We start from the raw sequence: 137,908 nt of genomic DNA on the forward strand, positions 1-137,908 counted from the left end.
GTCAGGCAGAATTGAGTTGTCTTCCTGCCCAAGCCAACAAGTAGCACTGGGCTTAGGTCGGTAGTCTCAACAAGTTGCTAGTGCTTCAGCTAATATAGTCTGATCCTCTACAAGGCTTAATTCCTCAGATTTGGAATAGTGTTATCTATCCCCACACAACTTTCTGTCAGCCCAGGTCATGAACAGAAAAAATGATGGTCTAGCCATAGAATATAGCACTAACTGTAAATTTTGTCCAGTTTGTTGTTAAAAAAACTGTTCTGCACTCTTCCTCTTAAATGTAATACTCTGAACATTTGCAGTAATTTGCTGCATAATAAAATATATAATTTGATCATACTTCTCTAGCTCACAGCCTGGATTTAAAAGATTTATTCAAGTCAAATACAGATGTCTCTTCTGCCCTGTGTAACTTCTTACTCAGTCCTTATTGGCATACAAATGAGTGAATTCAAGCAGTGTGCTGAGCACATATGGGTGCAGTAAAAGACAGCTGATCATGAGGGCAAGGGTGCTTTTTATGTTTACACCTGTATTTGTATGTGTGTATATACACACATATGCTGGTAAGCTTTGATTCAGTTAAGTCAACTGAATGTGTGCAAAAGTGCAATTTATTGGGTCTTTGATTCAAAGGAAGTAAATTTCAGGGTTTTCTAAAGAGCCTGTTCTTACTTATTTCCTTTTGCATACCCACTCTCCATTCCCAGAAAAGTCCCATTTCTGGCCTGTGTAGTACTAACCTTCCTGTGGAAGAGCTTGGGAAGCAGACTCCAGTCAGGTACCTGCAATGCTCAGTGAGCTGACAGAACACCACACAAGAGTCACACACCATGATGCAACTCAACAAAGAAAGCCCTCAACTACTTACAGCTACTGTAATAGCTGTAAAACCTTAGCACATAGATGTGAAAACAGGATAAAATCTCATACAAAATCTTCTTAACTGCCTGCATTTTGTACCTAATCAGATGCCTTTTTTTTCTCATATAGTAAAATCTGACTGAGTATTTTGGAATAGAGGCTGCATAAAAGACCTCAAGAGACAAGTTGTGTGGTGGTGGTCCCTATACTGGTTGTGTTCACAGTCCTTAATTCAGCTGAAAATTACACTCCTGGTCTTCTGAGGTCTGTCTGCCTTGTTCCCAGTTCTTGCTCTCTCATAGTGATTTGCTTTTCCAGCAGGAGTAATCTTCTGTCTCTGCTCCCTGGTCTCTGTATAGTTGTCACTGTTGGGAAGGCTCTTTCTCCACCAGTTAGGTCAGCTTTTGCAAAGCTCTACCTCAGTTTCTTCTGTCCTTTCACAAATCTCTTCTAATTAATTTGGCTTATTTAATCATCCATTTGGACTCCTTCCTCATTCATAGGAGGGAAGTGTGACAGACAAATAAATCCTCAGCTGTCATCACTTCTCCCCTGGCAAGAAGAACTGACAACCAAGGCTTTTCCCATGGCTGAGCAAACTAGAACCCATGGGCTACACGATTGCCAGTAAATTAAACCACTAATCTGTTGTGCTTAACTGTTACAACAGGTCTAGGCATACTTTCTGCCAGGGCAAATTTACATTCCCCTAAATTTACTAACTTACAGATATTACTGATTGAGTAGTAGATTTTGTCCATGTAACGGGATGTTTTTAGCTCTTCATTGCATACTTTTCAACGAGAGTGATATGTCTCAATTCACTGATCAAAAACTGATCACAACATGCAAAAGGCAAAACCTACTGTGGTTAAAGTCAGCAAAGTGCAATGCCATGCAGCTTGCTCTGTTTGTGTAACTCCAACGCCCAGCATCAATCAAGAGGTGAAAATTGCTGACAAAGGCCACCTTTCATGAACATTTCCACATCCCACCATTTTCTCAGCCCTTTGTTTCTTCCCTAGGAAAAAAGAAGCTTTTTTGCTTTGCTCCCAAATTCTCCAAAAGAGTATGCTTCCTAGCAGTGCCTAATGAAATTCCCTTGGAGCACATCACAGTTGCCCATCACCTTCTGGCAATGAAAGAGTTATGAAACCTCATCCTTCCAATATTCACAGGGAAGAGCATAGAGAGGTCAGAGAGCATGCCCTCTGTACAATGTCCTCAGCAGCAGTCACATGCAGCCCAATCTCCTCCTTGCTGACAGCAGGGACAATCATGCAGTACACAACTCTAAACCAAACTCTTCAATACTTTGTCATTAATTGGATCCAAAATGCAAGACTATTCAAAGCAGGTCATAGCCAGCATTTAGGAAGATTGCCTCCAGATTTCTTATTCTTTATTCATTATGTGGTAGAACAACCTGTTGCTTCCACTCATTTATTCTACATAAATAACCAAAATTGAAGTTTTCACTTGATTATTCAAGCAGAAAAGATTCTTAGCAATAACAGACTTGAATCTCATTGGCTTTGCAGAACATGGGTTTATATAATGGTACATTTTCACAATGTACAGACACTCCTGTAGATTTAAAAACATATGTATTTTTGGTAGGCATAACAGCATCAAAGATTTTTTTAAATTTCTCAAGCCAATAAATACCAATGTGCTTAATGTAAATGCCAAATTCAGTGTTGCCAGGAAGTCTGAAGTTTTTCCATTGGAGGCAGAGAGGTTCCAGTTCCTGAACACTTCTAGCAGGCCTTATTAACAAAAGGCACCCTGTTAAGAAGGCTGCAGAGAGATTATATATGATCAGATGAACGCAGGATTAGATATGAATATCTGAATCACACTAAATAATACCTGATGGAGGCTTGAATCTGAAATTCATATACAGATATTCAGCACTGATTTGATAGTCCTACAACTCATGAAACCCTTTGTAGCTCAGGTCTGTGGGACTATGATCACACTTCTTTAATGCAAAGAGAAAGAAGTGAAAAGTTTAACTATTTTAAGCATTTTTCTTAATAGCAAATATCTTGAAGAAATAACATTTAAATTTTTGGTTGAAAATATATTTTTTAAACTGTTGTGGTCCAAAAACAATAGGTGAAAGACTGTGGCTGAAATTCATGGAAAAGGGAAACAATATAAATCTAAGTGTTGAATGTGCAAGGGCTCTTCCTTACAAAATTCTCCCTGTTTTGAAGATATTTTTATCCACATACAACTGTTAGAGAGAAGGTTTGTGGGCAATGGCCACAGTCAAGTCACCCTCCACTTTTTTGCCTCCTAAAAAGCCTCTCATACTGCAATTTGAGAATTTTCAACCCACCTTCTCTGCCTACAATATATCAGTGCCAAAAGAATGCACAGTTAGCAAGATTTGTACTTTATTGACTGTAGGTCTGCGTAAGTTGTGCTTTGTTTCACACACCCATTTCCTACTAATTTCTTTGTGAGCACTGCGTTACCAAAAAGATTCAGAATCAAGACTCAGCTACAGGCACAAAGTGTCACTTTGTGCATGAAAATGTCCTGTCCCCACGACAACTTACTGGATAACAACAGGAAATATTTTCCTTCCAAACCTTACAAGTTGTAATATATTTGCTAATCAACCACCCCCCATCCCAGAGATTATCTACCTGTCCTTTGGAAAGATACATCCTGTTTATAAAATAACAGTGATTTTTAGGTGCCTTATCAGAAAAACATTGATCCTTTCTTTAGTACTATGAAAATACATACATGCATGTGGTGGAGCAGCACTGTATCTATGAGCAATATATTCAGGGTTCATAGAGTAAAAGTCCTTGTGAAAGAATCTTAGAATTATTAAGGTTGGAAAAGACCTCTCAGATCACCAAGTCCAACCATTAAGAAGATGCAGTTTGTGATTTGATAGATACTACCCACTCCACAAGAGACTCTAAATTCAGCAGGTATATGATAACACATTATTCTTAATTTAGTACCAAATATTGGTTATATGGGTCAGAGATAGCCTCTACTAGGTTACATAAGCCACACATATTCATTGCAAACTGCACTAAAACAGCCTTTCTACTATTGTGCCATTTCAGCAGATAATTTTAAAAAGACAAATATTTGTATACATTTAAAACATAGTTAAACTGAACAGATATATGACTGAAATATAACAAATTCCACTTTTACATAAGCAAAAATATTTTACTGTGAGAGTGGTAATACACTGGTACATGTTGCCCAGAAAGGTTGTAGCATATCCATTCTTGGAGATACACAAACCTGACAGGACATGGCCCTGAGCAACCTGCTATGACTGACCCTGCTGAAAGCTGGGGTGGAGGTTGGATTGCACCATTTTCAGAGGCCCTTTCAGCCCTCCTGGGATATGGTGATTGTGTGATGCTTGAACTTGCTGGATAGGCACTCATTTTCAATCTTCATACCAATAAAACTACAAAATTATTATGTGCACAATTTTGCAGTTCAAGATCTTCTGTCCCTTACTGCAGGCTCAGGTGAAAAATTAAATGGTGAAAGAGCTATTATGTCTGCCCTGAGCCATGGCTGCTGGCAGACATAATAACCCCGACACTGGTTACAGAGTGCTCTGGGAGAGGCAGTACACAGTCTCAATGACTTCAAGGAAACTTTCTCATACCCAGGAAAGCAAAGAAAAACTCCTCAGGAAGGTTAGCTGTGTCACAGGTTTCTGCTGTAGGGTTTCTCACAACTGCTCTGATGCATTTCTCGGTGATTAATCCATGTAGGATGCTGAGCCAGACTAACAACTGTCTGCCCCAGCCTGACTGTAGTCCTAGTCCAAGCATTTAATTCCAGGATATGCTCAGTGCTAACAGCACATTCACTAAGCACATCTCCATCAGAGGTGTTGCTGGTGTCCAACAGCAGCAGAAAATTAGTGGATCACTAGTTCTCATCATCGTAAGAACAGAAGGAAATAAATTTAGAATTTTTGTATCTGATTCTTCACAAATATTGTGAATTCTCAGACTTGGCTGTCAAGATCACTAAGTAGTTAGTCTCTTCCTATTTATTCAGAGAAGAAAAAAGAAACATCATCTCCCTCTCTTCTTGGCAAACTGCTGGAAACTATTTCATAATTTTTTAAATGCACACATCACTGTCTAGACAGGGTCATATTCATTGAACACTTATGTTTTTGCATTTTATGAAACTAATAAAGCATATTAAAGAGAATAATACAGTGTAATGAAAAAATAATGTTAGATAAATTCTGACAGTGACAATCGAAAAGTATTAAAATTGTACTGTTTAGATAGGATTTTCCAAGTCATTGTAGTTGATTTCTGCATATTGTGTTGTTCAAGCACCTTTAAGTGAAAATAAAATCTGTTTGTCCATGGACCAATCTTTTTGATGGCCTCAGTAAAACATTACACAGTTTGGCTCTTTCTCAACAATTCATTTTAGTAGTCTGCAGTACTCCATCACAAAATTGTTTCCTGTTAGCATGTGCCTCAATCCTGCAAGTGATGCATGCTGAGATTGTGGTCTCGGAATTAATCCACTGAACTCAAAAGGAATACTCAGGCTGTGTGAAGTTAAGCACACACAGGCATGCTTTCAGGGCAAAGACTGTATTTGAGACGACAGGGAGAAAGCTAAGGCATTTTATAGGCCAGCTTTTAACCAGATTAGCTTAACAAAGATCACGGGGGAAAAAAGGTTTTGTCTATTTTAGAGATCAAAATTAATCCATTATTTGCCTTTCCAACACAGTTTAAAATTACTGTTATGTGTTTTTATTTAAAGATTCTTATTATGGGGGCTTGATTGTACAATTGTCTAAACAGCCAGCTAGTTTTTCTTTGAATTTATATAATTCATACCACAATTTTTAACGGTTTGGAGGGTTTTTTACCACAAATACTATTTTCATGCTTGTAACTTTGAAGTTAACTAAAGCAGGAGAAAAAACGTTACTTGTACTTCTAAGGCCCAAAATAACTGAAAATAGTGAGAAAATGTACCTTAGCCTATTGGCAGCTTCACCTGTAATTATCTGCAGTTGAGCCTCAGTGTAGAGTCAGGATCCAGGTCCATGTCCCCAGTTTCTGGGGTTGCAAACAGCTCCGGTCATTTTCCCCATTTACTGCCTGTGGTCTCAGTTAAGAAACACCAAGCAGCAGCTCAACATGACCCTGCATGAAGCTTGAGGTGAGTGTGCTCTGCCCTTTCTTGACAGCAAGGTGGACCATAGATATCTATGGGCTTTTGATCAAGAAGTTAAACTGCAGATATCCATTTATTCTGCTGTAGATATTTATTTGTCAGATAAAATATATTTTAAATAGAAACCCAAATGCTGTATGTGAGGTTAACAAAGTAGAGTTGCTTGACCACAAATGTCACGTTTTCGTGGAGAAGTGTGTGACAGAAAAATTCTTCTTTTTTTTCCCATCCAGTCTTGCCCAAGTCCAGCAACTGTGAACACTGAAGAAACCTCACAAAATCTTTTCTAGGTTCCTAGGAAACTTCCTCTAGTGTCTTGGAGGCTATTAGATCTGCTCCAACTGGAAGAAAGTTCCTACGTTTCTCAAGGTGCCACTCTCAACACTTCTATTATCAACACCTCCATCCCTGGGCAGAACCAAAGCATCTCCCACAAGAAGCTGCTTTTAAGCCAAGTAGATGTCCTTTCATCGCCCAGTACCCTGCAATGCTGTGGCCAGGAAGACACAGACAGGTGGGTTTCCCAGCCACTGCTAAGTAACACATCAAAAAAGTTCCACCTTTGTATAGAAAATCAAGTAAACTGAGCATCCATCACAAGAAGACTGGCAAATAAATCTGAAAAAAAAAACCACTGGGTGTTGAAAGACAGACTTCACTGCTGTGTAACCAAAAGGGGGGGTTTTCACTAGTGTGGGAGGTGGGGGAAAGGGAATTGCTTGTATCAACTCAAATTGTTTTGTTGAAAATGTAAAGTAGCCAATAAATCAAGACATAAAATACCCCCAGTAACTGGGAAAGTGTTTGGAGACTTACAAGCAAGGTGAGACTGTCCCTTGTGAGAGCATCTGCATCCACCCAGCTGTTCCAGAAACTCATTTGCAGGATCAAACAAGAAAGGCATGCTTCAGCCAAAAGAGGACATACAGAAGATATACATCAGCACTGATGACTAACCCTTTTATAGCAAACAAAGCCCTGTCTAACATATTATGTCAGATGTTACCTTATGACACGACTACTTCCAGGGTTTTTAAGTTAACCAGAAACAGCTAAGCACAGGTCTGTGCCACACAGGGCTGCAAACATCTCATAGCTACAATCTGTGTGGCTGAGACATACAGGTAGAGCAGGACAAAGGCAGATACTCCACAGGATTATCAGGCCATGGTATATAGCTCCTGGACTATATTCAATGGCAATATGTAAGCAAATGCTTCAAAAGTTTTTTACCTCCCTTCCTCCTAATTCTGCAGTATTCACTGCTCCCTGTCTAATTGTAAGGGCTGGGGCAACAGCTCCATGAGGAATTTACACAGGTATGGACAAGAAGAGCAAAGATAGGCTGAGGGCACATTCACATGAAAATGAAAGCTGGACCACTATCCTGTATGTTCAAGGACACTTCCACCAGCCACTAGTCTCCTCTCACTTACCAAACCTTGAACCAAGCCACTCCAGCCAGTCAATTACCCTTGGAGGAAGGCCACATTGACTGAGTCCCTTTATAGGACCCCCAGGTTTTAAAACACTCTTTCCAAGTGTTTTAAGACAAGATGTTTCTGTTCCTGGAATGGAAAAAAAAGCCTATTGCCTCTAAGATAAAAGGTCCAATCTGCATCTTTTTTTTGCTCAGTATCTCTCCATACTGGGAGGGATGCCAAGGAGCAGGATAACATTTTAAGTTTGTGTAAATACTCTGCTACCAGCAGTTCCCTAAACTTTTCTGCTTCGTATCAGTGCTCTTTAGGTAAAGAGTAACCATCTGCCTGAAAGAATTATTGTTCCTCACTACTTTGTAAAAAGCTAGGTTGCTTGTGTTTATCTGATGGCAAGTCCTTCCTATTTCTTTTAGACCCAGTTTTGTTCATTTTTGGGAGACAATATCTCTCTAAATAGTTTAACCCTGCTCAAGCCAATTAACAACATGAATGAGATTACAAGTTTTCATAGCCAGTCTCACAAAGCAGCCTGACATCTTGTTGATTGGTGCAGTGCACCCAGTGCCTCCAGGAGAAGGTGCTGGGAGAACCGAGGAGGCTCTGCTACTACTTCAGTTGTACTCTTCAACGAATCCCCCATGCCCCAGCTTCTCAGTCTCAGCCTGGGACTAAGTGTTTTTGCTCCTTAATGAACCTGTTGTTGGGATGAAATGTGATGAAGTATGTTAAAATCTCCTAGAAAAAGCTGTAATTTGTAAAGTCTTAGTTTGTATTTGTGGCTTTGGCTAGTATAAATATGTAACTACAATTAAGTAACACAGCCATAAAGTTTACCTTTGAATCAGAGCATGGACTAAGACCCACAAATTCCAGAGTGATTGCAAAATATCTAATGAACTTCATCTACTACCAAGAGTTAAGTAATTTACTGAATGTCTGATAACATAAAGAGAAGGATTAGGAGGGGTATTGGAAGAAACTCCTGCGGCTTTGCCTCCTTCATAGCTCCCTCTTGCTTCAGAGATACAGATTATCGTTTCTAGGGTAACTAGACAGACACACACAAAAAAAAAACACATTGTCTAGTTTGGTTTCCTGAGAATGTCAGAGCATTGTCAGGCCAGAAGAATTGCCTAACATAATTATGAAAGATATTTGTAATTTATCTACTCACTTATTTTAATTCACAGACATGCCTTATGTATCATGTTTTAAGGGTAATTATCATATTTAAATGTAGAGTTTCTAAGAAATAGTGAAACTAAAATTCAGACCATTATTAAAGACACAGAGAAGACAGATGGTCTTTGTGTGCATTGTGTATGTGCATATGTTACTACTGAGTGAGTTTGTATTTGGCTTTGTGTCACACACAAACATAAAAAATTGAATAAACATATGACTTTTCTATGGTATTTATGTTTCTGTAGGGTTTACATGCATGCACACCCCCAGACCATTTGACAGCCTTTCACACTGTAGAGGGGAGTAAATTTTGCGTGTAAGGTCCAAAAATGAGGCCATCCTGGGTAAAACTGGGGACTAATGATCCTTTATAACAGAAGTGATTTGTCTGGTGTTTGCCAGCCAGGGTTATGGGCACACATATGTGTTTCCATGTGCACACTTGTGCTGTGGCTCTGATAGAATTCTGCTCAGTTTTTTTGTGTGTGTGTTTTTGTTTATTTGTTTGTTTGTTTTGGTTTGGTTTTTGTTTTGTTGGTTTTTTTTTTTATTTGTTTTTTTTTGTTTTTTGGGGTTGTTTTTTTTGTTTTTTTTGGTTTTTTTTTTGAGACCAGGAGTCACCATGCACCTCCTGCAAAACCCATAGGGCACTGTCACCAGGAAAGCTTTGGGCACACCAAACACTTTCCACCTACAGTGTGGACACTCCTACCCTCTTCTCTGTGCACTTCCAAAGCTGCATGCATGTCGTTGCATCTGAAGCTGCATCACTCACCTCTTCAGGACCCATCTTTCCCACTTACCAAGGTCTGTGTCACTCAGAGACAGCATTCCTTCATCCCTCCACTTTCATCAGCATTTAGATCACTGATGCCAGGTCATGTAACCAGTTATGAGTCTGCCCAGCTACCAAGGACCTAAAGGTGATGTTACTCATTGCTCTGGCTGGGACAATGGCAATATACCGAACTGTATTTGGGCGTGTTCCCAGGCATAGAACAGACTGTCAGTTCTGCTCAGTCATTTGAGAAACCCCAATGTGGTTTTGGCCCATGCAAACTTGCACTCCTCTGGAGTGTTCCTGGATAGGGTTCAGGAGCCAGAGCACTCCAGCAGCCACTCTAAGCAGTTTGCATGCAGCCACCCTGTCTTGCCAGGACAAGAGGCTGCTCAAAGTGCTCAAGGCTGTTTCCTGCCAGCTGGCCTCCATGCCAGACCATCCCCAGGCATATTCAATTTACTAGCATAAACAGGGCCTTTGAGACTTTCACAGGTCAGAGCTGATCACCCCAGGATGCTTGATGAAGCCTTAGTCAATGCTATTGAGCTGATTTTTTTCTAATCATTCAAGGCATTTAGTTCCCATACTTACTATGAATAAAGTAAATGCCTTGCAGATGTCTTGTACAGATTATCAGTTGTTTAAAACCTAAATGGAATTATTTTTTTACACTCTCACCATAAATATCAGAACCTCCAGTATGAGAAAACTTCCAAGCAAAGAAGTTTGAATCTATGACCAGATAGAGCAAATAACCCAATGCCCTAAAATGACATCAGCTGAATCACTCTACAGCAGTTTGTTCATGCCCAGTGCTGCTGTAAGCATCCCATGCCCTGGTGAAATCCTAATAAAGGAAACCAACCCAGGTTACTGTCCAGCAAAGAGCTTGCAATAAGCACAGAAACTAATTTAACATTACCTCGTTCTGTGGAAAGGCTGATTTCTTCTGGTATTCTTCATATTTAAAGATTCTCTAAGCGTCCCACTCCCCCAGCAAATACTAATGGCAAATATCTCAAACACAGTTTAACCAAGCCATGCCAAGGCCAGGTAGTCACTTAATACTATGGCCCCAACTCTTTGGAGTAAAGAAAGACCACAAAGAAACCTGTGGCTTTTCACAGGGCAGCTGCAGGAGTAATAGAGTAATAGTAATTTTAAAAATAAAATTAATTTTATTATTATTAATACTGTATTAATATTGTTAATATTTTATTAATAAGAAGAATAAAAATAAAAAGTAATAGAGTAATAATAAAAAAAATAAAAAAAGTAATAGAGGTAATAATAGAGGTAATAGAGGTCATTTAGAAGATGTCAGAAGACTTGCTATTTTATATCTGGACAGTGTTCAGCAACACTTTCAGGCCAAACAGGTGCTAAGCCAATGTAGAAAATCAATAGTATTAAAATGGTATTTAAACAAACAAACAAACAAACAAAAAAACCCCAAAACTTAGAAAAACACGACCACAATGTACAGACAAAAATGTAAGTAAGATGAAAAGTTCAAAGAGTTTGACTATACACGTATATAGAATAATTGGAATGTTTTACATGCAACCAGGATTTTCTGACTTGGGAATAATTAGAAAGGATTCAAAATGCCTAATTCCACTTCCAGGTGGTATCAGGCACTAACTAAACTGTACTGCAAGCACAAACAAACTTGCATTTCCTGTTCTTAAACGTTTTGAGGCTCTCCAAGTTTTAACTGCTGAACTTAGAGATAGAGATCACAGTAAGAGTAGCAGAAGAGAACAAAGGGAAGGAAAGCGCAGCTGAAGCAGAAGCTTAAACCAAAGCACTTAATTGCATGTTGCTGATGTGCTTCTTTTAAGAGGACATAAAAAAGGGCATTATAAAGGATTCAAAGCATTTAGTGGTGAGGAAAGAGAGAAGGATGAGACAACACTTCAAATAAAAATTCCATGAAAAGGAAACATCTAATAATTTATTGACCTTCAGTTTCACATTGTGAAAAAAGTGAATTTTACAAAATCTTAAGACATAGTAGCAAACAACATAGACAATTTTACTTCTTCACTTGCAGTTTTCTTTTAGCACATGAACCACATCTTCAATGGCCAGGAATGGAAACTATTCTGTTCTAATCACTCTTATTCAGACAGGTGTCAGACATACAGAAAAGGGGCTGCACAATTTCACCAGAAGAGGAAGGCTGTCCTTTGTTATGTGTTTCTACAGTAACCAGCCTGCAAAAAGAGAGGAACCTTCCTATCTTATGCCAGGGTTTTTGTGTGCACTCTGCTGTGAACTGCTTCTAAGTCTGGGGTGTTTCGCAGGGCTAAAATTGTCAAGTAGTCAGCCAGGATTCCCACAATTCATAGGGCAAGAGCCTCATGTAGTCCCTGCAGAGCCAGAGGCCCACCCTGACTTCAGTTTCCTTCGGCCTACACACAGGAATTAATTGAGGACTTGAAAGCACACCACAAGTTTGCAAACAGCTGCAGAAAATTCATCCCACTTTGGGAAGCTGAACATCCCACTTTTTGTAGCTGTCCTACAAAACAGATTTCATAAGCTAAACAATGATGAAAGGCAGCTTCACCTCTGGACTCTGATCAGCTAGACAGAGAACACATATCTCAAAGCTACATGCCCTTATTCAAACACAGGGGCCCCTGGGGACCCAGTTCTTTATTTCCTGGTACCTTATGTAATTGCTAGTGCCTGGGTAGAGGACATGCAAAACACAGGAAGTCTGATTTTATGGCTCCCTTCACTCCTGAGAGTGATCCACAAGATGAAAGGCCAATAAAACTTCAAGGCTGTTTGCTTCAGCATGGCAACCTGTGCAGGTACAGGGATATAGAAAGGAGACCTATCCTAATCTTGTTTTCTTATTGCTAAAGGTTGTCTAAGGGGGGGCAAGGGTAGAGAGGCTGTGGGTTTAAATACTTTTTTAATCTACCACTTCAATGAATCAGTTTCATCAGTGGAACTATAATTTTATCACATCTAGCTTGAACTCACCCTTTTAAAAACTGCAAATGACTGCTTATTAATCAATGTTCCCTCAGTATTCATGGAACTCCAAATACTTTATTTCTGAAATGTAAAGAGTCTACTCCAAACAGCAAATCAAATGTAAGGCAGCGCATACAAACTTCCAGTGACCAATGTAAACACTTTCAGATGACAAAACTTTCACAAATACAGCTACATCACTTTCACACAGAGAAAGGCAAGCATCACAAACTTGAGTATTTTTGTTTTGCATGCACACATGCAGCTGTTTACTTATACCACAGCACACACCAACCATGTTACACCGTGAATATGTCAGTTTAAGAGGGCTCCAGAAATATTTAAGAAAAAACACAGTACAATACAAGCTTCATTACAGGATCTGGTAAAGAAAGTACCTGTGAAACACAAGCTTCTGAAATTCCTAAGAAAAAGAGTAGCTTCATCTCTGTCCAAAGACCGGAATAATAAGAAACAATTTTATTTAAAAATCAAAGTTTGGTTTCTCAGGATTCTCTGAGGCTTCTGAGCAACCAAGTGATTAAAGACACACCTGGATAACAAAAATAAAAAGCAGCAGAGTTTGAGGGCTTTTTTTTTTTTTTTTTTTTAGATAAGAGGTTTGAAATTAATTTTCTATCCCCATAAGAATTTTTCTAGAGCACTTGGGTCTTTGACATCTGGCCACTCAGATTATCTGAAATCCAGATGGATGAGGCAATCCAGTCAGTGCAAAATTGATGCTCTTTCTTCTTCTTTTTTTTTTTTTTTTAAGACTTCATCATTAACCTATGTTGAGGTTTTTGTTTTGTTTTTATTCTTGAATCACCATTCTCCACTCCTTCAGGACAATGTGGCTATATTGTAGGTAACCCTCCTCCAACCTAATAAATAAATAAATAAGTTTGGACAATGACTTCATCTGGGCTTGGTATCCAGAAGCTCTTCCACAGTATTTGCGTTGCAATCAGGAAGCTGCACAAAGCGAGTGTTGCAAGAGACTTTGGCTATTTCCAGGTTAGAAATTGAAAGGCATGACCAACAAATGAAATGTTGCAAGGACACCATCTACAAGACACACCACATGCAACCTTGAGGAGCTGAGGAGCTGGTGGCCTGAGAAAGTGACCTCCATGGCTTCTTCCTTTAGTACGTGTGTGATTTAAAATCCTGTCTTGTAATCCTTCCATTTCCGACTGGGAAGCCACTCCTCCCTTCCATCTCCAACTGTTACCCAATAGTTTTCTTTCTTTGTGCAGCAGAGCAAGTCAGCAATCACACTATGTGCAAAACATACAATTCATACAAGCCCTTGCAACATGAAGACAATTGCAGGCATTGTTTCACCATGCAAACACTGAACAATAAATAACTATATCTACAACAACATAATAGGAAAGGGACAGACTGAATTATAAATACAGGGAAGAACAGGAACAATGAGCATTTTGGGGATGTTATGTTTGTTCCCCACTGTTGCAAAAACATTTCACCACTGGACTGGTCCTTATGAAGCAGATCACTTACTGCACACAGGACAATGCAACATAGGGTGTAACAGATGCTGTAGGCACTGCCCACAGGCAAGCACACTCCAGTCAGCAGAGTTCAGCAGCAATGCTGCTGTATCTTCATTCACAGCAGCATCTTGCTGCTTCAGACCTGGCATGCTGCCTCTACAGCTGGTGCTGGCACTTCAAACCACCACAAAGAGAGGTGACAACCATTTCAAATTTCACATAAAAACAGTGGGGTCCATGGAAATCAAGTGATGTGTGGTGCACAGCTAAGAGGAGTTCTGTCTCTGCTTTTTTCTTCTTTGAAGGACTGATTAACATGGGCATTAATCCACAATTACTAGCAAAAGGACCAGATCAGAGGTTTGTCCATTCATATTTAAACCACGTGTTGAAGCACTGAAGACAGGAGTTTCTTCTCCCATTCCTTCATGTCTAGGTTGGATAATTTACAAGGTGCAGATGATTTTCTTCAAATCCAAGAAATGTTGAATGATTTTTCTTCATAAAAACTTCTCCAGATCTGAGGTTCCAATTCTCTTCTCCAAATAAAGGAGTAAACTAAAAGCATGGGAAGAGGTGGAAGGAAAGGATAGAGAAATGACTTAAAAGGTTTTGCTGCAACAATATACCATAAGGTTTTTGTTAGATGTCAAAGAAAATCTAAAAGCTAGGCTTAGGATACAACCCAGCTGGATGGGCTTCCCTGCCCACCCTGAACCTCAAGGTTCTTGTGCAATACCCAACTATTAATACATAAATGAGTCAAGAACATAATTATTTAGGGTGAGATTCTGACTTATTATTCTAGTAACATTATTCTGCAAACCATCATATTGACTACAAAAAGACTGACTAATATTTTGGTTATAAATTCAGTCACTTGAAACCTAAATCAAAGTGGCCTGATACACTTCAAAGTGATAGACTATGTATCCTGCATACTTCCACATTTTTATGTTCCCCGAAAAGCTTACAAATTTGTGGACTTGTTTTAAGCAAACAACATTTTGTAACTTCTCTTTCACAAAAATCCACATGAACACTCAGTGCAGAGTATTTTCTATACCTCAGCCAAAACAAACCTGGTTGGAGCAAAGCAGAAGGGAAGCTGAAGGTGTCTTGCCCCAGTACCTCTATTCACCTTAACAAATTCTGAATTGAATTTACTAACAGAGAGGGCCATAAAATTCCCTTACTTAAAATGCATCTACTCTTCATTTAAGCAGAATTCTGCTTAATTTCTTTTTAAACAGCAATATACCATCCATCAATAAATTCATCCTAGAGTCCTTTATAAAATCAATTATTCGATGAGAAACTCAGCCTCTGGATGCTGAGATTGTGTTTGCTTTTTCACTGTGAAGCTGTATCAAAATTCCAGCTTCCAAACCATAATCAGTTCATGACAATAATTCCTGACAGCACTGCTAGAATTTTAGAAGGCAAATACTACTTCATTACAATGCAATTGAGCCATAGTGCACTCACAGATCTTTTGAACACACCACATCTCTCTCAGGCTGTGATGTCTAAGAACAACAGAGAACATTCACAGGAAACAACTCAGCCTACATAACAGTCCATAGTGTTTTTGCAAGAGTGGGCAATTTCTTTTATGTCTAAAAAAATGGTCCAGCCAGTGTTGATTAGTCTTTTCTAGGCATTCTTCAGTATAGCATGACATTCTTCCCATCAAAACAGACTATCAACATTCATGTTGAAACAGTGTTTCTTGTCATGGGATGAACTTAAAAAAAAAAGCTATAAATAATTTCAAAACAGAGGGGAAAAAACCCGACCCAGAACTCCCAAGTTTGAGGAACAAGACAAAGCAGACTTAAGTCTTCCTAAAAGTTGTCAGATTGAGGCCACACAGCACCATGAAAACAGAGTAATCACAAGTAATTTCCTTTTTGGCCCTCCCACCCAGTGATAAAGCAGCAGGAGTCAGTAGGAAAAAAAAACAACCTACTTGCTGGATGAGCACACAGCACCGGAGAGATTTCAGACTACAGCTACATTCAGTTATCTTGTGTGCTAGTTAAGCCAGATATCTGGTGTGTTAGTGAAGATAAAATAATGGCTTTTAACAAGATACTGCAGAGTAAAGGAAAGCTTTTTGCACCGTTATATTCGGAGAACTCTTTTTCAAAAGAAAACACTCCCTCATGCACTGTAAACTCCAGAACATTTAAGTGAGACTCAGAAGAGTAAGTCAATATTTTTCTTGGCACAGACCTGAGTTCAGGCATTCAATACTGCTGTTCTGATAACATTGAGAACTGCATAAAGTCAGTAATAATACAAATTAACTGAAGATATTGAGATACAGTTCCCAGCTAAGGAGGAAGCTGACACACAGAAATGAGGGCTTCCATTTGCTGTTGGGGAGCAATTATGGCCAGTAACCAGGACCTGGTAAGTCTCTAGTTTGCTCTGCTTTCCAAAGAAAAGTCTGGAAAAACAAAGTGGCCAGAGGGCAGAGTGTTTTCAAGGCAAACAACTACCTGAGAGCAGAGCATCATGGCACAACACTGCCCAGTTTCACAGGAGATTTCAAAGCTGAGCTCTGGCTTTGCATGGGCCCAACCTTGTATTCTTTACTCAATCAAAACTCCCAGTCAACCAAAAGACAACTACAGGAGTAACTGTCTGCCCTATCTACACTGACTGCTTCAAAAACCTTTGGGGTTTGCATTTACTGCAAGAGTTAGACAGACTGCTGCAAAAAAACACCAAAAAACCTCCCCAGTGATCTGTCCCAAACAGAAGAAACTAGAGAAGTCTTTACACACAAGTTCTTCCCATATTCTGGAGAACCTCTTCAATCTGAACTTTTAGGTAACCCAGAGCCACATGAGTAGCTTGTTTAATTACTGCAACTCTATTTATTTGCCTTTTTCTTATAAGCTGCCTGTCTTCATGGGTACAATATACACTGCTCAAATCCAAAAAGAAGCCACCATTCACAGGGCATTGATTATTTAGGATCAAGGAGATCACTCTATTTATTTGGCTGGCAGTAACTGATTTTGTACTAAAGCCACAAGGAGGAAATGGGGAATAAAAGCAACACAACACAAATGGAAGTCTGCCAGGTTTGTTGCAAAATACACAGATTAAGAGCAAAAATCTTCTCCCCTCCTCCCAAAAGTAAGAAATGCACAACAACCCATCAAGCAAGACCAAATTCAGACTTGCTTGTGAGAAGATACAATGCTGAAGTTGCATCTGGTAAGAACCTGGCCCATTATGTATAATTAAATTGTTTTGGAACATTGTGTGCTATAGACTAGTAATTATTTCAGGCTGCAATATTAATTACATATCTTCCTGACACTATACCTAGTTCATCATATATAAGCATAAGTATGGAGAAAATGCAACCCTAGTCCATGAAGATGCAACCACGCTTTCTAGCTGAGATTGAAAATTAGGCCTGAACTCCTTGTAAAACACCTATCATAAGACAGCAGCTTTCTCTAAAGGCTGTCTGCACTGTCTGCATGAAAATCGAAGTGAATTCACTATCAGGCTTCAGATCAGAATTTACTGTATCTTTTTCAGGTATTGCTACAGGATGCAGAGTGACCTAGTCTCAGTCATCAGACAAATGGCAGTGGAACCTTTGTTTAGCATGCATTTAATACTTAAGAGCCAGAGTCAATTTTCAAAAGATTACCTGCATTTCCACACAAGTTGAAAATGTTATTTTTCTCAGTCCTTTACATCTAAATCATATAGGAAAAAGCCTTGTAAAGGCCAGTGCAAGATACGTGGTAAACTCCTTCCAAGATCTGGTGTTGTCACAGACGCGCTGCCTGGCTGACAACAGCCTGTGAACATATGTGTCTCAGGTGATCCAGATGTAAAATTGCATCAAATAGACTAACGCCTCCTCAGAGCTGCTGCTGAAAAGGTTTTTGAAAAGCATTATTACACTGAAATTTAAAGGTGTTATTTCTTACCTGATAACTTGTAATTGCCAACATATACACAATTAGGAGGGGAGGTGCTTCCATGTGCTGACAAATGCCGTGGGTATTAATGAATAGGGCACAGTTGTTATGCTGTTCCATACATCTAATGTGGGATCATAGCAGTCCAATGTTTTGCACCTCTGAATGCCAAAGTAGCCTCCAACCACATACAATTTGTTTCCAGATGCTACTGCATGGCAGCTCATTCGCTTTGCTGTCACATCTCCCACCTTAGTCCACTGGTATGCCTCACTGTTGAATTTATAAGCAGAGCATGCAGAGAATTCAGTATCTCCACCCATAATAAAAATCTGATTTCCCAGAACAGCTGCAGCCGTGTAGCGCCAGGGCTGGGGGCAGGTGGCTGGTACAGTCCATCTGTTTTCACACTGATCATAGCACTGGACTTTGGGCAGCTTGTCATGGCTAACGCTGGTACCACCAAAAGCAAACAGCTTCAGCTTCGCACTGACTACAGCTGCATTGCTTACTCCCTCTCGTAGTGGGGCAACCATGGTCCATTTGTTGGTCACGGGGTCATACTGTTCTACTTGCTTTAGGGATACTGAAGGGGAAGCTGGAAGGCAACCAGTTGCTGCAGTGTGCCCGCCTACTACATACAAACAGTGCTTAAGTTCAGCAGAGCCGTGGCCAAACCTAGCTACCAGCATGGGAGCAGCCTTCGACCATTCCTCATGAAGGGTGTCATACACCCAAACGTCTTTGGAGACTCCATTTTCTGATCCTCGTCCCCCAGTGATATACACTTTGCAGCCTATGGCACAAGCACTGAATTCTTTCCGTGGGCTTGGAATGTCAGCTTTTGGAATGATCTCCTTTGCCTTTTGATCTACCAAATACAGCTTGTCACACATAAAGGTTTGGCCACCCAAAAGAAAAAGTGAATGGCCAGTTTTTCGGGGTCTGGCACACAGGCTGGTGACCACTCCATCATTCTGTAAGATCTTCAACTTGCATCTTATTGATTCTTCTACAATTTCCTTGCTTTTCCTTTGCTTGGTGATAAGTTCTTCCATGGCCACATTCTCCATAAGGTATATGGCTGGCAGGAGGGCCAGTCTCACTGTCTGCAGTAGCTCTGGCAGGTAACAGTGACGCTTACTCAGGTCATAGTTGACCCAGTTGATAGCTGATTCATATACTAGCCTTTCATCTTCAGTTTCTAATTCTTCACTGGAAAGGAGTTGCACTACCATGTCTTTTGGCAGCTGGAGGAAGTCTTCACTTTTACTGATACTCTGGAAGTTGCTAAGGCACATCCTCCAAGAGAGCTCATACAGCTTGGTACACTGATGAGCATCTGACAGCAGCAGCATACCAAGACAGTTGGTGGGATGAAGGTTTTTCTCTAGAAACTCTGCACAAGCATCTCTAATGTCCTGAAACTCCAACATGTCACCAGCCTCCAGCAGTGACTCTGCATTTTCCTCATTGATGATAACTCTGGAGGAATATGCATAGTCCAGAAGAAGCTCCAGAACTTCTGGGTGAATAGAATTGTGAAAGTTGACTTCACTGTCCTGGCTCTCTTTCAGTCCTCCACTGAACATTGCTTCAAAATAGCGGCTACAAGCAGCTAGAACTGCTCTGTGGCAGGGGAATGACCTGTTTCCAGCATGGAGAAGTACATCTGTAAAGAGACACTGCTGACGCAGGAGGTTTAGATGAGTAAGGACACTATCAGCATAGGATGACTTGTGGAACAAGTATATGTTTATGGAGCCAGTACTGGCCCTAGACTTGCGATTTTCATGCATGCTGACCGACATTTTCTTTCACACCTATAAGCAAAGAAAAAAATTAAAATAAATAGAAGTCAAAATCATTATTAGTTTTACATATCGAATAGTGTGTCTATTATTCACTATAGGATGGGGGAGAAAAAGCCTTAATTTACAGCTGAGTGGACAGAGGATTACATCTCTCTTTGGCATGCATTTATTTTTTTGTAAGCTGAGATTCATAAATGACATAGTCTAAATTTGTTGCCCAAGAGCAGGTTTATCTTGGGAAACCTGATCTCCAACTTTCATAGCAATACAGTGAGCAAGTAAGTTGGAGAAAGAAAATTAACCAGGACTGATTTTCTCACCCTTCCCCAACCTAGACCAGCTGATTCATTACATACATACACATGCACATGCTTGAAACATTCTCCTGTACTGAATCATAGCAGGAAGAGCTACTAGACAGAATACCTAAGGAATGTCAAAAGCTGCATAGAGAACAAAAACCTACTAATCCCATTAGGAAGCTTCCCTTTGGTATAGTGATTCCATATGCAACAACACAAAATGAAAAAAAAAAAAAAAAAAAAAAACCCTAACTTTAAAATAAAACCCTGGTATCATACATTCACACTTGTGTAACTGTAAAAAAAAAATATGATTAGTAAAGTCTACAGATGCCATCCTTATTCCACAGAATTCAGTGTCTGCTTGTTATAGTGGTATAGCATATACCTAGGCAGGGTCAGCAGAAAAACATGTTTTGACCACCAGCTGAAGTCACTGAGACACTGCCTCTGAAGTCACCTAGAGAGTCAGGTCCTCAGAGCTTAAGCCATTGTTCATTCTGAACATTTGAGGAGGCATAAAACTATCCTATCCTGCCCTATTACTAACAAACAAAACCCTACCCAGATCCTGTTTAGAGGTGAATGTTACTGTTACCTGCCATGATATGCAGGTCTACGTATAATTACAGCAAATTTCCAGATTTAACTAAGAGTCAAATCAGAATAGTATGGAGTATAGGGTAAGGGAGGAATATTGGCAGTGATACAAAGCTAATGGCCAAAAAGCCACAGTGCAAATAGTAGGAGATGAAACAAAGAACTCAGTGCAAGCTGTGGCTGTGACTGGTACTGTAATAATCTCACTTCTCTCTCTTCAAACTGCAGAGAACACTTCGTGAAAGCCAAGAACCAAACTTGACTAATTATTATGCTATTTGCATGTCCAGAGTACCTTTTACTGCACTTTCAAATAAAGAACTGGCAAAAGGTCTACCTGGAAAGCATGAAATGTCCTAAGTCAGAGCACCAGGGGGTACTTGTAAAAGTTTTTAATGTGGATATACTTTGCTCTCACACAAACATTTCTGTATACTTGAGCATCTTTAAGCAGTATTGAATTGCAGAATTTCATTCCCACATTTCATGCTTCAAGATAATACAAGAGCTTTACAAGCCTCAAAAACAGCATTTTTAATATATGTATTTTTCTAGATTCATATGACCAAAAACATTGAGAAAATCAAAACCTCACATTTAATTCGGATAGCAGACTCCGTTTCAGAACACACAATCTGTCTATATGGAATATGCAACACCTGCAGTCTAGCTGCAGCACAGCCAGTACCACCCTGCTCACTATCTGTGCTAATGTAATTGATTCACCATATTGTACAACAGCAAGTCTCTGTTACACCTTTCCCTTCAGTTACAGCAAAAAAAAGCCCTTAAACCCAACTTAAAGTGAAGAATAGAGAGACATCTTACCGTAAAACTACTATAGCCCACTTTCTTTAATATGAAACACAATTTGCCCTATGAAACTTAACTGGGATTGAAAATAGCAAGCAACACTGCCCAATATATGGTGCACAATCCAAAGTCCTCCAAAACAGAGAAGAGTCCTACACATCAGTGCTACAAGGCAGAGTATCTGTCTCACCCTACCATTTTCTAAGCAAAAGCTTAGAAAGGGATCATACCAGTGCTCCCTAGACCAATGCACTAAGCACAGAACAACTTAAGGCAGCTGGTATGTCTTCAAAATACAAACTCTTACAAAAAAAATTAATGACCTTTAATGAAGTTGTATTGTCTGGCAAAAAAAAAAAAAAAAAAAACAACCCAGATGGCATTTGAGGATCTTGAGCACTAATCTCAGGCTAAAATAATCCACTTAACCTATAGCCAAAAATAAGATACTGACCATTTACAAGTTGAAATCTCCTGGAACTGAAGGATTACAGAAAGGTCATGGCCTGAAATACTAGTATACAAGCAGTTTGATGACACAAACAAGCAGCTGAACACTTTACTGTTAAATTTTTCAAACTTTTCCAGGCACTTTATTGTCTTAAATACTGTTATGATGCAAGGCACAGTATTCACTGGATCTCTACAGGCAGGTTTTCCTCACACAGAGGACTTACTCTTTCAAGGTTCCTCACCAGGGAGCAGGATGGGAGCTAAACACCCATCAGAGACAACAGAATAACCAGTATCTGAATATGCTCACTGCCCCCCACACTCCATTCCAGTTAACTGAATGTGAGTGTATACATCACAGTCTAGGCATGTCAGGATCTCTATGAAAACACAGGTTCTCTTCTTTGCCCCCGCATATTGCGCGAATTCAGAGTTTACTGAAAACTTTCTTTCATCATGCACACAGGATTCAGGAATAGGGCAGGTAAAGTTCACATCAGAGGCTGCAGATATAGGGATTTAGATCTTTCACCAGGCTCTGTACTCCCATGAACGCTTGTTCAGCACCATTCAGAATGAGTCCATAACCACAACAAAATAGAGGCAAACATAAAAAACCACCCTGCAGTCATGCATACAGTGGAAGCTAGTGAACTACAGACCACATGCAGAAGGGAGGAACAGATCACTCACTGTCTGTTACCCAAAGCCCACCCACAGCCAGGGTAACAAATACTACTGTAAAATAAAAAAAGCCAAAAATTTGTATAAAAACCCCTCCAAAACAGCTACTGAATAAGGCACTCAGCATTTCACCCTACTAAAACAGAAGACTTAAGTCTCTTGGTGAGAAGTAGATTCCACATATGCTGGTCTTGAACTGTGCCTGTAAGATTGCCTTTATCATCACAATGTCATCTATTGAGAGGAATTCAAAATATGTCAATTCACATTTAAGATAAGCTAACATATTTCCTCAAATAGAACAAAGATACATATCTATACACATCTTTTTCCTCCGGTGCCGTGCAGAGATGAGTTTGCACATGGACTAGCTGAACAAACACCCTTAGAAGCAAGCATCCATCACTCACTAACAGGCAGTGTTTCTGTAGATTACCTGAGTCTCTGTAAATTAGGTCCATTCAGAATCTTGGAAGAATACTAAAATGCAAAAATGACATTTCCAATTTCTCCGCTTGGTGTTGGAAATTATGCAAGCCTCAAATACTTCAGGAGAGGTAATCTACTGTCAGTGATCAAGTGCTCATCTTGAATAATATTAGTCAATTCCCTTTAGACTTTTATTTCCTTAGAAATAGTATTTGTATGTAAAAGACAAGAAGTGGTCGGTAAATTACAGATATAGATTTTATCTAGAAACAGAGGTCGAACCAAGACTTTGATTTATAATTACACTTCAACAGGCTACTTGCAACAGCAGCCCAGTAGTAAACACTACTTTAAGACTAAACAACAGGCTCCTTGTCCTACTTAACAGCTCTATAGCATGCAGGTCTCAGCTTAAATCAAATGAAAAATTAAGTATTTTCAAATTACTGATATATCCCTGATGCACGCTTATTTTAATACGAAAGTGGTGGTTGTGTTTTTCTTTAGAATCAGTGAAACAGCTGAAAGAGGAAATCTACTAATCATCCCATCGCTTTCAATTGCTAAACCTGCACCGATGTGTGAGGCATTGTGTGCCTCAGTGTGGCAGAGGCAAACCGTTTCACTGCCTAAAGTCTTCAGACTCACTGGCTGCCTAGGACCTGCAGCGAGACAGAAAGCAGAACACGCTGCTAGGAATGCACTCCAGCTCACCACATGCAAACAAAGAAACGCAACTCTAAATTCCCCTCGGTTTGCCCCATCAAAACGCCTAAATAACTCCGTCTCTAAGAAGAAACTAAAAGAGCTTCTTCCCAGACTGTTATAAAAACCAGTGCGAGAAGCTAAAATGCATTTAGTTTGCTTTATAGAGCAATAACCACGTGCAAAAGTTTCTCTACCGGCGCAGGGAGAGCAGCGCCGCAGCCAGCTCGGGGAGCAGCGAGGCGCTCGCTCATTCCCTGCCCTGCCTCACGCCCGCTGAGGGATGCTCCGGACCGCCCAGGGCACCAAGCAGGAAAGCCGAAGCCCAACAGGGAGGCTAGCAGCCTCCGTAACAAGAGCCCACGCTTTTCAAGTGCAGCCGAGTACAGGAGATAGCAAACCACCGCGAATGCCGACCCCCCCGGTGCTCCGTTGGTACCCGGCGTTCCGGACAGGGCGGAGGAAAGCCGGCTTCCGCCTGTGCCGGGGACCAACAAGGCAGCCCGGCTCCAGCCGGAGAAGCACCGCCGGCAGCGCGGCGGCAGCTCTGCCCCGCCGCTACCCTCCCGCCTCCCCTCTGTGCCGGGCGCTGCACCGGGCCAGCGACACCAACTTACAGCAGCGGCTCCCGGGCAAGCGCGGAGGTCCCTGGGCGACGCAGCGCCGCGCATGGGAGAGGAGCTGGGCTGTGCCGGTTCGGCGGTGCCGCGGAGATGCGGCGGGCGAGCAGCAGTGTCGGGAGCCGCGCAGCACCGGGCGGAGGTGGTGCCGCTGGCGGGAGGCGGGTCACGGAAGGAGGGCGGGAGCTAGGGAAGAGGGACGGAAGAAAGGGAAAGAGCGGCAGCTGCTACTGCTGGCACGCCGACCACAAGCTCTGCCCCAGCGGCGGAGCGGAGAAGGGGTATATGGGCTGGGGGGGGGGGGGGGGGCGGGGGGAGGCTTTATGCAAAGCCTGTGAGTGACAGGCAGGGGAGGGACGGCAGGACGAGGGCGCCACGCTTGCAGTTGCTGTCCCGGCTAACGGCAGGGAAGGTGTAGTGGGTTTCTCGTGTCGCCCTGAACGGGGGCTTCAGGATAGCCTCTTCTTCCTGCGTTGCCTACCCTGCCCCACACCCGACTGGGACGGCGCGAGGGCCCCGCGGGGCCAGGCGGAGCAGCCTCGCGCTGTACGAGCTCCTGCCCCGCGCTCCGAGTGAACGAGCGGAGCGCCCCGCCGCGCAGACACCGAAATAGCTGTGCGGGATGAGGAGAACCGCGCGGACGGGACGGGTGCCGGTCCCCGTGGCGTGTCCCGTTGGGTGGCGAAGACCGAGCAAGGCATGCGGTGGGAAACTCCTCCTCCTCGCCCTGGGACCGGCCGGGAGGCGCGAAGGAGCCCGGGCAGGGCAGGCTCCGAGGCCGCCGCCGGGCGCTGCTGCTGCCGCGATGGGGCGGTGCCGCGGAGCTACCGCGGGCCGTGCGGCCACTGCGCTCTCGGGCGGCCTTCGCAGAGCTGGCTTTTCATAACTGCCCAGTGGAGTGCTCCCGCAGTACAAAGGGGAGCCTGGCTTTAATTATTTCCCAATTAACAAAGTATGTGAAAAACGCATTTGTGCAAAAGGCCGATTTCAACACTTAACATCTTCTAGACATGACAACAGTGTTTACATAATGGTATTGTGTGGCTCTGTACAAGAAAAACATAAGGTACCATGCTAAACATTGCACATATTGCTAGTTTACTATTTGCTAATATCACTTAAAGCAATGGTATTAGTCTAAAGAGGCTTTAAGGAAGATAAGAACAATTATACCAGCAGGAAGCTTCTTTTTTTGAATATAATAGTTTGGAGAATTTGCTCATTCTTCATAATGAAATGTCACCCAAACTCCTCCTGTTGAAAAAAAAGAATGCCCTGCAAGCAATTTGCTAACTTGCAGAGCATTATTTATATTTGTGTTGCTGGACTCCAGAATCTGCAGATTAGCACACACTTAATGTACAGCAGGACACATATGTAATTCTAGACATCCTGTGGGCATATGCAAGCCTGGAGAGCATAGCTGAACAGGGAGCAGATTAAAGAGTAATTTGTTTAATAGATTATTTCTTTTTACAATATTGTTTTATTACAACATGAAGGCTGCAGGTTGCATAGTCTAAAAATGTTGCACATCGTATGTAATAAAGAATGTTTCAGAGTTGCTTAGGTGTGAGAAGCTGTTGTAAATTGTAAGCAACCTTGCACAAGGGGTATTCACAGACACCAATGTTCACTTGAGTCATGTACCTGTAGAGGATTTTGGATTAGATTGTAAATGTTCAATCTTTCTTGCACATGGTATTGTCCATGTTATGAGTCCAGGTTTTCCTTTTATCGTAACATAACCATAAAATGCCTTGATCCTATTTTCCCACATTTCCCCCCAAGTAAACCTGAAGAGATTCCACCCAAATCCTGTCCATTATGGTGAATCTTCCACAATCTGGTGTCAGAAAGTCAGATTATCTCAATGTCCTGGGGTGACTTTATGATGCCCGTATCCCCATTCTTCTCTTTAGCCCAGAAATAAGTTTTGCACCTTTAAGACAGGTTCCAAGATTGAAGCGGGGAGAGAAGAAGCACGGAGTTTGATATCACAATCTGCACTTGCTCCTCTGCATCCTTCTCCTGGACTGTGTTGTCTGCAGACAGGCAGTGGGACAGAGCTCTCCTCTGCTTTTTAGTTAGTTTTTAGCTAGCTGAGGCAGAGAAGTTCCCTAGACCGTGGTTTCTCTTTTTCTTGGAACTGTTTAAACCTGCTCTGGACTGAACACCCAGAAGAGCAGCAGCAGCCCACACCTGTGGCCCAGCGGGCTGGGCCTGGGCCGCGGCATTTCCAGCGCTGGAGGGACTGATCAGAGACTGAGTGAGCTGAGCTACAGCCTACTAAGGGGACTTTCTGAGTTTGTCAGTCAGAAGTCTTCAGATTGGCCAGAGGTTTTATTTCTAATATTGTCCACTTTTTGTGCAGGTGAATGCTTTGCCTGTAAAATAAACAGATTTTTTCCACTTTTCTCCAATGAAATCTTTTCCCAAACCGGTTGGAAGAGGGGCCACTTGGATTTGCTTTCTAGAGGGACCTCAATTCAGAGGTTTCCTCCAAAATTTGCCCTAAACCAGGACACTCATTCTATGCAATTAAAAACACAGGGACACATTACTTCATACAGTCTTAGGACAAACTTTGAACAGGCATAGTTATCACTATGGGTGATAAACTAAAACGATAGGATAATGTTACCTATCTATTGCTTAGCAACATCTGAACTACAGCTGTAAGCAATGGTCAGTAAAAAACGAGATTCCACATGGGGGGACAACATACGGGGATTTATGTGGATGCCCAGAGCATGCAGATTTGGGCAGTACTCTTTATTAAAAAAAATGGGGCAATAATCCTGTAAGCAAATGACCAGATGAAGTACTGATCTTCCTTTTTTTTCATGAAATGAGCAACCTCTTGAAGTTAATCAGGGCAGAATGATTGGATGAAGCTTTAAGTCATCTGTTGGGGAAACAAGTACACAGCCAGACAGATCCTTCTGTGTGTGTAAAGCAGTGGTATTGGTGAGAGCAGGGAGAGAATGAGGAGAAAAAGGAACTCCACAGTCCATGCTTACAAACCACAGCAGTAATTCTTTTGGATGTGCTCAGATGAGCTCTTATTTATGCTTAACACCTGAAGTGTTTCTTCTCCTTTCTGCACAGGAGTTAGAAGTCGATAGGTTTGTCTGAATACAGCTTATAGCATAGTTAGAATAAGAATGCTTATTTTGCTAGCATGGAAAAAACACTCAAAAAATAAACTGCGTCCAAGCAAATCTTTGGCCTGGTTTATGTCGGTCTGAGAACTAAGTCAGATCACAGTTAAGCAGTATTCTGGTTCAGCCAGTTTTGTAGATGGGCCAATCTGTATTTTGACATTGCTGAAAACAAAGCTGGCCTAGCCTATTCCAGGACATAGTTTAACATGCCCGCTGAACTAGTTGAAACATGTTTCTCCTAGTATAAGTATGCCAGGATGGATAGTATCTTTGCAGTGTTGCTAAATATCATGATTTTATCACAAATCAAAAGATAATTGGCCCTTTTCTCAAAGCCTCAGCTTCTAGAGTCATGTGAAATTGATAATCTCTTAGGGTTGGTTTTGTTGTTTGTTTGTTTCTTTCATTTTAATAAGAAGTCTGAAAGAATGAGTATGTCAATATAAACCCCTAAATATTTTCATTTTAATCTCTAGAATTAAGTGCCACATTTGACTCTGAAAACACTGGGGCAGGAAAATCTTCATAAATCCAGCTTGCTTGCTATGCAAAGAACATTGCAGTTTCAACTAAATTATTTCACCTTGCTCTTTATTTAAATTGGTTTGGCTTCTGTGTTGAGACAAGTTCTTGGAACCTTGAATGTATAGCAAACTTTATTATATGGCTTTATTGACACTTAAATGTTTTGCAGGCCTAACTATGTAGCTAAAAAAACTCACAGATTACCCTAGTAGCACCAGAAAGAGTTCTAACACTGGCAGAGCCGTACTGGTAATCCATTTACCAGAGCAGATTATTTCACTTAGGACATGGAAATATGTATCTTGTTTTGTTTTGTTAGTATCAACTGCATCTAAACTAGCAGGGTTTGCCAGTACAGCTATCTTGGCAAGCCTTTTAAATGCAAGCAGGCAATATGTGCCTGCAGCACAGTCTGAGATCTCCTTTTTAATGTTATTAAACAGCTGTGTCTTGGGCTTTTGCCTTGTTAGATTCTTTTTAACCACATTATTTTGTTCAACTGCTAAATAAACAGCATGGGGTTAAATGTATTAGTGTCATTTATCTTCTTTCTTTCCTAATTTACACTTTGAATGAATTAATTAGAATGATTTAATTAACAATATACAATAGCAGTACCAGTACCAGAGCTCTCCCAGGGGGATGGAGTCTGGAACACCCCTCAGTGACCCACACCTGCTTTTCTTATCATTTGCCTTTGATGTGCTTCTCCAGGCTGGCCTGCAAACAGAGATTTGTGTGGATACAGCACAATGCATTATAGTGCTTGTTTAGTCCTAGAGACATACTAAAAGTGTTTGGGGAGGTCAACATTCAGTATTTCTTAGCAGCAGTTTGTCCACCAGTTCCAGGGGTGAGAAATCCCTCTTTGTCCAGTTCTGCCTTTCTCATCTGTGTGTACGTTTGTTTTTCAAAAGGATTACATTAAGTCAGGCTGGCCCTTAGATGTCATTCCTTCATGTCATGACAGCTCAGACCAAAAATAAGAGAAAATACCTGCTGCTATCTAAACCAGCACCATGATGGGGCAAATATTGTTGTATGTGACACATAACTGCTCCTCTCCAAAGTATCAGTGTGATAAATTGTTATGAGATGTGAGTCTCTTGTCACTTTTAAAGTATATGAACACTAGCCCATTTGAGTTATGCCATCATATTATTGGAAAGAGACAGGAAAAGTCAGGCCTTGGTTTCCATTCCATGAATGTGTTTTGTACAAAAGATTTTCAGAAGGATCAATTTGGGTATAAATAACGTAATAAATATGAATAATGTCTAGAGTGAGAAAGCTTTCCTAATGAAATTTCTTAATTCTTAGGAGAAACCCTTGTAAAGCCTGACTATTGCATCTAGTCCAGAATCCATTACTTCCAGCAGTATGTACTTACAAAGATAAGTAGTATGGAGAGAAAAAAAAATGTCGCAAGACTCTAAGGAGAGGCTACTCCTCTTTCGTATGTAACTCCTCTACCCATCTTACCCTTTTCCATTTTGTCTTGCTCTCAAATTACTCCTCAAAGTCTCTGCCATAAGACTACTTTTATCTATTCCGTATTGTCTGTTCTCCTTCTTAACAAGAAAAGTGATTCCTGTTTATAGAAGACAATGATGATGATGACCCATTTTTGAGCAGGTTTGGTTAGTGAGGAGTTCCAATTATTACTGATATGCAAGCCCTTCCCAAAGATATGTGGATCAGCACAGGACTGGGAATACCACTGCAAAGGATGAATGGTTGCTGCCACTTCTGCCATCACCCGTGATGACATTTGGGAAAAGTCATATGTTCATTGTCAGGAGATTTCAATTCCCTGTGCATATCTTTGCTGGCTATTCCCATCTCTTAAGCGACTCCATACTGGGTCATTTTCTTGCCTTTCTACAGGAGCTATCTCCAGTAGTGCAGACTCCAGGTCGTGCAGCAGCTTCCTTTTCCTTCTCTCTTGCTAAGTAGCAGTGGCCCCCAGTGGTGACAGCTAAGCTGGCTCCTTATTTCAGGTTTTACCACGCTGCACTGAAAAGCCTCCATGCTATAACAACCTTGGCATAAGAATTTAGGAGTTTCCCACATCTTTCACTTCTGCAGAGACCAGGGGCCAGTTTCTTCTGACCACCCCTTTCCCCCCCTCGAACTGACCAACACTGATGAGGCTTTGAGAATAGGGGTATGTATTGTATTATTCTCTAAGATGTTTAGTCTTTAAGAAAGTACTGTATCACTTAAATGGATCACTTAATCTAGAGAGACCCCTAAATGATGGAGGCATTTTTCTTGTATTCGTCTTTTATGTTAGTATTAAAAGAAGGAAGACAAAAATGTATTCATTCAAACAATTGCTTTGGCATTTTAAGGACAGTAATGCACCCCTAAACAGCTATTTTTACATTGCTGACTAGCATTACACATTGAAACACAAGATATTTAAGGACTTTTAATACTAAAGGACTATTTAAGGACTTCATTTAATGTATTTAAGATGAGGATTTCTGACAAAGATTTTAGATGGAAATACATATACTCTTTTGGAGATGCAACTTCAACTCACTGAAGTCTGCACACACAGACATGTATGTCTCAAAACACAAAACCCCCAAAACATTTTACCTAGGGGACTTGTTTCATTGTTCCACTCATTAGATGATATTTTGCCCTTAAGTTAGAATGGAACGAACTTTTCACTTCTTCAGCCCTGCTGAAGAAGACAAGCCATATACAGATAGATGCCAGAGAAAAAGAAGGCAATGCATAGGGACTGAAATGCCCTCACTCTGTCTCATATTGAGAAAGCTTATCAGATTTATTCAGGTGAATAAGAGTAAACATAACAGAAAAACTTCTATTTTTCAGCACCCAGGACTCTGAGTTAATTTGTCCTTCTGGATATATGTATAGGTAGATCAGGATCTTATCTATAAGTGAAGATTTTTGGTCACCTGTCAATAGTCTATGCCTCAATGCTATTATCATCCACTGTACCAAACTAAAATGAGAGCAAACAAACCTCCTGTAGTCATGCTTTCCATTACCATATACCTAGATCTAAGTTCTCATGCCATGAGGTTATGGGAAGTGGTCCACAGAACCAAGGAAAACTGTAAAGTGTATATTGTTTCCAAATTTAAAAGTTTGATCATAAGAACACATAAGAAATTAGGAAGATTAACATGATTTTTGGATACCACTGCTTTAAGGAGAAGGAGACTACAGAATTCTTTGATTTTAGTGGGTTTAGGACAGATCCAGACAAGTATTTTAAAGTAAGCTTGTTTGTGTAAGTATGACTTTATTAATTTTCCTGCTCAGCAATTCACCACAAACATCTGGAACAGCATTATTAGTAGTTTTGAGGCCACATTAATTCTGGATGTTCTTAAATAGCGTTTTTACAGATACTTCACAAGTATCTGTAGAAGGCTCTTGGCAGAACATGAGAAGGTTAAAACAGTCTCACTCACCTAGTTTTAATCTGGGAAGTCTGATGGTTGTGAGGACTAAGTAATCTGATTCCAAACTCATTTAACAAAATGAAATGTGTCCTATGGAGTTGGTATTTCTGTGGTTTAGATCAAACTTTTGAACATGTTGCCTACAGCAAGGGTTGTTTCTCAGGCACTAAATGCACAAATAGCCTCAGTATCCTCATCAGGCTGTGCCTGTTTAATGAGAAGGACTTAAAAGGATACATTTATTAGTTTTAAAAGACTTGTTTATGCACTTTGACACTTCACTGTTCTTCTGTACAGAGGAAACCAGTGAAATTGATTCTGCCACAGAGCCCATATGTTATAAAAAGGTTTAAAATCCTTCACAGTTGTGATTTGAATTATTTTATCTTTTTAATGACCAAGCCTTTGTAGAAGATTAATTCACTGTTGGTGCAATGTGATGAATTTAGGTCTGCAGCAAAACCTTTTCCTAAAAAATAAAAGTGAGCTTTTGCGTGAAGAAATGTCACATTATAACAGGCAAAGCCTTGCAAGTTACATGTTCAACGGGATGAGGAAACCAGATTTCTTAGGTGAACTGTATTCCAAAAAGGCCTATTACTTCTCTTCTCTAAATGTTAATTTGGATCATTCAGGTATGGCCAAGTTAAGTCAGAGGGCATAACTCAGTGTGGGCAAAGCTTCAAAAGTCTCTTAACACAGTGTGGCATTTACTCTGGTTATTGATTTGTGTCTTCAAAGCTCTGCCTTATTTTAGGCTAATGGAATTTAATTAGACATCTGATGGCTGCTGAAAGTAGTAAAACTGAAGCTGTTGATGCTTTATTTGAGCTAAACATTTTCTGGCATTTTTCCCAATCTCCAGGACATGTCTGAACATGTTTTTACTTTCCTACCTGAAGAGCCACTAGGCACGTCAACATATGTGTATTTTGGCTTAAAGAAAAGACAGGAGTTTGGAAATACAAAAGAGAGCTTCTGTCTTCTGTAACAAGTCTTGTGTGTTAAGATGTAAAAGAGGTAATACATTAAATTAGAAAGAACTTGAAGTGCATAGTTGGAAGATAGCTGACTGATCACTTGTGCTTTCTTAAAGAAAACTGTTTAAGGTTTCAGTTAACAAGCAATTTCCTTTTCAGAATCTGCTTTAATCTATATGTGAACTTAGAATTTTGCTCAAATAGAATAACAAAGCCTAGTGACTCACCACATCAAAATAATTGATTGGAAGAATCTCGCTTTTTCCTCAAAGGCCTAATGTAGATTAAGCTGTGGAAGCAATCTTATTCTCTGATGGCTAAAAGAATAGATTTCCACTCATACATTCTCTAGACATCTCTGAAATTAATTGCTTATTGTGATAAACTGCACATATCATAAATATTCTGGATAGAAACATATGTGGAAGCTTTGTCATATCACAGTGAAGAGATGGAATACAGGCTGACAGCCTTGAAACAATGGTACACACACAGCAGTGGCCAAATAAGTGTAAACTGATTTAGTAGTTCAAAAGTAATAGTTAACTAAAATATCCAGGCAGATATCTCTAGTGCTCAGTAGCTATCTCAGTAGCTTGTGTCACATGCCAGTACATTTATGGTACACGTGCACACACACATAGAGCCTATTGTATGCACAAGCCCAGCCAGAACTTGTGTTTTTACATATGTAGTCACATTTTCTTATTTAGAAACAAAAAAAAAAAAAAAAAAAAAGGAATTTATAGATAATGAAAATTCACCAGATTTGTAAATCTAACATCAAAATTATCTTGAACAAATTTTACATGATCATTGCTCAAATGAAGATTGGAAATAACTGAAAAACTCAATAAGCATTAATAGAACTACCAGAGTTTAATGCAAATGAAAGCTACATTCATATGCAAACAGAATTCTAAGATTTATCTAGAGTATCACCTGAGCTCCTATGATAGTTCAGAAAAAGCCTCTATTTCTCTTCTGCTCAAGTACTTTTGAAGAAGCTTTCTATTTGCTGGGGGTCTTTGAGATTCCATTCCATTAAATGGGGAAAAATCTTAGAGGTACAAAATGTCTGACAAAAATCTTAAATGGTTTCATTAGATGCCATTGTTCACCCTATATCATAGGCAGAACAAAAGAAAAAAATAGATTAAAAAACAAACAAAAACCCCCCACCTCCAACAACCTAGAATTCTCCTTTATGATTGACACAGTAGATTTCATTTATTTTCTACAAAATTAATAAATATAATTATTTTATGTTGCTTCTCTGAGCAGTGTAGTGAAGATGTGTTTCTGCAAAAGAGTTGCGTTGCCTGAGAGCAAAACAGTTTTAAATTTTATAGACTTCCTTCATCTCATTTCCCACCAAACACCATTAACATGTGAACTTCTCAAACATGCAGTAAGGAATGTGATGTGGTTTAGCTTTTTCATGCTAATGCACCTCAATAAACAGACTTTAGAAATGAAAATACATTTAAAAGACAGGACTCCCAGCCCATCCAAATACAAAGCATAAAATTTTGTCCATGATGTTTAGAATAAATTTAAACAAGGAGCAATCTTTAGATATCATGTCAAACTTTTCCTTTTACAATAGTCTAAACATTTTTATATTTCAACCTATTCCAATATATTCCTGTCTGAGAAATTAGCTAAAAAAAAAAAAAAAAAAAAAAACAGTCCATTGTTCAAGGAGCCAAAAGAAAAAGATACTTTAATCATTTATTACTTCAATATGGCTTATAAGAAGAGGAAATCTCTTTAAACCTTCATTCTTCTTCCACTGTTAGTTACAGCACCTACTACTGTGGAATTAACATAATCTTCAACTGTGTATTTGTTAGGTATAATGATTTAGACTCCACTTTTTAAACTGTGATAGTTATAAAATCTGGGCTAAGTTCTGAAGCCATCTCTCCTCACTCTCCCTGTGGTGAAGTGGCCTGCCCAAGTCAGCACCTCAACAGGCAGGGCAGGACAGGAACATCCTCCCTGCCTGACTGGGAGACAACCATATGGCACCAGGCAAGGCAAAAGACTGCCCGAAGCTCATGAGAAAGGATGTTAGACTCACATTTAGTTTATCCATTATCATGAACAAACTTAGACATCTGAAAAAGGAGTAAGTACATCCTGGCTTTGTTGAAGATAGTAGATGGATAACTGGAGACATGATAATGTCTCCCTAATTATTGTAGAGTTAGGCAATAATGCTTAGTGAAACAGACATGCATTTATATTACCTAGGCTCACTAATATAAAACTATCTCCACCCTTCCCTCTTTAAATACATTCCTTTCCCCCTTTTTATTACTTATGGTAGAATTACTTATTCTTTACAGATAAACGCATTCCTAAGGAACTCATTACAATGGCATTTTTCCTTTTCTGCATATATTCCTCTTTGCACAGTTCCTGTTGTGCTTCTTCTTTGCACAGTGCAATCACGTGCCTTAACTGTTAAAAACATACATTTAGCTGCCCTCCTAGCTTAGCAGTATTTGTCCATAAGGGTAAAAGGAGCTGCAAAGAAGCCTGCCAATTGCACAGCCGAAATATATTCAGTCACACCTCAGGAATGGACAGATTCTGGAAGGATTGCACAGATTCCACCCTGATAGGTTTTGGTACCACACACCCTATCTGAACCACTTATTTCAGTAAATCCCGTAACCATGAAAAGATAGGTCTGACCTGTTAATTCCTGCAGGCATAGTTATCCACTCTACCCTGATCTGAACCAACAGATTTACCCAAAGTTTCTGAAGCACATCTTTTCAACATTATTTATTTAAGACTCAAACCCCGCTCCTGTGAAGTCAGAGGGAATTTGCCAGTGAATGTCAATGCCTCTGCTATTTTATTCTTTGGCTTCCTAAGCAGGAACTGCCAATCATACCATATTACATAGTCATTTTATTAGGCATCCAATCATGCTTTCATGAAGTAGAGACAAGTTACTGTTTGCCTTTGCCAGCTACAGAATTGGGCGCCTTCAGCAAACTACCACATTCTCTAAGTGTTTCTTTTCTTGGAAGACACAACTCTAAACTTCAAACCATTTTGTCTTATGAATGGAAAAAAACTCCAAAATATTATACTATCATGTATATATAGTATCAAACTCCTATCTGCAAGCCTATTTCCTGACATCTTTCCTCTCTTTCAGAACTTAAGTGTTTTCCTATTTCTTTCTGAATCGTAAAGCCTGTAAAGTATACATTGGAAGATTCAAAGTTATATAGTTTTGCAGAACTAGAACAAAGAGTCAAGAAAACATAATATATAGATCTAAATATAATTTTTCATCAGAAAATCAACTTGAACTTTATAAAATGTGTAATTATGACTTCAGATTCTTTGTCTAGAGGTGTTTATTTTTGACTGAAGTATCTTTTTGTGTGATTATTCTTAAAAACAATAAGTCTACATAAAACATATGCCTAATAACATTAGGCAATCTTCTTAAAATATTGGCAAGTTAGCATAGCAGTTCTTGGCAGAAAGTAGCAGACTGATATGGCTTAAACTGTCTTCCTCTCTTTGTTTCCTTTTTGTCCAGTTCCAGCTACACCCAAGGCAGAATGCCACCTCCACCTCCAAGCGTGGAGCCCTTGGGGAGGGAAAGCAGAAATATGGCAGTACACATGCACTACTTAAAGAACACAAAATGGGAGTAACACAGGACTCCTCCACCCAGGGGGTTGCTTTAAAGCCGTTTTGCACTGTCACCATCAGTCACGGCAGCTCTAAACACCATGTGCCATTTGACTACACATTCCCCCCTATTTACACTGTTGACTTGAACAAAGCTGGCTTTCTAAGCACTCTTCAGCTGAGCAAACAAAGAGCTGAAAGAAATAATAAAAGACATTTTATATTAGTACAGTACAGTTTTGATACCACTTATTCATAGCAGTCTTATGAGGAACATTTACACAAAGCATCCAGGTCATACAAATACTAAGGACCAAAAGAAGCAGGAGATAAATAACATGATATGACCACTTCTGACAAATTAAACTGCAAACACAATACACAAGCCTTAGAGCTCATTGAACAAAAGAGATTACTTACAGATTGCCAAAAAAAAAAAAAAAAAAAAAAAAAAAAAAAAAAAAAAAAAAGAGCAACATCTGTTACTGGGGTCTATACAAAGAAAATATTACTGTTTAACTGCAATCAGAACCATTCTGTAGCTCTTAAAATCCACAGTTCAATTTAAATGTATTGTTTGGGGTTTTTTTGAAACTTGATACTTTGTAAGGTTTTCTTTATTGCTTTAAAAATGCTTTTCTCCAAAATATTTCCCAATAAATCTTGAAATCCTTTTCAACAGGTCTAAGTATACTGAGCAATATTGCTTACAAAAGCCTTTTAGTTATATTGTGGTAGCTCTTTGGATTGTGAATCAGTGTTTAGACATATTTTCTTTGAGACTTTCAGGCTCTACACTGCACTTTTAAAATGCTATCATGATAAATTAAATAGTCACAATAACAGGCTTGATTATATATTAAAGGATCAATTATTCATTTAATGAATAGATAGAAAGTTTAAAATATTTCAAATCTAAAGTCTTTCTTATAAACAAAGCACTTAAAATATAAACTCCATAAATTCCATCAAATTTCCTTTGCACTTACCCATTAAGTGCTTAATTAAAGTTAATTTTGAGACCTGAGATTCCAATGATGACTAAAGTATATCAGATTATTTTCTCCATTATGGCAAAATCATAAATTATTGGCTGGAAAGGCCTTTAAGGTCTCTAGTCTAACCTCTTGCTCAAAGGAGGGCTATTTTTGCAGTTAAATCAGGTGCCTACAACCCTTTGAAAATTTCCAGATAAATCTTGAAAAATATTCAAGAATGGAGAATATTAACTTCCCTTCACCCACTGGTGGTGTTGCTTATACCACCCAGGATGCCATTCACCATCATTGCTGTGAGGTCATGGTTCAACCTGCTGTTCACCAGTCTTTTTCTGAAAAGCTGGTCTTGTGACAGCCAGTGCCCAGTTTGTACCAGTGCATGGGGTTTTTCTGCCTTAAGTGCAGGCCTTTACACGTGTTGAACTTGTTTCTGCTTGTTCCGTGGTTGCAAAATTCCACTGGTTTGTGTATCTCCAGCTCATTTAAATATATTCTAACTTGACCCTTCTCTGAGCTATTACAATAGTATACAACAGAACACTATAGATTAGCCTAGTTTTGTTGCAAGGGATCTACAAGGATCATCCAGTCCAACTGCCTGACTGAGGCCAACCAGAAGTGAAAGTATGTTATTAAGGGCATTGTTCAAATGCATTTTAACCACTGTGACAGGCTCAGGGCATTGACCATCTCTCCAGGAAGCTCGTTCCAGTGTTTGATTGCCCTGTCTGTAAAGAAAGGCTTCCCAATGTCCAGTTTGACCCTCTGCTGGCACAGCTTTGTACCATTCCCACACATTCCATCACTGGGTTCCAGGAAGAAGAGATGGACATCTCTTCTCACTTCCTGTGCTCAGGAACCTGTGCAGAGCAATGGGGTCACCCCTCAGCCTCCTTTTCTCCAAACTAGAGAAGCCCACAGTCCTTAGTGACATCTCCCAGAACTCTCACCAGCTTTGTTACCCTCCTTGGGACACATTCAAGAACGGCCACATTCTTCTTCTCTGATTCTGTGTTTTTTAAATCACAGTGCCTAGAACTGCACTCAACATTCAAGAAGAGCTGCACTAATGCTGAATAGTGATAATCAGCTCTCTTGGACTGGCAGTGCAGTCTTTGATGCATCCTGGGATACTGTTTGCCTGCCAGGCTGTCAGGGCTCACTGCTGACTCACACCGAGCTGCTGCCAATCAGCACCCCACATCCCTCTCAGGACTGCTCTCCTGCTGCTCCTTTTCTAATTTGTGCTTGTGTCCAGTCTTATCCTGTCCCAGATACAGAACCTAGCATTTGTTTCTGAATTTCATGCCTTTGATGATTGCCTAATGCTCTATTTAGATCCCTCTGCAAGGATTCTCATTCCTCAAGAGAGTCAAAACCACCTCCCAGTTCAGTATCATCAACATAATAATGGTGCATTCATCTCCTGCATTCAGATCAGTGAGAAGATCAAACAGAACTGGCAGAACCTGGAAGGCTTAGCAGGAGATCCTGCTAGTAAAGACTGAAAGAAGTAAAGCATTAGGTACGTCAGCGTCTTTCATGCCCTTCACTAGAAGATCACCTACCTGATTCACCACCAGCTCTGTGATTTCCCTGGTATTCTTTTTGCTGCAATATAACTGCAGAAGCCGTTCTTGTTGCACTTCACATGCCTTGTATGTTTCAATGGCAGCCAAACTTTGGTATTGCTAATTTCATCCTTGCATACCCATATGGTGTTTCTGTTCTTGGTAGTATATCCCATCATCTGCTTTTCATACACTCCTTTCTTGTGTTTGAGCTCAGCCACACTAGTTTCTTGCGGTGCCCACTGTATGTCTTAAATATTGGGGTGATATCAGTGGCCAATAAAGATTGAGTCAAAGCAGGTTGTGTCTGCAGGGATGGACGAATTTCAAAAAAAAGTTCCAATTTGGACTGAGGAGCATTCTAATATTTTGGCTTAGAATTATTTTTTCCTGGTGAAACCACTTCATGTCCCTCATATCTGAACTATACATTAGGCTGAGACATGTTATCCCTCTCTGTCAGGGCTTTAGACTATGAATAAACCCATATGTGACAGTTTATTTGCTACTGTAATGACAGGAACACTGGGTCTTGAACTTGAATGTCAGGCCTTTTTCTCTACACCATAGTTTTCTTTTGCCCTCATCAATCTTGTTACTGAATGAAGCATGTATAGCCATTCTGTTCATCACAGACTCAAAAGTGGAAAATGAGTTACAAATCCAGTAACAATTCTAAAAATTAGAAGCTTAATGTTGAACCTGAATTCAAAGATGCCTGACTGGAGGGATAGATGGAGAATATACATGAAAAAAGTAATCTAAGCTCAGAATTCTGTGTCTCCTGAAGCCTGAAATTATAGGGATTTAGAAGAACTATTAAAAAGAAGAGCTGAAGAAGCTGAGAGAGGAAATGGTTCAAGAATTAATTAGAATTTCGGTAGAGCGAGGGCTGAGTCAAGGAAGAAGCCTGGCAGTGCTGTAGGGATTGGGAAAGGTCAGTGACACACAAGCAAACTGTAAGGAGGATAGAAGGTTTAGAAATCATGTCAGACTCAAGGATGATTTCGAGATTTCTTGTCTTCACTACTGCAGAAGATAATTAAGCAAATTATTGCAATAGTTGCAGTCCTCTCACAAAGTTTAAAAAAACAAAACATATTTCATAGCTGCCAAACCAGCATCCCTATAGACTTTTGCTCCCTTTCAATAAAAGTTAATGGAAGTAGGGATGCACTAGTGGGGTTCTGGTACCTGTCAATGCTGACCTTAATGCACTTGCTTTTAAACAACCTGTAATATATTTGGAAATACACATGTAGGGGACTTCTTTGTTTGAGGAGATTTTGCGTAGTAAAAAGAAAAATGAGAACAAAACTAAAGAAATTGTAAGAGATTGACATTGACAGCTCTTGTACAGATAATAAACATGTTAAAAAGGCATGGAACTAAGTATTATAGGAAATGCAGAATGCCATGTAAACAAAGCTCCATGTGCTCAACAGAAATGGCAATGGTAAATGAAACACAGTTCGAAGTATCATTTTGAAAAAGCAGTGATATTTAAGGGTGAAAATAGTAAAACCTTAGAGAAGGAAAAGGTGTAGAGGAGAGAACAGCTCAGTTACCTGCTTTTCAGAGTTGTTTGGAAACAATGGCAAAAGCAAAGTGTGCATGATTCAGTGCAATCCCTTTTCCACTTGATAGGAGTTCAGTTCACATTATTTGCGAATGTCATGCAAGACTGTAAAAATGGAGACTTTCCAGGTGGCTTTTATGCAAAGCTGTTGTCCTAATGAGAAAATGTGAAAGGCTGAAGAACAATAATTTCATAGACCAGCAAATCTAACAAAACACAGTCCTAGAAAAGAAACAAACAACTCTTAGATCAAAGGCTTCATAGATCACCTTCACTGGAGGAATAAGTAGAAATTTATTAGTTGCTTTTTTTTTTCCTTTTTTTTTGAAGCCAGCTCACAATAAGTATACACTTTAATGTCAACTTAAATTACATCTGCAGTTTTCTGACAGATTCATTTGCTTTTTGAGGTTTATGTCTAACACACTGACAGTTTCTAATCAATAGGATACAATTCCCTTTGAGAGTTATTAAAATATACCTTGCATTTAAATGCAATAAAAAGCATGACTGAACATGCCTCTGTTCCTCATAACACATAAATACCACATCTGGCCCATAAAAAACACGCATTATACAAAGGTTGTACGAATGCCAGATACATATTATTACATGGAACTGTTTTATCCATCTAGCCTAATTTCCATATGTTTTATTACTTGTAGACAAGAGTATTGTCAGAACTGTTGTTGGAAGTCCATTTATTTCAAGAGGGCAAGGGACAGGGATAGCAAGTTAAGCTACAGGAAATGTTTGTGATACAGTTAATGGCAAATCATGTGACCGAATCATCAGTGCTATCATGTTTAAAGAAATGCACTTAAAATTTCTATTTCAGACTAAGATTTCACTTGACTGCATTTTAAATATGCACTTACTTATTCGTCCAGCAGTAAATGGCACATAATTGTAGGTAATATTTACAAAAAACAGAGCAAGCAACTAATGAAAATTAAATGGAAACTATTAGTACAAAAATTGCTGGTAACTGTAACCATATCCAACAACATATCAAGCAGTTAGCTAAAAATTCTGAAGACATTGAAAACTAATATCCTTTAATTCCTTTAATTTGGAATTGGGCTGTGGGATTCTTCTTGGATTGGGGAGAAGTTGTTGGTTCGTGGGGTTTTTTTTAATTTCTAAGGAACAGAAATATATTATGAAATATATTTGATATTAGAGTGACAGTTCTCAAATAACCATATAGCATCTGAAAAGCTTGTTTGAGTCCCTCACAAAAGCCAGATTTCTAGTGCAATAGCTAAAGTATGAGGTAGAGAAGGGGATGAAAAGGCACATAGGTGAGCGCATAAAGAAAAAGCAGCAGATACTATGTCATAAAAATGTTGCTTCACCAAGATGTCTGAAGAGATAGGACACAAAAGACTTTAAGCACAGCAAAGTAGAAATGAAGAATTGTAAGAATGCCACTAAAAAGGAGTTACTAACATAGGGGTTGGGCAGTAACCACTAGCTTCCTTGTAATGAAAGTACATTTTATTAAATGCAGGGTTTGGTTTAATGAAATACAAGATATATAGAGATGTGAAGGTTACCAAGTGAAAACACACATTTTTAGAATAATTGATGTATCAGTGTGACACATCTGATTTTATCCTTGAAAACAAACAAACAAAAAAGCAACAATCTTAGCATGACTACACAAATATACACTACAGCAAATATACTTCACAATCCTATTCAAAATGGTATCATAACATGATCTTCTAACTTCTGTTTCTAAAAAAGTAACATTAACCCAAGGGTCTTTTCTGTCCTGTAATATTTCCTATACTGGCACTGAAAACCTGAAAGTTCCTCTGCTCAATTCATTGTGAGTCCTGTTTCAAATTACATACTTCTCATGTCATGCCTTCTTTTTTTTTTGTAAGTGCTAAGCAGGAGCACAGCCATTAAAAAAAAAAAACAACCAGACATTTCAGGTGAAGGGAGGCAGACCTAATAGGGTCTCAGAGAAACCTGGAGGCTACAGTCTAGGGTTGACTTCATAATTAATGATTAATTTGTTTACCTCTCTTCAAATTTACTAAACACCAATATTTAAAAGAGGGTTATACTATAACCACTAAAAACATAAACAACCCAAGTTTTTTGAAATACATAATGGCTGAGAGGGTATAATTAATTTCAGTCCTATGAATACCCTGACCCTGTAACTTGTATTTTCCTGAAACCCAACAAAGACTACAAAAATGTCCCAAGGTTTCAGACAGTACTCAAAAGATGGGAAAACATTCATCATTCTGCCCATGAAAAATATGATGGTTGATCCACTATCACTGATAATTCCTCAGAAGCTGAGCTAAGATAATGTTCAATAATTTACCCTTCTTCTCAAGTTAAGACCTGTCCTGCTGCAGCCATCAGTTTTCTTCTCTAAAGACAGCTCCAATGACTTTCTGATTGGTTAGCATTTCAGCAGGTCTCCTAAACCAGTCAGAAAACTTGGGGCTTAGTGTACTGCCAACTACAAGACAAGGACATTTAGAATTACAGAGTAATTGCTGAGTACCACAGCACATCAGATTATCTTTGGTAAACACAAAGCTGGCGATTCACTTGCCCTGCTGTGAATAGCCAGCTGAATGGGTCTTCAGTGTGGTTTCAGACCAAAGCCAGCAGACTCCTTACATTCCACGTCAAAAGGTTTGTGTATAATGATTCAGATGGCTGTGACAAGACTAAGGAGGTAATTAATATTTCTCACTGTATGTATAAGCCTAATTGCCATTGCATTTCTTTTAATAACTCTTTGTTCTTTTATTGTAAACAGAAACAATCTGGACCAAGAGCATACCTGATACTTCTTGTACAATGGATTGCTCAAGGAAGACAGTACACAGAAATATTCTGTGTATGAAACACCAGCAAGAACAGAGAAACAATGCACTTGTGCAATGCTGGAAGGTAAATAACCTGTACATTCCCTGTAAGGTTTTTGAGTTGGAAACATAAATTAATTATTCCTTTTTGGATCCCACAAAGAAGGCCTGGTTAAATCAATCTTGAGACTCTGCATGACTCCTGCTATTGAAAATAAAAACTACTCAGACTATCTCCACTGCTAAATATCCTGACACCTCTAGGGATCAAATCTGTCACTTAGAATATGTCTATAATGTATCCAACAGAATGAAATTAAAATTGACTGATTACAGCAGCATAAATAAATAGCAAAAAGAAATTCAAAACAAGCAGCTTGTTACACATATCACAAGACTTACACATTTATGCTCAAAATTTTTTTTCTCCAAAGGTAAGAACACAAAGATAATAAATACTACTAGTACTGTTTATGTTAGGAGGTCTCTAAACAGTTTGCAAAGGAGACACTGCTTTCTAAATGTAACATGCTAGCCAAGACCACACTAACCAAGTCAGAGATAGAACAATCACAAGCTAAATTAGAACAGATGCAAATTATATGGCAGGTAGAACTGGCCTCATCCTCACCCTTTAGAAAAATGCATTCACCTGTGTTCTACTATCAGTTTTTATTGAAAGCATCTGCAAGCTCTCACTACAACACTATTGTCCAGAAGAAAAACAAGTGTTGTTAAGAACAAACCAGTATCCTCAAAGTGTTCCTCTCTGGAGATTTTTTAATATAGTGTTACCTATATTACTGTCTAAAACATAGGCTATTCCTTTCACAGTTCTCATAAAGTCCAAGGAAAAAGGGATATACATATATCTTTGATTTTCTAGTCTAGAAAATTCATCTGCCTTGTATGTACTCTGGGTCCTGTTTGCATATATGCTGTAATCCTAACACATGTTCTTGTTTCATTTTATAAGGACCAGTGGAAGAGTTTGTATGTACTGGCTTCTTTACTGTTCCATAAAGCATGACTCTTCTGTAATCAAAGTTCATATAAAAAATTGAATGAGCCTAAGGAGGATAATTTATATCTCCTTCCTCCATATTCCCCCATCCATGCCATCTGCATCAAGAATAGCGTACTTGACACCGCAAAAAAAAAAAAAAAAAAAAAAGAGTTGGATTATTTTCTTCTTAACAGATTGCATGCAGCTTGCTGCTCTTGGGGATCATAATACTGTATAAAAATAATAATAAAAAAATCCGTAACAAGTTGCCAGTAGTGAATAATACACCAGATCTAGTTTGACAATATACTAGTTCACACTACTGGTCAGCAACACTATCTGACCTTTTGGATGTAAAAATCCCAAATCACAGGATGATAGAATAGTTTGGGATGGAAGGAGCCTCAAAGATCATCTAGTTCCACCCTCTCTGTCACAGGCAGGGACACCTACAACTAGACCAGGTTGCCCAGAGCTTCATCCAACCTGGCCTTGAACACTTCCAGGGATACAGCATCCACAACTGTCCAGGCAACCTGTTCTAGTGTCTCAGCATCCTTACTGTGAAGGATTTATTTCTAATGTCTAATCTAAACTTAGCCTCTGTCATCTTACAGCTATTCCCTCCTGTCCTATCACTACATGCCCTTACAAAAAGTCCCTCTCTATATCTCTTGTTAGCCCCCTTTATGTACTGGATGGTGTTTAAGGTTTCCCAAGAGCCTTCTCTTTTCCAGGCTGAACAACTCCAACTCTCTCAGTTTGTCTTCAAAGAAGAGGTTCCTTCCTTGTCCATCATCTCCATGGCCCTCATCTGGACTAGCTCCAACAAGGCCATGCCTTTTTTATGTTAGAGGCCCCAGTGCTTCAGGTGGGGTCTCAGCAGAGCAGAGCAGAGGGGCAGAATCCCCTCCCTGGCCCTGCTGCCCACACTGCTCTGGATGCAGCCCAGGACACGTGTGGCTTTCTGGGCTGTGAATGCCCATGGCTGGGTCAGGTCCAGCCTCTCAACCACCAGCACCCCCAAGTCTTTTGACTCAAATCTATTATCAATCCATTCTTTACACCATTCTGCCCCCACCCCCTGCCCTGTAACTTGTGCTTGGGATTATGAGATGTAGAACCTTGTATTTGACCTTGTTGAACTTGTAAGATTTACATGGACCCAGCTCTCAAGACTAACAAGGTATCTCTGGATGGCATCCCTGCCCTGCAATACATCAACTGCACCACACAGCTTGTTGTTCTGGACAGCCTTGCTGAGATTGCACTCAATCCCACTGTCCATGTCGCTGACAAATATTTTAAATAGGCAGAGTCACAATACTAACCCCTGAGGAATTCCACACATCACTGGTCTGCACTTGGACATTGAACCATAGGCTGCAACCTTTTGAGTCTGACCATCCAGCCAATTCTTTATCGACCAAGTGACTCACCCATCTAATCCATGTCTCTCCAGTTTAGAGACAAAGGTCATGTAGGACAGAGTCCTTTATAACAGAAAGCTACACAAGGACCTAATTTTGGAGCACCTCTTCCTTTTACCTTTTACTAACCTTTTTCTTGCTAGGTGATCTTACTGCCCTTGAGCCAGAACTTGATGTATGGGACTTTATCTCAATAGAAACACTAGAACACTGAGTGACACATGCACTCTTTTTTGTTCTTCTCTTTTGCTTTCCTACAGAACTTACTTCTCTTCCAGGACAACATAACTGCAGCCATAGCTTGGTTCCATGTCCAGATCAGCTTTAGTAAACCCTACCTACCCCAGCACAAAACAGTGAAGCTGTAGGGTCCCTCTGTTCAGCTGCAGCAGAGAGAGGCACAGCATGGCCAGGTGACACAGAGCAGATGAACCTCACTTAGTATCCAAGGTGAATAGAAGACAATATCATTAGGTTACTGTTCCTAGAAACTTTTATGTCATACAAATTTCCTACGTTAATCAGTGCATATTCTTAATTTAAGTATATCGTGTAACATAGATCTACTGCAGCTGGCACCAAGCCAAAGTGGCACAGTTGAAGAGGTACTAGCAGGAAAGGACTTCTGCACAAAATGGATTAACAGCAACACCAGATGATATCAGCTTCAGCCTTACCTGGCCAAGCTCAAACACCCTATGGATGAAACACCACAGCCTCTCCAGAGAGCTTGTTTCAGTGCTACACTGAAGAAGTTACCAACCAGCCTGTTCTGATGCACAGGGCACTGAAATTAATGAGCTTTCTGTTTGTCCAATCCTTAAGTTTCTTGAAGGCTCTCTGAAGTTGTACCTGCAAGCATGTCACCCTTTCTGACTGAACTGTACTGTCCATAAGCTGGATATTTCATCACAGCAGACCAATGGGTCTCCACTTGAAAACTCTGTTTGTTTAGTGGGGACTTAGTTTTCAGAGTAAAATTAGGAGAAAAGGATGAAAACTTTTCCAAGGCTGCAACAGTTTAATTCATCCTAAGTTTAACATTTTCAGTGACAGCAAGGAAGGAGGCAGAAAGAAAACAAGATCTGCTCAGATGCTGAGAAATAACAATTTTATTTCTTGCCTCTCTAAACATAGCTAATTTCACTTTTTTTTTTTTTTGCCACTGGAAAGTTCTTCAAGTGTCCCTAAAGACGGGACAGACTTGTACCCCTTTACACTGGGTTTCCTATTTTCCTGTAATCTATAATCACTATATTTGAATGTCAAATACACAGAATACTAATAGTCGTTAAGTAGGCATCTGATTTGCATGGATTTCTTCAGCGACAAAATGCAGTAATATTTATTTTGCTGTATAAGCACAGCATGGAGAAACTCAGCAAAAAAACTCTGCACATGGAATCCTGGGGTGGTTTGTAATCAGCTAACAAGATGTACAGACGAAACTAATTGTTCTTGCCATCACGCCCGTAGTTAAACTTTCAGGGTGAAGTCCTCAGGAATGCACCAGGACACTGGTGCAGTGAGAGCATAGCACCATCTGCTGGTGAACACGTGGCTTCAGAAGGGAGGAAAAGATATTGTCATCTTTCCCTATAATAGTTAGATATAAATCAATCAATCCATCAATAAAACCTCTCTGTATAGACTTTGACCTCTTTGATTATTAAAAAAATCTCCAACATATAAAACTTGCAAGGGCTCTGCACCTCAGATATTGTGTGGACACTCCTAGTGTTCTGTTATAAAAGAAAAAAAAAAAAAAAAAAAAAAACAACCAAAAAACCTAAGTGTAAATTAGAGGGAGGCATAGAGTAGATTTCAGGTAGTCTGTACCTTCCAAGTACCTCAGCCAATGGGGAAATGAAGAATGTGATGTGGCCAGGAACTTGGGATAAAAAGGGGGCTCTGTCCCCCAACAATTTGAGAGATCCTAGGGGAATGCCCCATGGCCTCTCCCTTTATATAAAATTCTATGAAGTGAATAAAGTTACTGCACTCCTTTGTTTCCTTTCTGTTTCATAAGTCTCTGGTGTTGTGATTTTTTCCACACACTTCTAATCCAGAACAGCTCTACTATGTCCTACTTGACAAACTGTGTCTGCAGTGATGATGAAAGCACTTTGAGATATCAGCAGCTAATGAACAGGCACAAATCATTACTCAAAACAGACTGTACAAAAGGCTTTACTCGGCCTTTTTCTCCCTCTGATATCTCATTGCAATTGCTGCAGACCAAAGAACCAGTGCTGATGAAACCAAAGACCCCAGAGCAATCTATTTGCGAGCAGCATATCTCTATCAGAATAGGAGGCTTCACAAGTCTGAAATCCCCAACCCCAGAGGCAAAACTGCTCTAGACCTCACTTACACAGAATTCCCAGACAGCTGTGAAACAAAAAAGACAAATCAACAAAAGACCATGAGGAGTTTTATAGCCACCCAGTAGCCTAGAACCTTTCTGCATCTGGCATACATTAGCACTTTCTCCCAGCATGTTTTTCACACTTTCTAGGTGCTTAGGCATTGAAGCCACAGATCAAACCCAATACTAGAATCATTCAGATTTCTTTTTATCCAAACAACATAACAAATACTAAAAGTAATCAGACAGTAGCACACCATGAGGCTGGCAGCCTAAACCACAACTCCCTTTACAAAAAAAAAAAAAGTGTGTGTTTTATATATACTCTGTCCACAGTTTGCTTTCTAGCTGGTTCACCTACTTGCACTAATCATGCATCTGGCATGTGCATCCATTCACAAACTGTCCTTGCTATTGTTTGAAATATTTTCAGCCTGTGAATTTCCTTGAAGTTGCATCATTTAAACATCCTGTTTTCATTAGTTCTTATCCCTAATTATGTATGTCAACATCAATACCAACATTCCCAGCGTGTAGGTCACAGGCAGCTCATGTATCATCTTCCATCTGGAAATTCTCTTCAGTCAACAAACATACTTAAAAGTCAGACAGTTCTAAACCCATCATTGAAGCACTCACTGGTCACACACAGGATCTCCATGCTGTCAGGGTTTCCAGCCTTCTAGATGTAATTAGAACATATATTTGGAAAAATATGGACATACAATAACTATACAGAAAACTGTGTGCAAGCTAGGTTAGGAACTTACAGTGCAGCAAGTGACTTCCTGCTAGAAGTTTATTACATTTCTAAACTGCAGCCCCCAATATTTTATTTCATTTCCAAACTGCAGAATCCTCACAATCTTTCCCTATACAAAATTATTGTCAGCAGCTATATGTAATATGAAATTATCATCCTACTTTATTCAGTCACAACACCCCCTTGTAGGCAAGACCTTCATCTGAGGTACCCTATGTTATGTACCTAGCTGCATGGAAAGATTCAGTCCCATCTGCAAAAGATATGTATTAGTCATATGTTCAACTATTCAGATAGTGGAACAACAGAACTTACTACAACCATGGTAAAGAACACTTACTTGTGATCTGTCAATTTCAGGTAACTTAAGAATTTAGCTTAGCTTGGCCATGCAGCTAATAAAATATCACCTAGTTTCCAAATAATGGGGAAGTCATACTTTTCACTATCAGTGGTGAATGTCTTTTAAAATTTAATGGATGAACTTTTAACATAGTCCAAAAATGTCTTTGTGAGAACACTGATGTGCAATTCCCAGTCAGGTCTCAATTCACACCCTAGACTAATGGGTAGTAACATTCCCATATGTTGACCGGACTACAGTGGCCACCAAATATTACTCAGTGGTAGTAAGTCACTGTTTCCTCTATGCTGCCTTGTTATTTCTCAAATAAGAAATCAACAACAAAGACTATATGGTACATTTCTTCAGTGGAGTCAACAGCAGAAACTATACGGGACACTTCTTGGAACACCAGGAAACACTGCTGAGAGATCTCCTACCTCTTTGAAGTGACTGCTGTAGCCACAGAATAACTGCAAGAACTGAGCTACACAAATGGAAGACTTTCATCTTATAAAAGTTACTGGTGTGCAGCCCAATTCCACCATTTTGATTGGCAAGGTGAACTTTTAAGATTCCTAATGTCCAATACTGCTTGCCTTTTTTTTTTTTTTTTAATTTTTTTTTATTCCTATTTTAACACAGGAATATGTTTGAAGGAATCTGTACAATTCTGTTGTAGGAGTCAAGCTCAGCTACATTTACCATGATTTTTTTACTGTAGCAATTTTCTACCCCTTTTCAGAAAGGATTAGTCTGCAACTAAATGACACATAACTTTTACCTTGTAGAATGGAAAATACATCTCTGGTAGAACCAGGGGATTAAAGTTCATTATCAGAATAACTCATGATTGCACTTTCCAATTTTTCCACAAAAATGCAAAATAGTACTTTAGTACTCATTCAATGGGCATGTATAACCTATAAAACCATGTAAGTCTTTACAAGCCGATAAGAGTACATTTCCATTCTAACATAGTTTACAATATAGGCAAAACGTCAACAATAAAAAAAGATCAAAATCCATTCCTCTCAGAAGCACAACATCAAACTTACAGGAATAAACAGGAATAAAGTATGGTGGATTTTCACATTCAAGATTTTGAGTTGATACTGGAGCTCTTTTTTCTTTTAAGGGCATAAAGTATACTGATGTCTTCACTGATTGCCCACAATGCTGGAAACAATTACAGTCCTAGCTCTGCAGTTTCATAGTTCTGCTGTGCTCAGTGGAAATCCCACTGAAATCACCTGGCACTTGAAGAGAACACCTACAGCCTGCAGTCCAATACTCTTTAATTCTATGTGTCCTGTTTGTCCTCTACTGTGAGCTTAGAAACAGTACTAAGATGCAACATAAAGCTGGGTTACATCACAGCACTTCAAACCTAAGTGTCTGAAAATGCCGATGCAGACTTAGATTGTTTGTGGTAACCAAAGACACTACAGCAAGGTTTGCTCAGAAAATGAGGATAGCATGTTTATGTCTGAGTACTCCACCCAGCAATTGTTAAATCCCAGAGGCCAAGATACCAAGTTTTTACAATTTTGTCCAGTATACCAGTGAGTAAAAGAAAGAAACTATATTCATGGACTTACACAAGGAAAGACTACCCGATCTCTTTATTTGTCATCAGAAAAATCTACCCAAAGAAAAAAGCAAAATTCATTTAATTATTATTTTGTGCACAGAATAAGTATTTTAAAGTGTGATTATAATAAATTATTAGGTGAATATTTATTAGATGACTATTGAATAGGTGCACTTAATTGGTATAAAACAGACTTGCTCTGCAGAAGATACAATCACTGAAAACAACTGAAGGAAAAAATTCTCAGTGTGTCTGAGAATTACCTCAGTGGTGGCCAGGCTGGTTAACACTTTACAGTAATCAGAAGATTTAGTTCAATATCTTACAGTCTCCCCTGCAACTGCAGCTAATTATCCTTACCCTCTCCTTCCCTGAGAGCTTACTGATCAAGATATGTCAAAGAAAACTATGAAATAACCCATAATTTCTAAGTATGTCTAAAAAGACGAACAGAGCTAGGCAGCAGGAACAGTTGAATCAACACAGTTGAGGAGACAATCACACCAGGCAAAGGGAATATATATAAGGCATATTTAACAGGCAGCTGGAAACCTATGCCACAGCTTGAAGAGTAGAGTGTTTGTTACAATTGCCTTTGAGAGCACCAGAAAAGACAGCACTGTCATTTCCATGTGTCTCCTGGTAAACAGGGGCAGGAGGCTTGCAGGTGTCATGTCCTGTTGTGCCTCTCGAAATCACCTAATAAAGAATTCCTTTTTCTTATAGCATTACAAGATTAAATAACATTCTGCTATGGATAGCCTGCATCAAACACTTTCCATTAAGCCTTTGCACTCCACTTGCATGGTTGGGGACAGCAAATGGCAAAACTAGCATGTTTTGTGATCCATCCCCTTGAAGATGGCTGACCAGCTCCTCAGTTACTCTGCAGTAGCAGACTGCAGGTGTCAGCTCCCCTCATAATTGCTTTGGGTTTAACTGTTGTATCAGCCAAAGCAACAACGATGACACTTCAGTGTTTGCATTAAGCATTCAGTGAGAAGTGGCATGAAGCCTGAATTCCTCCCCACTGTGACTTCAAGTCTTGAAATGCTTGATTTGCCTTCTTCACCAACAGAACAACTTCCCCAAGTTTGCACTGAGATTGGCCAAAACACTGTGTTTGTTTGGTTAAAGGCTAAAATACTTCACTGCAACTCAGACTCCTGCTTATTCACCATACAGCTTGTAATACATTCTGCAGAAAGCCTGTGAAAAAGTAGTTTCTGCTGAGACTGAAATTGTTTTGTAGCAGTACAAAAGATGCAGAATCTTTGCATCATAAAAGTGTGGCCTGCATCACACCCTTTCCATACAGAAATTAAGCTGGCCCTACCACACTCTCTTATTCTGTAAAGCAATGCCATGTGCAGGACCTCATGGTGCTGGCTGAAGCTGATGGAAAGTCACAGAATATGCTGAGCTGGAAGGGACCCATCAGGATCACTGAAGTCCAACTCATAGCTCTGAACAGGATAGTCCCATGAATCACACCACGTGCCTGAAAGTATTGTTCAAATGCCTCTTGAAATCTGTCAGGCTGGTGCTATGACCACTTCCCTGGGGAGCCTGTTCCACTGCTCAGCCACCCTCTGTGTGAAGAACCTTTTCCTGATAATAATGTGAACTTCTCATAACTCTGCTGCATACTGTTACCTCAAATCCTGTCACTAGTTACCCGAGTGAAGAGACAGGGACCTGCTCCTCTGTTTCCCCTCACGAGGATGTTGAAAACCACAATGAGGTCTCCCGTCAGTCTCCTCCAGGCTGAACCGACCAAGCGACCTCAGCCGTTCTTCATACATCTTCTCATCCAGACTCTTCACCATCCTCGTGGCTCCCCTTTGGACGCTAATAGTTAATGTTTTTTTTACGTGAGAGAACCCCTTAGGGGAGCATGAAGGACGTACTCACTCCAGCAGAGCCGCTCGGCTCCCTTCCCCTGCCGCACTCCGCCGAGGGGCCGCAGGGCGGGCGGTACCGCGGGCGGGCACTGAGGCTCCCGAGCCCGCCCTACCAAGCCCGTGGCGCCGGAGGCGGAGTCGGGCTGCCCCGTGAGTGGAACGGGCGGGCTGAGGCAGCTGCCTCACTATGGGCAGAGCCATGGGACTGGTTGGAGGGCTCCTGGGGCTCGTCGTGATCCCCGCCGTGCTGGTGAGCACCAGTCTCCGCCACGGCGCCCCGCGGACCGAGGCCGAGCCGGAGCCGTCCGGCTGGGAGCTGGCGGCAGACGCCGTCCCCGAGGACTCGCTGTGGCCGCTGCCGCAGTGGGTCCGCACGTACCCTCGCCAGCTGCAGCTAGCGCCCAGCCGCTTCCAGCTGGTGCATGGCGCCGGCTCCTCGGCGGGGCCGGGCTGCGGGCTGCTGCAGGACGCCTTCCGCAGGTGAGCGGCGGCGGGACCGGGGTGCTGCAGCGGCGGCCCGGGGACGGGAGCAGCCGCCTCAGGGCCCCGCCGGCGCCTCTGCTTCCCCGGCAGGTACTATGAGTACATGTTCGGGCATTCCCGGCGGCGGATGTGGAGCCGCCGGCCGCTGGCTGCCCGAGCGGAGCCCGAGCTGTTCCAGCTGCAGGTGGTGATCGAGGCAGGGGACCCTGGCTGTGACAGGCACCCGCACCTCACCTCCAGCGAGGCCTGTGAGTACCCGCTCGGCTGCTCCTCCTTCCCCGGCTTAGGCAGCACCGTTACGCCCTTGTTTTCCTATCACGTGTCCGGTGTAGAAGTCAGCAGATTTTTGCGTGGTTTTTTTAAGGAACTGGAAAGCAAGGGCTCTCGGAGGCCCACAAAAACATTTCAAAGCAGTGGCGACCAGAAGATAATTCTTGTTCTTGGCACATTGGGAAATCTCAGCTGCAGTGAATCATGAATCTCGTCACATGCCGCCTATGATTTTTGCGGTTCAGCTATCATACAGATCACTTACCTGCTAGTATCTTTTCTAGCAGCTAGCATTAGGAATCAGAGTGTACAGTAGCCAGTTACGTTTGATGAGATCTGTGCATAGTCAGGAGATGATCCTTTTCATTACAGGGTATTTATTGAGTGAAGGCTGTCGCTGCTTACCATCTCCTAAGAAATGACTGCATTTAAACTGAAGCTACTTACACTGAGATATGTACATGGCATTTCCTGCTTTTCCAGGAAAACCAGAAAGCGTTCGTTGAACTTGTTATTCATCTTGCAGTCCTATAAATCTACTTCCTTTCTATCTGTAGATACAAGAAAGGATTTAAAAACATGATGTTTATATTGGACTTATTTTTCTATGCTTCTTTAGTTCTGTGACTAAAGTCCAGAGTGGAGAAGTACTCTTAAGTATTAAAGTACTAATTGCCAGAGAATTTCCTTAACAGAAATAAGACTGAGAAATAATATTGCTTTTTGTCTGGGCAGGTTAATACAAAAATCAACATATTAAGTTAATCTAAACCTGTTTTGGGATAATCTTCTGTTATTTGGTATCCAGGATACAGATCCTTAGAAGAAAGATCCTTTTAATTTCAAGTCATACATCTGAAGCAGGATTAATTCCACCTGACTTGTGACAGAATGTACTGATATTAAATTTACTTAATCCTTTTTGGGGTATATAGCCAAAGAGTTTGGTTTTTATATACAAGCTTATAATACATTTCAAAGCAAATGAAATATAGCAGCAAAAATGCCAATGCTCTTGACATTGTTCTGCCAGTCAGGTTATTGTGCTGCTTTATTATTATTTGAACTTTGAGCTTGTTTGTGAACTTAAGATTTTAATCAAAGCTGGTTCTTATCTTATGTCAAGGAATCTGTCAGACCATGTGATTTTTAGGTTGCATTCTTTAGAGCAGGTAGTCTTTTCCTTCTGCATTAAGAAATAAGTTTTCTGTTAACAAATAACATGTTTTCTTCATGTAATAAGCTGAGCATTCCAGGCTTCAGCAAGTTTTAATTTTTCTGGTTTTTAATGGGCTATGTTTTTAAGGGTACAGATTTTGAAAAATGCTGTTACTGGTGACTTGCTGGTTTGAATGGTCTGGCTCGTTAATAAAGATAGTATGGACCAGTCAGTGACTATTCTGTGGCAAGAGTATTGGATATGTAATCAAAGTACAGGTTATCTGCCCTCCTGCTTGCTGAGTTCTTAACTGTTTGTGTAAAATATTTCAAGTAGCTTATTATAAAATTTTCCAAGTTCATTTAAGGTATGATACCTGTTCAGAAAAAAAAAAAAAATAAAACAAAACCCAAACAAACCTGCTGTGCTGGAAATAAATCCTTGACAATTTATCACATTTTCCCTACAGTTTACCTGTGGAGATTGCAGTAGTCTTCTAAATTTTCTTTCTTACTCCAAACACCCAGTATGTGTAATCAGTTCTTAGGTTAACATGAATGCTTGAGATACTTTCTTCATGTCACTAAATGGCTTTTCTGTGGTAGTTTAGATAAATGTTTGGACTGTGTAAATTGTAGCCAACCATTCTTTCATGCTGACACAGATCATGTAAGTCATTGTACAGTAATTCAACCTTTTGATTTTCTTCTCTGCTGTTTCAGATGTGCATTATTGCTTTGATGTTTGAATAATAATACAAATTTATAGATGTAGTATATTTTTATGCATATATATATGTATGTGATTTAAAAAAATACTTAAAATATATTTGTTTCTTCTCTAAAAATTACTGAATCACATTAAATTCAAAACCAAAATTATTTTAGCTTTTTTTTTTCACTAGAACTTCGTACTGTACTCCAGTACTCAACTTAGGGGAGGATTGTTATGGATTCCTTTAGGTACCATTCTTCATTTTACTTACCATACTTCACCTTACTGCCCCCATACTGGTGCTCAGGTCAAGAGGGTGATCTGGCATCCTGTAGGTGCATCAGGAACAGTATCACCAGCTGGGCAAGGGAGGGGATTCTCCTGCTCTTCTCTGCCCTGGGGCAGCCTCACCTTGAGTGCTGGAGGCACTTCTGGGTGCCACAGTAAAAGTGAGATATAAAACTATTGGAGAGTGTCCAAAGGAGGACCATGAGGATGGTGAGGGGCTTTTAGAGGACCAATTATGAGGAGCAGCTGAGGTCACTTGTTCTATTCAGCTCGAAGGAGACTGAGGGGAGCCCTTACTGTGGTCTTCAGCATCCTCACAAGGGGAAGATGAGGGGCAGGTCCTGATCTCTTCACTCTCATGACCAGTGACAGGACTTGAGGTATCAGCACTAAGCTGAGTTAGGGGAGGTTTAGGTTCTTCACCTAAGCTGTGGCTCCCCAGGGAAGTGATCACAGCACCAAGCCTGACAGAGTTCAAGAGGCATTTGAATAATGATTTTAGGCACATGGTGTGATTCTTGGGGGTGTCTTGTGCATAGCAAGAAGTTGGACTTGATGATCCTGATGCATCCCTTCCAGCTCAGCATATTCTGTGATTCTGTATTTTGATTAGTAATTTTTTTTTGTAATAAGACCTTAATAGTAAGCACCTGACAATATTATATGACAACTTATATCTCTAAAAAAATATGTAACCATAAACTATATAAAAGGAAGATAAAAGGAAAAGTAAACTTTTCCTAATCATTAAAAGTATGGCTTAGCCACCCAACCTTTATCATATATGTCTTAAATGCAAAAATATAACATGTTATGTTTTAAGACAATTGCGTTAAACTTTGCTGGAATTTTGGCTCATGTACAATATTTTAGCATTGCCCTTACTAAGTACCTTACTTTTATCTTCTTTTTGATGAGCTGTTGACTCTGAACAGTAGTTTGCTTTATATAGGAAAACACAGATGAAAAATAATTGCACGCTGTCACCATTAAAAGCAGGATTGGTTGGAATTTAATACACAAAGGGAGATGTGGCACTTGAAGAATCTTTTTAATCCTTTTGGCATTGTCCTTGCAATTCATTGGTTTTATGATGAGTAAGCATTTTTTTTTCTTTTCTTTAGACCATTTAACTGTAACTGAGCCTGTGGCTATACTGAAAGCTTCTGAGGTATGGGGTGCTTTAAGAGGTAAGCTGATGCTTTTCACATTGAGCTATTTGTTTAGGGCTTCATGGCAGACCAAGAACAAGCTGACCACTGAGACTTGCCCTCTTCCAGTACTTTATCAGAAGCAAACTTAGGCAAGAAGGATACTCACATGTGTAGCAGTTAGACCCTTGGTCCACGTGCTCAGCATCTCAGATCCAGTGGCACAGTGTGAGTACATGCTTGCTGAGCCTGAAATAAGCCTGTCCAAGCAAAAAGCTTTCTAAACTACAGTGTGAACAGATTCTTTTCTGACTGCACCTATGAAGTCGACATACTGAACACATCACAAAGAATAATAATTCTGACATTTCAGTCTGCTGTTCTTACTGGAATGTTAAGTCTATATGTTAGTTACCTATAAACAGATTTTTCTGTTTATGCTGAATTAGAGACTTCACCAGTTCCAGAAATTACAGGAATAGATGTACAAGACCAGGGATTCCCACCTTACTCTCAGTAACTTTCTTACTGTTTGGGAATTAATCTACTACAGCTGAGTGGTAGTACAAGTATTCAATATCTGCATAATAGAATATTTGAATGGCTCTCTCCAGAATTTTTTAAATGGTGGTGCTTGAGCAGTTAAGGGAACTGTGCTAAAGAGAGAAACTCAGCTACAAAGCATTCTTTCTAGCTACATGAATGCCTGTAAATAGTTGTGGTGCTGTTTGTAACTAAAATTTTAAGGTCAAGCATCAGGGTGTAATTGAGATCCCTTTCTTGGATATTTTTCCAGGTTTGGAAACCTTCAGCCAGTTGGTTCATGAAGATGACTATGGAAGCGTAAGTATGGCTATTAACTAAATCCACTGTCCTGGTAATGGGTGTTTTTCTAGACAGAGCAGATCTACCAGTTTCATTCAGCAATATTTCAGTTTGTTACATAATTTCCAAGAATCATTTTCTGAAAAAGAAAAAGTATTTCCTGTTTGAAATGATGAATATAAAATTAAAATAAAATTCTAATTTTTAAATTTTGTTCTCATAGTTTCTTGTCAATGAATCTGAAATCAATGACTTCCCAAGATTTGCTCATAGAGGAGTCTTATTAGATACTTCAAGGCATTATTTACCTTTGAAATCTATTCTTACAAACCTGGTAAGTAGGCAATTTTATATCATTAATAATGAAGGCTTTTTGTTGTGTTTTGGCCCCTGAAGTAGGTAGCAACTGGAGATGGTATGAAAGAAGAACCCATCTCCTCTGTCTGACTTTAAAAGAACGGAGTGAACTTTGCTAAGCAAAGGTCTGAACGTAGACTGGAGAGGAATCAAGTGGGCAGACACAATGATTATTGAATCTCTAATGGGAACTGGTGTTTGTGGTACCTCGGATTCTCTGTATTTTCTGATGCCTAAACCAGCTTATGCATTACTTCTTGGAAGCATGTTTTGAGACATCTGACTGTCATCAAGCAATACAAGGGATACATTGCAAATTCATAGCTTCAGTGCCAGTGATTTGAGGAGAATTCCAATCTTTTGGAGCAGACTTTGGTAGTCCGGCAGCAGGCTTAGGTAGTCCTTCCTTAGGCTGCTAAGTGCAAACCAGTAATTTAAGTATTAGAGAGCAAGGGAGAAAATTCAAAATGTTCATGGGAAGCTACTGAATGATAAGCCCAGACTAACCAATAAAACCAAACAAAACTTCCTCCAAAAAGCTTAAGCAAGCACATTAAGAATTAATGTGCTCCAGCCCTGATGGAAAGGTGATGTATTTGTATAAGCTTAGCAGCCAAAGCTGGGGTTTTTTAATGTTTTGCACTCCCCGTTTTTTTTTAAGTGCTTGTAGGAGGGATTATTTTGTTGGTTGAAGTGGAGGAACAGGCAGTTTCCCATCTTTTCTCTGTCTTGCTTCTCCAAGATGAAATGATACTCAATTTCCCCTCCATGTTGCAGAACTTTGAAAAATAGGCATAGGATAGGCAGAAAGAGTACAGATAAAAATGGTTTTTCATTTCTGAGATCATCCTTGAACTATGCTCAGAACTTGTCCTTTAGGTATTTACCATTTGATTTCACATTCAAGGTCAATGCCTGTTCAGCAAGTAATGCTTGTGTAGTGTTACGTTTGCGACAGAGGGTGCTTCAAAGTCTCAAATATTTGTGTCAATATTTTTTGTCTTGTCTAGATGTCCAAAGAGACTTGCATTTCTAACTATGTGTTTCTGTAGCTGCTGCTATTCTGCTTTCTTTTCTTAAATTGCATGTCTGTCTCTAATACATTATCAGAGCTACATTTCATGATGTTTGCTGGTTTAAGAACAAGTATGCTTTTCTTCTTACTTCTGTACCTGCTTGAATCCAGACTAATAAAAAGCATCAGTAATCTCTTCTCCGATGTTTGGTGATTAGATACTTAGGGCAGCAGTTCAAGTACATTTCTTGTTTGTATTCAACTACTGCCATGTATTTCCAGGAACGGAATTGTTCTTGAGGAAGGAGTAGGTGAATTGAAGGTCCAGAGATGTAATTTTCTATGTAGAAGAATGGTATTGGTTAGAAATGCATGAAAACATGGCAATTAAAACTTCTGCAGTGTAAGGAAACAGATGAAATAAATCTGGGGAATGGACAAAATACAAACCTTCCTTTGTATTTGGTGGGAGTTCCTGAAGAGATTTTATCACCTCTTTAAATACACCTAGGTGAAAAAATAATGGGAGGAATGGGTGGGGAAAACAATTGTATTGTGGCAAGGGATTGGGAGCAGCTGTGTTACAGTCAATTATGAATGATGTAAATGCTTAATTGGTCTGCTCACAGCATACCCTTCTAGTGACTTACAAGCCAGCATAACTCAAGGTATATGTGTAACTGTCCAACTGGAGTCATAATTCTAAAATAAGTGTGTTAACATTGATCTTGATCATCTTCAAGATGACCTTTCAAAAAAAGGGAAGTGCTGACACTGTTATGAATGAAAACATAAAAGAAATACTGTCTTTCACAGGAAAATGCTTAGTTTATTTTGTATGCATTTGAAATGGATTCTGCAGAAGTCACTATTGAGAAGGGATGTATTATGTAGTAGGAAACTCTCATGCTGCTCTGTTTTCAAGTCCAAGGTATTAGTTATAAAAGTATATGCTTTTCTGTAAGCTGAAATAGTTGATGGTGCATAGAGAATTACCCACAGAACCATGCACCATGTGTTGGAAGGGACCCATGGGGGTCAAACCTGTCACTTTGGCATTGGTAGCACCATGCTGTAAGCATCTGAACTAATCTCAGGGTACATGTTCTGAAGTGGAAGAAATTCATAAGTGTTCATAGCAGTTCATCCTACACAGGCTGGTAGAATGGGGGTCAAATGAAGAGTTTGTTGACAGCAGTGATGAAAATAGATCGCAGAGGGGTGGAGCAGTAGAGGTGTGTGCTTCTAGGATTCAGTGAAACATAGAATGCTTTTTTGGTTTGTTGGTGGGGGGATTGGTGGATTTTGGTTGATTTTTTGGAGTGGTTTGGTTGAGGTTTTTTTTCTTTTTTAGTTGTTGCTCTAGGCATCTGGGATATGCTGGGACAAGGCCAGTTTTTTGCATAGATTTTCTATGAGAATGAAATGTTTAACTGGACTCTGTTGCATTATTTGTTACAGGATGCCATGGCTTTTAATAAATTCAATGTTCTCCACTGGCATATAGTAGATGATCAGTCCTTCCCTTACCAGAGCATTTATTTCCCTGAATTAAGTGATAAGGTGAGTGGACATCATTGGAGCAGGGTAGAAGGGCAGAATTCTGGCACATATTTAATGAAAATAACATGCAGAGTTAACCAATGCTTGAGTACATCTGCTTTGGCTGATTGTGAAACAGTACCATGGGACCAGTAACCAGCAAGTCCATATTTAGGATCCTGCCTGAGTTTCTGTGTGGACCATTTTTAAGTCTTCTATTGGATACATGGTAAACGACCACCTTTACTCTTCCATACAGATTTTCTGAATTATCCTCAGTGTTTGCAGGCCTTTGAACACTAATGGTATGCAAATAAGTAGTGAACACTGCTTGGATTTCTATTGATGGGTTTCTTTAACTGGTTGACTTCTGCCACTCAAACAAATGTAAGAGATTTTTCTGCCAGCTCATAGCACCACTGCAATAGTAATATTATCCTTACAAAACACACTGTAAGAGATGTCTGTAAGACATCTGTAAGAGATCCAAATGTCTGTCTGTAAGAGATCCAAAAGTGCAAGGTTGTCTCCTGAAGCAAATACAGTGGAATGTGTCTCTTTATTTCTAGATGCATAGTAGGCTTTGTTACATTAGTGAGAGTCACGATGAGGTTCTTGCTCAGTCATGGTAGAGTAGGAGCCAAATCAAATGTAGTTAAGAGTAGTTAAGTAGACTAAGCCTAAGTACAAGATTTGTGATTCTGTTTTAAAATGCTTGCTAGAATCTGACCCTCATGAAAATTATGTCAGCAGTGCTAGAGCAGATGCTATGAAGAATTTTATAGTTCAAAAACTGTAGATGTTGTATAGTGCTGTCAGATTATTTTTTGTAGTAAAAGTAAACTCTAGTAGAGTTCTGTCATATATCCCACTGACAGCTAGACAGAGGGAGATGGTCTTTGTCTCAACAAGCTTCTCTTTGAAAGGCTCCTTGTCTACTGTTTCCTTTTTTGAATAACTCAGCTGTGGAAACCGTTTTCAGATAAGCAGAAGCTTAAGGTGCTATTTATCATGAGCATCTTTGGCAAGCATCTTTTTCACCAAACTGTAGTAATCTGGGTCATTGTCACATTTGTTGGCTGTGTGGGAGTGGAATTACACTCAAATTAAGTGTCACTAAGTGCTGCTAAATTAGTCACACACAAAACCAAGAAGCAGAGATGATGGAAGTTCTTTCTGACTTGGCAGAATTTTTCCATTAGTCTTGTATTTTATGTAGTGAGTGCCCTATGTTTCAGTGCTAATGGGCAAAAATAACTTGCCTCTGTACAGAAGAATTGAAAACCATATAATTCCAAATTCTGCAGGAAAATAAACTAGCTTTTCTGTGTTTTTCAGTAACTGCAAGCTAAGGAGAAAAGGAAGGTCTCCTTAAGGCGATCTGTCTCAGTGTTGTGAGTTTATTGTTTTGGTGGGGGTTTTTTTTCCTCTCCACAAGTTAAGTCAAAAGTTATGTCTGTGCAGTTGATAAACCACAGCCAACTTGTAAAACTGCTCTCCAGTCTAAGTTAAAATACTTCTGTCCAGATTTTGTCATCTGCTGGTATAGTGTGTTGTCTCTAAATGTGAATATTTTACAGGGGGCATACTCCTCTAATCTCATCTATACTCCTACTGATGTCCGTCTGGTGATTGAGTATGCCCGGTTAAGAGGCATCAGAGTTATCCCGGAGTTTGATACGCCAGGACACACGCAGTCTTGGGGAAAAGGTATGCCCAAGAAAGTATTAATTGTTAAGAAATCATGGTAAGTAGTAGCAAACAAATTAATTTTTTAAGAAGTAGCCAATGAAGTGCTTTGGAGGGTCCTTGATAAGAGGTAAGGAAGAGACATTAAGTGATGTCATGACCTTTACAGGTTACAGGAAATAAAATGAATGAACATGTTCATTTGACATGTTCTATGCTAGATGAGTGTGCAAGGGTACAGATACATTCTGCTTTAGACACCATTCTACCTTGAGCTATGTACGTCACACTGACTTAGGTGTTAAAACCCCAGAGTAATAAAAAGAGAAAAGAAGTCTCTGAAGCATACTCATAATGTTTGGCTTTCTTCTAACTGGCTTCCTTCTGATATTCATTAAAAGCTTTTTCTTTCGTTCAAGTAGTTATCTATATGCTGTTTTCCAGGTATCGTGACATGTTACATATATTAGCGTGTGTTAAATAATAGATCTGAAAGTCAGAGTCCTGATTGCCAGTTAGAGGATTCTTCAACCTTTTACAAGTTGTCTTATTTCATCCTGTTTCCATTTGATTATATTTAAAATAGGTGAGCACTTAGGTCAGGAATATTTACCTTTTTAATATGGCTAACTGCTTCTTCCTGCTAGCAAAGTTAGCATAGCAACATGAAACTGAGTATCATCTATTAATTGTTTTTATTAGGTCAAAAAGATCTTCTCACTCCTTGTTACAATGGAGGACAGCCAACTGGGTCCTTTGGACCCGTAAATCCTGTTTGGAATACAACTTATGACTTCATGACTAAGTTCTTTAAGGAGATCAGCGGTGTATTTCCAGATGAATTCATTCATTTGGGAGGAGATGAAGTGGACTTCACTTGTTGGTATGGTGACAATTCAAGGAATACCTCTTAAACCTGTCCACCTGCATCAATTATGGAACTCAGTTGCATAAGACAGTTTTCACTGCATAACCAAAAGATGTCCACTCCTACCTCTGTAACAATTTACAGGCAGATCATTTGTGATCGTCAAAAACCAACTGATGTGCAGAATTTTGCTTTGACTTGTAGTTTCATAAGTATTCGGGTATTCTGAAGGATTTCTTTATAAAAATTGCTCTGGCGGGACAGAGGACTAGTATGTTAGAAAATAGTAGATAAGAAAATTAACATTTAAATGGTTTGGGTTAAATTAGATTTTTACATTGAGTTCTGCCTACCAGAAAATCTGGTAACAGTAAGAATTACCAGATTCATGTGTGTTTGTATTAGAAGTACAGCAGGTATTAATAGTCTTCTTAATTCAGTTGCGGATGTTGAATATTTTGGAGTCTCTCTTCTGGAGAGACTAACTAATAATAAAGGATTTGGAGTATTTTGATGAGTATTCAAATTTATCTAGTTAGTAGTTCTACATTCTCTTTAAAGATCAAATCCAAACACTCAGGATATGATTTAATTTTTATAGAGAAGGAAAACTTCTGGCAGATGCTGTAGCACAGAAATGTTGGTTTGCTTTTTGTGGTAGAAACACAAAATTGTTGAGTTCTCAGACTGCTGATAACCTTGGCACAAAGTGGCTGAGATGCTAGGAACCCCAAAGCTCTTAGGAGGTAGCCTGCCAGAGACTGCTTCAGAACAGGGATTCCATCAGATTTACCAGAGTATTAGGTCTGTTGGCTTTATTTCAAATCAGGATGAAACTCTTTCAAAATATCTAAGTCATGTTAACCTGCTGCTTCTGCTCTGCAATGTGTTCCATGCTGTGGCATGCTAAGGCATCAGTTAGTGTGCTGTGCCTAGGTAGAAATGATTGGGAAATCTGGTTTAAAGCACAACAAAAATAATCTTTTTTTAAACTTGTTTTCTTGTTATTATTTAAGGAAATCTAACCCTGAGGTGAAAGAGTTCATGAAGAAGCAAGGTTTTGGCATTGACTATGCTAAACTGGAATCTTACTATGTTCAGAAGTATGTTGATTTTTTCATTCTTGCTCAGTTTTTCACAGCCATTATTTGAGGGTGGCATTGATGTACAGATATAGAAGCTGACTTAGTATCTACATTATTTTGAAAAATTGCCACATATTTGGAACTATCTACTTTATTTTAAAATACCAAGTCTGAAGTTCATGGCTTTAAAATGTTGGACATTAAGCTAATTTTACACACACTGTGAATGTATTGGGTATCATAAACTAAGTATCTTCAGTAGTGTCAGCACAAGGGTGGGGAAGAAGTTTTTGCAGACATTTCTTCCTCTCCTTAAATAACACAGACTTAGTCACCCTGTATGAATTGCTGGTTTGTGTTAATGCATGTGTCCATTATTCTACATGGTAGAACATGCTCTGTAAGCATGGTTCCGAAACCAGAACAACCTGCTTTTTCTTGGTCCCCTATGCAGTGGTGGGAAAGGTCTGATATGCCTTGGGGTAGAAAATGTTGCTACTTCAAATGTTTGTACATATCTCATTGAAGTTCACAAACCTGATCTTATTTCTAAATTCTAGCATTTTGGACATTGTTTCCTCCTACAACAAAGGACAAATGGTCTGGCAAGAAGTGTTTGATCACAAAGCACAAGTAAGATGGGAAAATTAGTAAAGTACTCTTGCATAACACCACAATATTGTGTGAGGCTTTCAGAGCAGACTATTATGTAGATCTGGCTTTGTCTCTTTAAGAGTTAAAGCAAAGTCTGCTGACATTAGCAAGTCTCTTCAACTGTGGGTAATTTCAATCCCTTGAAATTATCATTTGTTGACTATGTAATAGGTGAAACAGGAACGCCAGCATTGAAGTGCTTTTTAAAGGTGAGCACAGTTAAAATAATAGCTTTAAAACATCAGAGTAAAGGGTGGAGAAGTTACTATGCATTTTTTTTTGTTTGTTTGTTTCATGTAACTATGTGTCTGGTCTAGTTACATCAAATGCTCAGCATTTAAGAGCTAGTCAGATACATGGTGCAATGTAGGAATCCTCTTAAAGCATTAACTGTCTATAGTATAACCTAGGCTTCACTCTAGCTGAGTTTAAAACCAGCAAAAAGCTAATCAGCTTTAGACTGGGGCGGGGTGGGTAGAGGGGGAGGGATGACAAAAGGTAGTTCCCAAAATGTTCCTCTTCAAAACAAAATAGAGAGTTTGGAAATTTATTATTCTTTTCTTTGATAACAGCAATTAGGATTGCCATTAGTAATTTTGGGTTAAGTTGGTTAGTTTGTTTATTTTGTCTTTTGTCTTTTCCTCCTTTAGCTGAAACCAGACACTGTAGTTCAAGTGTGGATGGCAAATAACTACACTCCTGAACTGAGCAGGGTCACGGGAGCTGGGTTCACTGCTGTCCTGTCAGCACCGTGGTACTTAGATTACATTAGTTATGGGCAAGACTGGAAGAAATACTACAGCGTTGAACCACTTAACTTCCCTGGTTTGTTACCTTTTTTGTATGCATGTTCTGTGCATGAAACTCCCTGGTTTATAGTACAGTGTAAATGGAAAGAATAGGGCTGTTCAGAGTGGCCATTCCATTACTGTGATTATAGTATCATCCAAGGAATTATGGTCAGCTAGAACTTCTGAAAAACTTTTTAAAAAACGAACATTGCACTTCTCACAGGGAAAGGTATTACCTTCCTCAAGCATCTGATACTGGCGTTTGCATAAGATAGAATGCTGGACTAGGTGAGAGCAGGAGTTTTGGACTAGGACTAGGAGCAGAGTTTTGCAAAATGGCTGTTCATAGACAGACACTGAGTTTATGTTACCAAGCTTCTTGATTGTTAAACTGGTCTAGAAAAAGACATGTTCTCTCCCTGTATCTAAAGTTGATACAAACATCTTATGCTTTCCATGGGGCTTTTCATTTTGTGCGAGGGAGCTCTGACTCTAGAGCTCATTAAGGAGAATACCTGACTAAGTAGTTTTTTTAAGGAATGTTCTGTATGTGACAAAGTGAACAGTTTCCATCAGGTTTTTAATCTCTGAGGAATGTCAAAAAGCTGAGGAATCTCTTCAGAGCATAAAAGGTAAAATCCTTTCTGACAGAGCAGAGAAATAGCTTCTCTGGGCAAATGGCTTGGTGGTTCTCCCATACAGTAACAAGACTACCAAAATATAAGTTAATGCTCAGGTATTTATATGAAAACAACTGAACATCAGTCCTATCTAACTGTTGATATATGCCCATCTTCTGGACAGAGAAGAATGCTGATTTTCTGGTTTGAATTCAGGATCTGAAGAACAGAAGAAACTTTTAATAGGTGGAGAAGCTTGCCTGTGGGGGGAATTCGTGGATGCAACTAACCTGACACCAAGATTATGGTAGGGACTGCTTTATCATTAGAGTTTAAAAAGCCAGTTATAAGAAGCATTAATTAGTCCCACAGGACTGTATGCTAGTGCTAACAGTACTTTTTGCACTGCTTTGAACCTAAGCAGCTATGAAAAGTAATGCTGCTGGGTATTGAAGTATTATATTAGACCTGGTATTAAAAAAAAAAAATTATGCATTCTTGGTTATAGACCACACCTACTCTAAAACTTCATATACCTTTACAGGCCTCGAGCAAGTGCTGTTGGGGAAAGACTCTGGAGCAGCAGCAATGTGACCAACTTGCAGGATGCCTATAAAAGGCTAACTAATCATCGATGCCGCATGCTCCGGTAAGATTTAGTACCTACAATGTATCTTGGTTCTCAGGTTTTATAACCAATGGAATAAAGGTACAGGCATAAACTGCTGGTCTGGAGATGAAGGGAAGAGAGCTAGCAGTTTAACCTGATTGTAAATGCAATCCCATTTGGTTTTGTATCCACAGAAGAGGAAGATAGATACATTAAGACAGGAGTTCTGGACAGTTTTGCAACTCAAATTTTCAGAACTCACTTTTTTCAGTGAAATACTAGGACTCTTCTGTGTTTCTCTTTCCTGTAAAGGAAAAATGAACACCGTGATTGACTTATTTCAGACAAAACTTATATTAAAGGGTATGTGAGAGCAGTACACTAACAGAAGGAAGAGCAGACTTCTAAAAGAAAAAAGGTGGTGTTACTTATTTATTATGAATAATAATTAAAGACCTGCAGCAGGTAATCAATTGGAGCTGTTTGCATGACAAGCTTGGCAATCTATTCTTTCAGGTATTGCCTTACTTTAGGGGCTGAAAGGGGTGGATAAGCAGTCCATGACAAATTTTAATTCATTTATGTACTGACTTCATTTATAGTAGTCAGAACACATTCTTCTCCCAGTTCTTTCCTAAAAAGTACCTGGACAAGTTACTAGTTATTTATTGCTAATGTTGTTTTTTTTACATTCACAGTTGCAGATATGAGTGATTCCTAGGTTTTAAGTCAAAGTTTGACTCCACTTTTGAAGTATACAGTCAGAGAGCTGAATAGTTGAATTGCAGCAAGCATGAAACATACCATTTTATTTCTCTACAGAAGTTTATGACAACTCATTGAAAATCTCCACTCTGTGTGGTAGTAGTTCAAGGTAGATACAAATAATTTCTTTAAAGAACAGGATACAACAGCAGTTACAGTCAGCACTTGAAACTCAAGCTCTCTGCTCATATTAATGAAGATGTCTTAGCATAATTTTCTGTTGGAATCACAGGATTCACAGAATCACTAGGTTGGAAGAGACCTTAAAAGATCATCAGGTCCAACCCAGCCCTAACACCTCAGCTAAACCATGGCACTGAGTGCCATACCCAGTCTTTTCTTAAACACATCCGGGGATGGTGATTCCACCACCTCCCTGGGCAGGCCATTCCATACTTTATCACTCTTTCTGTAAAAAACTTCCTCCTAATATCCAACCTATATTTCCCTTGGTGCAGCTTGAGACTGTGTCCTCTGGTTCTGTCAGTTGCTGCCTGGAGAAAGAGACCAACCCCCACCTGACTACAACCACTTTTCAGGAAGTCATAGAGATTAATAAGGTCACATCTGAGTCTCCTTTCCTCCAGGCTAAACAGCCCCAGCTCCCTCAGTCATTCTTCATAGCACTTGTGTTCCAAGCTCCTCACCAGCTTTGTTCCCCTCCTCTGGACGTACTTAAGCATCTCAATGTACTTCCTAAACTGAGGGGCCCAGAACTGGGCACAGCACTTTAGTTTAGAGTATACAGTATATGTTTAGCTTGCTTCACTCTTTAATCAAGAGTGACTGAAGGACTTGAAAGTTTTGACTTGGCTGGGTTATTTCAAACTATCTTAAAATAATCATGTTAGGAAAAAAGCTGTATGTAAGTTGTGCTGTTGTGCTATCTCCCTCAGTCATGAGAAAAATAGATACGTTGAGAGTTGACAAATACATGTTAAAAACAGTATTAAAGGGATTTCAAAATCTATGTCCTATTACTTAGCAGGTTGGTGCATCTCTTAGTGGAGCTCAGGAGAACATTGCTACAACCGAGCAGTTAAGTGTACAGTGGCTGTACCACTAGGGTTAGGGTTTTACAGTGAACTAAGCTATGCTGTTCCTGGACCTGGTTGACTCCACTGCTGCATCTGCATCTTCTTCCTTAACACTGGTACTTGCATTGCTGTAAAGGGAGCTGGTCCAGATAGCAGCAGCTGCTCTTGTAATGCTGGCATGAGAGATGCAGAATGCAGGGGCAGACTAAGGACTACTCCTTGTACTTGTTGCACATATTTAGCAACAGAAAGTAGTCTAAGTAATCTTTGCTGACTTGGGATGAACAATTCCTGTTAGAAGTAATTAACTTAGTAAAAAGATATGTTGTCCTGAAAATGCTTCTTTTTATACAGGCTTTGACACTAGAGAAACCATTCCCTTTCTATTGATGAAATGAAAATTCCATGGAGCTACAGTTGTTGTGTTTCATGTATATAGGGCTTCCTCAAAGAGCTGACTTAGTATCAGGCTGCTGTAGTCTTGTATACAAGAACTATGTTCCTACTAATGTTTTTATTCATCGCATATTCACAGACTGTGGCAGTTGTAGGGACTTTTGCAAGAGAACAAAGAGCTCTGGCTTGCTCTGCAGCTGGTTACCAGGGAGCAAGGGGAATGGGTAGGTAGCATATTGTAACAGCTAGATCCTGGTCACTGGGAGAACAATAACTCTGCCTATTGAAGATTGAGGCCACTGCTCTTGAAATAGTACTGTGAATGCAGTAGGTACTATGCACATCCAAACTCAACTTCTTCTAGGATACAGCAACCCAGATTGCAGAAAAGTGGTGATGGGAGGTAGGAAACAATAAGATGGTTATATATTCCAGAGACCTAGACACCAAGGCTTGTCTTTCCTAAGAGTATGTCTTGCTTAGAGTCAGCAGTTGTTAAACTGAGCTATTATTCAGTTTCTTCCACTGCAGTACTAAACATTAGTAGCAGTAGTATCTATATCTTAAACATTTGAGATATAGAATATTGTTTACAACTATTTTAATTCCAAAACATGTTTTTTATAGTATCTTACTGCACTATCACAACCCACAGGGGTTGGTTTGTTTTTAATGCCACATGAGAACAGAATAATTTATGATAGTGTAAGCTGAAAGGAACTGACTCCTCCCCCCAAAATAATTAAAATTATGGAATTAGAGCTGCATATGAAGGAAACATTGAGGTTGGCAGAGGGAAAAATGTGTGAATGTTAGTTGATTTGTATTTGCCTTAGGACTTTTTTTCAATAAAAGCAATAGATTTTGTGGAACATCAAAAGAACTAGCCCCTAAATTTAAGCCTGTCAACATGTCTGCTAATAGCTTGATGCCTCTGATTGAAACAGAGGTTCAAAGCAAATGTACAATCAAAAGTAGAATAGGGCCCTTTTTTACTCCCTAAATAGGCCATATGTTGTTTCTTGGGAGTAGTTTTGTTTATATAGTTATTAAAATAGATTGCCAGTATCTCTCTTCCTGCCTACACAAGCAGCTAATTGCTTGATTGTAGTCATACCCATTCTGCTTTATTTTAACAGCCGTGGCATAGCAGCTGAACCGGTGTTTGTTGGATACTGTGCCCATGAAGCAAGAGGGCCATAACTGCTGCAAAGACTTCTTGTCAAGAGCCTGAAGTGCCTCAGGGGTACGAATATGTATGTGTGGTTTCGTATCTGAATCAAGACTTAAAATTTTCACTTTTAAAATAAAATTATTTGACAGCCTTGTTGGAGTAAAAATTACCATTTTCAGCCTTTCAAAAGTAGGGATTCTTCACAGTGAAATCATTAAACTTGATGCCATAGAGTTACTAATTCTGTGCACTCTAAGGCTGAAGAATATAAAGCTAAGACATTTAAATTCAGAGCAAACTATCTTTTTTATTTCAAAGTATCACTTGACCTTTTTCTAGGTAACCAGATAATTGCAACCTATAGCAAATCAGAACCATTACAGCTTAATTAACTAATTTCAAAAGGTAAACAAACAAACCCGTTCTCAACGTACTGCAGGGTGGTAGGTAGGAATTAGTCCTGGAAAAACTGCCTTTCTTGTATTTTTTTTGCACATATCTTACCTGATTTGCAGAAGTATCCATTTAATTTACTTGGTAAGCTCAGGTAGAAATTACACCCAGTCCTGAACACTAGCTCATAAAGGATTTCTACCAGTAGAAGTAATACTTGTAAGTTGTACAATGTAAAGTGCTTATTAACCATATCTTTTTGTACAGCTGAAAACAAATCAAGATACAGAGTGCCAAAACTGTAAAGTTATTTCAGTGATTAAAAAAACTTCCACAAACTTTATTTACTAGATTAGGAAAACAGTCCCAGTGGCACATTAAGGTGGACTTCGTGCTCATTTCTGTGAAGATGATTTGCATCACTTCTCATTACAGATGTCCTCAAGATAAAAATTTACAAAGGAACAACTTGTGGTTGCATCCCTGCTTTGCAATCACGAGGTTATGCCAGCAGAGCAGTCTCTTGAACCTTCCTCCCTGGACAGTTAAAAGCAATCTTTTCATACAGCTGTTAACTCATTATTTGCCATCACCAGTTGGTCCCAGACAAAGACACTGGCGTACATACAAAAATATTTGACAGGAGGATAGAAAACACTGTTCCTAGAGAGTAAAGATCACACCAGCCCCATCCTCCTCTGAAGAAGTGCACTTTGCTCTTGACTGCTCAGGGCTTGATAACTGGCAAGCTCCAATGTGAAGGTTGCTGAACCCGATGTTAGAGAACGCAAAACTGTTGAGTAGCCCTGGACAAAATGGAGAATACACATCACTCAAGTTAGGATAAGAGGAAGATAAGTTAGCATAAGAAGCTGCTTAGACCACAGAGAGAGAAAAAAAGAATGTCAGAAGTATACTGCAGTGTAGTAGTAAGTTAACTTTCCAATATTACCGCATTAGAATTGCAACACATGCATGAGTCAATAGTAATATTTTTAAAAACCTGTTCTCCATAAAACCTATTTTAGTAGTATTTACTAGTTCTCTAGCTTACAGCTGAATACATGCTGGTTTAGCAATCTGAATTTGGCATAAAAAAGCTACTCAATTTGTGGACACTTCCTTCTGACCTTCAATAATTAAAATACAATTTTAAAAATACATTCTATATTTATTTATCCATAACTAAGGAAAATTAAACTTAAGCCAAATATCTTAAAGCATATGAAAAAGATCAGTTTTATCATTGGTAAGGTAATCACATACCATCATTTCTGCTAGTGGTACAGCAGCGACTACAACTCTGTTATCTTGACGAGACTGGATTTCCTGAATATTACCTCTCCGCTGTGCAAGATCAGCAAGTGCTGCACTGAGATGATCTTCACTTACTGTGATTTCTAAGTTCATTAGGGGCTCCAGTATTTGTATACCAGCTTTTTTCAAAGCCTACATGGAAAGGAAGGAAGTTACGCTGATGTACTCCTATGGGCTTTTTAAAATAAAATTGACTTGTATCACTGAAGCTGACTCAAACTCTACTTGCAAAAGGTGTAAATTCCCCAGCAAGGGCATTACAAGGGCATGCAAAGAGGAACAATGACCAGATATTGATATACATATATTTTCCCAGCAGTAGATCATGCTACCGTGTTTACAGCAGCTTACAGTTTCACCTTTTGCACGCAACGAGAAACACAGGCTGATATCATTGTGTGCGAGGTGTCTGGGTGCACTGTCAGTGATTGCACTGTCACATCTATATCTTGAACTGGGAATCCAAGCAGAGGTCCTGGGTAGGGCCATGAAGAAAAGATAAAAGGGGAAAAAAAAAAACAAGCTCATTTGTTTTCAGAATATTAAGACACATGCAAAAATTTCTCAGAATTAACTTGAAATTTCTCACTTTCCTCTTTGCTCTTTCCTTTCCTGTCCTCTCCCCAGGGGTGTAGCTACTGGTCATGTTCCTCATTTAGAGGTTTTGTCATTACCTAACTTTACCAAAAGAGAATGGAATGCAGACTCATACTTTCTTACTGTCTATCAAAAGCACAGATAATTTTCAGAACCAGAAGCTCCTGAATATACTCATCCAGACAACCATTACCAAAAAGTTATTTTTAAATACGTTATATTATCTGAAACTAGTCTCTAGAACAAAACATCATTTGAAAAAGTAGGGAAAACTTTTGTTTAACCAGAAGCCAGAATATTTTCTATATTTTCCTTTTGAACACAATACAATCACAGCAGTGCCTGATACTAACACATAACCAAAACTCCAGGGGTAATGCAGTTCCATAAAGGATAAACTAGTGTCCTAGGTAGATTACCTCCAACCCAAGACTCTCAAACCAGCCCCAATTGTATTAAACTAGATATGAGGCCTGAACGACATCTGAGAAAAGAAACATAATTTTTTTTTAACAGAAAACATGGCCAAGTATTTTTATTTTTTAAAGCACTTAATAGCATCAATTTTAGGATGGAGACAGTACAGTTCTGCAGTTTCTTCAAGAAGCATAAAGAAAGCACATGGTTAAGACATTCCACAGCCAAAGACAGGAGATGCTTTCAAATTCCTCTGAACAAATTAGAAAAAATTCGTTCATGCTGGTTCTTAAATTCTCCTTTGTTAATCCACAACCTGTTGATTTTACTGTAAGGCAGTTTTTTGCCCACAAGTTACTTAAGACTTCCTATTTTTAATTAGAAGTCAAGGACACTTTATATTTATTCAAGGGCACTTTAATCCTTTAGAAAACAGACTTTCCAATTAGATAAAGCTTTTTACTGAAAACTCATGGATTTAGCATATTTGAAAAATCAAAAATATGCATTAGTAACAGTAATAGAAATGTAATACATGCTGGCCTATGAAACTGTTTCTGTTGTATCACTATGGTTTACATGATGTTGTGAAGTAAATGCCTTATCTCTTATACCACATTAAAAAATAAACCAAAAGAACTCCAAGCTCACTGTTGAGTGACTGAGAAGACAACAACCTTAAAAGCAAACCAAAGGCATGCTGACTTCCCTTTCAGGCATAAAGAAAAAGGTGTTTGGCAGTTTTTGTAGTTGAAATTTTTGTAGCTTTTGTAATTTTCCTTTGTACCTTACATATACATCAATTGTATGTATATATACTATCTTTTTTGCAAGCTATATACTATCTTTTTTTCAAGCAACAGTTTTTCCTTCTAGAAAATTGCTTCTTAAAAAATGTTAGACCCATATAGCTGATATAACATTTCCTTTACCTTGAATGCATGAATTTGTGATTCCGTTTTCTATAGCTCCTTGGAGTTCTTTGGGCAGTACTTCACTGACATTCTCAGCATAGCTGATGATGGGTTTTGTTGTTGCTCCTTCTCCTGATGTGGGTCTCACCTCTATCTCTGTAGTTACACAGTGTCGTTTATCACCTACTGTTTTGTCCAATATATCTGCAGGGGAGGAAAAAAATACATAAAATTAATCTGAAAGCTACTCATATATCGTTTAAAGTAAAACAAACTGCAAAACCAGAAACAAGATGTTTCTTGCATTCACTCATTTTACCTGTAGCTTGGGCAGCATTTAAGATGGTTTCTCGGTATGCTATTTGAAGAGGTCCCAAATAAGTCTCAATTCCATATTCACGTTTGATTCGGTCATGAATAATTTCTATGTGTAATTCTCCCATGCCACAGAGGATAGTCTGGTGAGAAGATGATTAAGAGAGAAGTGGAAAAACATGCAAAACTCAGGTTTTAATATAAATTCTTTAGGCAATGACTTGCATGCTTCAAACTGTCTCTTAAAAATACTTCTAACAGCCATAATACTTAAAATTCTAAGGACCTAAGACATTGCTCTAAACCATCTAACATAAAAGCCATTTAAGTGAGAGTGTTGTTACCAGTACTGTGCTCATCATAAAAAAAGATAATTTTACCTAACCTTAAAGACTATGTGATTCAAACCTTTTAAAATACAGAATTGTCAAAAACATGCAGAGTATGGGATGACTTCCTCTGTTCTGTAAAGCACAAGTGCCCAAGACTCCATTTTAGTTTCATACATGTATCATAGGAACATTCAGAGAGTCTTTTTTATTAAAGAAAATCTCAATATGCAAAAGAACTAACAAAAGTCTGGTCTTGATGTTCTAAAATAATGTTATAAGATGAGCAATAGAAGATTCATCTTACTTGTCCTGTGTCAGGATCTGGCTTTACTTTTAAACTTGGATCTTCACGCTGAAGGCAGCTCAGTGCATTATCCAAGTCTGTACAGAAATACCAAACATTTTATCTGAAGCAAATTCAGTAATTTGAAGGTAAGAATAAGTGCCTAAATATCACCTTCCTCAAAACAAGCAAAAGAATCCTAGAGCAGCAGAGATTTTGGCAAAAAACGTCAGGTCAAATTGCAAGTAACCAGCAACTTCTGATTTTATCCCAAAAATTAACTGTGCTACTAATTATTATACATACTATTTTCATGATATTTTGTGTTTCTATGAAGACAGACTGGAACCTACAAATTATTAATGCAGCTAGTAAATAACTGATAAGAAAAACGTCAACTGTTACATGATTTACTTAAGTACTTCAAGATGAGTTTGATGTGAAATGGTCCAAATGAAAATGTACATCATTTTTTATACAGGGTTTTGGTTTTTTTTCTGATTCCCCATTATCTTAATTGCTGAGGAAAGCAGCAGAATGATAACCAAGAGCCAAGACTGCATTCATCATACCTGACAGTCTTTGGGGAAAAAAACCAACAAAAGCTAACAAACAAAAGCAAACTAAAACATCCAAACACCACAAGATCAGTAACACCTTATAACCCAGTGGCTCAGCCTGCAGACATGTTGCTCCAAATCTGTTTTCTACCTTATTGCATTCTGTCACAGTACACTGGTACTTATCCTCCTCCTCTTCACCACCAAACAAGCTCAGCTTTGTAAGAACAAAGATACAGAATTTAAAGGGTATTTCCAAAAAGAGTAATATTACCAAGCCATCTGGTACACATACTGTTGGAAAAGACAGTAAGATTTACAGGACTGTAAGGATGCAAGGATGAACCCTAACTAGACACAGAGAATTCTTAGTATATAAAGACTTTATAGAGTAAAACAGAGTACCAGCTGAAAAAACCCCCACATTTCAAGGTTATTTGTACTTGGGACACTACATGCAGCCCACCACTGTAACTGCAGCAAAACTCAGAAGTACCTCCATTCTTCTGTTTTTAAATGAAGAACTACTACTTCTCTAGACACAAAATCTAGAAAAGTAGTAGTACCACTACTGCTTGATACAGTAATAACAGCAAAGGATATGGACAATCATGATTTGAAGTATACCCTCAGTATAAAAAACACCAGAAAGAACCATACTCATCCAATTAGGTGGCTGCATTGTACCTTGTTGTTTGGCCATTGAAGGCGGTTCAATGGTACAGAAGAAGACAGGCTCAGGGATCTCAACACCTGCCAGCAGAAGACTGTCTACACCACTCACAGACCTCTTCTTTTCCCCAGCATCCCTTCCAGCCCGGCGTGCTGCAGTGACAGCTGAAGCCTTTGATGACACTATGGTATCTCCAGTGGCACTCTACAGATCAACACAAAAAGTGATGTGAAATAAAAACCAACCCCAAACTCAAAAAGTATGCCAAAGCTGAGAACATTTTAGAAAACCTCTGTAAATGACATTCATGCAGCCTATTCAGACAGTAAGAAATTATTAAACTAATAGAAGCAAGCACAAAACACATTTATTTGAACTTGAAACTGTTGCTTTTGGGTAACTGATTCAGACCATCATTCCCCTTCCCCACAGAAGGTCTCTTGGTGACATTACGCTGTATTTTAAGAGTTACAGTATTAATATGAGCCCAACCCTAACAAAATACACCTTCAGTTTTCAGTCCTTTCCAATCAGCACTGCAGTTTCCAGGTCAATTACTGATATTTGTAGACTGTGGTATTTAATTTTAGGAGGAAGTACACTTAATCGTCCTTCAAATAAAGCAAGTTTACATATGTCACCATAATCAAGAACACATCAGAGATACAGTATCATAGAAGTAGAAAGCACACTAGTGAAACAAGCTCCTTTACAGTATCCGTATTTTTCATTACCTGTTTTAACCCAACAGTCAGAGCAATGTTGCCAGGCATTAGTGATGGTATTTCAATTTGTTGATCAGCAAAAGGCAGGAGCAGACGGCTCATTCTCTCCCTGAAAATTAAATTCTCTGTTACTCAGGACTTGAACAGACATTCCAATACTACATTGAACCACACCTCTATCTTACTCACGTGCAACTTTTGTTAATATTATATACAGCTGACTGAGGTTTCAATGAACCTGAGTAAACACGAACAAAAACTAGCGGTCCACGACATTTATCATGAAGAACTTTGAATGCCAAGGCACACAGGTCATCCTTGTACCACTGCCTGCAAAATAAAAAGCATAACAAAAAGCATACTTGTAGGATTAATCCACTCATACTCACATTTACCTAAATTGTCATTTAAGAGGTGATATGCTTCTTACTGCAATGTTAATGGAGGCAGATTTTCAAAAACCAGAATTTGTACCAAAAAATAATAATCTAAGCAGTTCCACCTCCAATAGGACATGTAAGATGTTATGTGATTCAGACAATACTAAACAGGATTCCTAGATCACATTTTTGTAAAATGACAAGGTCCTCAGATTAAAAAAAGACTTAAGAACTCCAAAGTCCAAGTTTGACAGCTGGAGATAAATGCATCCAATTCCAGTAGAACTGACCAAAGCAGGTTCAGTACTCAAGTGTATTTTTCTGACCACACATCTCTACTATTATTTAATACCTAAAGAGGGTAAATATATTTTAAAAATATGAATGCTTTGTTAATATATTTCATTTTATCCTTTTGTGTTTTCCTACTTATTTTTCATTCTTTTTTTCTGAATCTCCTTTTCTACCTGTACTTACAGAAACTCATACGAACGCTCATTAGGTGCAGGCAAGTACAGAGTAATAGCATCCAGTAATGGCTGCACCCCTTTGTTCTTCAGTGCACTGCCACAGAGGACAGGGACAGCCTTCTGAGCTAGCGTGATTCTGCGGATAGCAGACTGCAACTGCAAAAAAAAAATTATTTTCTGTTAATACATCATCTACAATTTAGTTACACTCCAGCTATTAGATACTGCTAACCAATCTCCAAAAAGCATGTTTGTAAATACAACATCACTCATCCAAACCACTTTCACTGCTTTTAGCAAGCTCCAAACCATAACCCCAAACATTTAGATGCTAAAACAGAAGACACTGGTTTTAAGATTGCTAAACATTTCATACAAATCTGCTGCTGTTCTTGTTATAACAGTCCTTTGAATTCAGTATGCTTCAACATACTGTATGCTTCAGTATGAATTCAGTTGCTTTCAACATGCAGTGTCTAAAGATCCAACCATTTCAAAGTAGCTGAGATGCTATTTTTGTTAGTGAGAATCAGCAGCTCAGTCACGAACTGCACTGAGTCTACCTGAAAGTTCCATTCACCTTTCCCTAAACTCTTTTGTAGCAGTCTTTCAAAAAAAGAAAACCCCACCTTCCTGAATAAATGTACCCAACTTTTAAAATTATTGCTAGATGCCTAAGAATCATAGCATATCTTTATAAAATTCCTACTAACTCTGAATATATTGTTCTAAATCTACAGTACTGTTAATTTACTGCATAAGATGGTGTGATCTCATTTTATTGAAAAATCTGCAAAATCATAATTGGCATGTGTCATATTGCCAAACCCTTGCAATAAGAGCTAGTAAACACTTGTAAATGTAAAAAATACCTTGTCAGCTGGTATTAAGTCAAAATTTTCACTATTTTCTCCTAGAACCAGTTCAGCAAATTCATCATCCAGATCTGCAACCTTCAACAGAATAGTTCCTTATCATTTGGCATGCAGGAGTTTCACAGGAAAGTTACATATCTTACTTACTTAGAATATTTAGCTAAACAGAGCAGCAACAAAGCCTTTAAAGACATAAGCAATTATAAACTCAGATCATATAAAATTATGGAAATGAAGGCTTCAAGAAATTGACGGGGAAAAAAAACACTTATAAAGCTGCTGTCAAGCAAAACATCAGTGGGAGAGAGAATGCTTGTACTTCTCCATGAAATGGGAAAAAACCTTCAGCCATACAGTGACAGCCATGAAGGGTTTAACTGATGTACTTCGGTCCTGCAAACACGAGGAAGCCTGAAGTAAGCAGCAAGCAACCTTTACAAGCCAACAGATACTGAGCTGGAAAAAACAGACAAGCATCATGGCATTTTGGCCTTCTTCATGTCAAGGGTTTGTAGGTCCAAGAGCATGTCTGTTTTCAAATTGTACCAGTTAGCTTGGCATGTAACTTAACGCCTTAAACGTCTAACATACGTCCCTGCACTGTCACAGGCTCAGAACACCCAAGCACAGGAAAGCATTTTGCCTTCTCTATTGGCTACAACACCAATTGGCCAAATTCTGAAATAAAGCCTTGATAAACAATTAGAAGTCTAATCAAATTAATAGCTAAAACATGAGAGATAAAGGAAATAGTTCATTTAATTAAGTGAAAGTAAAGTGTGTAAAAGGGCCAGTATTCAAAATGCTACATTTTACAGGGTTTCTGATAAGGAATATTAACAGCATAGAAAGCATTTTGAAAAATACTTTACAAACACAAGGTTATCTCAATTATCACACTACTAGTCCACCCCTTCCTCCTTCAGGAAGGGCCCAGAAAACAAAGGGGAAAAAAACCAACACTGTTCTTACAAACCTTTCTATCTGACAACATATTTCTTAGAGATAAAAGGCTGGGTATTACCACTGCCATTTAAAACCTACTAAGTTTGGAAAACAGATTGTGTATATGTTTTACTGAATTCAGAGCAATATAAAACAGATGTCTCCAATTTCAAAGGAAACTGAAAGCTACCATCATCTGTTTATGCACTTGCACAATGTTATTCAAAGTTGTGTGGAAGGCCGCCCTTCCAACAAAAAGGATTGATTTATGACTGGATTGAGCTGCTTCTAACACAACACTTAGTGCCATTTTGACCAGGCTGCAACATCTCATCCAGCTTCTAGCTGTCACTTCAGAGGAGTATGGATACCCTGCAGGTTTCAAGTCACATCTGTCATGTTTCATGTGAATTCACCAAATATATTTTGGCATCTAAGACAGTACAAACACCGTCTGCTTTTAGCTTCCCCAGCACAAAACAGACTGATAAATCGTAGGAATGCCATTGGAAAACCAGTAATGGGGCTGGAACACAGCTGGGGGCCCAGAGAGATGAGTTTGTCTGGCTTGAAGAAGCTAAAGGAGGATGCAAATACTATCTCTTACTATTTGAAATAGTGGTAGTGGCCCTGCTTCAGAGAAAACAGAACCAGATTCTCCTCAGAGGTACAGAACGAAAGCACCAGCATGGCTGTCCACCTTGCACCACAGTAAAATCCCACTGAACATAAAGAAATTATGGTCAAGCACTGGGACAAGCTGCCTACAGAGAATCATCATCCTTTGACTTGAAAACTCCACTGAACAAACCTGAACAAGTCAACCTAATGCTGAAGTCAGCCCTGCTTTAAGCAAATCACTTAACCAGACACCTCCAGAGGTCCCTTTCAGCCTATTTTTCCTACCGCTCTGGGTAATGGTTTTAAATATATTATGTATTTACTTTAAAACTTTACTTGTTCTATTAAGGTATTTCTTGCATCCTGGACTTCTTGGAACAGGTTTGGATCATCAGTCTCCAGCAGCAGCTTTCGCTCAAAATTTTTTCCATCATCCACATCAGAAGTAGATTTCCAAATTATTTGCTCCTTAGTCACAACATCAACCAATCCTCTGAAGGTCTTGGCTTCCCCAATAGGCAACTGCAAATTGAACCGAGACTTTAGACAGATGCAAAAAAATGATGAACGAAGTTCCATTCAAAAGAAAGGAAACAAGTATTTAATTTTTAAAGCTTACCTGTAACAGTAAAGGTTTTGTCTTCAACTTTTGTTTGATGCTCTCAACAGCATATGTAAAACTACAGAAAAAGAACAGATACTAAGTTAAACAAAACTTTGTATTAGTACGATAGGCTCACCATTCCCTATTTACTGCGAAAATTACTCCTAGAATTATACAAAAATATGTATTTGCATAACCGAGGAAGTATATAGTATTAACATAAGTATTAACGTTATTGGGTTGCTCTGTGCTTAACAGAAAATTCTAGACATTCTCTTATAAGCTTTTTAGCAATGATTAAAATAACTGCCTGAATACCTTGCCCTGGTTTTGTCCATCTTGTTTAAAAAGCAAATTCGTGGTATCTGGTGTTTGTCCGCTTGTCTCCAGACCGTCAGAGTTTGTGCCTAAAGCAAAAGACAAAATGGAAACATTAGTGTCAACAGCTGAACTATATGCTCCCCAACACCACTGACGGTCTGAGTTCAGAACAGAAAAGGGAACTGTGCTGTGTATTGCGACAATCCCATATTTGGCATCGTAGATCAACTCCACAAGCAGCTTTGTCTTCTCTTGTCTCTCAGCTGTTGTCATTTCCTTTTCTGCACTAAGGGCATGCAGGCATAGTGGCAAGGGAATGTGAAGAGAAACTAAGCACTGTGGGGAGCATATATAGGGAAAACTCTGTAATGTAGTGACTTTATGCTTTATTGCCAAATTACTTAGGCACTCACAGGCAAGCATTTCTGTGGCTACACATACAACACTAAAAACTACTGTGGTTTTAACAGTAATTTGTGCACTGATGAGCCATTTATCATATGTATTTTTATTTGAAAATTAAAGCAGGTATATAGAAAAAGTAAGTTCAGATTCAGTAATAGTCTCTAACCACTACATGGAATAATGCAATAATTTGCTACAGAGTTTTAGAAAAAAAACAAGCAGATCTAATTGTTTTGTTTTTCAGAGTGGAGGCTATTACTCAGTTGAGGTTCATATTTAATGGCACCTAAATGCTTTCCAGTAGCAAGTTAAGTAATGTGACTTACAGAGATTAAGACTTCTCTCATCCCTCATCCAGGAAAAATATATGTCCCATTCAAGAGGGATTTCATATGTAACTTTTCTACAGGATTGAACTACTGAAATATCTCACGCTATAAAAAGTCCAGTTCTAGCTTGCCTCCACCTTTTCTGCACTCTGTTAAGAAGGCCGCTGGGGAGGGAGAAAACCTGCCTGAAAATTATCTATTTTCTACATGAAATGTGAAAATGAGAAACTGGCCTATATTAATTTCATTCAATGTGTGCAGCTAGTCAGAAGTATTCACCTCAACCAACATTTGTAAAAGACAGCAACGAAACAACAAAACCATCCCAAACTTATAATGGTAATCACACTTACTTGCTGTTATTACCATAGAAATTCCTGTGCAGTACAGGATTTAAAATTAAATGCTCAGCTTCCTGAAGCTGAATTTTTATAAAAGCATTGAGAGAGATAATACAGAGAAAAATCTGTACATTATTTCAGCCTGATTAAAGTCATTAAACGCTGTGGGAAAATAACTGAGTGACTGAAGATAAAATCAGAGAAAACTGGGAAGGCACATTCACCCTCTAACAGAATTTGTAATTGTGGAAACTACAGGATGAAGTGCAGTTGATATTCCCCAGATAGGATGTGGTCAGCATGCCCGACTTCCCACACACAATACATGCTAAGCAGAGTGATGACACTGTGTCCAGGTTCTGTTTAAATCCTTGGAAGAGGGGGAACTCAGTGGTACCTTGTAGCTGGTAAGCCACACAGCAGCTGTCAACCAAGGGAGAAAAAAGTAAGATTTCTTGCTATTGAACCAGGAACCGTGGCAACATCACAGACATACACCTCCATCTTAAAGGTGACCCTAGGTAACACTGATATTACCCAGCTAGAAGGCACGACCACCACCCTCTGAATAGGATGCATGACTACAGTCAAAGAAGCTCCACCTAAACACAAAAATAGTATTAAAGTAAATTAAAAATGGGGAGAAGTTCCTGGGAACTTCTGGGATAAGACAACAGGCTGAATGTGTCTTCATTCCCACAGCGACATCTATTGGGTAAGTACTGTACTCTACCCATGCTGAATGACTACCTCAAGCTACCTCTGGTTAGGGATTAGAGCTGGTTAGCATATTGCTTTGAAGACACTTTTGCAGCCAAATGCTATCACCAGAAGTCTTCAAACCTTAACCTGTCACAGTTTTCAATTACATTAATGAGGAGTGCTATTCCATAAACTCTTAAGTCTGAGTCCTTTAAGGGTGCTAACAGTTGCTATCACCATACTGCACTGTGAAAGCCCAGGGTCTCTCTTAACCTGTTGGCATGTCTCCCTGGATCTTTCCTGAGGCACCAACAGATCAATTAAGGACCCCTTAGGAGGATGTCTTTCTGTTTGCATATGACCCTGAACAAGGTAGTTGAGCCACGCTCTGATCCAGTGGACTGTTCAGTGAAGAGTCCCTGGGTCCCCATAATGGAACAATGACAGACTGAATTGGGCACAAAGATTTAATCTTTCCTGGGGAACTAAAAGATTAATCAAACACAAAGGGTTTGAGAAAATCTCTCCCCTTTACCATAACAGACTGCACACACACACATACACAAAAAAAAAAAAATCTATCAGTTGATTTTACCTCAACACCAGCTGAAGCATCAAATACCGCTACAGCTCCATCCAGGACTCTTAAACAACGCTCAACTTCCACTGTAAAGTCCACATGGCCTAAAAAACAATCTTCCTTTTATACCATCATAATTCAAACAGGCACCATCAATAGGTCATTATACATTTAAACAGTATTTTTTTTTCTTTCAAATAAAGTCAAAATAACTTTACTTGCAGTGAAATACACCTATCAGTCTTTGAACTAAACAAGATTATTATAATGCAATCCTAGAACTGAGAACAATTTAATGTGGAAACATCTGAGCTCACTTTATATAAGCCAGATTTGGAATCAGCAAGCAATAATTATCCAAAACTGAACAGAGTTTAGTATAGGCATTTTTATTGATGCAATTAAGCCAATTAAATTTTGCACCATATTTAAGACAAAGACAGTCTGTGACACTTCACCTCACCCTCTCTCCCTTAATAATATGAATGCAACTAAAGAACAGTACCTGGGGTGTCAATCAGATTGATTCTGTAGTCCTTCCAGTCAAATGTAACAGCAGCAGACTGAATGGTAATACCACGTTCTCGCTCTTGTGCCATAAAATCTGTCACTGTGTCTCCATCATCAACATCTGCAAACAGAAAGCAGGATTCGGTAGGTTAACAATTCAAAATCTGAAATTGTTTTTGAATACAGATGTCAAGAGAGAGTTGGAAATAGTCCTTTTACATATATATATGTGTAAGCTGTGAAAATTAGCCTTTTTGAAAACATTACAAGGCCAGGTTATTTACCCAGGCTCCCTTTCCTAGGAATAAATGCCCTGCAAGTGATTCCAAGTAATGCAAGACAAGTAATTCCAACAACCTTTTTGTTGTTCTTAATCCCTCACGAGCATCTTAAAAACTAAACAAAACCCAAAATCATGAACAAACTACAACTCTAAAAAACCTGGCTGAACTCACTGTATGAAATGTGACTGACATTTTGAAATTTGGTAATCAAAAGGTAATTAAATCAAAAGTAAAGTACAAACAAACAAACCACCAAGTAACAGGTTGGGCTTTGCTTACTTTTTAATAACAAGAGAAGCAGTTGACATTTTTAAATTAGCAGGATCCAAGTTGAACTGCTTCACAAGCCAAACATCTTCTATCAGTCATATACAGTTGAAAAGAGTATAAAGTTTAAAATGTCAAAATGAAACACAAACAGAGGCTGCTGTGACCATTTCAATCTTGAAGAATTCTATTAAACTTGCTGTAGCAAAGAAGTTTTTCTGAATCATGGCTTTCAAAAGAAATACTTTTTCTTACTCTGCTCTCCTCACAGGTCAAAAGAGAACTCAAAAAACTGCTTTAGCAGTATGGCCAATTAACAACCAGTAAAATAAGGAGATTCTCTAATTAAATGTTAAACAAAACATAACATGATGAAAGTAAAAGAAAAATATCAACCTATGATATCTGAAAGCAAAACTGCCTTAGTGCAAAAAGGAACATGCATTAAAATACAATTAAACTGCAGCACAACTTTGGAACAACTGCCTCCTACATGAGGTGTTCCACCAGCAACTGTACTGCATGTAATTGTACACTATTAAATTTCTTAAACCTACTGAAATACAAAAAGCATTTCTAACCTCCAAGTGTTCTTATATATCCAGAATAATACAGCATTCTCTCTGTTGTTGTAGTTTTGCCTGCATCAATGTGGGCCATAATGCCAATGTTTCGGATTCTACATAAAGTGAAAACATTGCAGTTAGTGCAGTAATTTCTTAAGCCTGTGATAATTCTTATTTGCATAGTTAATATTCCCCAAGAACAGCACACCAGATAGCAGTGTTTCTCTGCTGCATATCTGATATGGTGTACATTCTAATACTGAAGAATATCAGTATTGATATGGTGGATTTTCTTCAAATCAATAGTACTGAACAGTGTTGCAACAGGTTTCCAAGTTCCACTTCACGGAAAGCCCCTTCTTGGGATCATGCTCACCCATCTGCCCTCCTGACAAACAGAAACAGTCCCTCCCCTCTCTTGTCCATCCCAATCCCTGACACCTAGTGCTCTAAACAACTTACTGCATATATACCCTTTATGCCCCAAATACAGCACACCCAAGTTCTCATGAAGTTGACCTTGATCCGGTTCAGCCTATTCTTCCTTCCTGAAGTACCTCACCAGTAGCTTCCAGAACTGCTTTGCTTGCTTTGCACAGCACAGGCTTGTGATCAGCCCCCATGTTCACCATTAATGCTGGCTTGACCTCACCCTCAGCTACACCCTACTCTCAGCATTCTTCCAAGGGAACTTCATCACTAAGGCACTTCTTTAGCAGCTTAGCCCCTAATTTTAGCCTTGCCCTCATCAAGCCTGCCACGAAAGCAAAGCACACAGCCCTGCCCACTGTAGCAGCCTAGTTGCCAAGCCATCCTTCCCCCCCTTCTTCACCTCCTGGCAATACCATGGATTTGGAGCTTTGCTAACAGCCTGGTTTTGGTTATAATGGTGCAAGCAACGGACAACACAGGACCTCTGTGCTGCCAGCAAGCACTCTCTATCGAAATGTCACAAGGGGAAAGGTAAACAAGTACTAACTTTATATTAAACATGCACATCAGACAAGCATGGCAACAACCTACAATTCTTTATCACATCAACTCTTCTGACTGAAGTTACATCCCAACAATAAACTAGCTTGATGTACCTGGATATATGAGGATTAATGACAGAATGCAGAGATTTAACATCTCCTGAAAAAAAAAAAAAAAAAAGAAACAACTTTTCAGACAGAACCCAATATAGAAATATATTTAAGAAAACTCCTAAAAAAGAAGAGCCAGAAGTCATGATAATCTGTAATCTCTACCACCTCAAATTTTTAAAGATATGTACTTAATTTTAAATAAATCTATCCCCACCTCAAATAAAGACAAACACTTGAGAAAACAGCTGTAATTCAGAAACAACAGAAAAAAGGCAACACAGGAAAGTATCATCATCTTACTCTGCAGAAGCATACCTCAGTTCAAGACAACTGTAATGCTGACATTCATCTGAACTGATGATTAGATAATAAATTTGAAAAGTTATTTCTCCTTTAAGCATTAAAGCTTTACAGCATAATTCTCAGGTTAAAAAGGCAAGCTGACCTGTGTTGAGAAAATATGGGACTGGGAAGTTCTAAAAGATATTTTCTTGCAAGATACATTCTTTCTCACACAGTTTAGCTGGAAAATAAGTTGTCAAGGTAATTTTTTTATGAAACTAACCCAAATTCAGTTATTCAAGCTATTGAAATTGTATTTCAGGAAAAAAAAATAGTATAATTCATCTTTGATAGCTCACATAGAATTCAACACTATTTAACCTAACATTCCTTCACCACCTACAGATCATCTGTCTCATCAGAGACACATGAAAGTAGCATCTTACAGGAGCCCTTAATGAGGAGTTCCAGCACTCTTCACAACTGATCTGACTTCTTATAATATGTACCTTTCCTTATTATTGTTTTCTAAAGGTTTTATACTGTGAATTTACTGAGAAAACAGCACCAACACCAAACTCTTCAGTCCTTGAGCAATCTAAGTGCTCTATTTATGTTTCATGCATTAAATTCTATAAAGAATGACCAAAAGAATACACAATAAAACAGAAAGTGTACAGAAATAGAAAGATTTTTTTTAATTCACTTTTAAATTAATCCTTACTATAAAGAAAACGACATAAACGTATACCTGGTGGAGAACTGTAGTTTCTCAGACTGCAGTTTCGCTGTGTCACACCCATGACTCTCATTTTTGTATTTCTGAAATACATGTACTTGAAAGAAAGAAGAATCATCTAGAATGTTTATTGTCATGACTAGATACTTTGTAGCCACATTTTTTGGCAGCAGTAGAAAAATAAACTAAAAAAAAATCTACAAGAACAGATACTGTTGCTAGGTATTTATATAAGGTCAAAACACCAATTATTTAAAAGCAGATGTTCGAAGTTGATGTCCACACTAAGGTTTAAAGTTGATCCAAATAATATTTGGGATATTCAGTAAAAATTTATGGCAGCATCAAAATATTTTTCAATAGCCAAAAATTTTTAAATACGTCTAATTACTTGTGTAAATAATTTAACAATGATAAGAGTTAAGCAGTAAAAAAATTTACACAAAATTTACAAATTCAATTCCCAATTCTGAAGTCCCATTCCAGCATGAAAGTATGCATTATCCAGAGGCCAACCGTTAAAGACCAAAAAAACCCAAACAAAAACCAACACCCCAGTTAAACAAAGCTTACTCAGAATAACACAAGTGTTTCCCATGCTCACAGAGGAAGTATGAAAACTGGGGGAAAGCTTACCTTATTGCACAAACTTGATGACTTCAATGCATTCACTGAAAATTTTCCCATAATTCTCAACATTCTGCCTCCCATCTCTAAAGCTGTTCCCTGGCAAGGTAAGTAAACAAAATGTTTATGACAGGAAATAGACTAACCATGTTCCTTTGTTCCAATCACAAAACTTTATTCTTTTTCATGGGAAATTAGGTTAATATTTTTCAGGTTATTGCTTTGCAAGTTAAGTCAGTGTCCGATCTGTAATAATAATATTATTAAGCCTTAAAAATGCAGCATAAATGCACACCCACAAACACTAAATATATTTTTCATGGAAATACTATATTTCCCCAGGAAACATTAAAGCAGAATAATGAAAATTAAGAGTTTACACTCACTCTCAGTTAAGCTCCAGAGCATCGATTACTGGTGAGCAAAGTGCAAATAGCTTTTCTAATCTTGAAGAAGGAAGGATGGCAGGGCAAAGTACCTATTTGGGTCAGAAACAATAGAAAATATTAAGTACTGTGACCTTTTAAGCACAGCCAAAAAACAGTGCAACATAATAGCCCAAGCATCAAAAGCAGCAGCGTCAAAAGCATTCCTAGATGGCTGCCGGTTATTTGAGGAGACATCACTGGCCAGCTCCCGTGACTTTCTGCTTCGTAGTAGTTTCACAATAAAGAGCAAGCGGCTCAGCGCACACGGTCACCTCCACTCCTTCATCTTGCGAGCCGCACACGTCTCCTGATGGTGCCGGCGCAGTTTGCTGACTCGGGGAGCGGGAAGGGCGCGGTGCCCTCACGTGGACGGAGTCCCCAAGCCGCGCCCAGCCGAGTCCCGCCAGAAGCCGATCCCCGGTGGCTCTCCGCAAAGTGACACCGCCTTCCTCGCCGCGTTCCGAAGCCCTGGGACGTTTCGTGCGCCGGCTCCCGGTCACCTTCTGCTCCCGGACCTCCCACTCGGCCCAGCCCGGAACGGCGCGGGACCTGCCCCTGTCAGCACAGCCGCCGGAAGGCAACCTGCTTCTCCCTTCCCCCGCTACCTCACCTCCCTCCCGCGTTCCGCTCTCCCGCCACAACCTTACAGACCAGGCATCAAAAAGCGCCTCTTGGGCCTCTTCTGCTCTATTTCTCGCCCTCTCTCTGACCTCGTCGAGCCCGGCGCGAAGCCCTCGGGGGGCGCAGACCGCCGCCCTCCGCCGGCAGGAACCAAAGAGGCGCGCGGAAGAGTTTCCATTGGGGGCCGCTTCCCAAAAGGCCCGCCCTTTCCGCCGCGGAGGAGGCCGCGGGACTGCCGACATGGTGGGAGCCGGTGCTGTGGGATACGGCAGCCGGGGGCACGGGACGCAGGGTCGGGGCGGCGGGTTGCAAACGGCGGTGCAGGGGAGGGACGGGGAGGCTGCGGGAGGCCGGGTGGGCCCCGCAGTGAGGATGCCGCCGTCGGGCCGTCGCCTGCCCGCGTGTGGCGGAGGAGCCGTCCCCGCCCCGCGGGCACCCGTGCCCGCTGACCGCGCTGCCTTTGTGTCCGCAGCCGCAGAACGAGCACATCGAGCTCCACCGCAAGCGCTATGGCTACCGGCTGGACTACCACGAGAAGCGGAGGAAGAAGGAGGGCCGAGAGGCGCACGAGCGGTCCCGTAAGGCCAAGAAGATGATCGGGCTGAAGGCGAAGCTGTACCATAAGCAGCGGCATGCCGAGAAGATACAGATGAAAAAGACGTGAGTGTCCGCCTCCTCTCTGATACCGTTCCGTCATCTTGACGCTTGAAGGATGAGATGAGACGCTGATATTGTTACAAAAAGTTCACTATTGCTTGAGTCACATGTTATGGTTTTAAATAGTGATCAGACTGTAGAAGGAAGGCGACTTTGCCACAGCAAACACATTTCAGAGTCCTTCTCTTTTAAATGAATGTTAACAATTTCACTGCTAGAAGTACTTCCTGAGACAAGTGTTGATGAGCAGTAACCGTGAGTAATGTAATCATGACAAAAAATGTGAATGCAATTCCTTGGAGCTTTTATATCAGCTGCTGTGTTAGTGTAGCAAAAGGCAGGTTTTTTTAATAGTTAATAGAAATTATACAGTCGTATACAAAGTATTTAAGGAGAAGGTGAGGCCTGTCTTCAAGGATTAACAGCAGTGTTGAGCATCAACAATAAAAGCATTTTTTTGTAGATTTTATCTGTTATCCAGAACTTGAAATCAAAGCTGTTAATGATGCCTGAAAACCAGGCAAGAAAACAGTACTCCATAGTACAAGGCCTATAGAGCAAGTATTTGGTTATTAGATGCTGGGAGTGAGGGGGATAGCTGCAGCACAAACTCACTTGTCCATTCTTTGCACAGCACTAGCTTTTTTACTTTTTTTACTTAATGTGCAGTTGTGAAAAGTATACTTTCCTAGCCTTCATGTTGCAGCATATTTTCAAATTACATGATTATGTAAGCCCTTGTAGCACATATGTGGTTTCAGCAGGAGGTGGTTGCCAGCCTCCTGGTGGTGGGCTTGAACTTTTCACCCCTGATTCCTGCACATGCTCTGTAAGATTGTCTGCTCAAGTAGCCAGTGGTTAGCTTTTGCAGTTAGCTTGTTCTGCTAAATTTGCATAAAACGTGCTTCATTCACATACTCTATTAAAAAGTAACTACTTCTTTCTTCATAGCTCCTGCTTTTGCATAGCTCAAGAATTGCCTTGTTGCCTAGGCATCATTAAAAGTCTTACTGATTGCTAATGAACTTCATACCTATTCACCATGTAGTTTTTGCTGGTTTCAAAGTGTAGATAGCTGTTTTCCTCTGCTACTTTTAAAGATAATGGGTTTATTAACCCATTATTAGTTTGTGGGTCTTTCCTTTCTTTCAATAAATGACATCAAAATTAACAAAACTTGGCCCCTGTTACAAACACACATTCCTCACATATGTAAGCATTGTTATCAAATCTCAGAAGAGGAATAGAATGATATTTTTTGTCAGCAGAGAGGAAGGCTATCATCTCTTGAAGTGCTTGGCTGTTTGCTTTAGGTCACACAGAAATTCCTTAAAGAGGTGCATGTCTTTCCTGTGTTCCTGTCCTGGTAGGAAGTGACAAGATTAAGTGAAGTTAGTAATTTACCTTGAAAATTACTTAATATTATTCCTTAAATATAAATATATTACTTCACAAATACCCCTTAAAGAAAACTTTAAGCAGGCACAGACTAAGTTAAAATGGTATGTCTAAAACCAAGTCTTTTTTCTTGTGCTGTTAATATTGGTTTTCTTTCTTTGCAGCATTAAAATGCATGAGAAGAGAAATACAAAGCAGAAGAGTGATGAAAAAACACCCAAAGGAGCTGTACCAGCATATCTGCTGGACAGAGAGGGCCAGTCCCGGGCCAAGGTCCTCTCTAACATGATCAAACAAAAAAGAAAAGAAAAAGCTGTAAGTAAATGTATCAACATTCGGATACCTAAAATTACATGTAACAATGACCACTTTATATTGTTGATGCTCAGGTTACCTAGCAGTCTTCAAGTAAAAACTAAGTAAAATAGGAAACCTTGAGTAACTGAACAGTTTAGGACAATGTGAGCATATGCAGTATCTTGATTTTAGGAACTTTTAAGTGCCAATTAAAATAAGTGGCTATGAGTTGCATAACAACTATGGTCTACCCCTTTGCTTTCCAGAAATTTGACTTTATGCTTTGGTTTTTCTCCTTTCATTTAAAATGTGACAGGTAAGAATATTGACCGCTTTTTTTTTTTGTTTTGTTTTACTCTCCTTTCAGGGGAAGTGGGAGGTTCCTGTGCCAAAGGTTCGTGCACAAGGAGAAACAGAAGTTTTAAAGGTGATTCGTACAGGAAAGAGAAAGAAGAAGGCATGGAAGAGGATGGTTACAAAAGTTTGTTTTGTTGGAGATGGCTTTACTAGGAAGCCTCCTAAGTATGAGCGATTCATTCGACCAATGGTAATGTTTTAGAGCCTTAAAGATCATTTAAGTAATAATTCTTTTGATTTACTGCTTTGATTTTCTGTGTTAAAGAAACTTTCTTGTATGATAACGCACTTGATTGTTACTCACGAAGAACATTCCTGTTAGTTTCCTTGCAAAAACATAAACCTCTAATAGCATGGAGGGTGGGGAGATGCCTCTACAGTCCCAGTCTGTGTTGAAATACTTGCTTTTATTCCTGTAACTTAGAAGATGCCAGTAAGTTAAAGCTACAAGCTCTCAAATTAGCAGGGGAAAGTCTTTATCAAAAGTTCTTTCCATATATTTTAAAGATGGAGGTGTCTTTTTCAAGCTGCTATGATTCTCTGAACTGCAGAAGCTCACTCTGTTCTAGGACTTTGGAATTCCCTCCTTTTAGCTTAAATAAGCTTGAAGCACAGTTGTGACTGTGAAGGGAAAAGCTGTGCCTCCAGCCCAACCTTTACTTACACAGCTGCAGAAGCAGTGCCTGGGCTTTATCAGCCTGGCAACACACAGGCAGAAAAGCTGGATTCAGTGAAATAGTGTTTTTTTTAATATAAATAGCCATTCCTGTTCCCTTACAGGAATCAGCAATCACTGTGCAGGCTGCCCATTGAATTGTACTTCACTACTAGTTTGATGGTCTTACACAGCAGCCTTGGAAAGATTTTTTTGATACAGAAAAATTTATGGTATATAATGTACCCTCTGAAGTGCAGGTCACTAGATAAAAAGTGCTATAGGAGATGGGTATTTCATATTTTGCCATACTTCTTCATGGAACATAAATTGTCCAAGGTAACAAGTATTATTGTTGGGCTACTACTAAAACTTGACATTCTGAAAACATACATGGAAAGCTTTATCTTTTCATTAAACAGATTTTAAAATAAGTCTGGCAATCTACAATAGGCAGATGGCATTCTGTATTCTAAGTTGTTTAATTCTTCCTAGTCTCTCTAAACATATAAAGATGAGGACATAATTCCCAAAGTATTTAACTAGATCAGTTGTGAGAGTTTAAAGCAAGTACTAACTCATTCTAATGCTCTTTATGCAACAGGGCTTGCGTTTCAAGAAGGCACATGTGACACACCCTGAACTCAAAGCTACTTTTTGCCTACCTATCCTTGGTGTAAAAAAGAATCCATCATCTCCTTTGTATACACAGCTGGGAGTAATTACTAAGGGTACTGTCATTGAGGTGAACGTGAGTGAGCTTGGCCTTGTGACACAAGGGGGCAAAGTTATCTGGGGTAAGTAAGTTTAACTAGTTATACTGCAGAAGTAGCAGAACTACTTTTTAAAGTTTTTAATCTTTGTTGCATTGTGTATTGTCAAGACTCATCCTCTTATCATAATTGATCCATTGTTAAAAGTTAGGTTTGGGCTGTAGCAGAAGCAACTAATAGCAACTCTGAAAATACAAGATTTAAGTGTTAATCTTAGGCTTTTCATTCACACTTGCAAAATCAAATTAGATGAAGTTCAGAACAAAGACTCAGCTTGCTTGCTTGTATGTCATATTGAGCAGTGCCACAGGTCTGTAACCATGTGAACCATGAACAATTGAATTATATTTGCAGTGGAAGTTCTGTGTGTGAGCCTCATCAACAGATTCTGCACCTGGGATGGGGCAGTCATGGTTGTATGTATGGAATGGGGGAAAGGAATCTGGAGGCCCTGGTTGATGGCAAGTTGAACATGAGTCAGCAGTGCCCTGGCAGCCAGGAGGGCCACCCATATCCTGGGGGAGCATCAGGAACAGCATCAGCCAGGCAAGGGAGGGGATTCTCCTGCTCTGCTCTGCCCTGGCACAGCCTCACCTTGAGTGCTGGAGGCAGTTCTGGGTGCCACAGTATAAGAGAGATACAAAACTATTGGAGAGTGTCCAAAGGAGGGCAACAAAGATGATGCAGGGTCTGGAGGGGAAGCTGTTTGAGGAGAGGCTGAGGTTATCTGGTTTATTCAGTCTGGAGCAGAGAAGACTGAGGGGAGCCCTCACTGTGGTCTTCAGCATCCTCACAAGGGGAAGATGAGGGGCAGGTCCTGATCTCTTCACCCTCATGACCAGTGACAGGACTTGAGGTATCAGCACTAAGCTGAGTTAGGGGAGGTTTAGGTTCTTCACCTAAGCTGTGGCTCCTCAGGGAAGTGATCACAGCACCAAGCCTGACAGAGTTCAAGAGGCATTTGAATAATGCTTTTAGGCACATGGTGTGATTCTTGGGGGTGTCCTGTGCAGCGCTAGAAGTTGGACCTGATGATCCTGATGGATCCCTTCCAACTCAGTATATTCTGTGATCTTCATAACATCAGAGTGACTTCATTTAACAGACAGTAGGAAACCTACGATTTTTTTTTAATCTTCTCAGAACTCTAAATGATCCATTTATAAAAAAAGAGCTTGAATATAATGTTTTGAGAATATAAGTTTACTGCTCAGTAGAAGGTAGATTTAGATTTCAAAATGCATTTGAGTCCCTGTACTTTAGAGACTTGCTGATTGAATTTGCAAACATAGAAAGATCTAATCTATATTAACTACTTCCAGCTTTTGTACACATGTAATTCCCTTTTCTCTCTAGGGAAATACGCCCAAGTAACTAACAATCCAGAAAATGATGGCTGTATTAATGCAATTCTACTTGTTTAAATTGGATACTAAGTGTTGGATGTGGGCACCTACGAAACAAATGGACTTTACCCAAATTTACAAAATCTTTGGAACCTTCAGCCTTTCCAGAACAGTGACCCCACAAGCCGATGAGGAACTTCAGTCAGAAACAACTGCTCACATTTTTGTGTTTGCTCAGCTGAACATTGTCCAAATAAAGAGATTTAATTTTTATTTGCTCATGTGGTATGGATTTGATCTAAACCTTCTTGGTTGTTTACAATAGCAGTTTCCTTGCTTAGGTATGTTGTACCTAATTCAGGTCGCCTTCCCATAGGGGAAATTTCCCATATGGTAAATACAGTGTATTTCCCATATGGGAAACACTTGACAACATTTAGCTTATGTCTTTAACTTACAGGCCTAACTTAGTTAGATACCTAAGATACTTAAACGTCTAAGAAATCAAAATTTCTCCTAAATTTTCTGTAGCATATGCATGCACACAAAGTGCAAGGTACCTGTGAAAAATTCCCCTCAAAGGTAGTGAAATGCTCACTCTGGATGCTTTTGATCTCCTCAGCAGCTGAAGGGTTGGGCTTCGAGAGGGTATCCTCTTTCAGCAATCCTGTGTATATAGCAAACAAGGGTTATCTGGCTCTGAGAAGCCTTGCTCAGAAGTTGTTAGTTGCAGCCTGCTGCAGTTCAGGAGGTCTTATTTTTGACCTCTGTTTAGGCCCCGAGGGAGTGGGCTTTAGTCATAACAATGTTTCATCCTAGCCACAGTTTGGGTCATTTACTTTCTTTGAAAGTGTTAGATCAAGGATGTTAGGGCAGTCAGGCAAGAGAAACAGTTTCCAAGTTTGTTCATTATGAACAGGAGCTTGTTATCAGCTGTTTCTGGGAGCAGGCAGTTTTTCTGATGAGCCCAAGAGGAGCTGAGCCCGGGTGCTGTACAGTCACGGCTGAAGCCCAGCAAGCATTTGTCAGATCACAGCACTGCCTGGAAAAGGAGCAGGGGATGCACCACCACAAAGCAGGGTGAAAGATAACCAGAAGGGCAGCTACTCTCCACCTGCCCCCTTACCTCATGCCTTTCTCCCCTTTGTTTCCATGACTGCATTAATGGAATTAATGAATCTAGGAGAGTGTTGCACCTTAGTTTCAAGCAAGAGAACAGTTTCAGAAGTTAAAATGTATGAATTTAAAAGGGCTTAAAGATGTGAACTTTGAAAATGGTCAGTCTTGATACTACAACTATTTGTAGCAATTTTGGTGGCTTTAAGAAATACTGAAGAGAAGCTACAGGTCACAAGGTTTTGCTGATCAATATATAGGTAGCTTGCATTCTTGAAATAAAAAAATCTAATTCTGCTTCTAAACTGGAAGCTTTCAGTAATGTTGCAACTGAAGTGGTAATCTTCCAGTCATGGATTTAGTGGTAAACAGAAATATTTTATCACTATCAATATCCACACTCACCACTTTATATTCTTACTCTTAAATAGTACTTCAATTCTAGCCCAAGAGTTTTTAGCACAAGTTGCAAGTCAAATCCTAATAAATTTCCTCCAGTTTATACAGGCAGTAGTTACCTACAGCAGATTTGAGTATATCCTGGTGGGGAGATTCTACCACCTCTCTGAGCAACCTGATCCAGCATTTGACCACTTCTAGTTTAAATTGGTTTTTGTTTAAATAGAATTTCCTATGTTCCAGTTTTTCCCCTACTGGGCATCACTGAGTCTTAATCCATCTTTATATCCTGCAGTGATGCATGGCCTCTGCCTCCTCCACACATCCCATTAGGTTTTTGCCTTGATTCATGATTCCTGTACAGTTAAACTACCCTTGAGCTTACCAGAAACACTCCATCAACAGGAACCATAACCAGTGAAGTGGTATTATTATTACTGGACTTTTGAAGAATTCCAATAATTACTTACAGCCAGGATGATGATTAACTGATGTCTTAAGTCAATCAACTTGCAATCCTATAAACAATGTTCTTAAGTGAGGCCCTTTTAACCCTCCTGAGCCACAGCAGACTCCTCTGAGGGGAACACTCCCACAGCTCACCAACTCAAGAGTGTGCAATACTCAGAGGACCCTTGCCAAAAGCTGATGATGGGACCTGAACTGATAGCTCACCACACTGCTTAAGGCTCAGCCCTCACTCCTTCAGAAATGCAAAGGCAGTCAATATGAATATTTCTTATATATTGAACTTAAGGGGAACTTTAGTAGGTATCTTTATCTTTGTACATATGCACAGATCTGTGAGTTGATGTAAACACACTGTAGCAAGTACAGTATAAGTGTTATCATCTCAGATCTATAATTATATTATTGAGTAAATACTATTGAATCTCTTCATAAATGTTAAACTAGTCAATGATTGAGTGTTGCAAAGTCCTTAACAGATGAACCACTGACAAAGTCCAGAACTAAGACTGGACTCAATCATAGCATGAGTTTGGAAAGCTGTGGCATCCCATCTGTAGGGAGAAGGAAGCATCCAAAATTCATATGTGCTTGTGGTTGAACAGAATGAAAAAAAGGCAGAGGATCCTCAAAATTCCATACTTAGCATGGAAATTGGTATGTTAGTCCCTGATCTCCTAGACACACCAGTGGAGTTTGGATAAAGGGTAGGGTGAAAAGGAAGAAAGATGAGGGAGAGGGAAGGGAGAGGGTAGGGAAGGGCAGGGGAGGGAGAGGGAGAGGGAAGGTCCAGCTGATGGGGTGTCCGGGTCGTGAGCTTCATGGAGTCAAGGGGATACCTCAACCCCATTCCTGTGTCTGCTCTGTACTATGTTGTTTATTTCCAGAAGCAGAATGTTTGTCCTGGAAAAGTGCTGCCCTACCTTTGTATGTCCTCATCTCAGTCCATGTCCTGCTCTTGTTCAGTGTGTAGTTACCAAAAAACCTTATCTTCTATGCTTCTACAAAAGTAAGGGGGTTCTTTTTTAACATCATGACTCAGCAGAAAGTATCCCTAACCTTTTTGCATTGTCTATCTCTGTGAATAAATTCAGATTGATTCTAACTCAGTTTTCCTTTGTATGCTTCATCTCTCTAGTAAGTAATAAAGTGAATCTTGCCATCAAACGTTTTAAAGTAATGATTTGCAAATTTATATTAAACCTGCTTTTGCTAATACCTTTTACAGTGATTCATTAAGCAAACTAAACCACTCATGACATACAGTCCCCTGTACAGTACAGGTGTGCGTACACAAGGTTAAGACCCTTCTGAGCTTTCTCTTCTCCAAGAACAACAATTGCAGCTCCAGCTCTTCTATCACAGATGCTTCTCCAGTCATGTTTCAGATCTGGAACTGTGGCAGGAAGTCAAGCTAGCTGCTTTTGTACAATCTTTGTAACTTCTCTTATAGGATGGTGTACAGACACAATTGTATACAGACACAGTAACTGTAACCATAACCTGTTACATCAATTTTATTAGTTTAACACCTTGCCCCAGTCTAGATTTAGTAACTTACAAGTTTTACTTTGTGTTAGTGACAAGTCATTTGAAAGTAAGAGAGGGTAACAAACCAGTAAGTTACTTGCTTGGAGAGAGGGCATTTTGTCAGAATATGTAAACCTCCGCTTTGCTTTTCTTATAAAACAAAGTTCTTGTTGCTTTAGTCTTTGCTGGACATTAACAACATAAAGCAATTCAACATCTGTCTTGAAAAGTTTTACTATATTTAGTGCTATAAATACATAACTTGTTGGCTGAATATCACAACTGCACTTAAGACATTTTAATGTACGACTCTGTAGGGGAGTGTGTTACAGCATTTCTAGTTGGCTTGTCTATGGCAAACTACTATATGTATTAACTACTAGTTAATAACTCCTAAGTTTACATCATGTTGCAGAACTGATATAAACAGCAGAATGCATGCCGTAATGCTCAGAAGAGCCTATTCTGCTGTTTTTTTAAAATAAGATTTGATGCATAAGGTAAAGAAAATTATTTTAATTGATACAAGGGTTTTTAATTAATAATTTTTGATTTCTTAAAAATTCCTTTGTAGAAGACAGGTTGTAAAATTACTCTTCCAGTGCACTGAACCACTTTAACACTTTCCTTTGTAGCAGAAAAGGACTCAAATATTAAAAACAAAGCAAAAAATAATCACAAAATAAAAGTTTATTACTACTTCAAAACATTTCAAAAGTAGCCAAGACAGTGCTGAAAAAAAGGAAAAATTAACACAGTAACAAGACTAAGGTACAATACTATGCAATAGCAATACATCTTTTATAAGATTTATAAACAGGGTATCACTAGTTTAGAAAACATCTAACACCACATTTGTGGAAATAAATTTAAAGTGTATCCCCATAGTAATAGTTTAGAACAGTCACTTAGAAGCAAGGAAGCTGAACTTAGGCCAATTTGTTGCTAATAGTGTCTATGACATTGTAAATGATCAATTTGATTACTGACATTTACAAAAGAAATGGTACAAAAAAGCAGCAAGGTCAGACATAATTTGAAATAAGTTAAAGCGCTTTTAAAATAAGATGTATACACTTTCATGCGAAGGACTATGAAAAGGAGAACAGCAAACAAGAACTCTGCATTAAATTAAAATAGACCAAGAGAGAATATGGGAGAAGCAGTACAAGACAGACCTTTGAACAAATATTGGATTCAAGTACAAAACCATTTACCATTTAAGTGCAAGGCTGAAGTCACAAATTAATGTTCTTTAAACTCTATTCCTAGACTAAATAAAGCTCAAAAATAATACTGCCTGTTTTCACTGTACACACATAGTTCCACAGCATGTTGTAATAACATTTGGTACAAACTTGTATAAAGTTGATCTTTTAATCTTTCATTGCTGGTGCAATAGGATCTTTAAAATTGTTTAAGAGTTTGATGTTTATAGGATAGTTAATAGTCCCCAAGGTAAAGCACTCCAGTCAATATAGTTGTCAAACACATTCCCTTACATAAGTGTAACAGAATTAATAAGGTATTGAACTACTGTTACTGTGGGACAATCAGTACAGCAATAAAAACTATTACTTAAAGTCAGTATTTTGATTTTGCTACTCTGCACTTACTGGAGAAAGATTGATGCCAAAAAAGTTGTTGTAGAAATAAAATGTGTCCTTTGGTTCAACGTACTGCTGTGATCACTGTTAGAACAGTGTCCCATTTTTCATGACTGTACTGGTTATTGGAGTTGCTAATTGCACCACCACTGCCCACATTCTGTTTGAAAAAGTCTGCTTATCAGCTATTATCCCAGGCACCCCAGATTTATAAAGATATCTACTCAACTGTATACTTTTAACATGTGACTTTAAGTTCAGTATTTAAAACTGACTCACTGAAATGAGATCAGAGATTTTATTGTTCTCAGTAGAAACCAAAACTATCCTAATATCATAATCTCATAATATTTATATATTTACTCTGCAAATGTCTCAAAAGAAAGATACTAATTGAAATCATTCCAACTTAGCCATGAAAAGTAAAAGCCAGGTGAGTGAAATTACCTTCTCATGAACAGTTTTCCAACTTCACTGGAAATATAAGGGATAAACATACATATCAAAAATCCACCTAGAAGTAACTGAAATTACTGGGGCTCATAAGTTAACGAATCCCTAACTTTTTAAAAGTGGATACATTTGTATCAATTGAAGGACTCAGAAGATGAATCTTCAGTAAAGCTTGCCCTAAAAATGGAAGGTGAGTTGCAGTATACTGTATACAACCATTCTATTTTAGGCCACCAGTCCTCAAAAATCCCCAATTCTTAGCAATACAATAGATGTGTTTTCTAGCCACTTCTTTTTTAAAAACAATTAATCTCAGCAGTAAAAGAGAAACCATACAGAAAATAACAAAAGTTTTGTCTTATGTGCTTTATATAAAAAGCTTCATGAGTTTTAGAAATGCTTATGGTTCACTTCAATATGTTTACACACAATCAGGAAAGATCTTGAATATTTATCAGTCATGGGGCTCATAAGGAGTATTTGTATTTACATTGATAAGGTACTGTAGCTACATGCAATAGTTCAAGAAACCCAAAATTAACTCAGTAATCTTGCACACCCTGAATCTAAAGTTAAGGTAACACACACTTCTTTCAAACTGCCTTTTTTTTCTCTCTAAGTTGCTCTTAACAGATTAAAAAAGAGCATGGTACTTCATCACCTGAAAAAAAATAGTATGAATGTATCTTATATAGTTAAAACATCTTATAAATAAAGTTAAACTTTATAAGCATAAAAATCCAAAACCAGATTCTTACATTAACTTCATAAAGGGATAAAAGTTAAGACAGCATTGCAACTATTCAAGTGAACCTTGCACCTCTGTTTTTGAGACACTGCAAAGACTAGTTCACACATTTTGGAAAAGGCATATGCAGGACAAAAGGTGGTGTAATTTTCTGTTCTCAGAATGATTGTTCTTTTATTTCTGAGTTTTTAGCCCATTACAAAAGGATCTGCATTTATTGGAAAGAAACACACAGCAAACTAAGGCTAACTTAGTTATGTGCGACAAGTTAAATACACAGTTTGCCAAGAGAACCTCAGAAGGGAAATGAGCATGAAAAGTCTGGGTTTATTCCAGACTGTATCCTGTTGGCATACAGTGAATTTTGGTTGCTGCTTTTAAGAAAAGTCATCAGCTGGGAAGCTATCATCCCAGAAATTACACTCAAATTAGAAAAAAAAAAGTGTGAATCAGAAGTATTTGCAAGGTATCACCCACTAACTCCTAAAGGCATAGAAGTTTGGCAAACTTCTGAAATACCCACTAATACACTAATGAATATCACCACCACCTGAAATGTCAGTGCTCACAGGAGTCACGCACCTGGGAAGACACAACATTTTAGTAGTTACCCCACAGCACCAGCCAAGTATTTGGAAAACACAAAGAACCACTTCCATTCAGACCAAAACAAGATCAAGAGTTGTCATATCCTTTTCCTGTAATGCAACAAGGAAGCAGTTATCCACTCAACACATGCAAGTAGTTAGGAAGGCAGTTCAAATGATTCCATACAGTGGCTTCATTCCATATACTCTGGAAAAACTTGGGCTTACCAAAATGCTTTCTTTGGAAGCCACAAATAGTTTGCTGTGTAGGCATCTCTTAATCTTTGCTCAAGAAATCCATTATCAGGAAGTGCTGTGGTGGACACTGCACTGCATTCTACTGACTCAGCTGTTTCAAATGATTCTCATGAAAGACAAGTGCTGCTCATGTTGCATTGATCTACTGAGCTACACCTTCTTGTATATTTTGAGACCTAGAATGAAAAATCTTACATTCTTTTAATCTCTTAGTCTGTGGGAAGGGAACAAGAAACAATGAAGGGTTTTTCTTGTTCTGCTTTTCTCCACAGTAGAGGACACAAAGTTATTTTAAAAAAATTAACTCAAGTGATGTCCAGTGACAAGGAAGTCTACAGCAATTTAAGGGACCTTGACAGGGTCAGGATTTCACACTGCATTTTTGTTCCATGACTACCACCTCAAATAGAGAAACTATTCCCTTTGATAGCACAACTATATTTATTCATCGTGTACCCTTTATGAAGGGAGGAGACTGGCTATTTACTTTCATACTATGAAGAAGTTCAATTTCTAGTGATTAAATTTAAAAACTAAACAAATCAAAACTTGAGGAAAGGTGATGAACCCAAGAGGAAATCCAACCCAGAATTTTAAGCATGTGTGTCCTGTGCCAGATATGGTGCAGTTACACCTTAATGTTTTACACAAAATAGCCTTGTTATAAATAGATCAATTATCACTATTTGGTTTTTAAGCTGGCTTTCCTTTTTTCTTGGGAGGACCTTTGTACCCTTTAGCCTTTCTTCGCAAGTTTCTCCGATCTACAATGGGTACCTCAATTTCTGCTTCCTCAGAGCTGCTGTCAGCAGCCCGCTCTGCCACTGTCTGCGTGTAATGATCTGTCTGCTCTGTAGACTCTTCTGAGGGCTCTTCCAACTGGTTCTTCTGTGCTTCCTCTCCAGAAGGCTGCTGAAAAGAAACACCTTCAAGTTCAACCGTTACCAAGGAGCTCTGACTCAAGGCAGCAGGGGCCTCCTGCGAGTTGTGCCCTGCTTCCTCATTTTGATCTTCTAGTGAGGAAGGGAGGTTTTCAGAAACAGATTCTTCTGCTGCTTCAGTTACCACAGAGTTGGGCAGGCCATTGTCAGAAGGCTCTTCCTTTGATGCAGAAGCAGCTGCATTTTCAGTGCTGGCCTTTTCACATTCTTGCTGTTCTTCAGCGCCTCCCTTCTCTACTGATGTAACTTCTTCAGTCAACATTTCTGAATCATTTTCATTTAAAACCTATGGGTGGACAAAAACAATCAAAAGGGGAATTAGTTGAAGGTAAAATACACTGAACAACTACTGCCCTTAGCTATTGACCTCAGAGGATAATTTGGCATTCAGCAGGTTTTTAATTCTACACACGTAACCTGACAAAACAGTCCTTCTTCTAGCACAAGTCTATTTTGTGAACCTGCATTTCATATCCAGAGTTGCTCTGATTTTCAAATTGTTCAAAAGACTTGAGTAATTTGAGGTACAGAAAAAGCACTCTGATATTAATCCCAAGGTAAAAAAATATTTTAGACAAATACAATTATTGTTTTGCTAGCATACAATAATCTGCTTTTGCACTATAAATAAGAAAACAGTAAAACCTGTGTTCTGAAAGTAAAGGCATTTTAGCACTAGTTAATTAGTTAAATATTAGTGTAGTCTCCTTATGGATTTACATCATCTGGCCTAATAATTGCTTCTCCCAATAATTTCATACAATGTTAGGGGCTACTTTCTGTTACTTAACAAATGAAAAAATCCCTCCAAGATAAATACACTTTGAAGTAAAATAACTTCACATTTTGTTTCAGTTCCCTCACCTTCTCTGACTCAGTGTCTTCTGGGAGTTTTGCTGGAGCATCAAGGGTCAATGGAACAAACGGCATTACAGGTTCTTTCCCTTGATTCTCAGACAGCAATTTTGATTCGCCACTTGGAACTTCATTTACCATCTCCCTTTCAGCCATGAGTGAGATCTTACCAGTTTCTTCTGCTACCTCACCATTAAGAGGTTCTGATGGAATTTCCTAAAAAGAAAAAATAAATTATATTTGTAAGTCAAAATTATGCCCAGCTATTGTTCCCCAGCACTAACGGATGTACATGGGATCTAAATTTGCAGCTTAATGTGAGAAGCAGATTGCTCAGATATCTAGAATTGTGTGCTAAGAAGGCAGAACTTAATGCAGATTATCTAACTTAGCCAGAGTATTAGTTTGTTGTTGTCACCTGCACTAAATATATGACAATAGCTTACAGTCAGGAGCCAAGACAAGAGGTTTTTAATGCATCTCTCATGCCTCCTGCAGTCATTCCTTGAACCCAACATGTGTAAGGTTCACTTTCTCATCCAACAGTAAGAACATAAAACCCTGAGGGCATTGCTAGGCACAAAGAATATTCAGAAATTTAAATTCAAATTGTTAACAAGGTGAAGCTAAAAGCTGCATTTAAAGTTGATGTTTAAATCCAACAGGCAAGTTTTAAGTAGAGAAGTAAAAAGAGCAAACAGAAGTCACTGAAGCATACCAGGTACTGATGTCTTCAAAAAACTTTTTTTTAAAATTAGAGATACTGGGTCAGATCTTGACCTTTTCCCAGTTGTCTAGAATTTCTTATTAGGAGAAATCAATGAAGAAAATTGGGATGGTAGACAAGCTAGAAAGTCATTTACTGAAGATCTTATAAACTCCATTGTTCAAAATACGCACAGTATTCCCTGAAACTAATTATGTACTAGCCTTAACTTCTCAGATAAACTTCTTAATGAAGTACTGGCGCAAAAAATAAAAGAGCTGAGAATCACATGGAGCACAGTAGCAAGGACCATATTTAACAGAAACTGTAGCTGTATTCCAAACTTAGCTGCTATTGCTATCCCCTCCAGCTCACCTCCGTCTCACTTTGTTTCTCAGAGGGTGATACATGCATTTCCACTTCTAATAGAGACTGGTCCTCATTTTCATCAATTATTTCCTCATCCTTCTCAACAGTATCCACCTTAGGCACTTCTACTAAGTCTTCAGAGCTTTCAGATTTGTGGGCAAGAAGTTCCAGCCTGTAGCAGGTATTAAGATGTATCTTTTAGATTAATACATAATTTTGGTGATCTCAGCAGGGAAATTCTTTCATGACAATTACGTAGTGCATGCTGGCCATAGGAAATACAAATCAAAAAAACTAAATGCATCTAAAAATGGCTAACTCCTCATTAGGAAAAAAAAAAAATAACAACTAGGAAAACTACTTTGGCAATTATAAAATTATATCTGTCTCACTTCCATTTTACGGGAAAGAAATCTGAAATTTCTCTAAGTTTGTTATTTTAAATTTAGAAAGTAGTGATGCATTACATATTTGAAAGCTACAAAGGGTTAAGAAAAACATCAACTTCTTTTTCCCCCCATCCCTACTGTAGAAACAGTTTCAAATTATGGAATTATGAAAACAACTGTATTTGTATAATCACTGAAAATACAGATATTACAAAGACGATGACTGGAAAATAACTCAAGGCAATAAACACATCATGGGTGAATAAATTGCCATAAGCTAGAGGTTACATTAGCAAATATCTAAAGATGAAGTGCTGACGCACTGTCCCACTACTGCAGGGCAGGAACAGTAGCTCAAATATTCAGTTCTCATTTTTGAGATTATAAAGTTTAGATGAACTAGAACTATTACATACAAGCAAAGAAAAAAAGTGCATGCAATACATTCACAGGAGTCTACTTTGTGATCTCATAGTAAAGGCAGTACTGGAGGGTTTCATCCTACATGCCAGTCTTGAAATGAAAGTAGGATTCCATAGGAAAGTGCACAACAGAAGACCTATTTCATTTGTTGGTGTGCATGGAAAGAAAATACCAAGCTCATATGCTGTCCTGATGCCTTAATTTTAGAATTCCTCTTAGCTCTGCTTAAAAACACCATGTAACACATCTTGTGTAACAGCAACACCTCATTGCCTTAATTTTGCAAGGCCCAAAATTTGACATTCAGTAGCGTGTTAGTCCTCTCACATACGAACATTATTAGAAGTAACAGCATTTCTTAAGCAGTGGCAGTATCAAGTGTGCCACTCGACCTGTTTGAACCAGCTTAGGGTAGTGCACTGACAGTGCGGCACAGCAATACAATATTTGTAATTCCACAGAGCAATTTAAACACAAAAATTAGGCACTATCTAGTGGAAGGCCTCAACTGCATAAAGAAAATCCTCACAACTAAGAAGCCTCATGTCACAAGCTTGAGTGATTTCCTAGAAAATAATCAAGTTATCTTCAGTTTGTCAGAAGAGGTTTTAGGGGTTGAAGTGGGTTACTTTGGAAGAGAATGAGAAGGAGACATACACAAGGAGCAGGGTGGGGTGGGCACAGTGTGTCTATGAGGAAGGAAGGGGCTATTTATTTACTTAAAATAGATATTCTGAATGGAAAGACAGTACAAATTATTACTCCAAGCCCTGTCCTGTCAGCACTGTTATGGCACACAAGTCATACTACTCTTCACATGCACATCTGATGGTTGTTACACAGGTTAACATCATTTAAACTGGAAACGGTTTTGGGTTCTTTTCAGGGTATTAGATCAGATATGATGGTTTAAAACACTATCTGAGCAAAGGGCTTTCCTTTGAAGACATGGCTCCCTATAACACTTGTTATTAGCTGACAAGCAGCAACCAGCTGCCCAGCTGAACAGTCAGACTATATTTTACTGCAATATATCAACTGTACTAAGAAATGGGGAAGGGATACCTCCTCAAAGACCACATAGAGTATTATGGATATAAGTCCCGATATATTATTTCAAGAAACTGTGCTGTGAATACAAGTATTTTTACCATTGTACAGATTCAGTTAAAACAGGACACTCTCAGCCTTCACTCTTTTCCTATTATTTCTAGTATCTACTGAGCTTTCATAGGTACTAAGTTTTGGTGCAATCACTCTTCAAATGATGTCTCACTTTTCTCTCTTCCTGGCTTGCATTAGACTTTACTTTTAGTAATTTTAAAATAAAGCAAGTAGAGAGAAAGGAGAAGAAATACCAGTTGCACACCCCGAGACACTAATGTAGTTCATGGCTGCCCAAGCAACAAAGTAAGAAATCAGTAAAAATGGGCTCCTGGTACCTGCTTTTGGACATTTGAAGAGCATTTTCCTCATCTCGTTGGAGAGTTTCAAGTCCAGGTTCCTGTCTATTTTTATTTAGCCTCTGACGTTTTAAATGACTGCTTCGTGTCCAGATGGAAACATGAGTTGCATTAGGGTCTTAGGAGAATAACACAAAAAAATTTCAAGTGAACGAATTCAGTCTAAGATCTACATATGACCTCCCCACACAAAATAGTTCATGAAAGAAATTGAGTGTCACTAAAACAGCATTTCATTGTGATACTTTTTTTCTGGATAGTATCTTTACCAAGACTCATAACAATTTTATGTGAATTCCTCTAAAACATATATGAGTTGAATCTCAGCACCTTAGAGGAAAGCATGTTTTTATATCCATTTTACAGATGAATGAAGTAAAATGGAAAGCTGTAAAATAGCCTGCAAAACTATCTATCTAGAGTAATTGCAATGCTGATAATCAAGGTTATTTTTACCTTCAGATGTGCTTGCATGGACATCTGTTGATTCTTTACCTTTTTGAGAGTCAGCCTGTAGAACAAAAGCAAAGCTAATGTTATTCTAAAATTTTCTGAATTTACCAAAATACCTTCATCATCCTACCTATGGTTACACCTTTCTAAAGCACTATTTCATAGTAACGATCCTATAAAACAATGGCTAAATACTTCTTAATTTGTAGCTAAGTCTTCTGTCTCAACAAATTTAATATTTTTTAAAAGTTATCTTTATGTCATGGATTACTAGTTTTTCTGTTTTTTACTTCTGGCCTTATTGTAGAAGACAAGATTTGAAAGTGAACTGTCACTATAAACAATACTACCAAGATGTTTTCCTAACAGTTCTGCTTATAACTAGTGTCCACACAATTCAATTATAGGAGCCTCTTTCTGTTTGTTTCCCCTTTCTGTATAAACCCAAGGGACTACACTGCAGTGGTTGGCAAAATTTTATTGCAAAGCCTTATTTTTATACTTGTATCCTGTTCTATAGATTTATTTTTATCATGACATCCAAAAGAATATGGCAACCCATGTAAAAAATAAGAAAAGGCAGAACTTAGTGATTCATCAGTTATGCAGCTTACATGCACAGTCAGCACAAGAGGCTGCTTAGCTCCCTCTCCCTAGAGCTTTTTTTGTCTCCTGCTTCTCCACACCATCCCAATACCTTAATTATTTTCTGCAAGTTAGCTGAGGATTCAGCACTTAATACAATAAAGTGAGTACAATAAAGTGCGTACACATTAAAATAAAATTATGTACGTTATTTCTTCTTAGCTGCTAGTAATAATCTGGAACAGCAATTACCAGCATCCTGGTCCACTTTTCCAGTCTCACTTCCAATGCTGTGGAAGGCGGCTAGCAAAAAGTGGCCATGTCTACATTCTGCTATTTGAAGTAGTTTCAAGTAAGTACTAAATACATAAGAATTTGTAAACTAACAATAAATTATTCTAGAATCAAAATGCACAAAATGGGGAGCACTAAGTGAAAGGTGAAAGTTAAAGTTTGCAGATGTTTTTTCATGGTTTGGAAGAAGGTGGGGCATTTTATTTTCTTAGGTGGTCCAATAATTTTCAAACCTTTGTAGAACTGCTTATAGATAGTGCAGATGCCAATTTTAGAGCTGCCAGCTGTTTTACCAAGCTATGAGGAGTTGGAGCACTTTGGTATCTACAGTCTTTTCCTCTGGAAAAGGGCAAGAGGCAGGGCTTGACTTCTTAATTCACAGCAACAAAAATCAAAAGAACAACTATCAGTCTTCTATTTTCTCCAGGTATATCCATATAGATCTATAATCAAAATGTGTAAGTTTTTAGATAATTTTGCTGATATGATCATTATTGCAATCTATCTAAAACTCAGAGATGAGGCTAGAGACACTGTTACAAAATGAAAGACAACTAACAGTTATTTCTTCCAGTCATTTAGAGATTAAAAACATCACAACTTTTCTGTCAATTTTGCTTTGGGAAATACTAATTTTCTCAATTGAGAAAACTTGACTTAAATTCCAAATCTAAAGTTTAAATATTAATATCTGAGAATATTGATTTAGCCATTATTTCCCATTTTTAATTAAAGCACTGACTTCTATGAAAGCATGGTTTTGTCAATTACACAGACAGTCCTTAAAGCATGCAAAATCCATGCTGATGGTATTTGGAGCTATGAATTATTGTCAAGCACATTCTGCGTGGTTTCAGAACACAAATAAAATAAAGGAAGAGCTTCATAATATTTAATATCCCAAACATATTCATGACCACATGTCCATGAGCAGCTGTAATCTGGTTGCTGTATCAAATACATGCAAAGAAAGCTGCAGTCTTTTTGTATGGACAATGTCTAACTCTCCATGCAAACTTAACATCAGACATTGTATTGAACTGTGACATGGATATGTACTTCTAAAAACTCTCTAAACAGTTTAATCTCAGAGACAGTTGAAATACTCTCCTTTATGTAATCTGCTGGGTAAATGGCTCAAATTGCAGACCCTGACAGCTGTGGCACAGACTCTCTACATGCATGGGGAAAACCCACCTGCCCAAAAAAAACTCAACAAAAAAGCCAAAACCAAAAACCAAACAAAAAACAAACAAAGCAAAACCAAACAAAAACAAAACAAACAAACAAACAAAAAAAAAACTACCAACCCACCTTAGACATTAGCATTACATCCACACAGAAAGTAACAAAGCTATTTATCTTTTATATACATTATGGCAAATTCAGTTACAATGATATAGGCAAAAATAATTTCTCATAACTGTTTTTCCAGTAACAATACACTCCAAAAAAAAAAAAAAAAAAAAAAAAAGAGGTAACAGACTGTGTACCCACACTTAGCTGTGTTTCTACCTCAGTCCTTGGTCCACCTGCTTCAGATTCTGCAGACTGACAAAAATTGTCCTCTGCTTGCAAACTCTTATTTTCCTTCTTTGAGGTTTCTGCTGTGAAGATTTAAAAGAGTAAACAGAGCAAGAGAAAATTAGTACCTTTATATAAGAACCGTTGTCCTGCTTTCAGGGATTTCAGAGTTACTTTTCTTTCTAATAGCTCATACAGTGCTCTGTCTTGAATTTAGTGTGAGATAACACATTGATGTTTTAATTGTGCTGAATGGGGGTTACCCTAATTCAAGGACTTTTCACTTTCTTATGCTGAGTGAGCAGGTGCACAAGAAGCTGGGGACAAGACACAGCCAGGAGAACTGACCAAAGAAATATTCCATACCACATTGTTAAGCCCAGTGCATAAACTGGGAGGGGCTAATCACTGCAGCTGCATTGTATATCAGTTCTCTCTCTTGGGTTTCATTTTTCTGGTTTTGTTGTCTCCCTTCTCATCATGATTATTGTTATATTATGCTTCTGTTTAATTCAATCATTAAACTGTTCCTTTCTCAGTCTAGAGGTTTTACATTTTCTTCAGATTATCTTCCCCACCCCACTAAGGCAGGGGACAAGTAGATGTGTGGCACTTAGTTGCTTGTCAAGTGTGAAGGAAAGGCCTTCAAGGAAGACATTCCATGTCACCCAGGCAAGTGGACCATCATGGACAGAGAGGTGTCTAGTACCTGAAGGAGCTAGCTTTGCTAGAGATGATTTGTCATGAGCCAAAGAATGTGCAGTCACGTACAGATCTAGACAAAGCCCAATGCACATAATCCACATCGTAGATATTTGTATATGTAGCACACCATCATCATGTGTGCATTGGCATTAATGACCTAGAGAGATGAAGAAGTACCCACGGTGGATGAAGTGGTTTGCTAACTCTGGGAATACAAAGAAAATCTCTCTTCCCACCTAAGAACTTGCCTCTCAGTTGTGAAAAAATCTGTTCAAAAAGTATGAAAAACTGCTCCAGGAGTTACAGAAACAAAAGGAAGACAGGTTCTACTCCCCATCTGTACAGACAAGTATCACAGCTATTAAGAGAGTATTCTTTTGCTCAAAAAAGAGGATAAAGGATACACACCATGGTTCTTAAAGTTCTGTGGGACCACGGAAAGGATATGAAAAAATGAGATGGAAAATCCACCTCCACCCTAGAGGCATGAACTACAAGGAAAAACAATCACAAATGTGGATTCTTCCAGGAAAATTGCTGCTCCAGTCAGCAATTCCCCAGACAGAATGGAATGGCTAATGCTACTCCTGATTCTGTGGTAAAGAATTCTAAACCTTTTTCACAAGAAGTGGGTGGAGAATTCTATATCCAGTACTAGAGGGCCCTGCCTCCTGTCAATGGCAGAAGATGATTAGTTAAGTTCACTGGAATGTGAGGATCCAGTAGCCTAGAATGTCAAACCCACAAGAGCATAAGGCTCTAATAGACGTTAGTGCCATAATGCGATCATGCTATAGAGGGCAATAACCCATTTGTAGTTCTGGAGTGGCAGGAAGGTCCCAACAGCTGACTATAACGGAGGCTGAAACTAGCCTGACTGGGAATGAGTGGCAAAAGCACGTCACTGTGACTGGCCTAGAGACTCTGTGCATGTTTGGCACAGATTGTTTCAGAAGAGGATATTTCAGGGACCCAAAAGGGTAGCATTGCGCTTTCACCACAGCTGCCTTGGAGACAGGGGAAATCAAGCATCTGTCTCCCTGGCATTTTCTCTCAGATGACCCTTCTGTTGTGGAGCTGTTGAAGAATAACAGGTGCCAGTCACTACCACAATGGTGCACCAGCAGAAATACTGCACCAACTAGGTTGTCCAGGAATCTTGAAAGTGATCAAGGACTGGCATGAAAAGATTTTGGAATATCACTGGATGAGGTGACCCATACTGAAGAGGACTCACTGTGTAATTAATTACCAGAAAATGAGAAGAAATGTGCCTTATATACTGATTGTTCTGTCACATTGCCGGAAAGGATCAGAGATCGAGTCTCCTACAACAAGTTGCTGAAGGAGAAGGTGAATCAAGTGAGTTTGCAGAAGTGAAGCCCATCCAGCTGGCTTTAGACATTGCTGAATGAGAAAAATGACCAATATTTTAGTTCTATACTGACTTCTGTAGTGGCAAATGCCCTGTGGGGTGGTTGCAGTGAAAGAAGCAGAGTAACTGGCAGCAAAAAGGTAAGATCAATCTGAGCTGCCACATTGTGACAAGATCCTGCTGTCTAGGTGGAGGACCTGGTTGTGAAAGTACCTTACATAGAGACTGATCACCCAAGAAATGGGCCACAGAGGAACATCAGAACAACCAGAAAGTGCATCAGGCTGCTAAGATTGAAGCGACTCAGGTGGATCAGAATTGTCAACAGAAGGGAAAATTATTTCTACCTTGGTGCACCCATGACACCTTAGACAATCAAGGATGATTAATTATATGTGGACACACGATCCAGGGGTGGACTCAACCATGGACACAATTGCACAGATTTTCCATGAATGTGAAACATTCACTGCAATTAAACAGGTCAAGTGGTTAAAGCCTCTCTACTATGGAGAATGACAACTGAAATAGAAATATGGAGAGACTGGGCAGATAGACTATATCACACTCCCCCAGAACTCCAGGGAAAAATGTCATGTGCTCATAATGGTGGAAGCAACACCTAAAGAGGAGAGAATATAGCCTGAACCCCATGCCACCATCAGAAACAGTGGGTCTTAAGAAGAAAACCTTAAGAAGATGACAGAGTGTCCCAGAAGTTCCAGAATGAGGGAGTGGGATTATTTTCCTAAACAGCATCACGGACATCTGGGGCAAAGTCCATGGCATTGAGTGGGAATATTACATTCTCTGTCATGCAACAGCCTCCAGAAATATGAAATGATACAACAGGCTGTTACCCATTTATCCTGGAGCATTCAAACATTGGGACACACATTTAACAGAAGCCATCTGTTAAGTAAACACTAGGGAATCTGACAGTCAGTCTGACACAGCAGAATCCAAACTTCCACACATTGTAGAAAGGGATAAATTTCCTTTAGTGTGCATAAACATGCAGAGAGAAACAGTCTGGGTTATTCCTGCTTCATGAAAAGGCAAAATAATTTGTGGAATAGAGTTTGCTCAAGCACTTTCTACTTAGCAGGTAATACAGGAAGATGGGAAAGTCCATTGCATTCCTTACAGGGATTAGATTTTGGGTTTGAGTAGCCAATAAATTTAATTGCATGATCTTAATAGCCATATAACACTTTTTACTGTCTCTGTCATGGTTATATGCCTATCACTGAACTGGGTACCTCACAGCACTTCTTTTCACCATTTTGAATTTGGGCATCAGAACCTGATTCCCATTCAATTGCCATATCAAAGGTATTACAGTAAAAATCACCCAGACCAATGAAGAATTAACTTTGTGAAATCAAACAAGTGCAATGGTGACAGAAGCAGAACTGACTCCAGCATGCAACAATCCAACAATCCAGCTTGATGCAAAATCTTTTCTGCCCTGAAAGACTATTACAACAGATGGAGCTCAAAGTCATGAACTAAAGGAACTCAATAGACATTTTAGAGGGATGGCCCATAGACTAAAGCAATGATATATGTGTGTGATGTGTGCATATGTGTCAGAAGACAGGACATGTAATGGTGTACTGCAAAGAACAGAACCTGGATATGACATAAAAGATACAGAAAATAAGGAGTGGATATCATCCCATTTTCAGAAGGGATAGAATTAATTTTCTCCTAGTAGCTGGCACAGTGCTGCATTTTGAAGTCAGTAGGAGAATAATATTGATACCACACTATTTTCATTGCTGCTGAGTAGTGTTTACTCTTTGGGAAGGACTTTTCAGTTTCCCGTGCTTTGCCAGTGAGCAGGTGCACAGGAGGATGGGAGGGACCATAGCTAGAACAGCTGACCTGAACTGGCCACAGGGATATTCCATCACAGAACATCATGTTCAGTATATGAACTGGGGACAGTTGGCTAGAAGGGGCTGCTTGCCGATTGCCTCAGCATCTTATCAGCCGGTAGTGAGCAATTCCACTGTGCACCGCTTCTCGCTCTTGGGTTTTATTTATCTGATTTTGTCTCCCTTTTCATTATTATATTTTATCTTATTTTTAATTATTAAACTGTTCTTATCTCAACCCAGAGGTTTTACTTTTTTTTTCAGACTCTCCTTCCCATCTCACTGGGGGAGAAGAGGGTGAACAAGCAGCTGCATAGTACTTACCTGCCAGCTGAGGTTAAAATATGACACCATTCCAAATATGATCTCAAAGGTCTCAGGACAAATAGAAATCTTTCTGCTAGTTTCTACACAGTGTTCACAGAAGTCACTCTTGTACAGTATTTGTTCAACTTTTACAAAGTGTCAGAAAACAGCAAAACAAAGCATCCTTACCTGCAATTTTGAGATTTTCCATTTGCACTATAAACATAATAGACTTTCTCTGGAACCAATCTCCTCCTCCCTCCACTTGCCACAAAAGGTTTTTATCCCCAGGGTACTTCTCAAGGTACTGCTTACAAGCTGAGCAAACACAAGAAAAACACTATATTATAGATACTACATACTCAGCTATACCTCAGTTTTTAAAGTTTATCTGAAATCAAATTATTTTGCAATCTACCATCATATACAAAAAAAAACCAGAAAGAACTGTTTAACAAAATAGTATAGTCTGAAATAAACTTTGCTTTACTCTACACATCTTTCTTAATTAATCCTTTCTTAATATAGGTTTAAATACTTCCCATTATTATCTTGAATTGCAAAAAAAGATGAATGGTATTTTATTCTTTTCCTAGTAGCCACTTGAGATTTTTGCAACTTCACTAGTTACTGTTCCTGCCAATGACAAACTCAACTCAGGACAGAAGGGTTCTTAGGCAGAGGATGTAACTGAGTGCTTTTTGTCACCTCACACTTTAGTAGGCACCTGTGACAAGAATTCTCTGAGAGTGTTAACATGTTACCATTGAATGGTTAATCACTATTCACTTCCAGAATATTTTCTGCGCTGCTGTCCTTCCATCTCTTTTCTCTCTATACCTGTATCAAACATACAGGTGAAGAGGCATGCATGCTTTGATACTATTCTTTGGTCTTTGCTAGAAAAAGCTACCATTTTTCACCTGGTTCACTACTGATACACAATTTCAGAGCACAAGATCCCCACTGTGTCATTTCTTGACTACAAAAATGAATTAAATTCTGCTCAAGTAATTTTCCTCATTGAAGCCTAACAAAGCAGGTCTTATCAGATCCAGCGACAAACTGTGATGCTTGGAAAAGCAGAATATTTCTACTGGTTAAGAAGGCCAGATAAAAATGTTCATAGAAGGGGCCCTGGCAAAAGGCCTAAGAAGGAACATGCCTTGAGAAGCAGGACAAAAGAAATGTGCTTCTTGTCTGAACACAGTCGCAAGAACATAGTTTCCAGAATCCATGTAATTTCCTGCATGACATAGTCCTCTTAGGTTGCTAATGGAAGAAGCATATGTGCTTCCTTTGTATTTTAGAACTGTGCCTTCTGATATGCAAGTTAAAGCAGAGCCTAGTATGTCCTCTTCACCAGAAGTTCAGAGAAAGCATGAATTAAACAACCTCATGGGGTTTAGGTGTGAGCAAGGAAAAGGTGCTACAAGGCAAATAGACCCACAAGGCAAATTAGATCCCACACAAAAAAACCTTAGCCCATGCTACAGGCTTGGTGGGGGAAACGGGACAGTGGTAAACTTCACAGCGGCAGAAAGCCAACAGAGCTTTTACATAGAGGATTAAAAATTGAATCAGGAACTATTTAATCTTAGACAAATCAGGATTTTTAGCCTCCACCAAAGTGCAGAAAATTTAATGTAGAACATGAGGATGAGGCCACAAACATGGAGGTTGAATGACAACACTCATTCAGACATGAAAAGAAACCACAAAGACAATTAGAAGAAAAAATTAAAGAGCTTGCCTGTATACATGACAGATGATAGTGGATATCGTAGGCCAAGAGGCTCTTCAGTAAAGGAATCCACAAAGTCTTCCAACATGATTAACCCAGAGTCTTTCCCACGATGTTTCTTTCTAACAAACATTGTGTCTAGCACTGGCAACTTATACTTCTGATGAAGAAGAGAGCTACAAACAGTTCCTGAAATAATCAGAGGGAAAAAATATCCATGAGTATGGATGACATAACTGCATGCTGACTGACATGCTGCAGCATGGATTTCAGCATATGTAAATAAAGACTTTTCTAAGTTATAAAAATTCCAAACTATATAATAGTAAGTTATAAAAATAATTTATAACTTTATTAAAAATAAATCATTTGTATTAGTAATTTATTAACTTTTTAAGCAGACTTCATAATGTTTCCAAGATACATTAATAGAATAATGTAACAGAAAAAGTCTGTAGCACCAGAAAAGAATAGACAAGACAAAGAGGAAAGGCTCACTTTGAAATTTCACTCTACACTTCTATATGAAAACTAGTAAAAATGGAGCTGAAAGATGGAGGAGGGAATAAGAGAAAACAAAATTATTTAAATACACTTTTATGCTGATTACATGACTTCTCAGGACAAATTTGAAAAATAATTCAGTTCTTGCTTAAAGATGAAACAATTATTCCAATTTTTAAAATGAAGACACAAAAAAAATGCTAGGACATTTTACATTGAAATTCTCCCATAAACAATATATTATCTTAAACAAACATGAAACAGATGGTGACAACACATAAGTCCTTCAGCATCAGAGGATTCCAAGAATAGCTATGAACTCAGCAGTGAGAAAACGATGGCTTTACAATGGCATTAAGACAGTCCATTAACAGCCAATCCATTTTCAAGCTGTTCAGTGAATCTGTGAACTATGGCAAAGACTCTTCTCTAACAAGGCCAGTGAGAAACAAAGATGTACAATCCAGCTAGTCTGTATTGTTTCCAACCCATGAACATACTTATTTTTGGGCCACAAAATTAATCAGAGGGCTGGAGCACTGCTCACATGAGGAAAGCTGAGGCTGTTCAGCCTGGAGAAGAGAAGGCTCTGGGGTGACCTAATTGTGGCCTTTCAGCATTTGAAAGGAGCCTACAAGAAAGTTGGAGAGGGACTTTTTAAAAGGTCATAAAGTGATAGGATAAGGGGCAGAGGCCTTAAGCCACAGGAGGATAGATTTAGATTGGATATTAGGAAGAAACCTTTTACTGTGAGGGTGGTGAGGCTCTGGGACATGTTGCTCAAAGAAGGTGTGAATGCTACATCCCTGAAAGAGTATGTTCAAAATATGAAGCTGTGAGTGTCCCATCCCATGTTCATGCCATGTTGAATGGGGTCCTAGTCGAGTGGAAGGTGTCTCTGCCCATGGCAGGGGGGTTGAAACTAGATGGTCTTTAATGGTCTATTCCCACCAAAATAATTCTGTGATTCTATTATTATTTTCATTTTTCAAGCAAGGCAAATTTGAGCAGAGAGGTTACATTATTTGGGTACCCTTTGGGATGCCTAAAGAGCTCCACCACTCCTCAAAATATCTGTCTACGGAGTGGTCCTTTCCACATAGGCTACCCATTTGGAGAGTACAACACACACTCAAACATGGGTGAAATTTTGAAAATTTTTTGAAAGAAAAGCCTTCCATTTTTGCTAACTCAAGACAACCAAGTCCAATCCAAGTCCAACAATTGTTCTAGAGAAGAAAAAAATGCTGTCGGGTATATCAAATTTCTTACAGTTTTAAATACATTTTGTAATTATGAAGTAATCTAAGAGCTTATATTGCTAAAGCATGTATTTATTTCAGCTAGAGATTTTCACAGCCATCTGATCTCTTATGACTACAGGAAAACATCAACTCAATTAGGCCTGCAAGGCTTATAAAGCCTACTAATACAATATTCTTCAAATAAGCTATCTCCTCCCCTTTACTTCCCAAATCCCACAATCCTCAAACATTCTACCTGTAGGTTTAACAGAATAGAACCCAATAGCCTCTCCTTTTTTCCACATGATCTTAGCATAATGGCTGCTACCATGACAGAGAAATGGGATCTCATTTCTTTCCATTTCTTGTGTTCGATAGATAATTCGATTTAGAACATAGAGAACAACTCTCTCTCCAACAGACTTCACCTAAGGGAACACAGAAAAAACATTTCAGAGGATTGGTCAGATTAGTTAATACTCATGCATGACAGACCTTATTTAACACAGCTGCAGAGAGATTTCAAGGGAAGGCTGTCAGTGCTAAAGCAGGGTGACTCTCTGAGGTTTGTTATAAGGCAAGAAGATGCTCAGAAACTGTTGCAATAGGTTAAGGACGAATCACAACCAATGTCACCCCCAATCCAATGTGTAAAATCTGGGAAAAGGGTAGTGGAGTGAAAATATTATGATCTAACTCAAACCTATACTTGTACTTAAACATTCACCAAGCACAAGAGCAGTACATCAGCCTCAGAATTCCCAGGCTAGCAGGTAACTGAATTCTTACAAAGAAGAAATTATGAGCTTCAGGGTGGCAGGACTTGGCACACTCAATCACTCCTGATGGAGTGGTAGGCAACAGGGCATGATGCAGTGAAAAAACTTGTTACAACAGTTTCTGTGGCATGTAATAAGGAATTAAATATCCTTTTATCTATCCTACAGGGTTCCTTTCATAGATGAAATTTGAGTTCACCACTATTCTACTTATTGTGAAAGAAAGAGGAATCATGATCTATTCCAATCCTTAGCCTCAGCTACCTCCCTTGTAAAAGATTTGGCTTTCCTGATTTTCCTACCATTAAGAATTATGTAGAAAGCCAAGCTACATGCCAAACTCTCAAGAGAAAATTTTAAAAATTGCAAAAATCAAAGACAAATGCCCAGATTCCATGAGCAGATATAAATTACACCCCTGGAAAAACACAGATTTCCAGTTTTGCTACACAGGGTTAAATAATGGTAACAAAGGTCAATGACGGGCAATAAAGCAACTTTTATTTTAAAAATAAAATAATTTTATTTTATTGCAACGGGCAATACCAGGCAACTTACTTTTCCAGACCTCATGTATTGCCACTGCAAGCCACCAACTCCAACTTGCTTCTGTCAACACATTTCTGACAGTATTTTTGGTTTACTGGTTTCTTGATAAGATCAATAGGTACTGCTATGGTACAATGCACTATTCTACCAAGATGTTTCAACACAACCAGATAACAATATTCTGAAGAACAAAGAAAAAAAATGATAACACGGCTAACATCTAAGTTGTCTACATATGAAGCTGCTGTACAAAGGTCATTCTTGTTCATGACTATCTTCATGCTGAGGTTCCTTTCCCTCTTGTACCTATTCCTCTATTCTCTTGCAACAGCCCTCTCATTACCAATTTAAATTAAAACATGTAGTATCTTGCACATTACCTATTTGCCATTATTTTGGAGTATAGGATTAATTGCTAGGCAAATGTTGGAGCGCTTTACCTGATGAAGCCCTTGTCTAGCAGGGACAGATGTTCTCACAATGTCATCAATTGACCACCACTGGTCAGCAAGATACAGGGCTACAGCTTGAAAGAAACAAGGGAAATAAAAAGTTAGTGATTCTTACCATTCCAAAAGAACCATATTAATTAAAGTTGCTAAATACTCAGGAATAATAATGTGGTAATCACATTAGGCATCTTGTAGATGGCACTATATTAATGTAGATCCTACTACCCTAGCACAACCAACGGGGCACTGTACACACTACCCATATAAATGCTCCCTAGTCCAAAACCTTTTTTGATAACTGAGACTAATAAACACTGGGGGGGGGGGGGGGGGGGGGATTGTTTGTTTGTTTGTGTTTGAGGGTTTTTTTTTGTGGTATGGTATACAGGAACTATTTTTCAGACATAAGCACTATCCTTTAACCCTGTGCTCTAACATCTCCTTTCACTAAAAACTGCCTGTCAAGATAAGTCTCACTCATACATGTATTTTATTATTGGGGAGCTAATAGATATTAATATTGAAACTGTGCAAGTTTTAGAGAGTTAGATGAATGTAAAAAGGCTGATAGCCATTTAAGCAGCAGTTAGGAAGAGTATGATATATAGGCATTTGTGGCATATTTGGCAATCATATACATGGCATTAAATGGAAGAAGGAAATGTGGAGAACTGGAAGGGGAGGAAGAAGGGAGGAAGAATGGGAGGAGAAAACCCACAAAAACTGTCTTCTCAACCAGAGCTATGCTAGGACTTCAAGCTAAAGACAAATTTACACACAATGCTGATCAATCACTATTAATAAAGAGCATTTAAATTCATGTGCAAATTAATGGATTCTAAGAATGTTCAATAAATACCTTTTGGAGAGGTGAAGCATACATAAAGAGATCAAGAGATACATATTGTACTATGGTCCAGACAAGCATCACATTATTTTGCTACTTATCTTTTGAATTCAATGGGTCCAGTTCTGATCTGATTAGAGTGAGAAGTTCTAGTACTTGTGTATATAAATACACAACAAAAAATAACACTATGTGAACAAAAAGACGGGGAAGAACAAAGGCACAATGGAAAAGTTACGGGCTACAGTAGCATTAAATGAGCAAGGGCCTGGTTACATGCATTTTCCACAATAAAAGAAAAAAAAGGCAATACAGAGATAAAACTTAAAATTAAACCTGTAAGTGAATCCCATGGTGCAAACAGTGCAAGAACTTTGTGTGTCTGCTCTTCACCATAAAGAGGAACGAAGCCCACAGATGTCAAGGTAATAGGAACCTGCAAGAAGAATGTTCAATAATTCAGTAGACTCTTGCTAAAACAAGAGTAGTAAAATATAGAGAATGTTTATCAAGGTAAACAAGAAGAACATTAAAAATCAAGTCCTTAACAGCTAGCTGTAAAAGACAAGCCTTTCTTTCAGTCCTTTCTTTAGACACATCTTCCTGGAGACAAACTACATCTAAAGAGCTCTGACGCTTAAGCTCTGGCAGATTTAGCTGCAGTAATTTGTACAGCTCTCTTCTGCAGACAGTTTGCATTTGTGTGCGCAACTGAAGTAAGGTGTGCAAGGAGCCAGCATTATGTTCTCTTCAACAGTCCCAACTGCACAAGCTGTCAAAGCCAACAGAAGAATGAAGCAGTTGGTCAAGCGCTGAAACAAGCTTGCACAGCAAAACTGTCTGTTAGGAAGTTCTAATGTGCTACAGTGGGAAGGGAAATTCAAAAGGGTTTTGTTCCCTGAAGTTACACACATTAGAAATTCTGAAGTTGTCTACTTGATATTCCTCCTCGGAAAAAGATATGGGAAGGGTCAAATAATCTTCCTTTAGGGAATCAAGTAAATTTGTGGAAATGCATTTTGATATTTAAATTCACATGCTTCCATTATTAAATTAATGTATAAAAAACGTGACAGACATGAATTGAAGTGGTAGACAGACTTGCTTAACAAATTTAAGAAGATTATGACATGCCATTGCACAAATGAGGATGTTAATACAAGCAATCATTTAGGCATACAGCACTTGCATAAATGCAGGAAAGTAGTCAAGACACTGATTCTGCCAAGGAATCCATTGCACTGACCTTTAGATCCCACAGAAAATCCTCTCAGCTCACTTACTTTTCATTAAAGCTATACACTGCTGGATTTATTGGTACTATTTCTAACACAAGCAGTCATCTGGACAGAACCAACACTGACCAACTCATCACACAAGAGATAAGTGTTTAAGGCATAAAAGTGTCACAGGTATTCTCTACTAGAGATCAGTAACAGCATAGAATATTTCAGATAAAGAAAAAAGAACCAATTTTGAAATTAGTGAAGCTTATTAATCACAACTTGAACCCAAACATGAAGAACACTGAAGGACTGAGATTAAAAAAGAGCCAGTTAGCTCAAGTAAATCATTAACCCCTTAGTGATGATAGGTTTTTGAGAATGCATGAGGTTTGATTCATCAGTTGAAAATTTAAGGTTATAGTCAGGTTGGGGTATTTTAGGTTTTTAAAAATTGTATAATATACACAGATCCATTGGCTAGAAGCAGCACACCATAACTGAAACCCATATTTAAACCCAGTTACAGAATTTAAAAAGTAGAGTTTAACACAAATTCTGAATTTGGAAAAATATGAAAGCTTTGATAAAATAGTTCTGAAATTAAAAAGGACTGGAAATCTTAAATCTATAAGGATATTAAGAACACCAGTACTACAGTATTTGCTGGTTTTTACCTTGCGGCAGTCTGGCAGAGAAAAGAATTCAGGAGAGTTTGGATTCCCCCACCGAAGATCAAAGAGGTAGTCCTCTGCTGAGTTCTCCAAGTCCTCATGACTGCAATTGTTCAATATATCCACAGGGAATGACATGCTCTTGAGAAATAAAGAAACATTATTAATGTAGGTACTTTGAGACATACAATGCAGATGTAAATAAGACTGTTGAACACCCACACTCTGCTATTGACTCTATATCCATAACAGAAAATAGAAAGGTTCCAGCATTTACAATTAATTAGGATGGTGACCAATAACACCCAGTCTGTAAAAGAATAAAATCTGTACTCATAAGCAGAAAAGAATGAGATTAGCCTACAGATCCCCCTAGACCTCAGTTGTGGCAGATTTCCAGCACACAAGGCCCATGTTTGCTGCACAAGTACATGCTGCTTTGAGGTGGCAGACTTAGTTCTATCTCCCTCCAAGATGATGTTTTTCATGTCACCAGTCACGTTATAACTAGATGGTAAAAAAAAGTAAACCACCCAGATGATAACAATATGGACTTAATTTGAGACTTTGCATTTAAATCCATCTCTGAAGAAACCAAAACATTGCTCAGGATTTTTCTCATCAACTGGACAGTTAGGGTTCTTAACAGATGGTTGTTTCCAAAGGCATTTCAGCTGTGAACAGAAACTTACACAAGCTCATTAAAAGCAAGCGCCCACAGCAGACTAAAGAGAGACATTTTAAGGAGGTCACAAGACAAGACTGTAACACTGAAGCCAAACCATAGTGGCAATAACTCCTCAAAAGCTCTTAGATTCAAATTTTCCTTGTCAAAGCAGTGTGAAATTAAAATGAGCAAGAGCTCCTGGAATCCAGGAGCCAGTAGTCTTCAGGTAATGCTCTTCCAACTCTATAAAACTATACACAGAAATATACCCCTCAGCTGCTTTAAAGATGTGACTCAATCTCTCAGAAGCAGGAATAAATACAAGTTCATGAGAACCTGCTCTGGTGTTCTGGAGGAACACAGGGATCTTACTGTCTTTCTCAGCTCTCATGAGCCCATCACACAAGTTTCTGAACACTGAAGTTTTTATACAAGTTTTATGATTCCTAGTCTTCACTATGGAGGCATATTTTTCAGACTTATTTTAAATCTTAGTGTGCAATGATTTTTTTTTTTTTGCTCTTTACCTTCAGTCCCCTCTATTTAATCTACCATTCATTATTCTACTGACACAGGTAAATCAAGGGCAAAACAACATCTTATTCTGACTCAATCAGTAGAAATTAAAAGTTTACATTTTGAAGGTTTTTAAACAGCAATAATATGCTACTACTAAGTTGATTGGAGAGAATAGACTGCTCCTTCTACAGAAGAGATTTTTTTCCCCTGTTAAAATGGAATTTGGACATGACTTCATTGGCATCTACAACTGCTGCCTTTAACACTGCTGCTTATGAAAACACTAATGTTTTCCATGAATGCCATTGTTCAGATATACACATGCATTCCTCAGAGCCATTTCCTTTCAAATGCAGGTAATTCCTTCTCCTCAATTGTTATTTGCATTTTCTCCTGCCTTCCTCTCCAGTCTCTCACATTCCTTCTACTATTTCTCAATGATCCTATCAGATACTTAGCTGCATCTCTTAATTCTCCACCTGTTTCTTCCCACATTTCAGGGCTGCCCTTGCTGTTGCTATCAACTCCTTTGGCTCCTCCTGTTTGCAACCAAACTGATTTCCAGAGCCAAAGGTGAGGTGTGCATGCAGCAGCAATGCACAGCAGACAGAGGAGCTGCTGTCAGGAGTGAAACTGGAGTGAAATTGGAGTACATTCAGGAGTGAATGTAGCAGCAATGCACAGCAGACAGAGGAGCTGCTGTCAGGAGTGAAATTCATCCACCACCAGCCTCCTTATCTCTAGCAGACACGGCTTGCCTGCACATATTACAGTTCTCAAACACACCAGCAATACTGCACAGACTATTTTGATAAGCATGTTGCAAGACAAAGCAAAAAGAAGTATAAGATCACATGATGCTACTTTTACAAAAACATGAGGCTTTGCCACCATGTTAACTACAACAGGCAAGATAAATTCAGCTGTAAAGGAATACAGGTATGTGAAAAACACAAAATTTAATTTTCTGTATGCTGGCAGAAAGGGTAACTGCCCTCTATTACTAAACAAATACCTAAGTGCTTAGATAACTCTGCTATTAACAAAAAAATGAGCTGAGTTTTCATTATTGCATGACAGACAAACAAGCCACAAGCTATAACTTTAAGCCTCTAGGTAATAATTCCTGACATTTTTTTGTTATAAAATAATGAAAGACCAAAGCAGAAAACATGCAATAAGAAATCCAATAGGTTATCTGAGTTCCACACCACTATGAAAATAAAACCAGCAACCATATCTTTACTTAAAAGCAAAAAAGGCTAGTTACTGCAATCATTAAATTACCCTCAAAATCACTCACAGACCTCTTTTCTGTTTGCTATTTGGGCTACCTAATTTCTCATGGCACACTTAGATTTTATTTGCTCTCAACTCCCACTAGTCACTTTTGACTTTTCCTTTCACAGCATTTACAGAGAACATGTTATGCAAAAGAAAGCAATACAGAGAAATTTTCAAGACTAAACTAAGAAAAATCTACTCAGCACACCTTCTAAATAAACATTAATCTTTTTTACCAAGCAGCAGATTAGACATGCAAAGCCACAAGCTCTCATACACTTGTGTGATGCATTTTGTCTCTGTGCTGAAAAGGTCAGAAATAGTTCACATTTAAGTTCACTATATCCCTGAAGAAATCAGTAACTGTTCACAAAGTTAACAAGTTATAATAAAAGCATTAAACAAGTGATGAAAGAGGAATGTTCCATGCCAATTTACAGCAGAGCACAAGGAAGTAGATCACAATACAAAATGCAAGCATCTCAAATTTGAAATGCAAAATAAACTACCAAAGACAAATGAAATGTTTTCCCACAGTAATGAATTAATTTTAGTCCCTCATTAAAACACAGTTGGTTTGACAGTATTTTAAACAAAGTAAAAATACAGATGGATCCATATCTAGACAGTCTCATGTAAAACAAGAGAGAGAAAAAGGCTGGAGAAAACTGCTTTACAGGTTTTTTAACTACAGCATTAACACATTTTTGCTGCAGAGACAGCAGGAACAGCACAGGTCTCTACCATGCAGTACTTCATGCCCCTTTTTATTGCTCTAAACCTCTATGCACTGCACAACTGTAAAACTGTCAGGTCAAATCTTTGTCACACATTGCATGACCACGCTCTGCTCGTGGGGTACCATTCCAACTGGTTAGCACAAAGTCAGGCTGACTGAGCACATGCAGTGTAGCCGTAAGCAACCAAACTCATCATGAGTACATAATATGCTTTTATGTACATTTGTACATAAAAGCATATTAGAAGGGTGTTTTTGAAGGGGAGGGAAGAAAATAAATTTCACTTTTTAAATGAGGCAACTTAAGCATTTCATTTTTCAAGTGAAAGAAAATAAATCTTACACTCTTCAAAAACATATCATTTCACAAAATAATATTAATTGCTTTGTGTCATAAACTCACATGAATAATATTTGCTTTAATGTGGAATCGTATTACTTTCTCCCTTGTCAGCATTATGCAAGCTATTACACAAGAAAAGGCATGTCCTTTTTTGGGAACAGCTGCAGCACCAGAGGGTAACAGATCAATTCATGGAATGCCAACAAAAACCACATGTAAAAGGATGAGTGAACACATTCTTGTGCAATACAGGCACTTCTTTATTCACAAAATCTTTATTACTATTAGCACTAAGGTTAAGAAAAACCATGGAATAAGTGAGCAATATTGGAAATTGGTTTAATTATAATTATATCTACAACTCCTATTTCATCTCAGAGTGCATGAAAGAGAGATGTCCAGTACACACAGCTTCCAGTTTACATGTGGATTTGAACAGGAATCAAGAGATCTATTCAACCCCCTGCAGTTTCTCAATAATGAATGACACAAAATTGCAGAAGGATAATAATCCAAAAACTATGTTATTTCTTACGGTATGTCAGAGAGCTAAAATACAGCTTAAAACTGGGTTTGGGTGCCTTTATCTCAGGGGAAGTGGAGTCTAACTGGTTAGGCTAACAGATAAGGATTTACAGAAATTTCTAGATGTAGCACAGACTTCATGTGAACACAGACACGTTATGTGATCTGCCTGAATGTCTCTACAAAACACAAACAATCTGGTACCTCAGATGGACCAGTGTGAGAAATACTTAACTGAGATCATGAGATACTTGAACATTGCATCAAAACTTGACAAGTATTGGAAATTTACAGTTACTTACACTGCACAGCTGACCTGAACAACTCCTCCTCCTTAAAAACATAAGATCGTAGAAAAAAAATGAAATCACAAAAAATGATCCAAAGCCTTTTCAAGATAAGATAATAACTGGGACAAATAATCATGCAGGTGAACAATCTTAAGATTTAAATTTGTTTTTAATAATAAATAATTATAATTTAAGTAGTAGTTTGGGTTTTTTTTTTAAATAATGATTTGCAGTTTAGAGAACAGGTGCCAGAGTGCTCAAGCCATGACCTGCAAAACGTTTCTGCTAAACCAGGAAAATCAACTTAGACCCAGCCTGCAGGATACAAATTCAAGTCCAGTTCTGTGATGAAGCACCAGCCTACTCAGACAAAAAGTAAACTGCAGTAATGCCTGACCCAAGCTTTGATCGATTTCAATGAGTGCAGAAGTACTGGATGACCAAATCCCTCAAGGACTGCTGTGCATTTCCTATGAAACATCACACACCTTAAATACAGTTCTGTTTTAAAAATATTATCCGTGATCCTACCACCATCTCCCAGACTAGCTGTGAGCTACACCTGGGTTCACATCATGAGAAGAGATATAAAAAACAACTAAACATACATGTCCACACATACACCAGTTCCAGAGAAAGTCAAGCCAGGACTGCAGAAGTCCCAGGCAAGGCTCCAGGCCCAGACTGATGATGCACCAAAGCAGCAACGACCTTGATCAGAGCAGCAGGAGCATAATTTCAATTTTGCTGTGCTTGTTTCCCACCTTGCAGCATCCAGTTGCTGGTCTGGTGAAAGCTCTGAAACTACATAAAGGTTGTAAGAAAATTTAAAATTTTTAAAAAGTAGTCTTTTCAGTCTCCTGGTTTCAACTACAAAACAGAATCATCACATCTGTCACTAGAATTGTTAAACTCTCTTACCAATTATTCTATTAATAGAAAAATTACATGTTTCTTTACTTTTACTACCAGCTGTTACAGACACACAGCATTTTCATTTTGTTTCCTCTTTATTCAACAGCAAATACTTTAAACAGAGATAAGTTGTTTTCAAAGTAATTTTTTTATTTCTATAGAGTCTGAAATACTTAAGTTTAAAAGTTCATAATATTCTATTATAAAAATAAGTAAATTTTAAATCTGTGCAAAGATAATTAGTAATTTAAATATGTTTAAGAGAGTACATATTTGCTTTATCATGAGTCAACATAATTGAAATACATAGAGAAAACCTGTCCCATAATTACCTATTTAAACCACTATTGCAACAAAGCTTTTGAGCGTTATAAACATCCCTATCTCTTAAAACTCCACTAATTTTAATCTGTAATTTTACATACATTGGCTGTAGGAAGAGGAACACATTTTAGGAAAGAGATGTTAAAATTTTAAACAATGAAGTGTTTATTAGGATTTCTTGAAAACTGTACCAGCTTGAAGCAGCAACAATAACACACTGATCTGCCACATTGAATAGACAACTCAAGTCTTTCTCACTCAAATATCTACTTATTTAGAGGTAGGTTTTCTTGGGGTTTAAATCACAAATTTGGGGGTTGGACAACAAGTCTTCAAACCCTGATCCACTAAGGCATATTAGCACTAAGGCATATTTCCCTGCAGTATAGCTTTTGTTCACATTTTTTGAGAATATAGGCTAATAAATACAAGTTCTTGACAGCTCAGATAGATTTGCCCTGGTTTCTTTTTTTTCTTTTTTTTTTTTTTTAATCCTTAAAAGGCAAAAAAAAGATTTTTTGGTTGGTTGGTTTGGTTTTGTTTATAGTAACAAACCCCAAAAAATATCTATTCATACCCTGCAAAATCGCAAATTGAAAGTTCATAAGGAAACACATGGCAGTGTCTAGAAATTGCTGTCAACATCAACCAAGATCTCTGGATTAATATGCCAGCCATATTACCCATAATCTCCTTGAAGTAGCTTATGCAACTCTGGTTTTCTATCAGACACACAAATCAAAGCTGTTGGTTTGAATGCAAATATACAAACAAATCCAGCAAATCCTTTCCATTCATCAATTAGCCACACAATATAACTTACATATATAGCACAGAATTATGAAATCTATGCAGAGGATTCAATTCCCCAGCAAGAATTATGGTCAGAAGTTCTAAATGCTGGGTTTGAGCACTCTCTTATCAGACGAAACACGAACAAAGACAGAAAGAGTCCTCCACAAAAAAAAAAAAAAAAAAAAAAAAAAATCTTGCATCTGATTTCTTTAATTAAAGGTGACAGCATAGTATTACAAGAAGACATGCAACTTCTCTCTCAAACCCACCTTAGGCAGGTAAGATTCTTACTCATATGCCTAATTAGCCACCTGTGTAACACCAGTGGCATTTTACTCAAGTGATTTAAATTAGATATTATATTAGATAGCTTATTTAATCAACAACTAAGTTCTTGTGTATACAAACTACTAACCTGTTATTTACATTTTTCTACAGTCTCATATTTTAATGAGATTATCGTCTGGTTTTTTGAAGAATACTTCCTTCAGTAGGGAATTTTGGAAGTTAATGTGCACAAGTGTTTCCTACAATGAAAATGTGTCAGACATATGCTAAATTAAAATTCTGTGTTTGAGACTGATCAAAATAAACATAATAAATTTGGAAAACTAGTTTTTCTTAAAGAAACCTTTCATGCCTCCCCTTTCAACTACTCCAATTCAAGGTGATTATCCATACATAAAATGAAAACCATTCTAGTTGTGTTTGAAAATAATTAACATGTATAAGATGGAAAGATACAGCTAGGTATTATTACTTCATCAATCTGCCTCTCTCTGACATATATCTGATCTTTCCACTGCTCAGCACTCACTCTTCTTTCTAATTTCTCACTTTCCTCTAACTTCCCTTCACTACATGACAAAACTGTTTAAGGGCTAGGAAAATAACACCAAACTCCACAGAGATACCCTCAATGACCCACCTTTTATCCCTAGTCACTACTCTTTCTCCTTTCCATGCCTCAGTAGTTTGAAGCTGTTCCTGTGCAGTTCTCCAGCTCCACTCTCAATACCCTCCAATTTTGCTTCTTCAATTTAGGCCTTACACCATCTGCTCCTAAAGACCTTAATGACCTTCTTATAGCTCTCAGCACTTAGAGCCCCCACAGCCTCTCTTTACAGGTGGCTGATGGGCCACCTGAAACATACACAGCCACACTACCCTCCTCGTTGATGGTCTCCTATAACTTCCATAGGTTTTCCTCCTGCTACTCCAGGCATCTACCAAGGCAATATTCTGAAGCTTAATTTCAGCTTAATATCAGTAGATCATCTCTTACTCCCACTTGGCACCTTCTTCCTTTTTCAAACCTTCATATCCTCCTCTAACATTACTCCACTGGTTTGCAAGGGTCATTTCATAAACACATCTAGTGATTTCGGATAAGGATAAGGACAAAAAAGAAGGCTCTTTTTTTACCACACTTAGAAAATAAATGAAACGTGCAGCAAAACCCACCAAATCTGGGTAGACAGCTGGCAGACTATCAAGCCTAACATAACTAATCTAACACTACAGTGGGATTGGAGTTGCAGTAACCCTATGTACGCATTTGCATCTATTTTTAAAATACTTGGCTGCACTGTCCTATCCCCTATCCCCACAACTGGGGCGGACGTCAAAGCTGCACAGATTAGATTAGCAATCACAGATATGTGTTAGCAAAGTCTAATGAGTTACTTCTCATCAGCCAAAGAACAGCAACTCTGGCTGTTTTGAGAATATTCCATATGGAAATGCAAGTGATGGTGTCTACGGCTACTAACAATGAGGAGCAGGTGATTCATCTTTGCAATCAGAGTCTCCATACCCAAGGCATTACTAAAACAGTTGTCTGAAATTATGCCACGTGAAGTCTGGCTTTCAGCAGACAAGCTGTAGGAAAATCCAACAGTTAAGCAGTAAGCAATCTTTTTTTCCTTGTTTAAGTTATCTGTGGGTGGTTTTGCTGGTTTTGCCTGCTTTTTAATGTCATTTGCAGCAGGAGACTTACAACTAAGAAAACAGCATACAACTAAGAAAGCAGCAACTGCCTTGGTTTTGTGGGTGATTCAAATGAAAATGCAGAAAGGGGAATAGGAATTAACATGAGATATTCCTGGACACAGGACTGCAAATAAACAAGGCTGCAACAAGAGATCCCTGTCAGTCAACCATAAAACTTCCTTGCAAACCAACAAGCACACAGAATTGAGAAGTTCAGACTCTCATTGTACAGCCCTATAGGCCTTTTACAACTGCCTGAGGATCAGAATTCTGAAGGCAGTAAGACAGTAAATATAACACATTTGCAGCACTGAGAATTTAAACCTCATCATAGATTAAAAATAGTTCTTTTTCCCAGAAAGGAATAGGTAGCTATCTCCAAATTCTTGATCCAGCTCCAGTATCTTGAAGATACTACAATTATCTTCAGAAGATGTCAGATGGCTAAAAAAACAGTGTTTAATATGAGCAAATTCTGAATTTTACATTCTACTCATGCTCAGTGTCTGACTGTAGCAAGTTCTTTCAGCTTCTTTGCAAACAAATGATGAACTACAACAAGATTATTAACTTCACAGGCACACTCACAAAATAGTTCATGGACCTACCAAAATAGTGTGGGAACACTCCAAAAGAATTAGAGACACAGATAATTAGAAAGAATTTTACCTTGCCTTTCTCAAAGGAAAGGTAAGGTGAAAGTCGTATGTGAAGATTATTACACACATCAAAAACATTACTCACAGGCTTTTAGACAACATGCTTGGGCCATAGACAGTATAAGGAGTCATTACTGAGTCCCAGTCTGAGCCCAGTCATGTTAGGAAGAGATATTACAAGTTACCATCCCAGGTGACAGAGATCATTCTCACAAAAACAGTAATAAGCAGCCCCATATGTCCACGCAAAACAGCGCCATTACTGCCTCAGCTTTATAAAGGCCACAAAAACTGACTACCTCTGTTTGTCTCTAGCTCTGTCAGTTGTGGTCAGCAGCAACTATGTTTATCTTCCTCATCCCATTTTCAGAAGAATGGAAAAAAGGCACATATGGACTAAAACTAGAAAATTAGAAGTAAACCCTATCCTCTGAAAAATAAGCAAGCAACAAAATAATATACAAGCCTCATATCAATGCAATTAAAAAGCTAGGAAAGAGACAGGCATCTTGTAAGCTGCTCCAGCTAGTAGGAAAAAAAAAATTAGGAAGTTCTGGTATTTGTTTGTGTAGAAACCCTGCTTCCATAACAAAGGAAGAATAAAACATCAAAAAGAATATTTCATTGCCCAGAATCAGAATCAAGAATCTGTTCTGACTGACTGAATCAACTGACTTATGTCTCTCTTTCCCAAAATGAACTTCTTCTCCCCAGTGTTCATACTTCCTTGTCATCCAAAATATTTAACAAAATTCTTAGCAGACTGATTCCTGAGCAGCTCTGTGTTTGCCTTTTATTTCAGTAGTCTTATACTTGTGGATGGTTAATTTTTGTTTCCCACAATTGTCTGGGTATAGCCACTGCTAGTTTTGTTCAGCCCATGACAGCCACATTATAAAACCCCATCCATTAATGTGAATCCACAAAGTATCACTAAACATGTTACTACAGGACTCAAGAACTATGTCTGCAAATTTTAGCAAGAATGTCTCTAATAGCAGAAAGGAATTCATACACCACCTCCTCCCTGGTGTCATCTGTCGTTGTCTCCATCAGCAATCATCCTGACATTCCAAGAACTCACAAGCTTCTGTCAGCACAATGCACTTCCCCTGCTTCTCACTGTAATACATGTTTGTAAGATTTGAACTTTTAAGCTACATCTTCTAGTACCTAGGCTATCCTGTTACAGGTGTACTTGAATTTTTGAAAAAACAAACTTATGAACAAACTGCTTTAAAAGTTTCAATTACTTGTCTTTGGAAATGCAGACATTGCTTGATTGTTAGTGGTGGGTTTGGACAACATAAGTAAGCTACTCATACTTCTGAACATACCACCTCACTGTACTTTGTTAAAAAGAAAACAAACAAACAAAAACCCCAAACCAACAAACAAAAAACCCCCAACAACAAGAAGTGCTAGTATTAGTATAAAAAAGTATTAGCACTGCTGAATCATTATACTAACCTTAAATCAGTGCTCAGCTTAAGACTGAGTTGCCAGGAATCAGCTCATTACCTCCTGCTCCTTCAAAAAAACTCCTTTCTGCAGCTTCAGACTAAATGTTGACAACATAAACTCCCAGGTTGAGGTATCAAAAGAAATAAATTATTTCAACAGTTTAAAATCCTATAAAGTTGCCTGTTCTGCACTGTAGGTAACATTTACATTGCTATTGTTAAAATTCCCCACAATTTTATCATTATCAACTCACAATTTATTCAAATTTCCCAGTTATGGTTATTGCTGGCTAACTCTACAACAGCTGTGAGAAGTATTATTCAACCTAGAAAACATTTCTATTTGTAGAATTTGCCAGCTGCAAAAGAGCTAGATAAAAGACTGGTCTTCCAGCAACACACTTGCTGGAAGAAAGCACACTTTACATTTTTACACCAGGTGTTTTAGAAGCATGAAGCCAGTTAGGGTGAAGACAGCATTTCATACCATTCGAAGTTCACCAATTCTCCGTGCTGTGGAGTGGCCGGTGCAGCTGCAGGCTCACAGCCACTGCCACACCAGAATTTCTGAACTGGGTGTATTCTTCTAGCACTGCCTCAGGGGCTACTGATTCGACAGAGACCACACCTTTACTGATTATTCTTTCTCTTCAATAATCCACAGATTTAAAGAAACCTATTTAATCACCTTTATTTTACATGTTTTGATGAGGCCTAGAAGAAAGGGTAACAGTGAATTCAATTCATCCTGGTCCATAAACAATTTCTAATCATAAGCAGCAGCAAGAGATGCTGGCCCTGTGAATATGGAGGTGCCTTGTTCTATAGTATTCTGACATAAAATGTTAATGTACACCAAAAAAAAGTACAAGACAAAGAACTCAGATTTGAAAAAAAAAAATCAAAACTATTACTTTGAATAGCTGTACAACACTCAGTTCAGTACACAATTCAGAGAAATGGATTTTCCTAGATTTTCAATTCAAGGAATCATGTAGAACTTATAGACTTATCATTTAAAAGAGTAGTAGGCTTTCCAGTTTACTTTGAAAGCAAAGCAACAAATATGTTAGTCCTGACAATTCTCACTAAGTTTATTGAGATTTTAGTAAAGATTTGAAAGCTCATGACTCTTTGGGACAGGATTCTTTTACATATTTTAGCAAGTATTTAAAAGCTTCTCCGAAATATCAGACTCACTAGAGAACACCAACTAAATTTATAATGATTAAATAAATATATGCTGTCACATCCCATTGTTCAGGAAAAAAAATTCAGCATAGCAGACAAAACTGCAAGAGTATGAGAGAATAGCTACACTGCATATGCCATTTTGGTTATGTTTAAAACAATGCAGTAGAAGAAACACATTAGAGCAGGCTTTTCCACTCAGACTTGTTTAATCCATGCTGCAACACCTGGAAGTGTAAGTTTCAGAGGAGGGTTGAATTCTGATTAAATTATTTATTTTTTTATAATCCATTTCTATTGTGAGAAAAAGGGTTTTTTGTTTTTCAGCAGGTTACAAAATGATTACCTGAGAGACATTAATTGACAAAAAAAGCAGTTCAAAGGGAAGTGCACACCTCTACCACTGCTGCCCCAAACATTCACAGACAAAAGGATGACTGTGGCTTTCTGGAATGTATAGTTGATACAATGTGATTAATAAGTTACAACTTTGAGCATTTAGCATTGAGTAAAGTATTTATCTGGGAGAAAACAAGAAGCTAGTATCTTGGATGGAAAAATATTTAAGGAATGCCAATGTGAAAATAAGCCTAAGTAGATATTACTTCAGCCCTAATGCTACATTTGTACTTGCAGTTTAGAAATATAATTGGTAACAGCTTTAAATGATCATCACTACTTGATATTCATTGATTGGTAGAAAATAGAGATTGATATCAAGTCTTATCTAAGAACGTAAAGCAATTGATGGGCTCCTCTACTCTGATGAATTTCTACAGCACCATCAAATTCCATGTTTGTCATTTAGTGATTTTGTATCAAAGATGGAGAAAAAAACCCAAACATTAATAATTGTTAGCCTTAGTACAAAAGTGAACTTCCTCTCTCTTTCACTGGCAAAGATTCTGCACTGGAGTAGATATGCAAGTACAACTATTCAAAACAAATTGTGCTTATATGATGTGTGGATAAGAAGAGCTTGAAGATAATTTTGAATGGTATTATCTTTACAACACTAACAGATATTAAAAAAGAAAAAAACCTGCACACACACATAAACCTCCACACTTTTGATTATTAAATCAAAGAGATACTATCTACCTTGATGTGCATACTGAAGAAATTAAGCATATTTTCCATTTCATTTTGCAGAGTAATGCCCCTTTGTAAAGTGTCTAGTTATGTAACACTCCAAAAAGAGTTCTGGATCACACATTGCTAGAGAGATACTGTAAAAGTACAGTAGAATCCCATCTTAATTACTCATCTTGCACAACAGGAAAGAAAGACACTGTAAAACATTTGATTCCACATAAAGAAAATTATAACAAACATCAGACTGGAGAAGGAGAAACAAGGAAAGGACTTAAAAACTTCCCTATATTAACAGCTAAAAAAAAACAGTGTTGAAATTGAGATGCTCGCTGACATTAATTATACTTGAATTTGAACATTAATTTTATAAACCACTCTCTTCCCTAACATTTTTCCACTATGAAACAGGTGATGACATGTTTTTTTCACTAGCCACCAAGAGAAAAAGCAAGAAGTTCTTTGGTACCTAAATCAAGCGGAGGTCAATTAAACAAGAGAGGTACCAGTGTGGTTGAGGAAACAGAGAGAAGATGCACTCAGTTCCTATAGAGTCTGATGGAGGAAGAAAAACACCATCACTCTAATCTGCAGCAATCTTTTATAGGTCCTCCAGTGAGGAAGCACTGATTTTAATATAATGATCACTCTGACACAATACTTATTCCCCATACAAACTGGTGGGCTCTATACTAGGCTATGACCAATGGTTGCGATTGGGTGCAGCCCAATGCATAAGATGAGTAAATGCAGTTATGCAGAACAAGAAAAGAGTTCCCTCCTCCTGCATGCATGTACACAAAAACAAGCAAGTATCAGCTGAACGGTGTCACCACACCAAAGGTTAAGTTTCTAAATTTCTGATTATTAATAACTGAAAACACCACAGCTCAGAAAAGCTTAAAGATAATTCTTTCATCGTTTCCTCTAAATAGAGCATTAATACATGTATTAAATTGGTGAGTTAACGGATTTTGTTTTCCATTAATGCTAGTAAAACCTTTTGCTCTAGCTCTCAGTGCAATCCACTTTCTCAGGCTGCATTTAACACTCATAAGCAGAATAGTAGTGCTAGGTTAATGGATATCTTAGGCAAGATGCTTCCCTGTGTTTTAAGGGGAATGAACCAACCCTACCTCAAAATAAAATTGCAAAAGACTTACACATCACACGTAGGAAGACAGAAGAGTGTGTGTGCATGTGCAGCTGCGTGTGTCCACATGTATTTGCACACGTACGCACAGCCATCTTTGTGGGAAATAGCAACTGTAGCATTGCAATTACCGTTTTCATACATACGTAGAGGTGTATAGATGTATAAATGGCTCTTACACGTGCGTTTGGCTATAACACATACATTTCAACGCTACAATAGAAGACCCCACAAAAGATGGCTGGTCCTGGCCAACACGGAGTGTGGCCTGGGCCAGAACTCACACGGAATTCGGCGTGCCGCAAGCTCCTCCAAGGCCGGGGGAAGCTCGGGGGGTCGAGCTCGGCCAGGCCGCCCCCGCCGCGGGGGAGCCGGGCCGTTCCCACCGCCCGGCCGAGCCGCCTCCGCCCACCGCCCGCCAGCTCGGCGCGGCCCTGCCCGCACCGCGGTGGCAGCGGCGGGCGGCGGGGTCGGGCACTGCCCCGGGGCGGGAGAGCGGTGCCCGGGGGGCGGCGGCTGCGACGCGGGCGGGGATGCGGACGGACACCTGGCGCCCGCGGCGGACGAGGGGCCGCGGGGCAGCGGCCAGCCCGGCCAGCCCAGCCCGCCCACTCGCCTCCCGCCGGGCTGCGCGCCCCGGGCGGCCGCCGAGCGCTCCCCGCGTCCTGCCCGGCCGGGCCCGGCTAGGCTAGGCTCCGGAGATGCGGGACGCCTCGGCAGGTTACCCGCGACACCCCGCCCCGCCTCACCTCAGCCGGCCGGGCAGCCTGCCGCGGCGGCGCGGGGGTAAATGGAGAAGGAGGCAGGCGGGCGGGCTCCCTAACAGCGTTCACGGCACACCCCCGCTCACCTCCGGCTTCGCCCGGTCCTGCTGCCCGGCGCCTGATATCATCTCCCCCGGCGGCCTCCCCGCCCCTCGCCGCTGACGCAGTCCCGCTGATACGCCTCGAGCCGCCGCCGCTCGCCCCGCGCCGCCCGCCATGACGGCTGCGGGGACCCCGCATCACCCCCACCCCGTCCGCGGCGGATGTGGTACCCGCGCCACCACCCCGCCACCACGGCAGGCGGCCCTGCTACCTGTGCCGTGGTCAGCCTTATGGGCAGACCTGGTACCCACGCTATCGCTCACCAGCCTTGGGTTAGTGGCACCTGTCCTGTGGCCCTGGCATACAGAGAGAGCCTGGAGCAGCCTCAGAGATCTGTGGTACTAGCAAGGAGGAAGGAGCACGGCCACGCAATGTCTCCTAGTGCTGGGTAGCTCACCACAAAGGGGTGAAATATCCCCTTTGCAAGAAAGGTGACCTCATGGACCTGGGCAGTAAGGATTGCTTCCCCATTTCCAACAACTGTCACCATGGACCAGCCCGAGGCCTTGCCACTCCTCCTGTTACCAAATTGAGGTGCTGATTGAATTCAGTTACTGGCAGAAGCCTGTTTTCCAAACAGAAACATTAATCCCTGTTCCCCAGTTCTGACCACCAGCACTTAAGTATTCCCAGGAAGACCTGTATATCAGGAAGCTGAAGAACACCAAAATCAAACAAAGGAGTTTGTGAGAAGACAGCACTTGCCCTTGACTCTGGATGTAAAATGTACCCTTGTTTTATAGCTATGATGCTTTGTTCTGAGAATGGGAAGTAGCAGGTGCACATCTGTGATAATATGCATTGGACAAAGGAGGCTGGCACAAACTGGGGTCACTGCCTAATGGCAGCAGTTATTTCAAGGGCTTCTCAGTGTTATTTGCCAAAGACAGATCTGTAATGCCAGGGACCAGAGGAGCAGGTATTCAGAGTATTTATAATGGTTACATGCATGTCCAAATGTATTGGGCTGGTGTAGCAAGGTTTTGGTCATGAGGAAACTGCAGGAGTGAGCTCTCTGAGAAGCTGACAGAAACTTCCCCTGTGTCTGACAGAGCCCATGCCAGATGGCTTCAAACTGGACCTGCCACTGGCCAATGCTGAACCCATCAGGGATTACGGTAGCACCTCTGGGGTCATATATTTGAGAAGGGAGAAAATAAGCTGCGCACCTCCAGCCCAAAAGAGGAGTGAAAACAAGTGAGAGAAGACTAAAACTATTAGACGGCATTCAAAGGAGGACAACTAAGATGGTGAAGGGCCTTTAGGGGAAGCCTTATAAGTAACACCTGACATCACTTGGTCTTTTCAGCCTGGAGAAGAAGAGACTGAAGTGAGACCTCATTGCAGTTACCAACTTCCTCATGAGGGGAAGAAGAGGGGCAGGCACAGCTTTCTTCTCTGTGGTGAAGAGTGGCAGGACCCAAGGGAATGGCCTGGAGTTGTGTCAGGGGAAGTTTAGGTTGGATATTAGAAACAGGTTCTTCACCCAGGGTTCACTGCTCACTGGAAGAGGCTCCCCAGGGTAGTGATCATAGCACAAAACTGACAGAGTTCAAGAAGCATTTGGACAATGC

General features: G+C 39.1%; 5 protein-coding genes across 15 annotated transcripts; 2 read left to right on the plus strand and 3 right to left on the minus strand.

Moving 5' to 3' along the window:
- Positions 1-11,410: 11,410 nt before the first annotated feature.
- ENC1 (ectodermal-neural cortex 1) lies at positions 11,411-24,633 on the minus strand. Its single transcript, XM_053932582.1, has 3 exons — positions 24,383-24,633; positions 17,975-19,788; positions 11,411-14,564 (listed from the first exon to the last, which is right to left on the minus strand). The coding sequence occupies exon 2, from the start codon at positions 19,774-19,776 to the stop codon at positions 18,007-18,009; it is 1,770 nt and encodes a 589-aa protein (XP_053788557.1). The 5' UTR covers positions 19,777-19,788; positions 24,383-24,633; the 3' UTR covers positions 11,411-14,564; positions 17,975-18,006.
- A 28,044-nt stretch (positions 24,634-52,677) lies between these two features.
- On the plus strand, positions 52,678-78,382 carry HEXB (hexosaminidase subunit beta). 8 transcript variants are annotated; one of them, XR_008428709.1, is made up of 15 exons: positions 52,678-53,057; positions 53,151-53,308; positions 56,616-56,681; positions 57,439-57,485; positions 57,691-57,801; positions 60,301-60,402; positions 61,962-62,091; positions 62,773-62,953; positions 63,955-64,041; positions 64,584-64,656; positions 65,328-65,502; positions 66,305-66,395; positions 66,633-66,737; positions 70,036-70,152; positions 70,899-72,048. XR_008428709.1 is itself a non-coding variant. In XM_053932512.1 (15 exons), exons 1-14 carry the CDS (start codon positions 52,765-52,767, stop codon positions 70,097-70,099), a joined length of 1,683 nt encoding a protein of 560 aa, XP_053788487.1. In that variant the 5' UTR covers positions 52,678-52,764; the 3' UTR covers positions 70,100-70,142; positions 78,364-78,382. The 8 variants fall into 8 exon arrangements, 6 of the variants coding, with proteins under 6 accessions (XP_053788487.1, XP_053788488.1, XP_053788485.1 ...); XR_008428710.1 differs by having other exon boundaries at positions 71,745-71,834; XM_053932512.1 differs by lacking the exon at positions 70,899-72,048 and adding an exon at positions 78,364-78,382 and having other exon boundaries at positions 70,036-70,142.
- On the minus strand, positions 70,358-88,393 carry GFM2 (GTP dependent ribosome recycling factor mitochondrial 2). Of its 4 annotated transcripts, none has more exons than XM_053932505.1 (22): positions 88,233-88,393; positions 87,919-88,010; positions 87,542-87,631; positions 86,918-86,988; positions 85,885-85,930; positions 84,812-84,909; positions 83,675-83,800; positions 83,185-83,273; positions 80,810-80,898; positions 80,507-80,567; positions 80,224-80,409; positions 78,319-78,399; positions 77,454-77,602; positions 76,786-76,926; positions 76,606-76,705; positions 75,886-76,075; positions 74,660-74,736; positions 74,028-74,166; positions 73,727-73,912; positions 72,140-72,255; positions 71,730-71,912; positions 70,358-71,269 (listed from the first exon to the last, which is right to left on the minus strand). In XM_053932505.1, the coding sequence occupies exons 4-22, from the start codon at positions 86,976-86,978 to the stop codon at positions 71,141-71,143; spliced, it is 2,247 nt and encodes a 748-aa protein (XP_053788480.1). In that variant the 5' UTR covers positions 86,979-86,988; positions 87,542-87,631; positions 87,919-88,010; positions 88,233-88,393; the 3' UTR covers positions 70,358-71,140. The 4 variants fall into 4 exon arrangements, with proteins under 4 accessions (XP_053788480.1, XP_053788478.1, XP_053788479.1 ...); XM_053932503.1 differs by having other exon boundaries at positions 86,918-87,002; XM_053932504.1 differs by lacking the exon at positions 78,319-78,399 and having other exon boundaries at positions 86,918-87,002.
- A 345-nt stretch (positions 88,394-88,738) lies between these two features.
- Positions 88,739-94,337, plus strand: NSA2 (NSA2 ribosome biogenesis factor). Its single transcript, XM_053932515.1, has 6 exons — positions 88,739-88,824; positions 89,054-89,241; positions 90,801-90,951; positions 91,301-91,480; positions 92,550-92,742; positions 94,075-94,337. Exons 1-6 carry the CDS (start codon positions 88,822-88,824, stop codon positions 94,140-94,142), a joined length of 783 nt encoding a protein of 260 aa, XP_053788490.1. The 5' UTR covers positions 88,739-88,821; the 3' UTR covers positions 94,143-94,337.
- A 3,912-nt stretch (positions 94,338-98,249) lies between these two features.
- Positions 98,250-121,655, minus strand: FAM169A (family with sequence similarity 169 member A). Its single transcript, XM_053932507.1, has 12 exons — positions 121,521-121,655; positions 119,957-120,056; positions 118,762-118,847; positions 117,250-117,421; positions 115,255-115,434; positions 113,691-113,819; positions 109,206-109,315; positions 106,833-106,887; positions 106,356-106,494; positions 104,108-104,273; positions 103,036-103,242; positions 98,250-102,457 (listed from the first exon to the last, which is right to left on the minus strand). The coding sequence occupies exons 1-12, from the start codon at positions 121,653-121,655 to the stop codon at positions 101,924-101,926; spliced, it is 2,013 nt and encodes a 670-aa protein (XP_053788482.1). The 3' UTR covers positions 98,250-101,923.
- Positions 121,656-137,908: the final 16,253 nt, after the last annotated feature.

Source organism: Vidua chalybeata, chromosome Z (genome assembly GCF_026979565.1).
Source record: "Vidua chalybeata isolate OUT-0048 chromosome Z, bVidCha1 merged haplotype, whole genome shotgun sequence".
In the NCBI taxonomy this organism is placed as follows: Eukaryota; Metazoa; Chordata; class Aves; order Passeriformes; family Viduidae; genus Vidua; species Vidua chalybeata.

Excerpts from the sequence above, each read along its gene's own strand:
- ENC1 (XM_053932582.1), bottom strand. The coding sequence starts at position 19,776 with ATGTCGGTCAGCATGCATGAAAATCGCAAGTCTAGGGCCAGTACTGGC.
- HEXB (XM_053932512.1), top strand. The coding sequence starts at position 52,765 with ATGGGCAGAGCCATGGGACTGGTTGGAGGGCTCCTGGGGCTCGTCGTG. Across the intron at positions 56,682-57,438 it reads GGTATGGGGTGCTTTAAGAG|GTTTGGAAACCTTCAGCCAG; the intron begins GTAAGCTGATGC and ends ATATTTTTCCAG. Across the intron at positions 64,042-64,583 it reads GAATCTTACTATGTTCAGAA|CATTTTGGACATTGTTTCCT; the intron begins GTATGTTGATTT and ends TCTAAATTCTAG.
- GFM2 (XM_053932503.1), bottom strand. The coding sequence starts at position 87,616 with ATGGGAGGCAGAATGTTGAGAATTATGGGAAAATTTTCAGTGAATGCA. Across the intron at positions 85,931-86,917 it reads AAACTACAGTTCTCCACCAG|GAGATGTTAAATCTCTGCAT; the intron begins GTATACGTTTAT and ends TTTTTTTTTCAG. Across the intron at positions 83,801-84,811 it reads ATATATAAGAACACTTGGAG|ATGTTGATGATGGAGACACA; the intron begins GTTAGAAATGCT and ends TTCTGTTTGCAG.
- NSA2 (XM_053932515.1), top strand. Across the intron at positions 89,242-90,800 it reads AAGATACAGATGAAAAAGAC|CATTAAAATGCATGAGAAGA; the intron begins GTGAGTGTCCGC and ends CTTTCTTTGCAG. Across the intron at positions 90,952-91,300 it reads AAAAAAGAAAAGAAAAAGCT|GGGAAGTGGGAGGTTCCTGT; the intron begins GTAAGTAAATGT and ends CTCTCCTTTCAG.
- FAM169A (XM_053932507.1), bottom strand. The coding sequence starts at position 121,655 with ATGTCATTCCCTGTGGATATATTGAACAATTGCAGTCATGAGGACTTG. Across the intron at positions 117,422-118,761 it reads CTAGACAAGGGCTTCATCAG|GTGAAGTCTGTTGGAGAGAG; the intron begins GTAAAGCGCTCC and ends GTGTTCCCTTAG. Across the intron at positions 115,435-117,249 it reads CTATTCTGTTAAACCTACAG|GAACTGTTTGTAGCTCTCTT; the intron begins GTAGAATGTTTG and ends TGATTATTTCAG.